The 141,116-nt window shown below is 43.6% G+C and overlaps 2 protein-coding genes and 2 long non-coding RNA genes across 4 annotated transcripts in view; 1 reads left to right on the top strand and 3 right to left on the bottom strand.

Annotated features, from left to right (window-relative positions):
* Positions 1 to 16,665: 16,665 nt before the first annotated feature.
* Positions 16,666 to 17,719, bottom strand: LOC123492365. The gene is made up of 3 exons (XR_006661735.1): positions 17,640 to 17,719; positions 17,311 to 17,445; positions 16,666 to 17,109 (listed from the first exon to the last, which is right to left on the bottom strand). It is a non-coding gene; the product is annotated as an uncharacterized LOC123492365 (long non-coding RNA).
* A 1,901-nt stretch (positions 17,720 to 19,620) lies between these two features.
* LOC123492364 lies at positions 19,621 to 29,240 on the bottom strand. The gene is made up of 3 exons (XR_006661734.1): positions 29,159 to 29,240; positions 25,593 to 25,687; positions 19,621 to 19,669 (listed from the first exon to the last, which is right to left on the bottom strand). It is a non-coding gene; the product is annotated as an uncharacterized LOC123492364 (long non-coding RNA).
* Positions 29,241 to 29,513: 273 nt separating this feature from the next.
* LOC123492386 (collagen alpha-1(I) chain-like) lies at positions 29,514 to 82,666 on the bottom strand. The gene is made up of 27 exons (XM_045224912.1): positions 82,480 to 82,666; positions 60,406 to 60,459; positions 60,004 to 60,093; positions 49,895 to 49,939; positions 49,674 to 49,718; positions 49,480 to 49,542; positions 49,145 to 49,198; positions 46,520 to 46,546; positions 46,217 to 46,288; positions 43,785 to 43,847; positions 43,383 to 43,418; positions 43,257 to 43,304; positions 42,630 to 42,704; positions 34,887 to 34,931; positions 33,697 to 33,759; positions 33,369 to 33,413; positions 33,088 to 33,141; positions 32,902 to 32,943; positions 32,497 to 32,587; positions 32,202 to 32,237; positions 31,885 to 32,058; positions 31,532 to 31,615; positions 31,072 to 31,140; positions 30,886 to 30,956; positions 30,374 to 30,562; positions 29,777 to 29,951; positions 29,514 to 29,611 (listed from the first exon to the last, which is right to left on the bottom strand). Exons 1-27 carry the CDS (start codon positions 82,540 to 82,542, stop codon positions 29,514 to 29,516), a joined length of 1,971 nt encoding a protein of 656 aa, XP_045080847.1. The 5' UTR covers positions 82,543 to 82,666.
* A 23,848-nt stretch (positions 82,667 to 106,514) lies between these two features.
* The window catches only part of LOC121580628 (collagen alpha-4(IV) chain), a 52,187-nt gene continuing 17,585 nt past the window's right edge, over positions 106,515 to 141,116 (top strand). Inside the window, exons 1-30 of the mRNA XM_041895604.2 lie at positions 106,515 to 106,595; positions 107,252 to 107,388; positions 110,536 to 110,578; positions 113,177 to 113,248; positions 113,699 to 113,833; positions 114,165 to 114,209; positions 119,307 to 119,423; positions 120,085 to 120,150; positions 120,272 to 120,298; positions 124,061 to 124,105; positions 124,452 to 124,487; positions 124,565 to 124,606; positions 124,720 to 124,800; positions 125,120 to 125,164; positions 125,258 to 125,320; positions 125,456 to 125,500; positions 126,039 to 126,092; positions 129,585 to 129,651; positions 131,516 to 131,623; positions 132,481 to 132,624; positions 133,057 to 133,065; positions 133,394 to 133,483; positions 133,558 to 133,718; positions 135,964 to 136,027; positions 136,770 to 136,876; positions 137,319 to 137,502; positions 137,692 to 137,760; positions 137,927 to 138,034; positions 139,153 to 139,371; positions 140,837 to 141,001. Of these exons, the coding sequence (XP_041751538.2) occupies positions 107,342 to 107,388; positions 110,536 to 110,578; positions 113,177 to 113,248; positions 113,699 to 113,833; positions 114,165 to 114,209; positions 119,307 to 119,423; positions 120,085 to 120,150; positions 120,272 to 120,298; positions 124,061 to 124,105; positions 124,452 to 124,487; positions 124,565 to 124,606; positions 124,720 to 124,800; positions 125,120 to 125,164; positions 125,258 to 125,320; positions 125,456 to 125,500; positions 126,039 to 126,092; positions 129,585 to 129,651; positions 131,516 to 131,623; positions 132,481 to 132,624; positions 133,057 to 133,065; positions 133,394 to 133,483; positions 133,558 to 133,718; positions 135,964 to 136,027; positions 136,770 to 136,876; positions 137,319 to 137,502; positions 137,692 to 137,760; positions 137,927 to 138,034; positions 139,153 to 139,371; positions 140,837 to 141,001 (2,458 nt within the window). The 5' untranslated portion in view covers positions 106,515 to 106,595; positions 107,252 to 107,341. The remainder of the gene's footprint in view (positions 106,596 to 107,251; positions 107,389 to 110,535; positions 110,579 to 113,176; positions 113,249 to 113,698; positions 113,834 to 114,164; positions 114,210 to 119,306; positions 119,424 to 120,084; positions 120,151 to 120,271; positions 120,299 to 124,060; positions 124,106 to 124,451; positions 124,488 to 124,564; positions 124,607 to 124,719; positions 124,801 to 125,119; positions 125,165 to 125,257; positions 125,321 to 125,455; positions 125,501 to 126,038; positions 126,093 to 129,584; positions 129,652 to 131,515; positions 131,624 to 132,480; positions 132,625 to 133,056; positions 133,066 to 133,393; positions 133,484 to 133,557; positions 133,719 to 135,963; positions 136,028 to 136,769; positions 136,877 to 137,318; positions 137,503 to 137,691; positions 137,761 to 137,926; positions 138,035 to 139,152; positions 139,372 to 140,836; positions 141,002 to 141,116) is intronic.

Below are 141,116 nucleotides of genomic sequence, written 5' to 3'. Positions count from 1 at the left end.
GCTATACTCGGCCTTGTCTCAGGATTGTAAGTTGGTGGTTGGGGATATCCCTCTAGTGGTGCGGGGGCTGTGCTTTGGCGGAGTGGGTGAGGTTATATCCTTCCTGTTTGGCCCTGTCCGGGGTTTCTTCGGATGGGGCCACAGTGTCTCCGGACCGCTCCTGTCTCAGCCTCCAGTATTTATGCTGCAGTAGTTTATGTGTCGGGGGCTGGGGTTAGTTGGTTATACCTGGAGTACTTCTCCTGTCTTATCCAGTGTCCTGTGTGAATTTAAGTATGCTCTCTCTAATTCTCTGGTTCTCTCTTTCTCTCTGAGAACCTGAGCCCTAGGACCATACGTACAGGACTACCGGGCATGATGACACCTTGCTGTCCCCAGTCCGCCTGGCCTTGCTGCTATTCAGTTTCAACTGTTCTGCCTGCGGCTACGAAACCCCTACCTGTCCCAGACCTGCTGTTTTCAACTCTAAATGATCGGCTATGAAAAGCCAACTGGGAGTCCTGCGCCCTAGGACCATACGTCGGGACTACCGCCGTGGTGACTCCTTGCTGTCCCCAGTCCGCCTGGCCTTGCTGCTATTCCAGTTTAAACTGTTCTGCCTGCGGTTATGGAACCCCTACCTGTCCCAGACCTGCTGTTTTAAACTCTAATGATCGGCTATGAAAAGCCAACTGAGATTTATTCCTGATTATTATTTGACCATGCTTGTCACTTATGAACATTTTTGAACATCTTGGCATGGTTCTGTTATAATCTCCACCGGCACAGCCAGAAGAGGACTGGCCACCCCTCATAGCCTGGTTCCTCTCTAGGTTTCTTCCTAGGTTTTGCCTTTCTAGGGAGTTTTTCCTAGCCACCGTGCTTCTACACCTGCATTACTAGCTGTTTGGGGTTTTAGGCTGGGTTTCTGTACAGCACTTGAGATATTAGCTGATGTAAGAAGGGCTATATAAAATAAAATTGATTGATTGATACTGCTACTGCTACTGCTATTACTACTACTGCTACTACTACTGCTACTGCTGCTACTACTACTGCTGCTACTACTGCTACTGCTGCTACTACTACTACTACTGCTACTTGCTGCTACTCTACCACTACTGCTACTACTGCTACTGCTACTGCTACTGCTACTACTGCCACTGCTGCTGCTGCTACTGCTACTGCTCTCTACTCTGCTGCGCTGCTGCTGCTGCCGTGCTGCTGCTGCTGCTGCTGCTGCTACTACACTGCTGCTACTGCTGCTGCTGCTACTGCTGCTGCTCTACTACTACGCTACTACTACTGCTGCTGCTGCTGCCACTACTGCTGCTGCTGCTACTGCTACGCTACTGCTACTGCTGCTACTACTATGCTGCTGCTGCACTACTACTGCTGCTGCTACTGCTCTGCTGCTGCTGCTGCTCTTGCTGCTGCTGCTGCTCTCTCTCTGCTACTGCTGTCTACTGCTACTACTACTGCTACTGCTGCTCACCTACTGCTACTGCTGCTGCTACTACTGCTCACTACTGCACTGCTGCTACTACTACTACTGCTACTACCACTGCTACTGCTGCTACCACTGCTACTCTACTAAAGCACGCTGCTACTGCTGCTTTACTACTGCTGCTACTGCTACTCTGCTGCTGCTACTACTGCTGCTACTGCTGCTGCTGCTGCTGCTCTGCTCTGCTACTGCTACGCTCTGCACTGCTAACTACTACTCTACTACTACTACTACTACTACTATCATGCTGCTACTGCTACTCTTACTGCTGCTGCTGCTACCTACTGCCATGCTGCTGCTACTACTGCTGCTACTACTAACTGCTACACTGCTGCTACTACTGCTACTGCTACTGCTGCTACTACTACTGCTGCCGCACTACTACTGCTACTACTGCTACTGCTACTACTGCTACTACTACTACTGCTGCCACTGCACTGCTACTACTGCTACTACTACTACTACTGCTACTACCACACCATTGCTGCTGCTACTGCTACTGCTACTACTGCTACTACACACTACTGCATTACTGCTACTGCTGCTACTGCTACTCTGCCACTGCTGCTGCTACTGCTGCTACTGCTATTACATATACTACTGCTACTGCTACTACTGCAACTGCTGCTCTACTGCTGCTGCTGCACTGCTTACACACAGCTACCTTGCTACTGCTGCTGCTTACAACTACTGCTGCTACTAACTGCTGCTGCTTGCTGCCACTGCTGCATACTGCCTTGCTGCTGCTACTACTACTGCTGCTACTGCTGCTGCTGCTACCGCTGCTGCTGCTACTACTACCACTGCTGCTACTGCTACTGCTACTGCTGCTAACTCACTACTGCTACTACTACTACTACTGCTGCTACTACTGCTACTGCTACTACTGCTACTACTACTACTACTGCTACTGCTGCTGCTACTGCACAGCCACTGCTGCTGCTACTGCTGCTTGCTACTGCTACTATACCGCTGCTACTGCTGCTGCTGCTACGCTACTGCTACTGCTGCTACTACTACTGCTGCTGCTGCTACTGCCCTAGCTGCTACTACCACTGCTGCTACTACTACTACACAGCACGCTGCTGCTGCTACTGCTGCCACTTACTGCCACTACTGCTGCTGCTACTGCTCTGCTACTACTGCTACTGCTACTGCTGCTGCTGCTGCCACCACTGCTTACTACTGCTACCACTGCTGCTACTACTACAGCTACTGCTGCTACACTACAACACTGCTACTACTACTGCTATCGCTGCTGCCACTACTGCTCACTGCTCCTGCCACTGCAACTACAACTGCTGCTGCTACTGCTGCTGCTGGCTGCTGCTGCTACTACTACTACTGCTACCTGCTTAGCTACCACTGCTACTGCTACTACTGCTGCTGCTGCTGCTACTACTACTCTACTGCTGCCACACTACTACTGCTGCTCTACTACTAGCTGCTGCTACTACTGCTGCTGCTGCTACTGCTACTCTACTGCTGCTGCTACTGCTACTGCTACTACCATACTGCTACTGCTACGCTACTGCTGCTGCTGCTACTACTACTGCTGCTGCTTACTGCTACTGCTGCTGCTGCTACTACTGCTCTGCTGACTACTCTACTGCTACTACTGCTACTACTGTTCCACTAACACTACTGCTGCTACTACTGCTGCTGCTACTGCTGCTACTACTACTCTACGCTGCCTACTCACTACTACCGCTACCACACTTGCTGCTGCTACTACTGCTACCACTACAACACTCACTGCCACTGCTACTACTTCTACTGCTGCTACTGCACTGCTACTGCTACTACTGCTACTGCTACTACTACTGCGCACTACTGCACTGCTACCTGCTACTGCTATTGCTACTGCTACTACTGCTGCTACTGCTACTGCTACCATTACTACTACACTACTACTACTGCCTTACTGCTGCTGCTGCTGCTGCTGCTACTACTACTACTACTACTGCTACTGCTACCTACTGCTACTGCTACTACTACTACTGACTACTGCTACTGCTACTACTGCTGCTACTACACCACTGCTACTGCTACTGCTACTGCTACTACTACTACTACTACTGCTACTGCTGCTGCTCACTACTACTACTGCTGCTACTACTACTACTACTACTGCTACTACTACTACTGTTGCTGCATGCTACTACTCAGTGGCGGTTTTACACGGAGGCCGGGAGGCCCGTGCCTCCTGAAATGTCCCTGGCCACCCCTGTGGCCCCCCGTGCTGACCAAATAAAAATTATGAATTTATAACTATTTTACACGCGAGCGCCAAAAGCGGAACTAATGCAACGCTCTACACGGCAACGTTCTGCACGGGTAAATTAGAGTGGCGCACCCAAAAAACTGTATCCTGCCATCTGCCTGCCTGCCACGTGTGGTGCTGCTTCGGTGAATGAGAGCTCAGCAACTACTATTTCGTAGAGGAGCTACGATTTGCAGGAGTCGAAGGTAAGAGAAAACGATTTAATATCATAAGTGACTTGTTGTTCTTGCACATAGCCTACATGTTCCTTTTGTTCCTCACATAAATCAAATCAAGTTTTTAAATGTCTGGTCTCGATTTGTTTAGAAATGTAATCATATCTAAGCAAACTCATCGAAGCAGAAGCAAATATCCAAATGTTAGTAGGCTATCCTTGCTAGGTCTACACAATGTTGTGATGTTAACCACGTAACTTCATCCGTCTTGGCTGTTGCATCGCGATAACAAATACATTTTTAGTAAAGTAATCAACAGGTTATCTGCCAGTGTTAAGTAGGGAGGGATGGTTAGGTAACAAAATGTAATGCATGCCCCTACGTTTTTTTCTTCTTCTAATAGTTATCATGAAACGAGGAAGGGACATAAAGTCATTTTTTGCCCCAGCAAACAAAAAAGTGAGAGAAACAAATCGAGGTTTTGAGAAAGTTGAGGAAGAGGAGAGCCAGCATGTGATGAAAGTGAGGGGTCTGACAAAGAGAGGGAAATTCCAGAGGGTGAGGAGGATGAAGAAGAGGGTGAGGAGGATGAAGAAGAGGGTGAGGAGAATGAAGAAGAGGGGCGAGGAGAATGAAGAAGAGGGTGAGAAGCATGAAGAAGAAAGCATACAGGGACAGAGAGATGAACAGCCAGAGGGACAGCAAGTGGATCCATGTGGATCAAGTACTGCACCATCAGGTTTGTGATGAGGAAGGTTCTTACTATTTGCAAAGCAATGCAATTACAATGTAATGGTAGGCCTGCTGGGTGTCCTTAAAATGCTGCTTTCTGCTGTTAATTCTTTTTTGTGTCAATATGGCTCTGTTGTTTTTTAAAGTAAATACTTTGCCTACATTTTGAAATACATGCAGATATACAGTAAATAAATGTTGTGAAAGTTGTGCCTATGTTTACTGTCCATCTTCTTCAGATATCAGCAAGTCTAAGTATGACGTACCAGTACAGCCGAACTTGAAGATATTCCCAACCACACTGATAGGGGACAGAAGACGAAGCTTCAGACCAAACTGGTACACTACTCATCCATGGCTTGAGTATTCTGTAATGACGGACTCTACATGTTGCTATGCATGTAGACATTTTAACACACCAAATGCCCCAGACACCGTTTTTGTTTCAACACCTGGTTTTACAAACTGGAAAAAGGCAACTATGAGAAATGCAGGGTTTTCACTACATGCAAAGTCTGAACGACACAAGTGTGCAATGATCGCATGGAGGGATTATCAAAGAGCTGTTAGAACTGACGCAACACTAACAGATCTCCTTGACAAAGAACACACTAAACAAGTACAAGAAAATCAGGCATACATTAAAACAGTTGGGGGAAGTGCTTTAGCAATACTGTATGTCAATATGGTCATGCTAGTAAAGCCTCTTTTGAATTGAATTTCTTTTCTGATTTGGTTTATTTTACCTAAATGGATACAGGGTAGTGTGTTTTGTTTATAAATCACTCAGAAAGTTTTCTTTCTCTAAAACAAAATGTGGAATCAACTGTCCACAGTAGTGGGGCTTCCATAAATAGGAAATGGCACATTGTTGTACCCTTTGTTGTATCCTGGAGTTTTGTTCACATTGAATATGAACCCTGTATTTGTACCCTGTACTTTTTTTTTTTTTTTGTCATTTTTATGGCACTATCTCTCTGCATCTGCACTCTTGTACAAAATACGTGTTATAATAAATGTCATATGATTTTAAAGTAAAATAAAGTTTATAATCTTTGAATATCATGTGTTGCCAGTTTTTTTTTATGTGCCCCCTGATTAAACACTGGCCCTCTTCGCCCCCTAGTAAAATGTGTCTAGAACCGCCACTGCTACTACTACTACTACTACTGCTACCACTACTACTACTACTGCTACTGCTACTACTACTACTGCTGCTACTACTACTACTACTACTACTGCTACTACTACTACTGTTGCTGCATGCTACTCACTACTACTACTACTACTGCTACTACTACTACTACTACTGCTGCCACTGCTACTGCTGCTACTACTACTACCGGGGTCACTACCAATAAAATGACTATTGCAGTCATTACCACTTCCACCGCTACAGTACCACTGCAAATCTTTTCTATCCCTCCTACAACTCATTTCACAACCATAAATACTTCAAGACATGCAAGCACAGACACACACGTTCTTTAGAAAATGTCATTTTCTAGTTTCTATTGGGTCATGTGGTCATTCTTCTGATTTTGCATATCTATGATCCGTAGGATGAGGTTGCAGAATAAAGTAAGGAGACCCAGGTGGGTTTGTTCCTCCTCTACCTCAACAGCCCTTTATCAATATGCGGAGGCAGGTAGCCTAGCAGTTAAGAATGTTGGGCCAGTAACCAGAAGGTCGCTGGTTCGAATCCCCCGAGCCAAGTATGTGAAAATATGTTGATGTGCCCTTGAGCAAGCCAACTCCTAACATTGACGAAAGCAAAAAAATATTAATGATCTATAGGAAGATTTTTTAAATATGTATCTCTATATTATTCATGTTTGAATATTTTTTACTATGCCTATTGTTATCCTCATTATGTTTTACCACTGTTAACGCAGCATTGTCTGGTTTGCTTCAATTAAGTCATTGTTAACATTTTTGATATTAGCATGTTTTGCTTGTCATGACCAAATCATCCCAAAGTGTCTAAAATGGATTGTATAGCTCAACAAAGTTACTTTAAGATCATTTTGGACATCTCTCGACATGGTGATATCTAGTATCGGGCATGCTAATATCGGGGATATTGACTTGCATTGGTTTTATGGGACAAACATGCTAAAGTTTAGCATTTGAAGGCAAAGTAAATACAACTGGATTGTTGTCTTACCTTGTCCAAAGACTGTTTACAGGAAACCAATATGTCATTTTGTAATTTCGGTGAACTGTTCTTTTAAGTTATTATTCTAACGTTATCTCTAGAATAATAATAACATTCTGATGATATTCTAACACTATTGTAACGTTGTTGTTTTTTTACTAAATCTCATATAGACTACACATACTGTATTTTGATATGTTTGTCTTGCAAAGTTCATTGTGCATGATTGATTGTGACCTCTGGATTTGACCCTCTTCAATAAAGGCTTCTAATGAGGTTCATGGGCTGTATTGTTTCTTGTACAGTCGTAGTCAAAACTCTTGGCACCCTTTGCTCTTTTTGCAAGTAATTCATAATTTTTCCCCTAACAATAAGTTGAAATTGACCAAAGAATTTGTTCTTGACACTTCTTTATTTCACTGTTAATATTACAGAACCTTTGTTTTTGATTCAGAACATAATATGATTTGAAAAAAGGGTGCCATATTTTTGGCCACTGACTGTATATGAATATAAATGTCTATATGAGTCTTGTATAAGTATATGAGCCTGGAATGGTACCTAATGGTTTTTATCTAGTGAAGGGAAATGCACAGGTGTGCTTGTGAGAGCTTTGGATAGTCATATAATCATTAGACTTCAGACACTGTCACTGCCACTACAACTTTATGACAGGTAAGACCGCTCCAACAGTCCAGGTTAGAAATCTTAGTATTTAATAATTTAATACATTAAATGTTTGGTTGTAGAAACTAGAGGTTTAAATTAAGCTGGACATTTTCTAGGTCAATCTTATAATGTGCTGTTCGTCAATGTACAGTCTGTTAATTACTTTGTTTTTACTTAGATATTCTGTCAGCACCTAATCTTTTACTTATTTAGAATTAATTAAAACACGTGCCAACAAGTGTTGTTACATACCACATGGTACCATGGTTACCATTTGTCTTCACTTCTTTGAACTAAGTACTTAATGTTACCACGTCATTGTTAAGTAAATACTAGCCAAAATTGAGTAAAATAAAGCTTAGCCTTATATATATAAATATACACAGTACCAGTCAAAAGTTTGGACACACCTACTCATTCAAGGGTTTTTCTTTATTTTTACTATTTTCTACATTGTAGAATAATAGTGAAGACATCAAAACTATGAAATAACACATATGGAATCATGTAGTAACCAAAAAAGTGTTAAACAAATCTAAATATATTTTATATTTGAGATTCTTCAAAGAGCCAGCCTTTGCCTTGATGACAGCTTTGCACACTCTTGGCATTCTCTCAACCAGCTTCATGAGACAGTCACCTGGAATGCATTTCAATTAACAGGTGTGCCTTCTTAAAAGTTCAGTTTGTGGAATTTATTTCCCTTCTTAATGCGTTTGAGCCAATCAGTTGTGTTGTCACAAAGTAGAGGGGGTATACAGAAGATATACCTATTTGGTAAAAGACCAAGTCCATAATATGGCAAGAACAGCTCAAATAAGCAAAGAGAAACGACAGTCCATCATTACTTTAAGACATGAAGGTCAGTCAATTCGGAAGGTTTCTTCAAGTGCAGTCGCAAAAACCATCAAGCGCTATGATGAAACTGGCTCTCATGAGGACCGCCACAGGAATGGAAGACCCAGAGTTAACTCTGCTGCAGAGGATAAGTTCATTAGAGTTACCAGCCTCAGAAATTGCAGCCCAAATAAATGCTTCACAGAGTTCAAGTAACAGACACATCTCAACATCAACTGTTCAGAGGGGACTGTGTGAATCAGGCCTTCATGGTGGAATTGCTGTAAAAAAACACTACTAAAGGACACCAATAATAAGAAGAGACCTGCTTGGGCCAAGAAACACGAGCAATGGACATTAGACCGGTTGAAATGTGTCCTTTGGTCTGGAGTCCAAATTGGAGATTTTGGGTTCCAACCGCCGTATCTTTGTGAGAGCTGGTGTGAACGGATGATCTCCGCACGTGTATTTCCCACCGTAAGCATGGAGGAGGAGCCGTTATGGTGTGGGGTGCTTTGCTGGTGACATTGTCTGTGATTTATTTGGAATTCAAGGCACACTTAACCAGCATGGCTACCACAGCATTCTACAGCAATACACCATCCCATCTGGTTTGGGACTATCATTTGTTTTTCAACAGGACAATGACCCAACACACCTCCAGGCTGTCTAATGGCTATTTTACCAAGAAGGAGAGTGATGGAGTGCTACATAAGATCACCTGGCCTCCACAATCCCCCAACCTCAACCCAATTGAGATGGTTTGGATGAGTCTGACCCCAGAGTGAAGGAAAATCAGTCAACAAGTGCTCAGCATTTGTGGGAACTCCTTCAAGACTGTTGGAAAAGCATTCCAGGTGAAGCTGGTTGAGAGAATGCCAAGCATGTGCAAAGCTGTCATCAAGGCAAAGGGTGGCTATTTGAAGATTCTGAAATATAAAATATACTTTGATTTGTTTAACTTCTTTTTTTTACTACATGATTCCATCTGTGTTATTTCATAGCTTTGATGTCTTCACTATATACAATTAGAAAAATTGTACAAATAAAGAAAAACCCTTGAATGAGTAGGTGTGTCCAAACTTTTGACTGGTAGTGTATATATATTTTTAAATATAAAATATAAAATGATATAAAAATAGAATAGCTTAAAGGTGATAAATTGTGAGAGGACATAAATTAATGTTATGATGACTGGAATAAGAACAAAGAGTTGATTGAATATGTCTAATACATGTTGAATATCTAATATATACAGTGGGGAGAACAAGTATTTGATACACTGCCGATTTTGCAGGTTTTCCTACTTACAAAGCATGTAGAGGTCTGTAATTTTTTATCATAGGTACACTTCAACTGTGTAGAGACGGAATCTAAAAATCCAGAAAATCACATTGTATGATTTTTAAGTAATTAATTTGCATTTTATTGCATGACATAAGTATTTGATCACCTACCAACCAGTAAGAATTCCGGCTCTCACAGGCCTGTTAGTTTTTCTTTAAGAAGCCCTCCTGTTCTCCACTCATTACCTGTATTAACTGCACCTGTTTGAACTCATTACCTGTATAAAAGACACCTGTCCACACACTCAATCAAACAGACTCCAACCTCTCCACAATGGCCAAGACCAGAGAGCTGTGTAAGGACATCAGGGATAAAATTGTAGACCTGCACAAGGCTTTGGATGGGCTACAGGACAATAGGCAAGCAGCTTGGTGAGAAGGCAACAACTGTTGGCGCAATTATTAGAAAATGGAAGAAGTTCAAGATGACGGTCAATCACCCTCGGTCTGGGGCTCCATGTAAGATCTCACCTTGTGGGGCATCAATGATCATGAGGAAGGTGAGGGATCAGCCCAGAACTACACAGCAGGACCTGGTTAATGACCTGAAGAGAGCTGGGACCACAGTCTCAAAGAAATCCATTAGTAACACACTACGCCGTCATGGATTAAAATCCTGCAGCGCACGCAAGGTCCCCCTGCTCAAGCCAGCGCATGTCCAGGCCCGTCTGAAGTTTGCCAATGACCATCTGGATGATCCAGAGGAGGAATGGGAGAAGGTCATGTGGTCTGATGAGACAAAAATAGAGCTTTTTGGTCTAAACTCCACTCGCCGTGTTTGGAGGAAGAAGAAGGATGAGTACAATCCCAAGAACACCATCCCAACCGTGAAGCATGGAGGTGGAAACATCATTCTTTGGGGATGCTTTTCTGCAAAGGGGACAGGACGACTGCACCGTATTGAGGGGAGGATGGATGGGGCCATGTATTGTGAGATTTTGAGTGAAAACCTCCTTCCATCAGCAAAGGCATTGAAGATGAAACGTGGCTGGGTCTTTCAGCATGACAATGATCCCAAACACATCGCCCGGGCAACGAAGGAGTGGCTTCGTAAGAAGCATATCAAGGTCCTGGAGTGGCCTAGCCAGTCTCCAGATCTCAACCCCATAGAAAATCTTTGGAGGGAATTGAAAGTCCGTGTTGCTCAGCGACAGCCCCAAAACATCACTGCTCTAGAGGAGATCTGCATGGAGGAATGGGCCAAAATACCAGCAACAGTGTGTGAAAACCTTGTGAAGACTTACAGAAAATGTTTGACCTGTGTCATTGCCAACAAAGGGTATATAACAAAGTATTGAGAAACTTTTGTTATTGACAAAATACGTATTTTCCACCATAATTTGCAAATAAATTCATTAAAAATCCTACAATGTGATTTTCTGGATTTTTTCCTCATTTTGTCTGTCATAGTTGACGTGTACCTATGATGAAAATTACAGGCCTCTCTCATCTTTTTAAGTGGAGAACTTGCACAATTGGTGGCTGACTAAATTCTTTTTTTCCCCACTGTATATTGTTGCCATATATATTACAGTATATTTCTATATACAGTATATTGTTGCCATATACTGTATATTATAGTATATTTCTATATACAGTGAGGGAAAAAAAGTATTTGATCCCCTGCTGATTTTGTACATTTGCCCACTGACAAAGAAATGATCAGTCTATAATTTTAATGGTAGGTTTATTTGAACAGTGAGAGACAGAATAACAACAACAAAATCCAGAAAAACGCATGTCAAAAATGTTATAAATTGATTTGCATTTTAATGAGGCAAATAAGTATTTCACCCCCTCTGATTCAGAGGAGAACTGGGTGATAGTGTTGTGGTCAAAAAAATGTAGCTCTTTGGCATCAACTCAACTCTTCGTGTTTGGAGGAGGAGGAATGCTACCTATGACCCCAAGAACACCATCCCCACCGTCAAACATGGAGGTGGAAACATTATGCTTTGGGGGTGTTTTTCTGCTAAGGGGACAAGACAACTTCACCGCATCAAAGGGACGATGGACGGGGCCATGTACCGTCAAATCTTGGGTGAGAACCTCCTTCCCTCAGCCAGGGCATTGAAAATGGGTTGTAGATGGGTATTCCAGCATGACAATGACCCAAAACACACGGCCAAGGCAACAAAGGAGTGGCTCAAGAAGAAGCACATTAAGGTTCTGGAGTGGCCTAGCCAGTCTCCAGACGTTCGAGTTGCCAAACGTCAGCCTCGAAACCTTAATGACTTGGAGAAGATCTGCAAAGAGGAGTGGGACAAAATCCCTCCTGAGATGTGTGCAAACCTGGTGGCCAACTACAAGAAACGTCTGACCTCTGTGATTGCCAACAAGGGTTTTGCCACCAAGTACTAAGTCATGTTTTGCAGAGGGGTTAAATACTTATTTCCCTTATTAAAATGCTAAGCAATTTATAACATTTTTGACATGCGTTTTTCTGGATTTCTTTGTTGTTATTCTGTCTCTCACTGTTCAAATAAACCTACCATTAAAATTATAGACTGATCATGTCTTTGTCAGTGGTCAAACGTACAAAATCAGCAGGGGATCAAATAACTTTTTCCCTCACTGTATATTGTTGCCATATGGGTTATTCAAATAGCCTAACTATAAGGTTTGTAATGTGTGACTCTCCGGGAGAGACAGGGTTGCCACAGTCATCTCAGCACTGACCGGACGGGCCCTGGACTGGGGTGCCGCGGTCTGGGAAACGGGCAGACCCGAGGTCGCGTACTACGAGCGCTTCACCCTCCTCTTCCGCTTGGTGTTTGATCATCCTGTGGAGGGCCGAGAGGGGGGTGAGCGTCTACTCTGACTACGTCAGGGATCTAGGACCGCCTCGGAGTTCGCCCTGGAATTCCGGACCATCGCGATCTCCACCAGATGGAACGAGTCGGATCTGGTCACCGTTTTCCGCAGTGGACTGCAGGAGGAGGTACAGAAGGAGTTAGCCTGCCGTGATGACAACCTGTCACTCGACCAGCTCATCAGCATGGCAATCCGGTTGGACAACCTCTTGCGGTTCCGACGAACACCTGCGCGGAATCCGGAGCCCATGGCTACACCTGCTCCGTGGCCAGAGCCGATGGAGGTGGGCTCTGCACGTTTGCCCAAGGCAGAGCGTAGGAGAAGGAGGAATCTGGGCCTCTGCTCCTATTGTGGAGAAAGGTGTCATTTCTCCCCAACCTGCCCTCTATCCACTAATAGGCGAGGAGGTGACAAGCCAGGGAATTCCCCTGCTCCAACCCCGGTAGGATGCAAGATCTCCTCTCCTTTTCTGTCACCTCAACCAGTGTGTTTCCCATTAAATTCCCTGAATACCCTAGCCCCTCACTCCCGTTCGCTCTGATTGATTCCGGAGCTGCCGGGAATCTTTTAGATAGCGCACTGGCCACTGCATTACGCATCCCTTTGGTTCCCCTACAGCCACCCATTCCGGTTTGAGCCCTGGATAATCGTCCAATAGGGACAGGGCTCGTACATCACATCACTGTTCCCGTTTCTCTGCTGACCCATGACACTAATTTAGAACAGATCACCTTTTGATTATAGACACCCCCACGCACCCCGTTGTTTTAGGTCTCCCCTGGTTGAGTTGGCATAACCCTGTTATTTCCTGGTCCGAGAGGAGACTGCTGGGTTGGTCGCAGGAGTGTCAGGGGAGGTGTCTCGCGGTGTCTGTCAACACCACTGTGGTGGAAAGTCCGGACCGCGCCCCTCAAGTGGATTTACATGATGAATACCAGGATCTGCACTGGGTTTCTCTAAGACCCAGGCTACACGCCTGCATCCTCATCGCCCCTGGGACTGAACCATGGACCTCCTGTCTGACGCAGCCCTCCCGAGAGGACACGTCTATCCCCTCTCCTGTGCGGAGACCAAGGCCATGGAGACCTACGTACAGGAGCGCCTCCAGCAGGGTTTTATCCGCTCCTCTAAGTCACAAGCCTGCTCCAGCTTCTTTTTTGTTAAGAAGAAAGATGGGGGACTGCGCCCCTGCATTGATTATCGAACACTGAATAAAGCCACAGTTAAGTTCAGCTATCCATTACCGCTCATCCCAACCATCATTGTACAAATGCACGGGGTGCAGTACTTCACAAAACTGGACTTGAGGAGCGCCTACAATCTTGTGCACATTCGTGCAGGCGAAGAATGGGAAAACTGCCTTTTCCACGACCACAGGGCATTACGAGTATCTCCTTCAGTCTTCCAGGCCTTTATTAACAGTCTTCCAGGCCTTTATTAACGAAGTGTTTCGGGACATGCTGGGACGGGGTGTAGTGGTTTATATAGACAACATTTTGGTCTATTCTGCTGACCGAGGCCAGCATGTCTCTTTAGTCAGGTTTGTGCTGGGAAGACTGTTGGAGCATAAGCTATACGTTAAACAAGAGAAATGTTTGTTTTTCCAGCGGTCCGTATCCATTGTGTAATTTAGTGATGGTCCCTAACTAGCCCCATAGGGATCTTGAATGTCAAACCCAATTGACCAAGGGTATTAAGATCCGCTCCTGTGCAGCTGTGCTCTGAATTGACGAGAACTTGGGTGCTGCCAGCTGTTGGCATATGGGCAGGTTTGAAATAAACTCAACCCATCTGTTACGGTACCCTTCATTCTGTGACAAACCATTTTTTACTATCATCTCGCAAATCTCTGTTTGGACAAGAATTTTGACACTAGAATACATTTTTCCGACTCCTATCGATGCCACATAGGCCGTTTTCAAAGCGAGAAGTTGCTTTTTAGGGGCTCTTTAAGATCGGTTTATGTATTTGATGGTCTTCTTGAATTAATTTGCGTATGGTACAGCTGAACTCTTTTAGTCAATTAATTTTTATATCATTGTCAGTTTATTTCTTTGAGATACAGACATAGAGTTTGGTTGAGCGGATTGCTGACAAAATGTATAGAATTCTGAATGACCCCATTCATAATACACAGGTATGCTTAACCCAATCATAATACACAGGCATGCTTAACCCAATCATAATACACAGGCATGCTTACCCCATTCATAATACAGGCATGCTTACCCCATTCATAATACACAGGCATGCTTACCCCATTCATAATACACAGGCATGCTTAACCCATTCATAATGCACAGGCATGCTTAACCCAATCATAATACGCAGGCATGCTTAACCCATTCATAATGCACAGGCATGCTTACCCCAATCGTAATACACAGGTATGCTTACCCCAATCATAAGACACAGGCATGCTTAACCCAATAATAATACACAGGCATGCTTACCCCATTCATAATACACAGGTATGCTTACCCATTCATAATAAACAGGCATGCTTACCCCCAATCATAATACACAGGCATGCTTACCCATTCATAATACACAGGCATGCTTAACCCAATAATAATACACAGGCATGCTTACCCCATTCATAATACACAGGGTATGCTTACCCATTCATAATAAACAGGCATGCTTACCCCAATCATAATACACAGGCATGCTTAACCCAATCATAATACACAGGCATGCTTACCCCAATCGTAATACACAGGTATGCTTACCCCAATCATAAGACACAGGCATGCTTAACCCAATAATAATACACAGGCATGCTTACCCCATTCATAATACACAGGTATGTGTCACGATCGCCTATGAAATACGACCAAAGCGCAGCGTTGGGAGTGAACATGATGACTTTAATGTAACCACGAGAATACAAAACAAAACACGATCATGAAGTCCTCAGTGACAACGACTGAACATAGAACAAAAACCCACAACCACAAAGGTAGAACACAGACAGTTTAAATATGAGCTCCCAATCAGAGATAACGAGCCGACAGCTGACACTCGTTACCTCCGATTGAAGTCACTTGACCAAACATAGCACGAGAACACCTAGACACTAAACACAGTACAAAACACACGGAAATCTACACACCCCTGACTCAACATAAAAAGTCCCAGAGCCAGAGGTGACAGTATACTTACCCCAATCATAATACACAGGCATGCTTAACCCAATCATAATACACAGGCATGCTTACCCCAATCATAATACACAGGCATGCTTACCCCAATCATAATACACAGGCATGCTTACCCCAATCATAATACACAGGCATGCTTAACCCAATCATAAGACACAGGCATGCTTAACCCAATCATAATACACAGGCATGCTTAACCCAATCATAATACACAGGCATGCTTAACCCAATCATAATACACAGGTATGCTTACCCATTCATAATAAACAGGCATGCTTACCCCAATCATAATACACAGGCATGCTTAACCCAATCATAATACACAGGCATGCTTAACCCAATCATAATACACAGGCATGCTTTACCCCATTCATAATACACAGGTATGCTTACCCCATTCATAATACACAGGCATGCTTACCCCAATCGTAATACACAGGTATGCTTACCCCATTCATAATACACAGGCATGCTTACCCCATTCATAATATACAGGCATGCTTAACCCAATCATAAGACACAGGCATGCTTAACCCAATCATAATACACAGGTATGCTTACCCCATTCATAATACACAGGCATGCTTACCCCAATCATAAGACACAGGCATGCTTACCCCATTCATAATACACAGGTATGCTTAACTGAATGAAATTGTGATACATGGTAAAAAATCTGTATATAAAAGATTGTATATACTGTAACTGTCTTATGGTGAGCAAAATACCAAAGTTCACGACACAGTCTCAGTATATTTAGGATGCCGCAAGGAACTATGAAGAACGTGAAACAAGCTTTATTTATTTATATATATCTGAACTCTTGTTGATGGTTCTGACTTCTGCAAATCAGGTTCCAGACAATTACCACTCCCCACTTTGTCCTTGATTGACAGAGTGCCAGGGATGGACTGACCATAGGGTTTACAGTATGTATTTGATGGTTCCCTTGTCTGTCTTCATCCTACTTTAATAAATAGGGTTCAATAACACAATATGAACTCTGTGTGAACGCTTGTTGATTGTTCTCTGACATTTGCAAATCAGGTTCTGGAAAATTAACACCATCCTTTATTTATGGAGTGATGTGATTTACGTACAGGTGGGATTGCCCGGGATAGCAATACCATGCCAACATCCCCAATATGGTTTGCATTTCATGTCAAAATCATCCCTAAGTGTCTGAAATTGATTGTCTAGCTGAATAAAGTTCCTTTAAGATGATTTGGTAAAAAATGCGTTACCACACCTACCATCACTACTGCAGTCACTACCACGAAGCATGACATTTTCTTTTCTAGTTTATAATACACACACATACTGTCCAACCACGCATGCCCACACACATACACACACACACACACACACCTCTCGTCCCATTTCCTGGGTCACCGTCCCTCCCATCAATGCCTTTGGGTCCAGGATATCCAGGGTGTCCTTTAGCACCAAGGAAACCAGGCAGACCTAATGTAGAACAGACAATCAACATTGTTAAATGATATTAAATGACCATATTAATCACAATATTTCTAATAGCAATTATCTTATACCACATGGTCCGAGATTCAAATGGAACCGGTCATAGCGTTGGGTAAAAATGAGCTTCCGCATAAATACTGCAGTGCATGTTTGATTGAATTGATCGCTCATCTCTATGGTGCTCACCACACTTTCCAGGGTCCCCTCGGGGCCCATTTAAGTCTGTAGTGGGTGATGATCCACAAGGGCCTGGGGGCCCGTCGTCCCCCACAGGGCCCGATACACCACTGTGACCTTTATCCCCATCACGGCCAACCGACCCTGCCCAGAACCACATCATAAAAATCATTATATATCTATCGTCATAATTCAAAAACTTTATTATCACCGTTTATTTGTGCGTGTGAGTGTTCTTGCGCGTCTGTATGTGTGTGTGTGTGTGTGTGTGTCTATGCACATCTGCATGTGTTTGTGTGTGTGTGTGTGTGTGTCTACACATGTGTGTGACCTCTGACCTTTGGGACCGGGTGGTCCTCCAGGTCCAGGCGGTCCATCAGGGCCCAGTCCAGATCTTCCTTCCAGCCCAGGGTCACCTCTCAGGACCTGTAGTAGGTAACATATACTACATCCACTACTGTAGTAGGTAACATATACTACATCAACGACTGTAGTAGGTAACATATACTACATCCACTACTGTAGTAGGTAACATATACTACATCCACTACTGTAGTAGGTAACATATACTACATCAACTACTGTAGTAGGTAACATATACTACATCAACTACTGTAGTAGGTAACATATACTACATCCACTACTGTAGTAGGTAACATATACTACATCCACTACTGTAGTAGGTAACATATACTACATCAACTACTGTAGTAGGCAACATATACTACATCAACTACTGTAGTAGGTAGCATGTATTAAAGTAAAAATGACATTAACCAGGTCCCTGGCATTAGACTAACTCTTGGTAATGATACTGGAGCACTCCAATGTCTTTGCACATTCAATTCAATTCAATTCAATTCAATCAAAATTCATTTGTCCCCTTGGGGCAATTCCTATTAGGGTTACGGTGGTGCATCAGACTCATAAAACAAACAGGCATGGACAATACATAGACAAGAACATGCTTTCATTTGAGACCACTATAACTGGCTAAGCCTTATAATAAGACAGTCTACTGTAAGTGCTCATGCATGCTTACATCATGTATTCATGTATTATATCTGTCCTCTTTGAAGTATTACCAATGTGTGGAATGTGTCATTGCTGTGACTGTACCTGATGCACCCGGTAACCCGTCTCTCCCTTGTCATTGCTGTGACTGTACCTGATGCACCCGGTAACCCGTCTCTCCCTTGTCATTGCTGTGACTGTACCTGATGCACCCGGTAACCCGTCTCTCCCTTGTCATTGCTGTGACTGTACCTGATGCACCCGGTAACCCGTCTCTCCCTTGTCATTGCTGTGACTGTACCTGATGCACCCGGTAACCCGTCTCTCCCTTGTCATTGCTGTGACTGTACCTGATGCACCCGGTAACCCGTCTCTCCCTCTGCCTCCCATCTGTCCAGTCAGGCCCTGCACTCCGGGTTCCGAAGCCCCAGGGGGCCCAGGGTCACCCGCTGGGCCTGAACATCCAAGCCCCGGGGCGCCAGGGTCCCCGCGCGAACCCATCTCTCCATTCAAACCTGGGTGAGAGGAGTAGAGTAGTGGATAAGAGCTAAAGAAAGCAAGGAAAATAAAGGAAAAGTGGACAGACACACACACACACACAGAGAGACAGAGACAGAGACAGAGACAGAGACAGAGACAGGAGAGACAGAGACAGAGACAGCAGAGACAGAGAGACAGAGACAGAGAGACAGAGAGGCAGAGACAGAGAGAGACAGAGAGAGAGAGAGAGAGAGAGAGAGAGAGAGAGAGAGAGAGAGAGAGAGAGAGAGAGAGAGAGAGAGAGAGAGAGAGAGAGAGAGAGAGAGAGAGAGAAGCAGGCTTACCTGGAGGTCCGGGTCTGCCTGGCGGCCCTGGTGGTCCGGTTGGGGCTTCAGTCCAGCCAGTACCTGCGTAACCAGGTGGTCCTTGGGAACCATCTCCACCTTTACTTCCTACAAACAGATCAGGCATAAGGCCATAAGTACCTGGGAGTATGTTTACTAGTGTTTAAATACATCTGTGTGAATTTGACAGAGTGTATATGCCTCAATATAACTGTTCATGAATGCGCTGAAAGAGTGAAAGATGGAGTCTGTGATGGATATGTTGTGATGGAGCAGTTAGCAAGAAACAGAGAATTTGTGTGTGTGTGTGTGTGTGTGTGTCCCATGTCCGTGTCGTGTCTGGGTCTGCCTGTGTCTGTGTCCATCTGTGTGTACAGTAAGTACCTTTGGGGCCTGAGGACCCATTAAGGCCCGGTGGTCCTGGACTCCTGGTCGGCCCAGTACTCCTGGATCTCCTGGAGAGCCCTGCTAACAACACCTGGGAAACCTTCAGGGCCGGCTGGACCTAGGGCCTCAAACCCACCATCACCCTGAGAGTGGATGAAAGGATGAATGATGGTTAGATGGATGGATGGTGTAGTGTCTAAACAATTTATGACTTTGTTGACGTTTGCAAATGGTGTCTTAGAGGATGTTGACTCAGCTTGTGGAAGCATCTGGATAGCATTTCTATAGGGGCACCCTAAAACAGAGGAAGTCTGTTATGTGAGTCCTGGGATTGGTCTGTAGGGGAAAACACCCATATCAGGTTACATAGGGATATATATACTATGGTTTGGGACAAAGGAGAGGGGAGAACAACATATTAAAAGATTGGGCCGTTGTTCTCCAGATGTCTGCAGAAGTCTGTAAATTGGCACTGAGATCTTCAAATGTAATAAATAATTATAATCGAGGACAGTGTCAGCGGATTTCTTGTTCTCACAGCATCTCAGCATAGTTCTCGACACTACAATGGAAAGACTAATGGAAGGGTAGATGGATGGGTAGATGAAGGGTAGATTGATGGATGGATGGATCGATGGATGGAAGGACTGATGAAAGGACGGACAGTCGGACAGACATACAGACAGACAGACAGACAGACAGATGAACACACAGCCCAGCTAACAGCACTGCAGGAGGAGGTGAGAAAGCTGAGCTAGCCATCCCCCAGAGAAGCCAACAGAACAGCCCACTTCAGACCTCGACCACAGCCTTAACACCACAGCAGGACAGACAAGGCAGGATCCACCAACCCAGCAGACTCCCCCTCCATCCCCCCTCACAACACCCCCACACCCACTGAGGACACACAAAAGCCAGAGATTGTGCACCTCATTGACTCAAATGAGAAATACATTGACGAGAATAAACTTCTTCCAAAACACCAAGTGGCTAAACTCTGGTGTCCGAACACCTGATGTGCTCTGGAGCTGCAGTCAGAGGACCAACTAGTGTCCCCCAGCCACATCATAACACAGACATGCACTAACGACCTGAGAGCCCCTTCTGCCCCCTCCCCCATGCCCCCTCGCCCTTGCAGCAAGGACCTCAACATGACAGCCACACATATGCCCAGGCCATGAGCACAGCAGCAGGCCCAACCCCCACTAATACACCCGCCCAAGCCCCATCCTGCGACCTAAGTGGTATGTATCAGATGCTCAACATGCTCTGCTCACACCTACTGTAACGGTCCGGGCCTAAACCACACGAAAACAACACTAGACACTATGGAACACAAAGCTTTTACTATCTCATCCTGGAATATACAAGGTCTGAGATCATCTGCCTTTGGCCTAAAGAGCAGATCCCAGACTTCATCAAATAAATTGGAAATACAGACATTGTCAACCTACAAGAAACATTGTATAGAGGAGATGGACCTACTGGTTGCCCTCTAGGTTACAGAGACCAGGTAGTCCCATCCACCAAACTACCAGGTGTTAAACAAAGTATGGGGATTCTATTGGGGGACATAGGTAGCACACATGAGGACATTATTCTCTGTTGAGATCATTTCCTTATTAATTTCTAGCCAGATGTAAAATGTTCCTGTTTTGACTAATTTAATAGAGTGTGTTAGGTCTGCTCTATACCAAATTAGCATACACCCTGAGTCCATTCCGTAACGATGACAGCTTCACCATCCTAGAGGGGGAGATCAACCATTTCCAGGCCCAGGGACAGGTACTAGTCTGTGGTGACCTAAATGCCAGAACTGGACAAGAACCTGACACTCTCAGCACACAAGGGACAAACACCTACCTGAAGGTGACAGCATTCACTCCCAAATATGCACCCCTAGACTATGACAAAACAACCAACAAAAACGGGTCACAACTCCTGCAGTTCTGTCGCACGCTGGTAGGCTTTGAGGGGACTCTTACGGGAGGTACACCTACAGCTCATCCCTTGGCATTAGTACTGTAGATTACTTTATCACTGACCTCAACCCAGAGTCTCTCAGAGCATTCACGATCAGCCCACTGATACCCCTATCAGATCACAGCAAAATCACAGTCTACTTGAACAGAGCAATACTCAATCATGACGCATCAAAGCCAAAGGAACTGCATAATATTAAGAAATGCTATAGATGGAAGGAAAGTAGTGTGAAAACCTACCAAAAAACAATTAGGCAACAACAAATTCAATCCCTTCTAGACAACTTCCTGGACAAATTGTTCCACTATAATAGTGAAGGTGTAAACTTGGCAGTAGAAAACCTAAACAGTATATTTGACCTATCAGCTTCCCTGTCAAATCAAAAAATGTAAAGCAGACAACCTAAAACAAATGGTTTGATGAAGAATGCAAAAACCTAAGAATGAAATTGAGAAACCTATCCAACCAAAAACATAAGAGACCCAGAAAACCTGAGCCTACGCCTTCACTATGGTGAATCACTAAAACAATACAGAAATACACCATGGAAAAAGAAGGAACAGCACGTCAATTTAACTGAATAATCCATAGAATCTAACCACTTCTGGGAAAATTGGAACACACCAGTGGAGGCTGCTGAGGGGAGGACGGCTCATAATAATGGGTGGATGGAGCAAATGGAATGGCATCAAACCATGTGTTTGATGTATTTGATACCATTCCACTTATATCGCTCCAGCCATTACCAAAAGCCCTTCCTCCCCAATTAAGCTGCCACCAACCTCCTATGGAACACACTTCAGTAGGTCTTATGATTGAGTGTAGTCTGGCCCAGGGGTGCGAAGGTGAACGGCAAGGCACTGGAGCGACGAACTGCCCTTGCTGTCTCTGTCTGGCCGGCTCCCCTCTCCACTGGGATTCTCTGCCTCTGACCCTATTACGGGGACTGAGTCACTGGCTTACTAGCGCTCTTCCATACCGTTCCTAGGAGGGGTGCGTCACTTGAGTGGGTTGAGTCACAGAGGGCTCGTGCGGTGGAGGAGTTTTTCGTGGGCTATTCTCAGCCTTGTTTCAGGGTAGTAAGTTGGTGGTCTGTTGATATCCCTCTAGTGGTGTGGGGGCTGTGCTTTGGCAAAGTGGGTGGGGTTATATCCTGCCTGGTTGGCCCTGTCCAGGGGTATCGTCGGACGGGTCCACAGTGTCCCCCGACCCACCCCTGTCTCAGTCTCCAGTATCTATGCTGCAATAGTCTATGTGCCGGGGGGCTAGGGTCTGTCTGTTATATCTGGTGTAATTCTCCTGTCTTATCTGGTGTTCTGTGTGAATTTAAGTATTCTCTCTCTCTCTCTCCCCTCCCGGAGGACCTGAGCCCTAGGACCATGCCTCAGGACTACCTGCCCTGATTACTCCTGGCTGTCCCCAGTCCACCTGGTCTAGGTGCGGCTAGGGAACCCTGACCTGTTCACTGGACGTGCTACCTTGTCCCGGACCTGCTGTTTTCGACTCTCTCTCTCTACCGCACCCGCTGTCTCGGCCTCTGAATGCTCGGATTTGAAAAGCCAACTGACATTTACTCCTGAGGTACTGACCTGTTGCACCCTCCACAACCACTGTGATTATTATTTCACCATGCTGGTCATCTATGAACGTTTGAACATCTTGAAAAACAATCTGGCCTTAAATGACCATGTACTCTTATAATCTCTACCCGGCACAGCCAGAAGAGGACTGGCCACCCCTCAGAGCCTGGTTCCTATCTAGGTTTCTTCCTAGGTTCCAGCCTTTCTAGGGAGTTTTTCCTAGCCACCGTGCTTCTACATCTGCATTGCTTGATGTTTGGGGTTTTAGGCTGGGTTTCTGTATAGCACTTTGTGACATCTGCTGATGTAAAAAGGGCTTTATGAATACATTTGATTGATTGATTGATTAAACAAAGAACAACATGAAGAGTTATCTATCCAAAACAGTATGAAAATGTCTCCACTCACTAACTGTAAGTCGCTCTGGATAAGAGTGTCTGCTAAATGACTAAAATGTAAATGTAAATGTATGGATAAACCACTTCTCCAATCTCTTTGGCTCTATAACAAAGAGCAAAAACATAAACATGTTCAAATACAAATCTTAGAATCAACTATTAAAGACTACCAGAACCCACTGGATTCTACAATTACATTGAATGAACTACAGGACAAAATACAAACCCTCCAACCCAAAAAGACCTGTGTTGTTGATGGTATCCTAAATGAAATGATAAAATATACAGACCACAAATTCCAACTGGCTTTACTTAAACTTTTGAACATCATCCTCAGCTCTGGCATCTTCCCCAATATTTGGAACCAAGGACTGATCACCCCAATCCACAAAAGTGGAGACAAATTTGACCCCAATACCTACCGTGGGATATGCTTCAACAGCAACCTTGGGAAAATCCTCTACATTATCATTAACAGCAGACTCGTACATTTCATCAGTGAAAACTATACTGAGCAAATGTCAAATTGACTTTGTATCAAATTACCATATGACATAACACGTATTCACCCTGCACACCCTTACTGACAAACAAACAAACCAAACCAAAAGGCAAAGTCTTCTCATGCTTTGTTGATTTCAAAAAGGCTTTTGACTCAATTTGGCATGAGGGTCTGCTATACAAATTGATGGAAAGCGGGGTTGGGGGAAAAACATGCGACATTATAAAATCCATGTACACAAACAACAAGTGTGCGGTTAAAATTGGCAAAAAACACACACATTTCTTTCCACAGGGCCATGGGGTGAGACAGGGATGCAGTTTGAGCCTCACCCTCTTTAACATATATATCAATGAATTGGCGAGGCACTAGAACAGTCTGTGGCACCCGGCTACTACTGTTTTTTCTGATGGTCTGGTGCTTCTGTCACCAACCAAGGAGGGCCTACAGCAGCACCTAGATCTTCTGCACAGATTCTGTCAGACCTGGGCCCTGACAGTAAATCTCAGTAAGACAAAAATAATGGTGTTCCAAAAAGGTCCAGTTGCCAGGACCACAAATACAAATTCCTTCTAGACGCCGTTGCCCTAGAGCACGCAAAAACGATCGTGCCTCGGCCTAAACATCAGCGCCACAGGTAACTTCCACAAAGCTGTGAACAATCTGAGACAAGGCAAGAAGGGCCTTCTACGCCATCAAAAGGAACATAACATTCGACATACCAATTAGGATCTGGCTAAAAATACTTGAATCAGTTATATAACCTATTGCCCTTTATGGTTGTGAGGTCTGGGGTCCGCTCACCAACCAAGAATTCAAAAAATGGGAAAAACACCAAACTGAGACAGCATGCAGAATTCTGCAAAAATATCCTCCATGTACAACGTAAAACACCAAATAATGCATGCAGAGCTGAATTAGGTCAACACCCGCTAATTATCAAAATCCTGAAAAGAGCCATTACATTCTATAACCACCTAAAGAAGTGATTCCCAAACCTTCCATAACAAAGCCATCACCTACAGAGAGATTAACCTGGAGAAAAGTCCCATAAGCAAGCTGGTCCTGGGGCTCTATTCACAAACACAAACAGACCCCACAGAGCCCCAGGACAGCAACACAATTAGACCCATCAATCATGAGAAAACAAAAACATAATTACTTGACACATTGAAAAGAATTAACAAAAAACAGCGCAAAACTAGAATGCTATTTGGTCCTAGACATAGAGTGCACAGGGTGAAATACCACAGTGTGCCATCACAGCAGAAATATTAGTGACCTGTTGCCACAAGAAAAGTGCAACCAGTGAAGAACAAACACCATTGTAAATACAACCCATATTTATGTTTATTTATTTTCCCTTTTGTACTTTAACTATTTGCACATTGTTACAACACAATATGACATTTGAAACATCTTTGTCCTTTGGAGTGTAATGTTTAATGTACATTTTATATTATTTATTTCCCTTATGTTTGTTATCTATTTCACTTGCTTTGACAATGTAAACACATGTTTCCCATGCCAATAAAGCCCTTTGAATTGAATTGAATAGACAGATAGAAAGACAGACATGACAAGGTCGGTATTCAGTAATGACCTTTGGCCCTGGAGCCCCAGGGAATCCCAGTGCACCGGGTCGTCCAGGACAGCCACTTCCAGAGGTACTTGGGCGTCCCGGCTGCCCTTTATCACCTAGGAGACAGACAGCATCACTGGTGCTGACACACACACATATACACTGAGTATACAAAACATTAAGAACACCTTCCTAGTATTGAGTTGCACCCCTTTTGCCCTCAGAACAGCCTCAATTCGTCGTGGCATGGACTCTACAAGGTGTCGAGCGTTCCACAAGGATGCTGGCCCATGTTGACTCCAATGCGTCCCACAGTTGTGTCAAGTTGTCTGGATGTCATTTGGGTGGTGGACCATTCTTGATACACACAGGAAACTGTTGAGCGTGAAAACCCCAGCAGCGTTGCATTTCTTGACACAAACCGGTGCGCCTAGCACCTACTACCATACCCCCGTTCAAAGGCATTAACATATTTTGTCTTGTCCGTTCACCCTCTGGCACACATACACAATCCTTGTCTCAATTGCCTCAAGGCTTAAAAAATCCTTCTTTAACCTGTCTCCTCCCCTTCTTTAACCTGTCTCCTCCCCTTCATCTACACTGATGGAAGTGGATTTAACAGGTGACATCAGTCAGGGATGATAGCTTTCACCTGGATTAACTGGTCAGTCTATGTCATGGAAAGAGTTTTGTACTTAATAATAATAATATATAATATAATAATAATATATAATATAATATATAATAGTATTTAATAAAATAATAATAATATATAATATAATAATAATATATAATATAATATATAATAGTATTTAATAAAATAATAATAATATATAATATTATAATAAAAATATATAATATCATTATAATAATAATATATAATAATAATAATATATAATATAATATATAATATAATAATAATATATAATATAATAATAATATATAATAATATATAATATATAATATATAATATAAGAGACTTGCTTGGGCCAAGAAACATGAGCAATGGACATTAGACCGGTGGAAATCTGTCCATTGGTCTGATGAGTCCAAATTTCAGATTTTTGGTTCCAACTACCGTGTCTTTGTTAGATGCAGAGTAGGTGAACGGATGATCTCTGCATGTGTGGTTCCCACCGTGAAGCATGGAGGAGGAGGTGTGATGGTGTGGGGGTGCTTTGCTGGTGACACTTTCTGTGATTTATTTAGAATTCAAGGCACACTTAAACAGCATGGCTACCACAGCATTCTGCAGCGACATGCCATCCCATCTGGTTTGCGCTTAGGGGGACTATCATTTGTTTTTCAACAGGACAATGACCCAAAACACACCTCCAGGCTGTGTAAGGGCTATTTGACCAAGAAGGAGAGTGATGGAGTGCCGCATCAGATGACCTGGCCTCCACAATCCAATTGAGATGGTTTGGGATGAGTTGGACCGCAGAGTGAAGGAAAAGCAGCAAACAAGTGCTCAGCATATGTGGGAATTTCTTCAAGACTGTTGGAAAAGCATTCCAGGTGACTACCTCATGAAGCTGGTTGAGAGAATGCCAAGAGTGTGCAAAGCTGTCATCAAGGCAAAGGGTGGCTACTTTGAAGAATCTCAAATATAAAATATATTTTGATTTGTTTAACACTTTTTTGGTTACTACATGATTCCATATGTGTTATTTTATAGTTTTGATGTCTTCACTATTATTCTACAATGTAGAAAATAGTAAAAATAAAGAAAAAACCCTTGAATGAGTAGGTATGTCCAAACTTTTGACGGGTACTGTATATATATATATATACAGTGGGGGAGAACAAGTATTTCATACACTGCCGATTTTGCAGGTTTTCCTACTTACAAAGCATGTAGAGGTCTGTAATTTTTTATCATAAGTACACTTCAACTGTGAGTGACGAATCTAAAACAAAAATCCAGAAAATCACATTGTATGATTTTTAAGTAATTAATTTGCATTTTATTGCATGACATAAGTATTTGATCACCTACCAACCAGTAAGAATTCCGTCTCTCACAGACCTGTTAGTTTTTCTTTAAGAAGCCCTCCTGTTCTCCACTCATTACCTGTATTAACTGCACCTGTTTGAACTCGTTACCTGTATAAAAGATACCTGTCCACACACTCAATCAAACAGACTCCAACCTCTCCACAATGGCCAAGACCAGAGAGCTGTGTAAGGACATCAGGGATAGAATTGTAGACCTGCACAAGGCTGGGATGGGCTACAGGACAATAGGCAAGCAGCTTGGTGAGAAGGCAACAGCTGTTGGCGCAATTATTAGAAAATGGAAGAAGTTCAAGATGACGTTCAATCACCCTCAGTCGGGGGCTCCATGCAAGTTCTCACCTCGTGGGGCATCAATGATCATGAGGAAGGTGAGGAATCAGCCCAGAACTACACGGCAGGACCTGGTCAATGACCTGATGAGAGCTGGGACCACCGTCTCAAAGAAAACCATTAGTAACACACTACGCCGTCATGGATTAAAATCCTGCAGCGCACGCAAGGTCCCCCTGCTCAAGCCAGCGCATGTCCAGGCCCGTCTGAAGTTTGCCAATGACCATCTGGATGATCCATAGGAGGAATGGGAGAAGGTCATGTGGTCTGATGAGACAAAAATATAGGTTTTGGTCTGAACTCCACTCGCCGTGTTTGGAGGAAGAAGAAGGATGAATACAACCCCAAGAACACCATCCCAACCGTGAAGCATGGAGGTGGAAACATCATCCTTTGGGGATGCTTTTCTGCAAAGGGGACAGGACGACTGCACCGTATTGAGTGGAGGATGGATGGGGCCATGTATCGCGAGATCTTGGCCAACAACCTCCTTCCCTCAGTAAGAGCATTGAAGATGGGTCGTGGCTGGGTCTTCCAGCATGACAACGACCCGAAACACACAGCCAGGGCAACTAAGGAGTGGCTCCGTAAGAAGCATCTCAAGGTCCTGGAATGGCCTAGCCAGTCTCCAGACCTGAACCCAATAGAAAATCTTTGGAGGGAGCTGAAAGTCCGTATTGCCCAGCGGACAGCCCCGAAACCTGAAGGATCTGGAGAAGGTCTGTATGGAGGAGTGGGCCAAAATCCCTGCTGCAGTGTGTGCAAACCTGGTCAAGACCTACAGGAAACGTATGATCTCTGTAATTGCAAACAAAGGTTTCTGTACCAAATATTAAGTTCTGCTTTTCTGATGTATCAAATACTTATGTTATGCAATAAAATGCAAATGAATTACTTAAAAATCATACAATGTGATTTTCAGGATTTTTTATTTAGATTCCGTCTCTCACAGTTGAAGTGTACCTATGATAAAAATTACAGACCTCTACATGCTTTGTAAGTAGGAACACCTGCAAAATCGGCAGTGTATCAAATACTTGTTCTCCCCACTGTATATATATTGTTATTGTTGAAAGAAAAAAATTCACAAAAGTAGTGCACTGGGCCTTTACTAGTCCTGTATTAGTGGACCGATAAATCAAATTATCTGCCCCCCAACCCCCAAACTACGTCCGGCGGCTATGATGAAATCGTCACTTGAGATAATGACTCAGACACAACCTTCAGACATGGCTCACCTTTCTGCCCAGTGGGTCCTCGTCTTCCCAGGGGGGAGAATACACCGCTGTCCCCTTTCTCCCCTGGGTAACCAACACCACCACGAGGACCTGTGTGGACAAAGTCAACTCTGTGATAATGTCCTGTCATGTTTTTTATGTTCTTCGTCAGGTAGAATGACAGTAGAGCTTATAAAGTTAGAACTAAAATAGCCTGGAGTCCAAACTAATATACTATGTTTCATCATTGTTGTGAAGTGAAATAGTTTCGATTCCAGGCTAGAACTGAAATGCCACTGAACTCAATGTAGTCTAGACCTCCAGTCCTCCAGTCACCCCCCAGTCACCCCTCCAGTTCGGTCCCCATTTGGGGTGCTCACCTGGGGGGCCCCGTATCTCCCGGCAGCCCCTCCTTTCCCAGTGGGCCTGGGACTCCCTGGTCAGCCACTCTGCTGCAGGGCTCACCCTTCTGACCTGGTGGGATAGGGGAGAAAATGGGGTCAGACCATCAACTGCTATAGGGACATTATCATGGAGTTATGGGTAGAGGGTCTAACACATGTCTAACACAGTCGAAGGAGCAAAAAGGAGTTGGTGTCTCATATGTGGTACAGGTGTGTGTGTGTTGCTTTACGGTACCTGGGTTACCAGGTGTGCCAGTCAGACCTGGTACCCCACTATTGCCTTTAGGTCCTGAGGAGCCAAGCGGTCCTATGCCTACTGGACCTGGTGAGCCGTCTGGTCCTGGGTATCCCTGTGGCCCAGGAGGGCCTGGGACACCAATATCTCCCTTCAGACCCAGTGGTCCATAGTACTGGCACAGACAATCATCCAAACATCAGTTCTTCACAAAACATTACTACAACAGACTTATGTAACATTACACATCGACATTACTATTCAAAACAGCCAATAAACTCAGTCCATCTGCAAAACATTAGTTTTTCACAAAACATTAGTTCCCATAACATTACTGCTTCACATTAACAAACGTTCAGCATTCAAGCACTCATAAAAGCTAATAAACTCAGTCTATCAACAAATCATTATCACTACCTCAAATTAATATTCATAGCCAATCAGAATATCAGAAGGCATACCTTAACTACAGTTCAGCCAAATTTAAAATGTACTTCAGTTTAAAAAATACCTACAAATGCATTCAAATCATTGCTTTGCATTTGAGAAGAAAGATACATTTTAGTGATAGAAATCGTAACTATTCAAAATCCTCACTGGATCACCCTTAGGGCCTTGTTGGCCCTTGCGTCCAGGGAAGCCAGGGGCCCCATGTAGGCCATCCAGCCCTGATCTGCCAGCTGGTCCTGGGGCTCCTTTCTCTCCCTTTATCCCCTGGTGGATGCCGGAACCTGAATTTCCTTTTGTCCCTGGGGGTCCTGGAACACCCGAAGGGCCGTGGAGACCCTTTAACACAGACAGGAGTGGTTGTCATGGATACGGTAACTCAGCAACCTTAGATATTCCAGCGATACCATAGATACAGTATCCTAGCAACACCACAGAGATGGTATCCTAGCAAAACTATGGATAAGGTATCCCAGCAACACCATGGAAATGGTATACCAACAACACCATGGATACAGTATCTAAGCAAAACTACTAAGCAAAGTGTGCCACTATGGAAATAATATAACTGCAAAACCACAGGCAGTCACAGTGACATCGCAAGGTAAAATAAAAACGCATTTAGTATCTGTATCGCAGAGGTATGATGCAGGTAGTCTTACCAGTTGTCCAGGTGATCCTGAGGGTCCTTTGAATCCTGGCTCTCCTTTGGGCCCTGGTCCTGCACTAAAGCCTGTGGGATGAGGGTGTATTCAAATAGGTGAAACACTCCTATTCTATAGGACAGACAATGATTTTTGTTCTACACAATACATTTATCGCTGAACGTTCTGTTACGTTGCAGGTACCTGGGAGTCCAGGCTGACCAGGGGGTCCTGGGGGCCCCGTACACGAACTACAGACCTCTCCTTTCTGACCTGCAGTGGAGAGAGGGACAAAGTGACAGTCCATAGCAAACCTGAGCATACCAGGTGAGCATAACATACCAGGTGAGCATAACATACCAGGTGAGCATAACATACCAGGTGAGCATAACATACCAGGTGAGCATAACATACCAGGTGAGCATAACATACCAGGTGAGCATAACATGCCAGGTGAGCATAACATTCCAATAATAGCACCCAAAGATCTTTGAGATTGAGATTTCATAATATTGGGATTTTCCCACCAATAACACACCACAGTGTTGATGGTGTCTGAAGTCAACCAATGAGAGACACAGTAGAGATCTAGGACAGCCTAACCAATCAGTATACACGATACTGACTGCCCCTCCAATCAGAAGAGAAATCAGACAGAGCTCACCTTTCAATCCATATTGGCCACTGTACCCTTGTTCGCCCTTGGCTCCCTTTGCCCCCGGAGGTCCTATAAAGCCCTTCGGATTATCTGCAACAAGAAACAAATAAGTACATTACCTTTAATCAAATAAGATCCCAGTGGTATCAAAAAGTTGTCTGTTATGTGTGTGTCTCAATAAATCATGGTGAGAGAATATCTGGATCCATATTCATAAAGGTTCCCCCCCTTGTCCATGTAGTCTTATTCATTATGATCAAAAAGCTAAACTGATTCCAGATCAGCACTCCTACTTTGAGATGCTTTATGAATATAGGCCCAGGGTTGGGGAGATGACTTTATTTATGGAGAGAGTCTACTTAAGTCTCCAGGTGGTCCCGGGGGTCCAGGGTCTCCACTTTCCCCAGTTGTTCCTTTTGAGCCCTCCCTGCCTGGCTCTCCGTGGATGATGGGTCCTGGGTCTCCTCTATCCCCTTTAGGTCCACTGTGGCCCTTCGCTCCCGGATTGTAGGGATCTCCTCCGTAGTTAGGAGCTGTGTAGGGGGAGATAGAGCCCATGATGGAGACTGAGTGTGTGTGTGTGTTTGTGTGTGTTTGTGTGTGTGTGTGTGTGTGTGTGTGTGTTTGTGTGTTTGTGTGTGTGTGCGTGCGTGCTTGCGTGTGGATCAGCGCTTACCTGGAGGCCCAGGAGAACCCTGGAAACCAGTGACACCTGGAAAACAGGTTGATGTTATTAGCTATAGAGACACACTGATTGGTCATGTTGGTGAATGAGGCGGGATTATTCAGTACTACTCCAGGTGTGATTGGATAGGGAGAGAGTGAATATTATTATTAGCTATAGAGACACACTGATTGGTCATGTTGGTGAATGAGGCTGGATTATACAGCGCTACTTCACATCTGGTTGGATAGGAGGAGGGTGAATATCAATAAGGATGTGTACTGTATGTCGGATGAGCGTAGAGTACCTGGGGGGCCAGTAACCCCAGTGGGCCCCGGGGGGCCAGTAAATCCTGGTTGTCCTTTGGGGCCAATTACGACACCGCCAATCATGGTCCCCTATGGGGAAACCAGAGAGACCAGGGCATGTGTTCATAAAGTGTCTCAGAGTAGGAGTGCATGTAATCTTAGTCCTTCTAATCTTATTAACGATGATCTAAACATCCATACTGATCCTAGATCAGCACTCTCTGAGTCGTTTGATACATACGGGCCCAGATTGACTCAGCGCTGACATTTGATACAGATGCTGGTTCGTTATCATTGATGAAGCGTTGCATTTGTGGACGTTTTATTTGCATGTGTCTGGAAGCTCATCCTACCAGCGCTCCAGACGTTGATACTGACATTATCAGGCACTTTAACTCACTCACCTCCCCAGGGTCTCCGTCTTGACCCTGGTCGCCCTTCTGTCCCTGTAGACACAAAAAAACAATGATTGGCACACGCTCGCACACACGCACACACACACGCTCACACACACACACACACACACACACGCTCGCACACATACACGCTGGCACATTCTAACCATTAATATAATAGTAGTAATGACTGACCCATGGTCCAGGTATTCCATCAGGTCCTGCTAAACCGTGATTCCCCTTTCTCCCCTAAAACGGCAAGAGTGTATAATCACCATAGTTACATATATACACACAACATGCATGAACACAAAAACAAACACACACATACACACATACACACACACACACACACAAACATACACACACACACACACACACATACAAAATGCATTAAAAAAAACAGTAACATAATCAACAATGTTACACAGAAACAAACAGAACAGGAAAAGGTTTCTGATTGACAGGACAGCTACCTCATGTCCAGCGGGTCCTTGTTGCCCATCTTTCCCTGGTCTTCCCTAAAAGTGAAATGATGATAGTTAGTCCTCCAAAAGGAGAAGGCATATCTCTCATACAGCTAATTATCAAAACCCCCATCACATTATTACACTGAATCCCATGTTAATTCTATCACACTGCTTAGAGGCATGAAATCCTTACATTTTTTTATTTTTATTTTATTTTTTTATTTACATCACTGTCATCGTCATAACCATAACACTCATCACATTGCACATTCACAATGCTCTTGAATTGCCAGTCACATAGACAGTGTAATGGCTTAATGTGGCAGTGTTGTACCTCAGCACCAATGCCCCCTTGGTCCCCTTTTGATCCTTTAAAGTTGCCGTGGCCAGCATAACCCTGAGGACAGACAGACAGATTGAACAGACAGACAGACAGACAGACAGACATAGAGATTGAACAGACAGAGAGACAGACAGACAGACAGATTGAACAGACAGACAGACAGACAGACAGACAGACAGACAGACAGACAGACAGACAGACAGACAGACAGACAGACAGAGAGAGATTGAACAGACAGACAGACAGAGAGATTGGACAGACAGACAGATTGAATAGACCGAGAGATATTGAACAGACAGACAGACAGACAGACAGACAGACATATTGAACAGACAGACAGACAGAGAGAGAGAGAGATTGAACAGACAGACAGACAGACAGACAGACAGAGAGATTGAACAGACAGACAGAGAGATTGAACAGACAGACAGAGAGATTGAACAGACAGACAGAGAGATATTGAACAGACAGACAGACAGACAGAATGATTGGACAGACAGACAGATTGAACAGACAGACAGACAGACAGACAGACAGACAGACAGAGATTGAACAGCCAGACAGACAGACAGAGAGATTGAACAGACAGACAGACAGAACGATTGAACAGACAGACAGACATACAGGCAGACAGAGAGATTGAATAGACAGACAGACAGAGGTATTGAACGGACAGACAGAGAGATTGAACAGACAGACAGACAGCAAGATTGAACAGACAAACAGGCAGACAGACAGAGAGAGAGATTGAACAGACAGACAGACACAATCAAGTTAAGACAGTGAGTTAACCTCATTGACTGAACGGTTGAACTTGTGGATCTCAAGTTAGGATTCCAGGTAACACTTTATTTGACAGTGTCACTATGACATGGACATGAACGTGTTATAACACCTGCCATTAGGTGTCATGTCCGTTCACGACCACTCATGTCAGATGACCATTGTCATGACCGAGGTAGCTGTTTGCTAATGACGGCACATACATAACACCCATTGGACAGCAACCTCCCTGGTGTCAGGGGTGTCAAATGGTAGACCGAAATGTCATAGTGAAACGACACTGTCATATGCATGTCATACGACACTATCAAATAAAATGGAACCCGGATTCCATCCATAGAACACGGATGATTAAAAGCTAGATATGTATAAGGAGGGGGAACAAGGAGATGACGTACAGGTGAACCGTTACAGCCCTTCTCACCCAGATCTCCCATCTCCCCCTGCAGAGAGAAAAGACAACGGTCAGCTTACCTCCATCACACCAATCAGTGAGGTTTTCAGATTGGTTGTACAGATTTCTTGAAGGGTAGATAGTAATATTACTCCCCCCACATCACAGTATTAGATAGTAATATTACTCCCCCCCACATCACAGTATTAGATAGTAATATTACTCCCCCCACATCACAGTATTAGATAGTAATATTACTCCCCCACATCACAGTATTAGATAGTAATATTACTCCCCCACATCACAGTATTAGATAGTAATATTACTCCCCCACATCACAGTATTAGATAGTAATATTACTCCCCCCACATCACAGTATTAGATAGTAATATTACTCCCCCCACATCACAGTATTAGATAGTAATATTACTCCCCACACATCACAGTATTAGATAGTAACATTACTCCACACATTACAGCATTAGATAGTAACATTACCTCACACACATCACAGTATTAGATAGTAATATTACTCCCCCCACATCACAGTATTAGATAGTAACATTACTTCACACACATCACAGTATTAGATAGTAACATTACCCCACACACATCACAGCATTAGCTAGTAACATTCACACACATCACAGCATTAGATAGTAACATTACCCCACACACATCACAGTATTAGATAGTAACATTACCCCACACACATCACGGTATTAGATAGTAACATTACCCCACACACATCACGGTATTATATAGTAACATTACCCCACACACATCACAGTATTAGATAGTAACATTACCCCACACACATCACGGTATTAGATAGTAACATTACCCCACACACATCACGGTATTAGATAGTAACATTACCCCACACACATCACAGTATTAGATAGTAATATTACTCCCCCCACATCACAGTATTAGATAGTAATATTACTCCCCCCACATCACAGTATTAGATAGTAATATTACTCCCCCCACATCACAGTATTAGATAGTAATATTACTCCCCCCACATCACAGTATTAGATAGTAATATTACTCCCCACACATCACAGTATTAGATAGTAACATTACTCCACACATTACAGCATTAGATAGTAACATTACCTCACACACATCACAGTATTAGATAGTAATATTACTCCCCCACATCACAGTATTAGATAGTAACATTACTTCACACACATCACAGTATTAGATAGTAACATTACCCCACACACATCACAGCATTAGCTAGTAACATTCACACACATCACAGCATTAGATAGTAACATTACCCCACACACATCACAGTATTAGATAGTAACATTACCCCACACACATCACGGTATTAGATAGTAACATTACCCCACACACATCACAGTATTAGATAGTAACATTACCCCACACACATCACGGTATTAGATAGTAACATTACCCCACACACATCACGGTATTAGATAGTAACATTACCCCACACACATCACAGCATTAGCTAGTAACATTCACACACATCACAGCATTAGATAGTAACATTACCTCACACACATCACGGTATTAGATAGTAACATTACCCCACACACATCACGGTATTAGATAGTAACATTACCCCACACACATCACAGCATTAGCTAGTAACATTCACACACATCACAGCATTAGATAGTAACATTACCCCACACACATCACAGTATTAGATAGTAACATTACCCCACACACATCACAGTATTAGATAGTAACATTACCCCACACACATCACAGTATTAGATAGTAACATTACCCCACACACATCACAGTATTAGATAGTAACATTACCCCACACACATCACGGTATTAGATAGTAACATTACCCCACACACATCACGGTATTAGATAGTAACATTACCCCACACACATCACAGAATTAGCTAGTAACATTCACACACATCACAGCATTAGATAGTAACATTACCCCACACACATCACAGTATTAGATAGTAACATTACCCCACACACATCACAGTATTAGATAGTAACATTACCCCACACACATCACAGTATTAGATAGTAACATTACCCCACACACATCACGGTATTAGATAGTAACATTACCCCCACACACATCACAGTATTAGATAGTAACATTACCCCACACACATCACGGTATTAGATAGTAACATTACCCCACACACATCACGGTATTAGATAGTAACATTACCCCACACACATCACGGTATTAGATAGTAACATTACCCCACACACATCACAGCATTAGCTAGTAACATTCACACACATCACAGCATTAGATAGTAACATTACCCCACACACATCACAGTATTAGATAGTAACATTACCCCACACACATCACAGTATTAGATAGTAACATTACCCCACACACATCACAGTATTAGATAGTAACATTACCCCACACACATCACGGTATTAGATAGTAACATTACCCCACACACATCACGGTATTAGATAGTAACATTACCCCACACACATCACAGTATTAGATAGTAACATTACCCCACACACATCACGGTACATCACAGCACAGGTGCACAAAATCAAATACTAAGGAAGTCTCAAGGTTTTGCTCGCCTGAGGTAGAGTATCTTATGATAAGCTGTAGACCACACTATTTACCAAGAGAGTTTTCATCTATATTTTTCATAGCTGTCTATTTACCACCACAAACCAATGCTGGCATTAAGATTGCACTGAATTAATTGTACAAGGCCATAAATCAACAGGAAAACGCTCATCCAGATGCAGCGCTCCTAGTGGCCGGGGACTTTAATGCAGGGAAACTTAAATCCGTTCTACCTAATTTCTACCAGCATGTTAAATGTGCAACCAGAGGAAAAAAACTCTAGACCACCTTTACTCCACACACAGAGACGCATACAAAGCTCTCCCTCGCCCTCCATTTGGCAAATCTGACCATAACTCTATCCTCCTGATTCCTGCTTATAAGCAAAAACTAAAGCAGGAAGCACCAGTGACTCGGTTAATAAAAAAGTGGTCAGATGACGCAGATGCTAAGCTACAGGACTGTTTTGCTAGCACAGACTGGAACATGTTCCGGGATTCTTCAGACAGCATTGAGGAGTACACCACATCAGTCACTGGCTTCATCAATAAGTGCATCGATGATGTCGTCCCCACAGTGACCGTACGTACATACCCCAACCAGAAGCCATGGATTACAGGAAACATCCGCACTGAGCTAAAGGGTAGAGCTGCCGCTTTCAAGGAACGGGACTCTAACCCGGACGCTTATAAGAAATCCCGCTATGACCTCCGACGAACCATCAAACAGGCAAAGAGTCAATACAGGACTAAGATTGAATCGTACTACACTGGCTCTGACGCTCGTCGGATGTGGCAGGGCTTGAAAACTATTACAGACTACAAAGGGAAGCACAGCCGCGAGCTGCCCAGTGACACAAGCCTACCAGATGAGCTAAACCACTTCTATGCTCGCCGAGGCAAAGCAACACTGAAGCATGCATGAGAGCACCAGCTGTTCCGGATGACTATGTGATCACGCTCTCCGTAGCCGATGTGAGTAAGACTTTTAAGCAGGTCAACATTCACAAGGCCGCAGGGCCAGACGGATTACCAGGACGTGTACTCCGAGCATGTGCTGACAAACTGGCAAGTGTCTTCACTGACATTTTCAACATGTCCCTGACTGAGTCTGTAATACCAACATGTTTCAAGCAGACCACCATAGTCCCCGTGCCCAAGGACTCTAAGATAACCTGCCTAAATGACTACCGACCCGTAGCACTGACGTCTGTAGCCATGAAGTGCTTTGAAAGGCTGGTCATGGCTCACATCAACAGCATTATCCCAGAAACCCTAGACCCACTCCAATTTGCATACCGCCCCAACAGATCCACAGATGATGCAATCTCTATTGCACTCCACACTGCCCTTTCCCACCTGGACAAGAGGAACACCTACGTGAGAATGCTATTCATTGACTACAGCTCAGCATTCAACACCATAGTGCCCTCTAAGCTCATCACTAAGCTAAGGATCCTGGGACTAAACACTTCCCTCTGCAACTGGATCCTGGACTTCCTGGACGGGCCGCCCCCCAGGTGGTAAGGGTAGGTAACAACACATCTGCCACACTGATCCTCAACACGGGGGCCCCCTCAGGGGTGCGTGCTCAGTCCCCCTCCTGTACTCTCTGTTCACCCATGACTGCATGGCCAGGCACGACTCCAACACCATCATTAAGTTTGCCGACGACACAACAGTGGTAGGCCTGATCACCGACAACGATGAGACAGCCTATAGGGAGGAGGTCAGAGACCTGGCCGTGTGGTGCCAGGACAACAACCTCTCCCTCAACGTGACCAAGACAAAGGAGATGATTGTGGACTACAGGAAAAAAAAGAGGACTGAGCACGCCCCCATTCTCATCGACGGGGCTGTAGTGGAACAGGTTGAGAGCTTCAAGTTCCTTGGTGTCCACATCACCAACGAACTATCATGGTCCAAACACACCAAGACAGTCGTGAAGAGGGCACGACAAAGCCTATTCCCCCTCAGGAGACTGAAAAGATTTGGCATGGGTCCTCAGATCCTCAAAAAAATTCTACAGCTGCACCATCGAGAGCATCCTGACTGGTTGCATCACCGCCTGGTATGGCAACTGCTTGGCCTCCGACCGCAAGGCACTACAGAGGGTAGTGCGTGCGCCCAGTACATCACTGGGGCCAAGATTCCTGCCATCCAGGACCTCTATACCAGGCGGTGTCAGAGGAAGGCCCTCAAAATTGTCAAAGACTCCTGCCACCCTAGTCATAGACTGTTCTCTCTGCTACCGCGACGGCAAGCGGTACCGGAGTGCCAAGTCTAGGTCCAAAAGACTTCTCAACAGCTTCTACCCCCAAGCCATAAGACTCCTGAACAGCTAATCATGGCTACCCGGACTATTTGCACTGCCCCCCACCCCATCCTTTTACGCTGCTGCTACTCTGTTAATTATTTATGCATAGTCACTTTAACTCTACCCACATGTACATATTACCTCAACTACCTCAACTAGTCGGTGCCCCCACATTGACTATGCAACGGTACCCCCCTGTATATATAGCCTCCCTACTGTCACTTTATTTTACTTCTGCTCTTTTTTTTCTCAACACTTTTTTTGTTGTTGTTTTATTTTAACTTTTTTTGTTAAAAATAAATGCACTGTTGGTTAAGGGCTGTAAGTAAGCATTTCACTGTAATGTCTGCACCTGTTGTATTGTGACCAATAACATTTGATTTGATTTGATTTGAGTATTAGATAGTAACATTACTTCACACACATCACAGCATTAGATAGTAACATTACTTCACACACATCACAGTATTAGATAGTAACATTACTCCCCAAACATCACAGTATTAGATAGTAACATTACTTCACACACATCACAGTATTAGATAGTAACATTACTCCCCAAACATCACAGTATTAGATAGTAACATTACCTCACACACATCACGGTATTAGATAGTAACATTCACACACATCACAGTATTAGATAGTAACATTACCCCACACACATCACAGTATTAGATAGTAACATTCACCCACATCACATTATTAGATAGTAATATTACTCCCCACACATCACAGTATTAGATAGTAACATTACTTCACACACATCACAGTATTAGATAGTAACATTACCTCACTCACATCACAGTATTAGATAGTAACATTCACACACATCACAGTATTAGATAGTAATATTACTCCCCACACATCACAGTATTAGATAGTAACATTACTTCACACACATCACAGTATTAGATAGTAACATTACCTCACTCACATCACAGTATTAGATAGTAACATTCACACACATCACAGTATTAGATAGTAACATTACTCCACACACATCACAGTATTAGATAGTAACATTACTTCACACACATCACAGTATTAGATAGTAACATTACTCCACACACATCACAGTATTAGATAGTAACATTACTTCACACACATCACAGTATTAGATAGTAACATTACTTCACACACATCACAGTATTAGATAGTAACATTACTTCACACCCATCACAGCATTAGATAGTAACATTACTCCCCCCACATCACAGTATTAGATAGTAACATTACTTCACACACATCACAGCATTAGATAGTAATATTACTCCCCAAACATCACAGTATTAGATAGTAACATTACTTCACACACATCACAGTATTAGATAGTAACATTACTCCCCAAACATCACAGTATTAGATAGTAACATTACCTCACACACATCACGGTATTAGATAGTAACATTACCTCACCCACATCACGGTATTAGATAGTAACATTCACACACATCACAGTATTAGATAGTAACATTACCTCACCCACATCACAGTATTAGATAGTAATATTACTCCCCACACATCACAGTATTAGATAGTAACATTACTTCACACACATCACAGTATTAGATAGTAACATTACCTCATTCACATCACAGTATTAGATAGTAACATTCACACACATCACAGTATTAGATAGTAATATTACTCCACACACATCACAGCAATAGATAGTAACATTACCCCACACACATCACAGTATTAGATAGTAACATTACCTCACACACATCACAGTATTAGATAGTAACATTACTTCACACACATCACAGTATTAGATAGTAACATTACTCCCCAAACATCACAGTATTAGATAGTAACATTACTCCACACACATCACAGCATTAGATAGTGGGGCGGCAGGTAGCTTAGTGGTTAAGAGCGTTGTGCCAGTAACCGAAAGGTCGCTGGTTCTAATCCCCGAGCCGACAAGGTGAAAAATCTGTCGATGTGCCCTTGAGCAAGGCACTTAACCCTAATTGCTCATGTAAGTCGCTCTGGATAAGAGCGTCTGCTAAATGACTAAAAAAAAAATAAAATAACATTGGAACATTACCTCACTCACATCACATTATTAGATAGTAACATTATTCCCCACACATCACAGTAATGATAATCTTAATCTGATTATTATCAGGTCACAGTTACGGGCACTAAAAAACTAGGTCACGCAAAACTGTTCGCTGTGCTTGATTGAGCTTGCCTGTTGCAATGAAACCAATAGAAAAGTCCCAAAAGTGCAAACCCCACCCACTTGACACTCCAGGCAGGCTAAAGCAAATCCTCAAAATATTTGAACGATTTCAAATTATACATGCAACAAAATTATACATTCAACATGTCCGGGTGGCTGGTCTCAGATGATCCTGCAGGTGAAGAAGCCAGATGTGGAGGTCCTGGGCTGGCGTGGTTACACGAGATCTACGGTTGTGAGGCCGGTTGGACGTACTGCAAATTCTCTAAAACTAGGTTGTAGGTGGCTTATGGTAGAGAAATGAACATTCAATTCTCTGGCAACACCCCTGGTGGACATTCCTGCAGTCAGCATGCCAACTGCACGCTCCCTCAAAACTAGAGACATCACATTTTAGAATGGCCTTTTATTGTCCCCAGCACAAGGTACACCTGTGTAATGATCATGCTGTTTAATCAGCTTGTTGATATGCTACACTACGTCCACTATCAGGGATGTAAACACATTTGTGCACACAACTTAAGAGAAATAAGCTTTTTGTGCATATGGAACATTTCTGGGATCTTTTATTTCAGCTCATGAAACATGGGACCAACACTTTACATGTTGCGTTTATATTTTTGTTCAGTGTAGTATTTGAACCTAGGTCTGACTTGATGTGCCTGTACCTTCATATCGGAGGGAGCGTGGGCATATAGCTTGATCCCTTTGGGTCCCGGGACTCCAGGGGGCCCTTGGTGTCCCTACAAGAGAAAGAGAACCAGTCACACATATATCCTGTAGTTAGAATGGAATTCAAATTCCATCCACCTGTGTGCTAGTTATATGACGTCGTGACGCTAGGATGACTCATTAAGGAGGGTTAGTATTACAGATAATCACAAACGTGAACACACACATTCACATTATGTTACACGTGTAAAACACATCGAAAGCGTTCTCGACTTCATATTTCAAGTGCAGCTCCACATATTGGCCACATGGGGGCATTGCAGAGGTGGTGGTCATGTCTCATCGACTTCAAAACATAGCCTACTCCATAAAAAGCATTCAATTACATAATTTTAAAAAGGCCTTTGACTGAAATAATTGGATTCTGTATAGGTACAAATTATATGTACGGTTATGAGCTTTAGCGTAAGAGCTAAACAATGTCAGATATAATCAAGAATTAAAAGTAAGCATTTCAAGCATTCAACTGAGAGACTCGGTTTATGGAGATAATATGGGGATTAGGTGATACAAGGAATGAGTGGTACAACATAATGCGAGTCACAGTGACGTAGTGTCTTTACCTTTGGACCACCAGAGCCAGGGATACTGGAGCTGCGTCCCTCTTGACCCTACAGCAAATAACAGCAGTTAAAGCACAGCTGAGCCACCTTCACACACACACACACACACACACTATGACATATTACCTTTAACCCCGGAGCCCCGGGTAGGCCTAGCAATCCCTAGATAGAGAGTAGTAAAAACAAGGAAAGAGGTCACAGGACATAACTATACATTTACATTTTAGCAGACGCTCTTATCCAGAGCGACTTACAGTTAGTGAGTGCATACATTTTCATACTGGCCCCCCCGTGGGAATCGAACCCACAACCCTGGCGTTGCAAGCACCATGCTCTACCAACTGAGCTACACGGGGCCCACACACAGTGCATCAACAACACTAACATGAGAGAACTGAATGTTACAAAACCTTCATGGAGCAGTACAGTATTGCACAGTAAGATACAATCCCAATGGCATTAAAGAAGACAAGCATCACACTACATTAATATGGCGTAAAACATTCCCAGGCACAATAATTCACTCACAACGACGCCACGGGGTCCAACATCCCCTTGTTGTCCTGTCGGTCCTGGTACCCCATGGACACCCTGTAAGACACCACAGAGAGAGGGGTTAATGTCTATCTCTGATAACATCCCTTTTAAGACATCACAGAGAGATGGGTTAATGTCTATCTCTGATAACATCCCTTTTAAGACATCACAGAGAGATGGGTTAATGTCTATCTCTGATAACATCCCTTTTAAGACATCACAGAGAGATGGGTTAATGTCTATCTCTGATAACATCCCTTTTAAGACATCACAGAGAGATGGGTTAATGTCTATATCTGATAACATCCCTTTTAAGACATCACAGAGAGATGGGTTAATGTCTATCTCTGATAACATCCCTTTTAAGACATCACAGAGAGATGGGTTAATGTCTATATCTGATAACATCCCTTTTAAGACATCACAGAGAGATGGGTTAATGTCTATATCTGATAACATCCCTTTTAAGACATCACAGAGAGATGGGTTAATGTCTATCTCTGATAACATCCCTTTTAAGACATCACAGAGAGATGGGTTAATGTCTATCTCTGATAACATCCCTTTTAAGACATCACAGAGAGATGGGTTAATGTCTATATCTGATAACATCCCTTTTAAGACATCACAGAGAGATGGGTTAATGTCTATCTCTGATAACATCCCTTTTAAGACATCACAGAGAGATGGGTTAATGTCTATCTCTAACCACGTTTGCATCGACAGTTGTTATGCGGGTAAAGTCATACCGTATAAAAAACAACAACAATACAGCTGTGATGGAAACAGATGTGATTTGTTCGTTCGACAAGGTGGGATCTCTTTGGTCGGTCAAATTAATTATGCGAGAAATGGCAGTGGAAACATCTTTATATGCAAATATTGATATAATTACCGTCTATCAAAGTAAACTTGGGAGTCACGCGATGACATGGTGTGTGGTCCTCCCACTACGACTCGGGAAACCGTACAGTTTATTAAACTACAGATGAAATAAGTTATGAAGAACTTCACAGGGTGGTGAAAGTGCACGGAATGAGTTTGAGTTTGCTTGACTGACTGACGTTTTACTAATACAAAATATTCTCGGTCTTATCCATAATAACAATCTCATAATGTAGACTAACCCGCACTGTATCTGCGAGATGTTGGCTAGAGCACCATGCCAAGACCAGAGACGGCACATTTGCTATTTAACGCAACAGTTCGTGACAAAACTATCGGTAGAGTTGAAAATGCGATGGAAACACATTAAACATTCAATTTTTATTCGGTACATGAAAACTTAGGCGAAAAAGTCAATTTTATGTGCACTAGGTCATCACGCACTGATTTTTATCCACAACAAGTCAATTTGGTGGAAACACACCACTGGTGGGAAAATGCAAATGTTTTCTTTATGCAGATTTTTGAAAATTCGCATTGAAACCTAGCTTCTGATCAGGAGAAGAGAAGATGGCCCCCAGCCCATAACCCAGATGCACTAGCTTCTGATCAGGAGAAGAGAAGATGGCCCCCAGCCCATAACCCAGATGCACTAGCTTCTGATCAGGAGAAGAGAAGATGGCCCCCCAGCCCATAACCCAGATGCACTAGCTTCTGATCAGGAGAAGAGAAGATGGCCCCCAGCCCATAACCCAGATGCACTAGCTTCTGATCAGGAGAAGAGAAGATGGCCCCCAGCCCATAACCCAGATGCACTAGCTTCTGATCAGGAGAAGAGAAGATGGCCCCCAGCCCATAACCCAGATGCACTAGCTTCTGATCAGGAGAAGAGAAGATGGCCCCCAGCCCATAACCCAGATGCACTAGTGGATTTATGAGAGGATTTGATTAGTGGTTTTGTGGTGAAAATGTCATATTGCCTATTATAATATAATATAATATAATATATAAATATAATATAATATGCCATTTAGCAGACGCTTTTATCCAAAGCGACTTACAGTCATGCGTGCATAAAATTTTTTTTGTGTATGGGTGGTCCCGGGGATCGAACCCACTACCTTGGCGTTACAAGCGCCGTGCAAGGGGATCCGTATTACCATATTGCTTGCTCAGTGAGCCGATCTGGCTCGTACCTGGCCTGAACTCGGGACCTCTGCCTCTCCAAACACACGTGATCACCCTCCTGAAGCGTTCCAACCTAACGCGCCACCAATTAAGACCTTCTTCAGTGGTGTAAGGGGCAACACTTCAGGGCAGGCTGAAGAGTGATGAGCTTTCTGCTACACATACACCTATCAACACCTCTCGGATGTCTACACGTGCAGGAAGTAGAGGTCCATTTTGGATTGGGATAAAGGGTTGAATAGGAGGTATAGAGGAAATAGACGAAAGGGTAAAAGAGAAGTGGAGGATGGAACTGAAGCTTGAGGAGAGACAGAGAGAGTGATGCTATATTATGGGTTGCTGTGAGTTACCTGGTCACCATCCCTTCCTCGGGGTCCAGGACTCCCTGACTGTCCAATCCCAATTGACATTTGGGATTCACCCTGCACACACACACATACACACACACACACACACACACACACACACACACACACACACACACACACACACACACACACACACACACACACACGCACACACGCACACACGCACACACGCACACACGCACACACACACACAAAATGTTAATTCTGCTAATAATTATAATGATGATGATGATGGTGATGATGGTGATGATTATAATGAGCAGGAAGAAGAGGTGGAGAGATTACCTTTGGTCCAGGTGCTCCAGGTAAACCCTGTAAAATAAAAGAGAAATATGAACATTACAGTAAAAACGTATTTTGACAGGCAGTAGTTAAACACACAAGTGAAGAAGTGTATGTACAGTGGGGGAAAAAAGTATTTAGTCAGCCACCAATTGTGCAAGTTCTCCCACTTAAAAAGATGAGAGAGGCCTGTAATTTTCATCATAGGTACACGTCAACTATGACAGACAAAATGAGAATTTTTTTTCCAGAAAATCACATTGTAGGATTTTTTATGAATTTATTTGCAAATTATGGTGGAAAATAAGTATTTGGTCACCTACAAACAAGCAAGATTTCTGGCTCTCACAGACCTGTAACTTCTTCTTTAAGAGGCTCCTCTGTCCTCCACTCGTTACCTGTATTAATGGCACCTGTTTGAACTTGTTATCAGTATAAAAGACACCTGTCCACAACCTCAAACAGTCACACTCCAAACTCCACTATGGCCAAGACCAAAGAGCTGTCAAAGGACACCAGAAACAAAATTGTAGACCTGCACCAGGCTGGGAAGACTGAATCTGCAATAGGTAAGCAGCTTGGTTTGAAGAAATCAACTGTGGGAGCAATTATTAGGAAATGGAAGACATACAAGACCACTGATAATCTCCCTCGATCTGGGGCTCCACGCAAGATCTCACCCCGTGGGGTCAAAATGATCACAAGAACGGTGAGCAAAAATCCCAGAACCACACGGGGGGACCTAGTGAATGACCTGCAGAGAGCTGGGACCAAAGTAACAAAGCCTACCATCAGTAACACACTACGCCGCCAGGGACTCAAATCCTGCAGTGCCAGACGTGTCCCCCTGCTTAAGCCAGTACATGTCCAGGCCCGTCTGAAGTTTGCTAGAGTGCATTTGGATGATCCAGAAGAGGATTGGGAGAATGTCATATGGTCAGATGAAACCAAAATAGAACTTTTTGGTAAAAACTCAACTCGTCGTGTTTGGAGGACAAAGAATGCTGAGTTGCATCCAAAGAACACCATACCTACTGTGAAGCATGGGGGTGGAAACATCATGCTCTGGGGCTGTTTTTCTGCAAAGGGACCAGGACGACTGATCCGTGTAAAGGAAAGAATGAATGGGGCCATGTATCGTGAGATTTTGAGTGAAAACCTCCTTCCATCAGCAAGGGCATTGAAGATGAAACGTGGCTGGGTCTTTCAGCATGACAATGATCCAAAAAAACACACCGCCCGGGCAACGAAGGAGAGGCTTCGTAAGAAGCATTTTAAGGTCCTGGAGTGGCCTAGCCAGTCTCCAGATCTCAACCCCATAGAAAATCTTTGGAGGGAGTTGAAAGTCCGTGTTGCCCAGCGACAGCCCCAAAACATCACTGCTCTAGAGGAGATCTGCATGGAGGAATGGGCCAAAATACCAGCATCAGTGTGTGAAAACCTTGTGAAGACTTACAGAAAACGTTTGACCTGTGTCATTTACAACAATGGGTATATAACAAAGTATTGAGAAACGTTTGTTATTGACCAAATACTTATTTTCCACCATAATTTGCAAATAAATTCATAAAAAATCCTACAATGTGATTTTCTGGATTTTTTTCTCTCATTTTGTCTGTCATAGTTGACGTGTACCTATGATGAAAATTACAGGCCTCTCTCATCTTTTTAAGTGGGAGAACTTGCACAATTGGTGGCTGACCCCATTCTCATTGACGGGGCTGTAGTGGAACAGGTTGAGAGCTTCAAGTTCCTTGGTGTCCACATCACCAACGAACTATCATGGTCCAAACACACCAAGACAGTCGTGAAGAGGGCACGACAAAGCCTATTCCCCCTCAGGAGACTAAAAAGATTTGGCATGGGTCCTCAGATCCTCAAAAAATTCTACAGCTGCACCATCGAGAGCATCCTGACTGGTTGCATCACCGCCTGGTATGGCAACTGCTTGGCCTCTGACCGCAAGGCACTACAGAGGGGTAGTGCGTACGGCCCAGTACATCACTGGGGCAAAGCTTCCTGCCATCCAGGACCTCTATACCAGGCGGTGTCAGAGGAAGGCCCTCAAAATTGTCAAAGACTCCAGCCACCCTAGTCATAGACTGTTCTCTCTGCTACCGTGACGGCAAGCGGTACCGGAGTGCCAAGTCTAGGTCCAAAAGACTTCTCAACAGCTTCTACCCCCAAGCCATAAGACTCCTGAACAGCTAATCATGGCTACCCGGACTATTTGCACTGCCCCCCCACCCCATCCTTTTACGCTGCTGCTACTCTGTTAAGTATTTATGCATAGTCACTTTAACTCTACCCACATGTACATATTACCTCAACTACCTCAACTAGCCGGTGCCCCCGCACATTGACTCTGCAACGGTACCCCCCTGTATATATAGCCTCCCTACTGTCACTTTATTTTACTTCTGCTCTTTTTTTCTCAACACTTTTTTTGTTGTTTTTTTATTCTTACTTTTTTGTTTAAAATAAATGCACTGTTGGTTAAGGGCTGTAAGTAAGCATTTCACTGTAATGTCTGCACCTGTTGTATTCGGCGCATGTGACCAATAAAATTTGATTTGATTTTGATTTGATTTGACTAAATACTTTTTTCCCCCACTGTATCCATCTTACTCTTAATCCATCACCACCACGGGGACCAGCTGGACCAGTGGGACCTCTCTCACCCTGTGGAGACACATTGTTAACATGACTTAGAATGACTGTGGCGCTGCATCACAAATGGCACACTATTCCCTATTTAGTGCACTACCTTTGACCAGGAAAAACTTGGGCTCTGATCAAAAGTAGTACACTATGTAGGGAATAGGGTGACATCATATGGGATGATTGTGATACTATGTGAAGTCAGACAGTAGCGATGATCCCGCTGTCTGACTATAGTGTGTTACTATCTGTGAATCTGTCTACATCTGGATAGCTTCAGACAATAGCCACTGTTACATCACCTCTGTCCCATTGCATCCTGGGGAACCTGGTTGGCCCATTGGTCCTTGAAGGCCTGGGATGCCCTAGAAGGATAGTCAGGTAAATATTACACTGATGAAGACACACACACACACACACACACACACACACACACACACACACACACACACACACACACACACACACACACACACACACCCACACACAATCTTACCGGTAGACCTGTTGTCCCAGCAAATCCTTCTTTACCTTCAGGTCCCTGAAGAAATAAACAGGACTGTAGTTTTAGGACCTGCAGGATCATACTAAATATACAGCAAACACACACACAAAAAAACACACACACACACACACACACTCACTCACAAACACACACACACACACACTGTACACACATCTATTTACATATAAGCAAAGACATTTGTGGAAAGTTACCCGATTGCCATCTGTCCCTGGAGGTCCATGAGGGCCCACATCTCCCTGGGAAAGACAATTAAAACATGGGCGAGTCATAATGTGCTACCCTAGCCGGTCACCAGAGAGAAGAGGATGGATCACTGTTGATCAGAATACCTCCCACACCTGCTTTAACCACATAACACTGCTCTTCATCATTCACACACACACACACACACACACACACACACACACACACACACGCAAGCACGCACACACACGCAAGCACGCACACCTCGTTACATGTTCATTCCCTCCTGGGGTAGAACCAGGGGCGCAACTTTCACTGAGGACTGGGGGGACATGTCCCCCCCCCCCCTCCCCTCACACACACATTCTGAAATTGCATTTTTGTCCCCCCCAGTTTTATCATTGGAATGTGATACAAAATGAGGCATCGGTGTGCTTTAGGACCATGTGGATGCCTATGAGCAGTCTGGTAGGCTGTTTGGAGAGTTTATCCGACAAAAAAATAAATAAATAAATGTTCCCCCCACTTCTAAAACCAAAGTTGCGACCCTGGGTAGAACTAAGTGGTTTGCAGTGTTACAGATTGAGAGTCATTTTCATGTATCAGGTAACTGACATCATGTAAGCCTTGTGTCGTATGAAAACTACAAATAAAGGGGACATCATCTTAGGAAAAGTGATATTTGAAGCACCCTTTGTCATATTTTAGTAACTGGTGACATTTAAGTCTCACACCTAAGAAAGGGGTATAGTATTCAGTCTTATAAGTGAAGAAGAAGTGGGACAGTTTTAGTTAAAGTGATGTTACAGTCTTCTAAAATGATCAATGCCTTTAAAACATGTTTTTTGGTGAACAATAATTTATTACATTTTCACAGGTATTTAGCATTTACAATATGTATTTTTGAACGACCAACCCAAGAAGACAGGTGTCAAACTCATTCCACACACACACACACACACACACACACACACACACACACACACACACATCGTAGTTGTGGAATGTATTGCCAACATTACAATATGCTATTACTTAGCACATATTATACAAACAAATGAACAACGCATACAGTGACAGAATTTAGACAACTTTAAAATACACATCATTAAAGTATTGATTATGACAATTGTAAAGAATTACCATTAGATATTATATATAGGATAAAGTTATAGAGGTAGAGCTCTGCCGACTGGGAAACAGAGACTATTCTACCTGGCACAAGGACATTGTGGAGCCACGATACCAAAAGCTAAACCCTGCGTAGAGGGGCCCAGTGAATGTGGTGTAGAATGTGTTCAGGCAGGTCATTGAGTCAGAGGAGACCCTGTAGAAGGACAGAGTGCCGGCTGGCCTGGTCCAGATACTCTCCTACCCTGTCAGAGCTGGAAGGGGAAACAGGTAAGGTGGTGAGCTTGTTATTGTGTCTGACAGTGAAACAGTCATCATATCCAACAAGACCCCAGGACCTATCATTGTATCTGAACCCACTTTCAGGACCCACTGCCTTCATGCCTATTCCACTGTAAACCACTCCTATCTGAACCTCAGGCCCCCTCCGCTCTACCGCCCAGAAAAGAGCGCCCAGTCAGACCCTCTCTACACAGCACCTGTTGCCAGAACTCAAATCTGTCTGGGTGATCAGGATAGGGCTGCTCCTTTTCCATCCGTGTCACGCTTCTGTTCTCCTCAGACAGAGAGAAGTCTCTGTATGCTGTGTTGGGGTACAGTGTCAACTCACATGCATCTGATGAAGAAACAAAAACTGATCACCATCATTTATAAAAGTTCATAAATACGGTTTTGGATAATGAGTGAATAATGCCCAACATTTTTTTTCTTCAGATTCCTCCTAAAATGGTAGACTTTAATAGAATAAAAACTTTATGTATAATAAGTGACTATAATTGTTTGGAAAGCTGTAGTTGTTATAAATGTAATATTTGAATACTATTATCTTGGTATTCAATGCAATCAAGACTTACATTTCTCAAGTGCTGATTTCAAATAACACTCAGCATTATGGTCCACACTGTCAGCATTATGGTAAACACTGTCAGCATTATGGTCCACACTGTCAGCATTATGGTCATTACTGTCAGCATTATGGTCATTACTGTCAGCATTATGGTCCACACTGTCAGCATTATGGTCTACACTGTCAGCATTATGGTCCACACTGTCAGCATTATGGTAAAAACTGTCAGCATTATGGTCCACACTGTCAGCATTATGGTCATTACTGTCAGCATTATGGTCATTACTGTCAGCATTATGGTCCACACTGTCAGCATTATGGTCTACACTGTCAGCATTATGGTCCACACTGTCAGCATTATGGTAAAAACTGTCAGCATTATGGTCCACACTGTCAGCATTATGGTCATTACTGTCAGCATTATGGTCATTACTGTCAGCATTATGGTCCACACTGTCAGCATTATGGTCTACACTGTCAGCATTATGGTCTACACTGTCAGCATTATGGTCCACACTGTCAGCATTATGGTCAACACTGTCAGCATTATGGTCCACACTGTCAGCATTATGGTCAACACTGTCAGCATTATGGTCCACACTGTCAGCATTATGGTCCACACTGTCAGCATTATGGTCTACACTGTCAGCATTATGGTCTACACTGTCAGCATTATGGTCCACACTGTCAGCATTATGGTCTACACTGTCAGCATTATGGTCCACACTGTCAGCATTATGGTCTACACTGTCAGCATTATGGTCTACACTGTCAGCATTATGGTCCACACTGTCAGCATTATGGTCAACACTGTCAGCATTATGGTCCACACTGTCAGCATTATGGTCTACACTGTCAGCATTATGGTCTACACTGTCAGCATTATGGTCCACACTGTCAGCATTATGGTCTACACTGTCAGCATTATGGTCTACACTGTCAGCATTATGGTCCACACTGTCAGCATTATGGTAAAAACTGTCAGCATTATGGTCTAAACTGTCAGCATTATGGTCAACACTGTCAGCATTATGGTTTACACTGTCAGTAATATGGTCTACACTGTCAGCATTATGGTCTACACTGTCAGCATTATGGTCTACACTGTCAGCATTATGGTCTACACTGTCAGCATTATGGTCTACACTGTCAGCATTATGGTCCACACTGTCAGCATTATGGTCTACACTGTCAGCATTATGGTCAACACTGTCAGCATTATGGTCTACACTGTCAGCATTATGGTCCACACTGTCAGCATTATGGTCTACACTGTCAGCATTATAGTCCACACTGTCAGCATTATGGTCCACACTGTCAGCATTATGGTCTACACTGTCAACATTATGGTCAACACAGTCAGCATTATGGTCCACACTGTCAGCATTATAGTCCACACTGTCAGCATTATGGTCTACACTGTCAGCATTATGGTCCACACTGTCAGCATTATGGTCCACACTGTCAGCATTATGATCCACACTGTCAGCATTATGGTCTACACTGTCAGCATTATGGTCTACACTGTCAGCATTATGGTCTACACTGTCAGCATTATGGTCCACACTGTCAGCATTATGGGTTACACTGTCAGCATTATGATCATAACTGTCAGTATTATGGTCAACACTGTCAGCATTATGGTCTACACTGTCAGCATTATGGTCAACACTGTCAGCATTATGGTCAACACTGTCAGCATTATGGTCCACACTGTCAGCATTATGGTCCACACTGTCAGCATTATGGTTTACACTGTCAGTAATATGGTCCACACTGTCAGCATTATGGTCAACACTGTCAGCATTATGGTCAACACTGTCAGCATTATGGTCAACACTGTCAGCATTATGGTCCACACTGTCAGCATTATGGTCCACACTGTCAGCATTATGGTTTACACTGTCAGTAATATGGTCCACACTGTCAGCATTATGGTCTACACTGTCAGCATTATGGTCAACACTGTCAGCATTATGGTTTACACTGTCAGCATTATGGTCCACACTGTCAGCATTATGGTCTACACTGTCAGCATTATGGTCAACACTGTCAGCATTATGGTCTACACTGTCAGCATTATGGTCAACACGGTCAGCATTATGGTCATTTCTGTCAGCATTATGGTCATTACTGTCAGCATTATGGTCCACACTGTCAGCATTATGGTCTACACTGTCAGCATTATGGTCCACACTGTCAGCATTATGGTCAACACTGTCAGAATTATGGTCAACACTGTCAGCATTATGGTCAACACTGTCAGCATTATGGTCAACACTGTCAGCATTATGGTCAACACTGTCAGCATTATGGTCCACACTGTCAGCATTATGGTCCACACTGTCAGCATTATGATCCACACTGTCAGCATTATGGTCTACACTGTCAGCATTATGGTTCACACTGTCAGCATTATGGTCTACACTGTCAGCATTATGGTTTACACTGTCAGCATTATGGTCCACACTGTTAGCATTATGGTCCACACTGTTAGCATTATGGTCCACACTGTCAGAATTATGGTCCACACTGTCAGCATTATGGTCTACACTGTCAGCATTATGGTCAACACTGTCAGCATTATGGTCCACATTGTCAGCATTATGGTCTACACTGTCAGCATTATGGTCAACACTGTCAGCATTATGGTCAACACTGTCAGCATTATGGTCCACACTGTCAGCATTATGGTCATTACTGTCAGCATTATGGTCATTACTGTCAGCATTATGGTCCACACTGTCAGCATTATGGTCTACACTGTCAGCATTATGGTCCACACTGTCAGCATTATGGTCAACACTGTCAGCATTATGGTCAACACTGTCAGCATTATGGTCAACACTGTCAGCATTATGGTCTACACTGTCAGCATTATGGTCCACACTGTCAGCATTATGGTCTACACTGTCAGCATTATGGTCAACACTGTCAGCATTATGGTCTACACTGTCAGTAAGCAGAATAATAAACAGTGTTTTAGGGTTCAGGGTTTCGCCACTGAAATCAGAGGGCATGTTTTTTTCTGTTCACAAACAATACAAAACTACCTGCTCAATGTTTCCACTACTAACCTGCCTAAAATAAGTAACATTTGAAATATATTTGATGGCATTTTATTCAAAGCTATTTTAGAATACTGCAACTTGGAATTACGTTTAGAGATCAATTCAGCTAAAAGTGACATGCGTCTACAGTGAGGAAAAAAAGTATTTGTTCCCCTGCTGATTTTGTACGTTTGCCCACTGACAAAGAAATGATCAGTCTATAATTTTAATGGTAGGTTTATTTGAACAGTGAGAGACAGAATAACAACAAACTAATCCAGAAAAACGCATGTCAATAATGTTATAAATTGATTTGCATTTTAATGAGGGAAATAAGTATTTGACCCCCTCTCAATCAGAAAGATTTCTGGCTCCCAGGTGTCTTTTATACAGGTAACAATCTGAGATTAGGAGCACACTCTTAAAGGGAGTGCTCCTAATCTTAGTTTGTTACCTGTATAAAAGACACCTGTCCACAGAAGCAATCAATCAATCAGATTCCAAACTCTCCACCATGGCCAAGACCAAAGAGCTCTCCAAGGATGTCAGGGACAAGATTGTAGACCTACACAAGGCTGGAATGGGCAACAAGACCATCGCCAAGCAGCTTGGTGAGAAGGTGACAACAGTTGGTGTGATTATTCGCAAATGGAAGAAACACAAAAGAACTGTCAATCTCCCTCGGCCTGGGGCTCCATGCAGGATCTCACCTCGTGGAGTTGCAATGATCATGAGAACGGTGAGGAATCAGCCCAGAACTACATGGGAGGATCTTGTCAATGATCTCAAGGCAGCTGGGACCATAGTCACCAAGAAAACAATTGGTAACACACTACGCCGTGAAGGACTGAAATCCTGCAGCGCCCGCAAGAAAACATATATACAGGGCCGTCTGAAGTTTGCCAATGAACATCTGAATGATTCAGAGGAGAACTGGGTGAAAGTGTTGTGGTCAGATGAGACCAAAATCGAGCTCTTTGGCATCAACTCAACTCGCCGTGTTTGGAGGAGGAGGAATGCTGCCTATGACCCCAATAACACCATCCCCACCGTCAAACATGGAGGTGGAAACATTATGCTTTGGGGGTGTTTTTCTGCTAAGGGGACAGGACAAACTTCACCGCATCAAAGGGATGATGGACGGGGCCATGTACTGTCAAATCTTTGGTGAGAATCTCCTTCCCTCAGCCAGGGCATTGAAAATGGGTCGTGGATGGGTATTCCAGCATGACAATGACCCAAAACACACGGCCAAGGCAACAAAGGAGTGGATCAAGAAGAAGCACATTAAGGACCTGGAGTGGCCTAGCCAGTCTCCAGACCTTAATCCCATAGAAAATCTGTGGAGGGAGCTGAAGGTTCGAGTTGCCAAACGTCAGCCTCGAAACCTTAATGACTTGGAGAAGATCTGCAAAGAGGAGTGGGACTAAATCCCTCCTGAGATGTGTGCAAACCTGGTGGCCAACTACAAGAAACATCTGACCTCTGTGATTGCCAACAAGGGTTTTGCCACCAAGTACTAAGTCATGTTTTGCAGAGTGATCAAATCCCTATTTCCCTCATTAAAATGCAAATCAATTTATATGCGTTCTTCTGGATTTTTTTGTTGTTGTTATTCTGTCTCTCACTGTTCAAATAAACCTACCATAAAAATTATAGACTGATCATGTCTTTGTCAGTGGGTAAACGTACAAAATCAGCAGGGGATCAAATACTTTTTCCCCCTCACGGTATAAGGGCTGTTTTACTAACAGTTGATACGATTCTACCTGAGTTTCTTGAGTTTACAGCACAGCAGAGAATAGCTTAACTCCTGAGTCTCCTGGGTGATTGTAGCTCAGATCCAGCTTCATCAGTGACTGGTTTGACTTCAGTGTTGAAGCCAGAAAACCACAGCCTTCATCTGTGACCAAACAGAATGACAACCTGCAGAAAGCCTTCCACACTCAGAAATAGACCGACTCTCATTCCAAGTACAACCCACCATGTCAAACACAGTTTTACTATGAAGTCACCTTGTTTTAAAGCTAATTTCCTGCAATTCTACACATTTTACCATGTCTTATGCCATGTTCTTACTCTATCTGAGTGATAACAAAATGATACATGATAACAAAATCAATGGGGGGGCCCATGCCATGACATTTTTTAAATTTTAGATTCTTCTGACTGTCTAGTTTTTATTTTGGTTATTGTTAGTTCTCAAAGATGATCTTGTTTAAAAATGTATCATTATCTTTTCTACATACTTTATATCTGGTTTTACTCAGTTAAGTTTACACTGAAATATATAGAGGAATGTAGAGTTTACAACGAGAATCAGAGATCAGCTTCACTTCTGAATCTCGCAGGTTGTTGTCACTCATGTCCAGCTCTCTTAGGGGTGCGGATTTAGAGCTGAGAACTGAGACTAACGCTTCGCAGCATCGCTCTGAGCAGTTACAGCCATTCAGCCTAGACAATGGACAAAACAATATGGTAACACACAATACAGTGTCAGGTGCAGTGTGTTGATTGATACTATCGGCAAGACTTTTCACAGAGAAATGGAGATTGAACTATCTCCCTGATTGGATCAACATGGTCTCCAGGTGAAAATTGCAAGCTAATTGACAAATTACAAGCTAATTTGGTGTAGAATGGGAGGAAGAGGAAATTATTACATATTTTTTAAAATCTTTATACTTACATAGCTGTTCTGGAGGCTTTGACCACTGGCAGCAACCTAAGAAGACCTTCCTCTGATCTGGACTATTTATTCAGGTCAAACACATCCATCCATACAGTTTTGGCACTGTACTCCAGCACTTTGGATTTGAAATGATACAATGATTATGAGGTTAAAGTGCAGACTGTCAGCTTTAAGTTGAGGGTATTTTCATCAATATTGGGTGAACCGTTTAGAAATTACAACACTTTTTGTACATAGTCCCCCCATTTTAGGGGACCAAAAGTATTGAGACAAATTAACTTATATGTTTATTAAAGTAGTAAAAAGTTAAGTATTTTGTCCCATATTCATAGCAGGCAATGACTACATCAAGCGTGTGACTCGACAAACTCGTTGGATGCATTTGCAGTTTGTTTAGGTTGTGTTTTGGATTATGTTGTGCCCAATAGAAATTAATGGTAAATAATAATAATGTCATTTTGGAGTCACTTTTACTTTAAATAAGAATAGAATATGTTTCTAAACACTTCTACATGAATGTGGATGCTACAATGATTACGGATAATCCTGAATGAATCGTGAATAATGATGAGAGACAAAGTTACAGAGGCATAAATATCATACCTAAAAATGTCTTGGGGGTATGATATTTATGCGTCTGTAACTTATTTCCTATTCATATCACTACACTCGTAACAACTTAAGCATTACGAAACTTCTATTTGATCAAATAAGCCACACGTAGCAAATAAGCCATTAAATATTTTGTTGACCAAATTCGACACTCTCTCATTGACCTCCAAACAAAAACTCCTCGCTTGGTGAACGACAAAAAACGAAAATACGGCACCTGCTGGAGTAGACAGATTTTTGGGCCCAGCTATCCGTCCTGATTCACCTCTTCCTCTACGTCTCTGCAACCATTATTGGTCACCTCATTACCGCTCCCTAAAATATGATGTTGGTGTTACCTTAGTCCTGCTTGCAACCAAAGTCTTTCAAGATATGTTCGCCCTGTTGGTTGGTATTGTCACCGGAACAACTTAGTCCTTTTTGAACAGGCTAAGGGTGATCTATCTATTTGACAAGTTCTCTGTACAATAGAAATAAAGTTGTTCATCGTTTACCATGGCAAATCTACTGTGGCAGTTTACCCGACACTTTGTATGAATGGAAAGTAATGTTGATGTAGCCGATTGTTGTTACAGTAGAATCGCCATTTAAACTTTAAATACATCAGGAGAGCCAGGAGCATGATGTGATAACTAGCAATTCAAACTAGAAAAAATGTCATTTCCTGAAGTAAAATGTTGTGCTTGCTTGTATCAAAATATTTTTCATGGTAGTGTTACGTAGTAGGTGGTGTAGTGTTAGCACACAGTTAGGCAAACACATTGACAGGATACACTTCCACACTCCATCCCCCAGGGGGCAGCAGCAACCTTGTCCAAATGCTGAGCCTTGGTTGATAAGCACATCAGGTTCTGCCAATGAAGGTGATGGTCAGTCAGAGAAGCAGCAGATAGAGCTGTGAGGCTGATGGGTTTGTTTAGTTTGGGCCTTTGGTATTTTTCCTTTTTGTACATTTATTTTCTCCCCGGGCACATGTAAATGTAACATTTCTCACATAGATGCACATCTTAAATTAAGTTACAGATCAGTTAACTAGGCCTAAGACCCCTAGACAAAGAGAGGGCAACAATATCTGTAGGCTAGTTATTGGGTTCGTAACAGAGTGAAGAAGGTGCAGTAGCAGTAACAGAAGTAGTAACAGTATTGATGACTGTAGGAGTAGAAGTTTCAGAAGTAGTAACAGTATTGATGACTGTAGGAGTAGCAGTAACAGAAGTAGTAACAGTATTGATGACTGTAGGAGTAGAAGTTTCAGAAGTAGTAACAGTATTGATGACTGTAGGAGTAGCAGTAACAGAAGTAGTAACAGTATTGATAACTGTAGGAGTAGCAGTAACAGAAGTAGTAACAGTATTGATGACTGTAGGAGTAGAAGTTTCAGAAGTAGTAACAGTATTGATAACTGTAGGAGTAGCAGTAACAGAAGTAGTAACAGTATTGATGACTGTAGGAGTAGAAGTTTCAGAAGTAGTAACAGTATTGATGACTGTAGGAGTAGCAGTAACAGAAGTGACTAGGTCATTCACAGTAGTAGCAATGAAGAAAAAAGTATCTGCTCACTAAAGATGAACATTTCAGTCAGAACAACATCAGTGTGTTTATTGGTTTTGGTACATGGTATGATACAGGGAGATGTTAGAAACCACTGAAACAGGAACAGATCGTTTTTCATCCCCCTAATGGTTAAGGAATGGGGGATCTGATCCTAGATCTGTGCTCTGTGTTTAAGGGCAAGTTCTACACTTCCTAGGAACGGACAGTAAAGAATGATATCATACACCTTACCTTTGGCCCCACTGGTCCAGGGTGACCCTCTGAGCCTGGATACCCAACCAACCCAGGTGGACCCGTCTTTCCTGCACAACCCGTTTCTCCCTGTGTGTGTGTGTGTGTGTGTGTGTGTGTGTGTGTGTGTGTGTGTGTGTGTGTGTGTGTGTGTGTGTGTGTGTGTGTGTGTGTGTGTGTGTGTGTGTGTGTGTGTGTGTGTGTGTGTGTGTGTGTGTGTGTGTGTGTGTGTGTGTGTGTGTGTGTGTGTGTGTGTGTGTGTGTGTGTGTGTGTGTTTGTGTGTGGGGTGTAGAGATTATGGGGAGAAATAACAGTGATCATGAAGCATAACTAATTTAGTATGAAATTGATTGATTCTGAATCAATACAGTCTCAAAGCTGTGTGCTGATGTTCTGGTTACCTTAATGGCTTTGACTCCTTCACAGTGACACATCGACTTCCCAGTACACGCACACTAGAAAAAACAACATACACTCATTATAGCTGGCAAATGTTTTAAAAAACCCAGCACAGAAACACCTTGAGTGGAGAAATGATAACAAACTCAATATCCATTCAGTTCATGTAAAACAGCATTTTGTATGACTGTGTATCTCAGACAAAAGACATTGAGGTACACTTGCAGAAAATCCTTCAAATGAAATAAAATAAACCAAAACGTATTTCTCATAAATGTAGCGTTGTTTGTGAGCTCCGCAAACAACTTGTCCACTCCGAGAATATTTGAATGGTAAATAATGTGATTGAAATTAATGAATGAATGAACAGAAATGACCAATGTAACCACTATGTTCTATATATATAGTAATATTACTAGGAAATTACAGGGATTAAACGGTAAATTAATTACTGGTGATATGTTTAGTGGGGAATTGATAAATATTTAACAAACAAAGGGCAAATATTTTAAATAATGAAACAATAAATGTTTTACATGTAAATAATGAAACAATGAATGCACCCAAATTAGTGGGAGGTAGAGAGTGTTTGGGTCGTAAGAGGAGGCTAGCCCTACATAACAACAATCAGATGAAGACCTTGTCTGGCCCATAGAATTAGGAATTAGAATACTAGAATGGACATTAACCTTCTTATGATGGGATAAAGGTCAGCCATGTTGGTCAGGGAGTTGGTCAACCATGGTTTGCCAGTGCTGTGATAAGATATTGTGTAAAAATAATGAATGAAAATAATTGTATCTGCACTGTATGTTTGTTAGCTAGATAGACAGTTTTAGAGGAATGATTCCATACATTTTTCAAATTAACTGCCAATATGCCAACATTCCATTCAAACAATGCAGTCAATCCACAGCCATACACTGGCTGAAATCTGTTGATGATGGATTTAGACAAGTTGTAAATGCAACAAGTACTGATATTGTATCGTATAATAGCACTCTATATATATATTTTACATTTATGGTCTGTTTACATATATTTTTGAGGCTATTTATACAGAAAATTGGTATAAAACCCGTATAAGTATGTATTTACAATTATATAAAAAATAAATTATGTTGACAATAATTATATTACACAATTTCTGAAATATCACATGCCTTTTTAGAGTAAAGGCCTCTACTGCCATTCATTACAATTAGACTATAGCTCTTCAGGCCCTGGTTTGGCCACCACTTGTTCAGTTGGAAATCATGCAGTAGGTACAAGGTTTATCTGTCATGATCACAAGTGTCCTCTAGATGGCAGTAGTGCATCTAATCAAGTTTCAAGTTTTAATGTCACGTGCACAAGTACATTTACATTTACATTATTTAGCAGACACGACTTACAAATTGGGCAGTGAAATGCCTTTCTTGCAAGCTTTAATCTCTCTCTCGTTTTCTCTCTCTCTCTCACACACACACACACACACACACACACACACACACACACACACACACACACACACACACACACACACACACACACAGTGTTGATGCTGAGAAGGCATCTCCCCTTGAAGCACACAGGAAACCAACATGCATGCTATCTGAAAATGTGACCTTGTGTTTTAGGAATCAGCCTTCATAGGAGAAAACAAGACTAGGATAATAATTATCTAGTGCTGCTTCCCATGGGAAAAGGTACAGTGTGGAAGATAGGACATGCTATCATAGCCCATTCGTTGGCCCACAACAATGGTAATGATCATTGTAAAAGCCATATAACTTCCCACTGGGCACTGACATCAGTTCAATGTCTAGTTTTAATTTACATTTGGTTGAGTTGTCAACTTACGTGAAATCAACAAAAAATGTCACCATGCCATTGGATTTAGGTTAAAAGTTGGTTGAAAAAAAAATGAAATTCCCTTACATTGAATACTTGTTTTTAAAAATCCAATCAGTTTTCCACGTTGATTCAACCAGTTTGAATCAACATGGTGATGATAATTTCCCTTGACTCCCATGATCAATAGATAATATGTTATGTTACTTATTACATATTTAATAATTTAGGTGAACTAACTTTAGGTGAACCCCCTCCACAGTATCTGCTGGAACCTGGCAGTGTGATGGCAGACAGATCTGCTGTATTGGAATAAATCCTGGCCCTACAGGTCTGCTGTATTGGAATAAATCCTGGCCCTACAGGTCTGCTGTATAGGAACACATCCTGGCCCTACAGGTCTGCTGTATAGGAACAAATCCTGGCCCTACAGGTCTGCTGTATAGGAACACATCCTGGCCCTACAGGTCTGCTGTATAGGAACACATCCTGGCCCTACAGGTCTGCTGTATAGGAACACATCCTGGCCCTACAGGTCTGCTGTATAGGAACACATCCTGGCCCTACAGGTCTGCTGTATAGGAACACATCCTGGCCCCTACAGGTCTGCTGTATAGGAACACATCCTGGCCCTACAGGTCTGCTGTATAGGAACACATCCTGGCCCTACAGGTCTGCTGTATAGGAACACATCCTGGCCCTACAGGTCTGCTGTATAGGAACACATCCTGGCCCTACAGGTCTGCTGTATAGGAACACATCCTGGCCCTACAGGTCTGCTGTATAGGAACACATCCTGGCCCTACAGGTCTGCTGTATAGGAACACATCCTGGCCCTACAGGTCTGCTGTATAGGAACACATCCTGGCCCTACAGGTCTGCTGTATAGGAACACATCCTGGCCCTACAGGTCTGCTGTATAGGAACACATCCTGGCCCTACAGGTCTACTGTATAGGAACACATCCTGGCCCTACAGGTCTGCTGTATAGGAACACATCCTGGCCCTACAGGTCTGCTGTATAGGAACACATCCTGGCCCTACAGGTCTGCTGTATAGGAACACATCCTGGCCCTACAGGTCTGCTGTATAGGAACACATCCTGGCCCTACAGGTCTGCTGTATAGGAACACATCCTGGCCCTACAGGTCTGCTGTATAGGAACACATCCTGGCCCTACAGCAGTGGAGGCTCCTCAGAGGAGGAAGGGGAGGAGCATCCTCTTCCTCAATGGAGACACTCAAGTTTTTTAATCCTGTATCTCTCGATTGATAAGTATCCCTTTTAGATAAAACTATACTAAATATATTCACGTCACCAAATAATTTATTAAAACACACTGTTTTGCAATGAAGGTCTACAGTAGCCTCAACAGCACTCTGTAGGGTAACACCATGGTGTAGCCGGAGGACAGCTAGCTTCCATCCTCCTCTTGGTACATCGACTTCAATACAAAACCTAGGAGGCTCATGGTTCTCACCCCCTTCTATAGACTTACACAGTAATTATGACAACCTATCAGAGGCCCTTCAGCATGAACTGACATGTTGTCCACCCAATCAAAGGATCAGAGAATGAATCTAGTACAGAAAGCATAAGTACAGCTAGCTAGCACTGCAGTGCATACATTGTGGTGAGTAGTTGACTTAAAGAGAGAGAAAGACAATAGTTGAACAGTTGTAAACAAATTAATTTATTCAAAAATGAAGGAGAAGCGAGAGAAAGACAGAGAGTTCATTTTTTACAACTTTCAGTTTTAATTTCTTATAGTAGCTAGCAAAAGCAGCTAGCTAGTTTAGCCTACTCAAACACACTGCTCAAACAGAGTGATGCTATGTTAGCTAGCTGGCTATGACTATCCAACACAACACTGGAACTCTTCCAAGTCAAGGCAAGCTTTTGGTTTTACTAATTTCTTGCCACTGGGGCCCGCCAGGTGTAACTGCTAAACTGCTTACTGACTATACACTGTAAAGTTACTGCATGATTGTAGCGGGTTTCCTAATCAGTTCAATGTCTAGTTTTAATTATACTATATGGCTACAGACACTATATGTTCCAGATGCTATATGGCTACAGACACTATATGTTCCAGATGCTATATGGCTACAGACACTATATGTTCCAGACGCTATATGGCTACAGACACTATATGTTCCAGATTCTATATGGCTACAGACACTATATGTTCCAGATTCTATATGGCTACAGACACTATATGTTCCAGATGCTATATGGCTACAGACACTATATGTTCCAGACGCTATATGGCTACAGACACTATATGTTCCATCCTCCCGAGTGGCGCAGTGGTCTAAGGCACTGCATCGCAGTGCTAGCTGTGCCACTAGAGATCCTGGTTCGAATCCAGGCTCTGCTGTAGCCGGCCGCAACCGGGAGACCAATGGGGCGGCGCACAATTGGCCCAGCGTCGTCCAGGGTAGGGGAGGGAATGGCCAGCAGGGAGGTAGCTCAGTTGGTAGAGCATGGCGTTTGCAACGCCAGGGTTGTGGGTTTGATTCCCATGGGGGGCCAGTATGAAAAAAAGAAATGAATAATGTATGTACTAACTGTAAGTCGCTCTGGATAAGAGCGTCTGCTAAATGACGTAAATGTAAAAAAAATAATAATAATGTTCCAGATGCTATATGGCTACAGACACTATATGTTCCAGACACTATATGTTCCAGACGCTATATGGCTACAGACACTATATGTTCCAGATGCTATATGGCTACAGACACTATATGTTCCAGACACTATATGTTCCAGATGCTATATGGCTACAGACACTATATGTTCCAGACACTATATGTTCCAGATGCTATATGGCTACAGACACTATATGTTCCAGACGCTATATGTTCCAGATGCTATATGGCTACAGACACTATATGTTCCAGACACTATATGTTCCAGATGCTATATGGCTACAGACACTATATGTTCCAGACGCTATATGGCTACAGACACTATATGTTCCAGATGCTATATGGCTACAGACACTATATGTTCCAGACACTATATGGCTACAGACACTATATGTTCCAGATGCTATATGGCTACAGACACTATATGTTCCAGATGCTATATGGCTACAGACACTATATGTTCCAGACACTATATGTTCCAGATGCTATATGGCTACAGACACTATATGTTCCAGACACTATATGTTCCAGATGCTATATGGCTACAGACACTATATGTTCCAGACGCTATATGGCTACAGACACTATATGTTCCAGACGCTATATGGCTACAGACACTATATGTTCCAGATGCTATATGGCTACAGACACTATATGTTCCAGACGCTATATGGCTACAGACACTATATGTTCCAGATGCTATATGGCTACAGACACTATATGTTCCAGACACTATATGGCTACAGACACTATATGTTCCAGATGCTATATGGCTACAGACACTATATGTTCCAGATGCTATATGGCTACAGACACTATATGTTCCAGACACTATATGTTCCAGATGCTATATGGCTACAGACACTATATGTTCCAGACACTATATGTTCCAGATGCTATATGGCTACAGACACTATATGTTCCAGACGCTATATGGCTACAGACACTATATGTTCCAGATGCTATATGGCTACAGACACTATATGTTCCAGACGCTATATGGCTACAGACACTATATGTTCCAGACACTATATGGCTACAGACACTATATGTTCCAGATGCTATATGGCTACAGACACTATATGTTCCAGACGCTATATGGCTACAGACACTATATGTTCCAGACGCTATATGGCTACAGACACTATATGTTCCAGATTCTATATGGCTACAGACACTATATGTTCCAGACACTATATGTTCCAGATGCTATATGGCTACAGACACTATATGTTCCAGACACTATATGTTCCAGATGCTATATGGCTACAGACACTATATGTTCCAGACGCTATATGTTCCAGATGCTATATGGCTACAGACACTATATGTTCCAGACACTATATGTTCCAGATGCTATATGGCTACAGACACTATATGTTCCAGACGCTATATGGCTACAGACACTATATGTTCCAGATGCTATATGGCTACAGACACTATATGTTCCAGACACTATATGGCTACAGACACTATATGTTCCAGATGCTATATGGCTACAGACACTATATGTTCCAGATGCTATATGGCTACAGACACTATATGTTCCAGACACTATATGTTCCAGATGCTATATGGCTACAGACACTATATGTTCCAGACACTATATGTTCCAGATGCTATATGGCTACAGACACTATATGTTCCAGACGCTATATGGCTACAGACACTATATGTTCCAGACGCTATATGGCTACAGACACTATATGTTCCAGACACTATATGGCTACAGACACTATATGTTCCAGACGCTATATGGCTACAGACACTATATGTTCCAGATGCTATATGGCTACAGACACTATATGTTCCAGACGCTATATGGCTACAGACACTATATGTTCCAGACGCTATATGGCTACAGACACTATATGTTCCAGACGCTATATGGCTACAGACACTATATGTTCCAGATGCTATATGGCTACAGACACTATATGTTCCAGATGCTATATGGCTACAGACACTATATGTTCCAGACGCTATATGGCTACAGACACTATATGTTCCAGACACTATATGGCTACAGACACTATATGTTCCAGATGCTATATGGCTACAGACACTATATGTTCCAGACGCTATATGGCTACAGACACTATATGTTCCAGACGCTATATGGCTACAGACACTATATGTTCCAGATTCTATATGGCTACAGACACTATATGTTCCAGACGCTATATGGCTACAGACACTATATGTTCCAGACGCTATATGGCTACAGACACTATATGTTCCAGATGCTATATGGCTACAGACACTATATGTTCCAGATGCTATATGGCTACAGACACAATATGTTCCAGACGCTATATGGCTACAGACACTATATGTTCCAGATGCTATATGGCTACAGACACTATATGTTCCAGACACTATATGTTCCAGATGCTATATGGCTACAGACACTATATGTTCCAGACGCTATATGTTCCAGATGCTATATGGCTACAGACACTATATGTTCCAGACACTATATGTTCCAGATGCTATATGGCTACAGACACTATATGTTCCAGACGCTATATGGCTACAGACACTATATGTTCCAGATGCTATATGGCTACAGACACTATATGTTCCAGACACTATATGGCTACAGACACTATATGTTCCAGATGCTATATGGCTACAGACACTATATGTTCCAGATGCTATATGGCTACAGACACTATATGTTCCAGACACTATATGTTCCAGATGCTATATGGCTACAGACACTATATGTTCCAGACACTATATGTTCCAGATGCTATATGGCTACAGACACTATATGTTCCAGACGCTATATGGCTACAGACACTATATGTTCCAGACGCTATATGGCTACAGACACTATATGTTCCAGACATTATATGGCTACAGACACTATATGTTCCAGACGCTATATGGCTACAGACACTATATGTTCCAGATGCTATATGGCTACAGACACTATATGTTCCAGACGCTATATGGCTACAGACACTATATGTTCCAGACGCTATATGGCTACAGACACTATATGTTCCAGACGCTATATGGCTACAGACACTATATGTTCCAGATGCTATATTGCTACAGACACTATATGTTCCAGATGCTATATGGCTACAGACACTATATGTTCCAGACGCTATATGGCTACAGACACTATATGTTCCAGACACTATATGGCTACAGACACTATATGTTCCAGATGCTATATGGCTACAGACACTATATGTTCCAGACGCTATATGGCTACAGACACTATATGTTCCAGACGCTATATGGCTACAGACACTATATGTTCCAGATTCTATATGGCTACAGACACTATATGTTCCAGACGCTATATGGCTACAGACACTATATGTTCCAGACGCTATATGGCTACAGACACTATATGTTCCAGATGCTATATGGCTACAGACACTATATGTTCCAGATGCTATATGGCTACAGACACTATATGTTCCAGACGCTATATGGCTACAGACACTATATGTTCCAGATGCTATATGGCTACAGACACTATATGTTCCAGACGCTATATGGCTACAGACACTATATGTTCCAGACGCTATATGGCTACAGACACTATATGTTCCAGATGCTATATGGCTACAGACACTATATGTTCCAGACGCTATATGGCTACAGACACTATATGTTCCAGACGCTATATGGCTACAGACACTATATGTTCCAGACACTATATGGCTACAGACACTATATGTTCCAGATGCTATATGGCTACAGACACTATATGTTCCAGACACTATATGTTCCAGACACTATATGTTCCAGACGCTATATGGCTACAGACACTATATGTTCCAGATGCTATATGGCTACAGACACTATATGTTCCAGATGCTATATGGCTACAGACACTATATGTTCCAGACACTATATGTTCCAGACACTATATGTTCCAGACACTATATGTTCCAGACGCTATATGGCTACAGACACTATATGTTCCAGATTCTATATGGCTACAGACACTATATGTTCCAGACACTATATGGCTACAGACACTATATGTTCCAGATTCTATATGGCTACAGACACTATATGTTCCAGACACTATATGGCTACAGACACTATATGGCTACAGACACTATATGTTCCAGATGCTATATGGCTACAGACACTATATGTTCCAGACACTATATGTTCCAGACGCTATATGGCTACAGACACTATATGTTCCAGATGCTATATGGCTACAGACACTATATGTTCCAGACACTATATGGCTACAGACACTATATGTTCCAGACGCTATATGGATACAGACACTATATGTTCCAGATGCTATATGGCTACAGACACTATATGTTCCAGACACTATATGTTCCAGACACTATATGGCTACAGACACTATATGTTCCAGATGCTATATGGCTACAGACACTATATGTTCCAGACACTATATGTTCCAGACGCTATATGTTCCAGACACTATATGGCTACAGACACTATATGTTCCAGATGCTATATGGCTACAGACACTATATGTTCCAGATGCTATATGGCTACAGACACTATATGTTCCAGATGCTATATGGCTACAGACACTATATGTTCCAGATTCTATATGGCTACAGACACTATATGTTCCAGATGCTATATGGCTACAGACACTATATGTTCCAGATTCTATATGGCTACAGACACTATATGTTCCAGATGCTATATGGCTACAGACACTATATGTTCCAGACACTATATGTTCCAGATGCTATATGGCTACAGACACTATATGTTCCAGATGCTATATGGCTACAGACACTATATGTTCCAGACACTATATGTTCCAGATGCTATATGGCTACAGACACTATATGTTCCAGACGCTATATGGCTACAGACACTATATGTTCCAGATGCTATATGGCTACAGACACTATATGTTCCAGATGCTATATGGCTACAGACACTATATGTTCCAGACGCTATATGGCTACAGACACTATATGTTCCAGATGCTATATGGCTACAGACACTATATGTTCCAGATGCTATATGGCTACAGACACTATATGTTCCAGATGCTATATGGCTACAGACACTATATGTTCCAGATGCTATATGGCTACAGACACTATATGTTCCAGACGCTATATGGCTACAGACACTATATGTTCCAGATGCTATATGGCTACAGACACTATATGTTCCAGATGCTATATGGCTACAGACACTATATGTTCCAGATGCTATATGGCTACAGACACTATATGTTCCAGATGCTATATGGCTACAGACACTATATGTTCCAGACGCTATATGGCTACAGACACTATATGTTCCAGACACTATATGTTCCAGATGCTATATGTTCCAGACACTATATGTTCCAGATGCTATATGTTCCAGACACTATATGTTCCAGATGCTATATGGCTACAGACACTATATGTTCCAGACACTATATGTTCCAGACACTATATGTTCCAGATGCTATATGGCTACAGACACTATATGTTCCAGACACTATATGTTCCAGACGCTATATTGGTCTCCTAATACATCACTATTAAAGGCCCAGTGTTTTTTTGTTTTTTACAATATTTTTTTATTACTAATATATATTTTTTAATTCCGATTTATCAGCACCCCTACTTCCCACGGCTATGCATTTTACCTATAGGTGCAAAACAGAATGTTTCCGCAGATCCTTTTTACCATATTTTCCTATGAGGCTTTTTATCATGAACACTTTTTATATTCATAGATGATGTTTTTATTGTGAATTTATTGGTTATGTGTTTATTGGCTGGTGCAATCAAATGTCCCCTTTGGGCGATTAATAAAGTACTATCTTATCTTATCTGCTTCAGGAAAATGTCCCATCTGCCCCCGAAGTGTCCAATGACCACTGGAGGAAGACTAAAAACTGAGGTCTTCCTGGACAGGTCACATTAACCTACTGGTCCTCTGTAGCTCAGCTGGTAGAGCACGGCGCTTGTAATGCCAAGGTAGTGGGTTCGATCCCCGGGACCACCCATACACAAAAATATATGCACGCATGACTGTAAGTCGCTTTGGATAAAAGCGTCTGCTAAATGGCATATTATTATTATTATTATAGGAATAAATCCTGGCCCTACAGGTCTGCTCTATAATGTCTAGATACATCCAATATCTAACTCTGAATATCTCATAAGGGGTTTTCAGACATGTTGTAGTTTCATGACGAGTCTCCAGGTTAGAGTGGAAGAATGTTATGGGGAGTTCCAAAGTTTGGACATTCTTCAGTATGAAAGTACATTCCTAGCAGCAGCCTCCTCTCCCCATCCCTGCCTTCCTTTCATGTGCTGTCCTTGACCTCTGACCTGGATCCAAATAGTGTTTGTTTTCAGTCAAATACTTTCGCTGTACATGACTGAGCTGAAATTGTCCCAAAAGTATAAATGCTTCCCATCTGTCACTCCAGGCAGGGCTTCTCTCTCTTTTCCCTCTATGTACTTTCTCTCCCTCTCTTTCTGCCATCTGCTGTGTAACTATTAACAGCTGCTAAACAGCAACACTTGTGTTCAGTGTATGTGGACAGGGTGGTGGGGAATCAAATCCACAACCCTGGTAGTGGCACAGCATTGTGCATCAAGTAACTGAGCCATCTAAGCGTGCACTTGCTCTCCTCACTCATGTCCCCTCCACTCTTTCCACATGTCCTGTCCCGATTTCCCCTGATCCCTTCAAATTGACAACCCAAAGTGTCCCCATACTCAGACTAGACACACGCGTTATTGGCAAAAGAGCTGATCTGATTGGTCAAAAGACCAATTGGTGGGAAAACATCCGAATTGGGCTGCCTGTGTAAACGCAGCCAATTGATTCCAGACTCATTAGCACGGCACAAGAGTCAGAGCCGATGATGACCTTGTCTGGCCACACCTCTAGCGCTCACGTCACCACACAGCCCTACATAACTAAGGCTGCTTTTAGACAGCCAGACCAAGTCTGATCTTTTTTCCACTCGTTTGTCTTTTGACCAATCACATCACTTCGTTTCACATCAGCTCTTTTTCAGAGCTGATCTGATTGGTCAAAAGTCCAGTTAGTAAAAAACATCAGAATTGGGCTACCTGTCTGAACGCAGCCAACGTGTTTTCTACTGTATGGGTAAAGGCTACCTCTTGCAGGTGCTCTATTTATATAGATACTTTTAATTTCCCAATGTTTGCTTTTGTTCCTGCCTGATACAGCTAAGTGATTAATTGAATCATGAATTAATGCTGTGCTGGGACTAAAGCCTGCAAACCCCTATAGCTCTACAGGCCCTGGTTTGGCCACCACTTGTTCAGTTGGAAATCATGCAGTAGGTGCGAGGTTTATCTGCCATGATCATAAGTGTCCACTAGATGGCAGTAGTGCACCTCAATCAAGTTTCACGTTTTAATGTCAGGTGCACAAGTACAGCGAAATGCCTTTCTTGCAAGCTTTTATCTCTCTCGTTCTCTTGCTCTCTCACACACGCACGCACGCACGCACACGTACACACACACAAACACACACACATAGTGTTGATGCTAAGAAGGAATCTCCCCTTGAAGCACACAGGAAACCAACATGCATGCTATCTGAAAATGTGACCTTGTGTCTTAGGAATCAGCCTTTTTAGGAGAAAACAAGACTAGGAGAATAATTCTCTAGTGCTGCTTCCCATGGGAAAAGGTACAGTGTGGAAGATAGGACATGCTATCATAGCCCATTCGTTGGCCCACAACAATGGTAATGATCATTGTAAAAGCCATATAACTTCCCACTGGGCACTGACATCAGTTCAATGTCTAGTTTTAATTTACATTTGGTTGAGTTGTCAACTTACGTGAATTCAATCAGTAGACCCGATTGTAGTTCACCCTTCATCACCTATGGGTTCACAAACCATAATCGCACTCAAATTCAATTGATCCATGACTAATCGATGTAGTACCTGAACCAATCACAGTTGACAATGAGTCCAGAGCGTGTTAAAATGTAACAGTGATCAAATCGAGGCCAGAAATCTCACAATGGCCTCCCGAGTGGCGCAGTGGTCTAAGGCACTGCATCGCAGTGCTAGCTGTGCCACTAGAGATCCTGGTTTGTAGCTGGCCGCGACCGGGAGACCCATGGGGTGGCGCACAATTGGCCCAACATTAGCTAATATGGTGACAACGATGTAGGCTGTGTGTAGCAGTTATGATATGGTTTGGCTTGGAAAGTTTTTTTCCGCCTGGTCACAGACAGCTGATGTGTTGTACATTGAAGTCCAAAAACAAAGTGAAAAGTTGAGAGGAGGAGAGCGCATAGATGCGAGAAGGAATACAACGTGGCTGCTATGAAAGTGAACTGTGTTTACGCGTGAACAGGGGTGTATTCCTTCCGTCACTGTCTGTCACCTCAACATTTTCTCTCGACCTGTGGTCACCTGTTGTAAACCTTAATTCATTGGCTAGGTTGTAGCAACCTCATGATGGGTATAAGGAAAATGTGAGTATCATGTAGTAGCCTAAACCTATCGATGTTACACTGAACTGGGTAAATGGAATATGAGTGACAGTCATCCAATATGCTGTAATAGAAATAAGGCCATGAAAAATAATATTTGTCCTCCCTCATCTTAAACGGCACCGACCGCCACTGCATGATGAAGGTAAGACCCTACACCTGCTCCCTAACAAAGCGAGGTGAGGGAAGAGCGATTAAAACGTGGATCAAAAAAGCGTGGTCTTGGGCTCTCTTTCTAACTATCACTTGTTTATATGACAGTGGTTCCACGCGTTCCTGTGACACAGGTTGTGTGGGAAAAATATTCGTTGTATTTTATTCTGTTATATTCCATGAAATTCTTACTATCAAATATGTGTGTTGACTGTGGTCGGATAGGTGTGTCTTGTCTGTTTAATTAACAAAGTAATTAATAAAACAACCAACTATTGATTTCATGGCTGCACAGACCCGTAACAAAGGCCTAATTAAACTCAGAATATGCTCTTCTGTTCTTTTGAAAATACATGTTATTAGTCTAATGTTTCTTAGGACCTGCCTAAACAAATGAATAATGGATTTATTGTTGATGGTGTATATTCTCAATGGATTTATTAAAATAGATGCCCACGCACATCTGCACACCACTACCACTCGTCCCTGGCATGCCAGCATGGCTCAGTATAAAAGGTGTGTATGTATGTGGTTAAAATGGGCCTGTTTGTAAGGGGGTCATATAAACATTGGGCACATTTTTTTTTTTTTTTACAGGCAAAATACCATCAATCCTATGTGAAAGCAGTATACTGTAAGTGTCCCCATACTCAGACTAAATACACACATACTGTACCTTCCTCCTCCCTGTGTTCCCAAAAGGCACTTGTTAACCCCTCAATCTTGCCCTAGTACGGAGAGGGGAAAACACTCAAGTCCTAATGGACTTATGGCACCACAAACAAACCCACTGGGACTCGCACATGTCTGTTTACCAGCCCATCCACATGATGGACGCTGTTTGCATATCAACGCAAACATTGTGGACCACCGGTGTGTAAACACAACATTTTATTCACCCGCAACATGCATTCAAAATGACTGCCGGGTTGGGAAGATATATGTTTACCTAAATTATCTAAACTGGAACAACCATTTCAGTAACGGGTGCAATACGTCCAAGTAACAGGTTGGATTAGTTTTGAAAAAGGTATGTTATTTATATTTGAGTAGCATAAGGTGAATGAATCAATCAATGTACATAGATATTGAAACAAACAATTCTAAAAATCTACCTGCATACTGGGAAATATGATAATGATGGGTGTGGATTTGGTTTAACTCTGGTTATTAACACCAACCCTCTGGTTGTTTAACACCAACGAGTTTCACTTTAACACTTACAGAGTTAATTTAACTCCAGAATCAACTATAGAAATGTTACACTGAAAAATCAACACTTGGTAACACTGGCCGATTTGCTGTGCAGCCTCTATCCCAGGGGTCTCCAACAGGGCCATCGTCAGCTACCAGTAGCCCGCCAAACAATTCTGAAAGTACATGCAATTTTCACGTGTTCCACCGCAAACTGTCATAAACAAATTTCACAAGTATCAGACACCGCAAGCTCCCAGCTACTATCTAATCAACGCAACACTGACATTATCCCACCCCTGGTTAGCCACTTTTGGCTTAAAAAGCCAAACCTAACACAATATTTGCCAATGAATTTCCAGCAATATTGCCCCTGTCTGTTGGTGTGGTGTGCGTGTTTGTCTATCACTCCGTGTGTAGCCAGTTGGTGTGATAACCGTCTTCTGGGCTGACAGAAATACTTTCCTCAAAACCTTCTCAATTAAATGTTAACTACAAAGTAGGCTTACCTGGCAGAAGTCATATAACATGAGTAAATATATCATTTGTATCTATTATTTGTTATTTGGAAACTTTGCCATAAAATGAGCAGCAGCAGTACAGAACCATCGCTGGACCTACACACAGAACCATCGCTGGACCTACACACAGAACCATCGCTGGACCTACACACAGAACCATCGCTGGACCTACACACAGAACCATCGCTGGACCTACACACAGAACCATCGCTAGACCTACACACAGAACCATCGCTGGACCTACACACAGAACCATCGCTGGACCTACACACAGAACCATCGCTGGACCTACACACAGAACCATCGCTAGACCTACACACAGAACCATCGCTGGACCTACACACAGAACCATCGCTGGACCTACACACAGAACCATCGCTGGACCTACACACAGAACCATCAATGGACCTACACACAGAACCATCGCTAGACCTACACACAGAACCATCGCTGGACCTACACACAGAACCATCGCTAGACCTACACACAGAACCATCGCTGGACCTACACACAGAACCATCGCTGGACCTACACACAGAACCATCGCTGGACCTACACACAGAACCATCACTGGACCTACACATTAGACTGCACATTCCTCACTAGATGTGTAGAGGTCTATACAGCCTGGTAGCCTACTAAACCATGTGGTCTATACAGCCTGGTAGCCTACTAAACCATGTGGTCTATACAGCCTGGTAGCCTACTAAACCATGTGGTCTATACAGCCTGGTAGCCTACTAAACCATGTGGTCTATACAGCCTGGTAGTCTACTAAACCATGTGGTCTATACAGCCTGGTAGTCTACTAAACCATGTGGTCTATACAGCCTGGTAGCCTACTAAACCATGTGGTCTATACAGCCTGGTAGCCTACTAAACCATGTGGTCTATACAGCCTGGTAGCCTACTAAACCATGTGGTCTATACAGCCTGGTAGCCTACTAAACCATGTGGTCTATACAGCCTGGTAGCCTACTAAACCATGTGGTCTATACAGCCTGGTAGCCTACTAAACCATGTGGTCTATACAGCCTGGTAGCCTACTAAACCATGTGGTCTATACAGCCTGGTAGCCTACTAAACCATGTGGTCTATACAGCCTGGTAGCCTACTAAACCATGTGGTCTATACAGCCTGGTAGTCTACTAAACCATGTGGTCTATACAGCCTGGTAGCCTACTAAACCATGTGGTCTATACAGCCTGGTAGCCTACTAAACCATGTGGTCTATACAGCCTGGTAGCCTACTAAACCATGTGGTCTATACAGCCTGGTAGCCTACTAAACCATGTGGTCAATACAGCCTGGTAGCCTACTAAACCATGTGGTCTATACAGCCTGGTAGCCTACTAAACCATGTGGTCTATACAGCCTGGTAGCCTACTAAACCATGTGGTCTATACAGCCTGGTAGCCTACTAAACCATGTGGTCTATACAGCCTGGTAGCCTACTAAACCATGTGGTCTATACAGCCTGGTAGCCTACTAAACCATGTGGTCTATACAGCCTGGTAGTCTACTAAACCATGTGGTCTATACAGCCTGGTAGCCTACTAAACCATGTGGTCTATACAGCCTGGTAGCCTACTAAACCATGTGGTCTATACAGCCTGGTAGTCTACTAAACCATGTGGTCTATACAGCCTGGTAGCCTACTAAACCATGTGGTCTATACAGCCTGGTAGCCTACTAAACCATGTGGTCTATACAGCCTGGTAGTCTACTAAACCATGTGGTCTATACAGCCTGGTAGTCTACTAAACCATGTGGTCTATACAGCCTGGTAGCCTACTAAACCATGTGGTCTATACAGCCTGGTAGCCTACTAAACCATGTGGTATATATTTAGTCAGCCACCAATTGTGCAAGTTCTCCCACTGAAAAAGATGAGAGAGGCCTGTAATTTTCATCATAGGTACACTTCAACTATGATAGACAAATTGAGAGAAAAAAATCCAGAAAATCACATTGTAGGATTTTTAAAGAATTTATTTGCAAATTATGGTGGAAAATAAGTATTTGGTCAACTACAAACAAGCAAGATTTCTGGCTCTCACAGACCTGTAACTTCTTCTTTAAGAGGATCCTCTGTCCTCCACTCGTTACCTGTATTAATGGCACCTGTTTGAACTTGTTATCAGTATAAAAGACACCTGTCCACAACCTCAAACAGTCACACTCCAAACTCCACTATGGCCAAGACCAAAGAGCTGTCAAAGGACACCAGAAACAAAATTGTAGACCTGCACCAGGCTGGGAAGACTGAATCTGCAATAGGTAAGCAGCTTGGTTTGAAGAAATCAACTGTGGGAGCAATTATTAGGAAATGGAAGACATACAAGACCACTGATAATCTCCCTCGATCTGGGGCTCCACGCAAGATCTCACCCCGTGGGGTCAAAATGATATAGCCTGGTAGCCTACTAAACCATGTGGTCTATACAGCCTGGTAGCGTACTAAACCATGTGGTCTATACAGCCTGGTAGCCTACTAAACCATGTGGTCTATACAGCCTGGTAGCCTACTAAACCATGTGGTCTATACAGCCTGGTAGCCTACTAAACCATGTGGTCTATACAGCCTGGTAGCCTACTAAACCATGTGGTCTATACAGCCTGGTAGCCTACTAAACCATGTGGTCTATACAGCCTGGTAGCCTACTAAACCATGTGGTCTATACAGCCTGGTAGTCTACTAAACCATGTGGTCTATACAGCCTGGTAGCCTACTAAACCAAGTGGTCTATACAGCCTGGTAGCCTACTAAACCATGTGGTCTATACAGCCTGGTAGTCTACTAAACCATGTGGTCTATACAGCCTGGTAGCCTACTAAACCATGTGGTCTATACAGCCTGGTAGCCTACTAAACCATGTGGTCTATACAGCCTGGTAGCCTACTAAACCATGTGGTCTATACAGCCTGGTAGTCTACTAAACCATGTGGTCTATATAGCCTGGTAGTCTACTAAACCATGTGGTCTATACAGCCTGGTAGCCTACTAAACCATGTGGTCTATACAGCCTGGTAGCCTACTAAACCATGTGGTCTATACAGCCTGGTAGTCTACTAAACCATGTGGTCTATACAGCCTGGTAGCCTACTAAACCATGTGGTCTATACAGCCTGGTAGCCTACTAAACCATGTGGTCTATACAGCCTGGTAGCCTACTAAACCATGTGGTCTATACAGCCTGGTAGCCTACTAAACCATGTGGTCTATACAGCCTGGTAGCCTACTAAACCATGTGGTCTAAACAGCCTGGTAGCCTACTAAACCATGTGGTCTATACAGCCTGGTAGTCTACTAAACCATGTGGTCTATACAGCCTGGTAGCCTACTAAACCATGTGGTCTATACAGCCTGGTAGCCTACTAAACCATGTGGTCTATACAGCCTGGTAGCCTGCTAAACCATGTGGTCTATACAGCCTGGTAGTCTACTAAACCATGTGGTCTATACAGCCTGGTAGCCTACTAAACCATGTGGTCTATACAGCCTGGTAGCCTACTAAACCATGTGGTCTATACAGCCTGGTAGTCTACTATACAGCCTGGTAGCCTACTAAACCATGTGGTCTATACAGCCTGGTAGCCTACTAAACCATGTGGTCTATACAGCCTGGTAGCCTACTAAACCATGTGGTCTATACAGCCTGGTAGCCTACTAAACCATGTGGTCTATACAGCCTGGTAGCCTACTAAACCATGTGGTCTATACAGCCTGGTAGCCTACTAAACCATGTGGTCTATACAGCCTGGTAGCCTACTAAACCATGTGGTCTATACAGCCTGGTAGTCTACTAAACCATGTGGTCTATACAGCCTGGTAGCCTACTAAACCATGTGGTCTATACAGCCTGGTAGCCTACTAAACCATGTGGTCTATACAGCCTGGTAGCCTACTAAACCATGTGGTCTATACAGCCTGGTAGCCTACTAAACCATGTGGTCTATACAGCCTGGTAGCCTACTAAACCATGTGGTCTATACAGCCTGGTAGCCTACTAAACCATGTGGTCTATACAGCCTGGTAGCCTACTAAACCATGTGGTCTATACAGCCTGGTAGCCTACTAAACCATGTGGTCTATACAGCCTGGTAGCCTACTAAACCATGTGGTCTATACAGCCTGGTAGCCTACTAAACCATGTGGTCTATACAGCCTGGTAGCCTACTAAACCATGTGGTCTATACAGCCTGGTAGCCTACTAAACCATGTGGTCTATACAGCCTGGTAGCCTACTAAACCATGTGGTCTATACAGCCTGGTAGCCTACTAAACCATGTGGTCTATACAGCCTGGTAGCCTACTAAACCATGTGGTCTATACAGCCTGGTAGCCTACTAAACCATGTGGTCTATACAGCCTGGTAGCCTACTAAACCATGTGGTCTATACAGCCTGGTAGCCTACTAAACCATGTGGTCTATACAGCCTGGTAGCCTACTAAACCATGTGGTCTATACAGCCTGGTAGCCTACTAAACCATGTGGTCTATACAGCCTGGTAGCCTACTAAACCATGTGGTCTATACAGCCTGGTAGCCTACTAAACCATGTGGTCTATACAGCCTGGTAGCCTACTAAACCATGTGGTCTATACAGCCTGGTAGCCTACTAAACCATGTGGTCTATACAGCCTGGTAGCCTACTAAACCATGTGGTCTATACAGCCTGGTAGCCTACTAAACCATGTGGTCTATACAGCCTGGTAGTCTACTAAACCATGTGGTCTATACAGCCTGGTAGCCTACTAAACCATGTGGTCTATACAGCCTGGTAGTCTACTAAACCATGTGGTCTATACAGCCTGGTAGCCTACTAAACCATGTGGTCTATACAGCCTGGTAGCCTACTAAACCATGTGGTCTATACAGCCTGGTAGCCTACTAAACCATGTGGTCTATACAGCCTGGTAGTCTACTAAACCATGTGGTCTATACAGCCTGGTAGCCTACTAAACCATGTGGTCTATACAGCCTGGTAGCCTACTAAACCATGTGGTCTATACAGCCTGGTAGCCTACTAAACCATGTGGTCTATACAGCCTGGTAGCCTACTAAACCATGTGGTCTATACAGCCTGGTAGCCTACTAAACCATGTGGTCTATACAGCCTGGTAGCCTACTAAACCATGTGGTCTATACAGCCTGGTAGCCTACTAAACCATGTGGTCTATACAGCCTGGTAGCCTACTAAACCATGTGGTCTATACAGCCTGGTAGTCTACTAAACCATGTGGTCTATACAGCCTGGTAGCCTACTAAACCATGTGGTCTATACAGCCTGGTAGCCTACTAAACCATGTGGTCTATACAGCCTGGTAGCCTACTAAACCATGTGGTCTATACAGCCTGGTAGTCTACTAAACCATGTGGTCTATACAGCCTGGTAGCCTACTAAACCATGTGGTCTATACAGCCTGGTAGCCTACTAAACCATGTGGTCTATACAGCCTGGTAGTCTACTAAACCATGTGGTCTATACAGCCTGGTAGCCTACTAAACCATGTGGTCTATACAGCCTGGTAGTCTACTAAACCATGTGGTCTATACAGCCTGGTAGTCTACTAAACCATGTGGTCTATACAGCCTGGTAGCCTACTAAACCATGTGGTCTATACAGCCTGGTAGTCTACTAAACCATGTGGTCTATACAGCCTGGTAGTCTACTAAACCATGTGGTCTATACAGCCTGGTAGCCTACTAAACCATGTGGTCTATACAGCCTGGTAGTCTACTAAACCATGTGGTCTATACAGCCTGGTAGCCTACTAAACCATGTGGTCTATACAGCCTGGTAGCCTACTAAACCATGTGGTCTATACAGCCTGGTAGCCTACTAAACCATGTGGTCTATACAGCCTGGTAGCCTACTAAACCATGTGGTCTATACAGCCTGGTAGCCTACTAAACCATGTGGTCTATACAGCCTGGTAGCCTACTAAACCATGTGGTCTATACAGCCTGGTAGCCTACTAAACCATGTGGTCTATACAGCCTGGTAGCCTACTAAACCATGTGGTCTATACAGCCTGGTAGCCTACTAAACCATGTGGTCTATACAGCCTGGTAGCCTACTAAACCATGTGGTCTATACAGCCTGGTAGTCTACTAAACCATGTGGTCTATACAGCCTGGTAGTCTACTAAACCATGTGGTCTATACAGCCTGGTAGTCTACTAAACCATGTGGTCTATACAGCCTGGTAGTCTACTAAACCATGTGGTCTATACAGCCTGGTAGTCTACTAAACCATGTGGTCTATACAGCCTGGTAGCCTACTAAACCATGTGGTCTATACAGCCTGGTAGTCTACTAAACCATGTGGTCTATACAGCCTGGTAGTCTACTAAACCATGTGGTCTATACAGCCTGGTAGTCTACTAAACCATGTGGTCTATACAGCCTGGTAGCCTACTAAACCATGTGTTGTAAGCCTACACCTGGCCAGGGTATCTAGCCCTATAGGATGGGCATCCTAGAAGGCTACAATGCGGAGCGTGGTTCCAGGTAGAACCCTTTTTTGTTCCAGGTAGAACCATTTTGGATTCAATGTAGAACCCTCTGTGAAAAGGGTTCTACATGGAAGCCAAAACGGTTCTACTTGGAACCAAAAGGGTTCTACCTGAAACCCACAAGGGTTCTCCTATGAGGATAGCCGAATAACCCTTTTTGTTTTGGTTATAGATAGCACACTTTTTCTAAGCGTGTATCCCAAAAGCCCAATACTCAAACGGCATTGCTGCCTATGAATAAATTCATGAATAAATACGGCAAATATCTAAAGTTCAGCACAGGAGAGACATAGGCTAAACTATTGTCGCACAGGAAAAGCAAGTCCCACAGCCTACTTCATAGGCTAGCACATGGTCAATCCCGGATCCTTGGGATGTCTCTACCCTTAACCCTAACCTTAACCCCTACCCTTACCCTAACCTTAACCATAACCATTACCTGACCCTGACCCTTATCTTAACCATTTTAAATTTAAACTTCAATGGAGTAGGGACATCCCAAGATTCCCGGATAGCATGGACCTATGTTTAAGACAGCAGGTTATGCAGGACTCATGTAGGCTAAATATGTTTAATAAGTCACATCTGTGACCCCATTTAATTTTCATGTAGCCTACATTTCCCTATAAAGATTTGTCATATACCAAAAGCATAAGCTTGCCTCACAGCCTTCCTTTTCATGAACATTCAGTGAAAAAAACATGTATTTTTAAAAGGGTATGATGCTTACATCCTTCGCCTCAATTCCTCGCAGCATCACCCCCAAAGCAAAACAAAGCAATGCAGTCCTCATCTTGAAGACAATCTTCCCTCCGCTATCGGATTCAGCAAATTCGCGTGCTCCTCTCCTCCACCTCCTGCAACATACAAGCAGCCAGGCCCGCCACCTGTGTGCGCGGCAAGCAACAGGTGCGTCAGTGCGGTTGGGGACCGTGTACCCACTGGTATTCTGTCAGCAGCACAAATGATGACGTCACGATCGTATGGTAATGAGAAAATCCTTCAAAATAACAGCCCGCATTTCAAAACATTGCAATGTGAATAACTTATTCAAAAGATACGGAACAAATACAAAATATGCTTTTAAAAACATTTTCTAAGACCAATAATGACAAATATATATACTATGTTGACACTGGTATGTTGAGAATATTCGGCTGTAGATCGAATACTTTTCTACCTGTCTCAGCTAAAGTAGGACGGTAAATACTCAGTAGGGTCTCTACTAACCAAATATTTGTAGTTTTGGAGGAGGACTGTGTCCAACATATCCAGCAGCACTTTGTTCTCCACCCCATCTATAGCTCCAAATGCAATACACTGTAATAGACTTTTGAGAATGACACAAGTATGTGTCTTCAAAAAGTTTGCTGCTTCAATGTTTTTAGATATTTTTGTCAGATGTTACTATGGTATACTGAAGTATAATTACAAACATTCCATAAGTGTCAAAGGCTTTTATTGACAATTACATTAAGTTTATGCAAAGAGTCAATATTTGCAGTGTTGACCCTTCTTTTTCAAGACCTCTGCAATCCGCCCTGGCATGCTGTCAATTAACTTCTGGGCCACATCCTGACTGATGGCAGCTCATTCTTGCATAATCAATGCTTGGAGTTTGTCAGAATTTGTGGGTTTTTGTTTGTCCACCCGCCTCTTGAGGATTGACCACAAGTTCTCAATGGGATTAAGGTCTAGGGAGTTTCCTGGCCATGGACCCAACATTTTGATGTTTTGTTTCCGAGTAACTTAGTTATCGCTTTTGCCTTATGGCAAGGTGCTCCATCATGCTGGAAAAGGCATTGTTCGTCACCAAACTGTTCTTGGATGGTTGGGAGAAGTTGGTCTCTGAGGATGTGTTGGTACCATTCTTTATTCATGGCTGTGTTCTTAGGCAACATTGTGAGTGAGCCCACTCCCTTAGCTGAGAAGCAGCCCCACACATGAATGGTCTCAGGATGCTTTACTTTTGGCATGACACAGGACTGATGGTAGCGCTCACCTTGTCTTCTCCGGACAAGCTTTTTTCCAGATGCCCCAAACAATCGGAAAGGGGATTCATCAGAGAAAATCACTTTACCCCAGTCATCAGCAGTCCAATCCCTGTACCTTTTGCAGAAAGTCTGTCCCTGATGTTTTTCCTGGAGAGAAGTGGCTTCCTTGCTGCCCTTCTTGACACCAGGCCATCCTCCAAAGGTCTTCGCCTCACTGTGCGTGCAGATGCACTCACACCTGCCTGCTGCCATTCCTGAGCAAGCTCTGCACTGGTGGTGCCCCGATCCCGCAGCTGAATCAACTTTAGGAGATGGTCCTGGCACTTGCTGGACTTTCTTGGACGCCCTGAAGCCTTCTTCACAACAATTGAACCTCTCTCCTTGAAGTTCTTGATGATCCGATAAATGGTTGATTTAGGTGCAATCTTATAGCAGCAATATCCTTGCCTGTGAAGCCCTTTTTGTGCAAAGCAATGATGACGGCACGTGTTTCCTTGCAGGTAACCATGGTTAACAGATGAAGAACAATGATTTCAAGCACCACCCTCCTTTTAAAGCTTCCAGTCTGTATTTCTAACTCAATCAGCATGACAGAGTGATCTCCAGCCTTGTCCTCGTCAACACTCTCACCTGTGTTAACGAGAGAATCACTGACATGATGTCAGCTGGTCCTTTTGTGGCAGGGCTGAAATGCAGTGGAAATGTTTTTTGGGGATTAAGTTCATTTTCATGGCAAAGAGGGCCTTTGCAATTAATTGCAATTCATCTAATCACTCTTCATAATATTCTGGAGTATATGCAAATTGCCATCATAAAAACTGAGGCAGCAGACTTTGTGAAAATTAATATTTGTGTCATTCTCAAAACGTTTGACCATGACTGTACATGGGATACATATTGGCTTGTAGGAAGACCTTTTCCACCTGTCTCAGTTAAAGTGGGGTGGGAAATATTCAGTAGGGTCTCTACTAACCAAATATGGTTGTTTTTTTTAAGGGAGACTGTGTTCCAAGGCCTGCTGCTGGCTTTGGATTGTCACGGGACCAATCTTCACATTTCCCGAAAAAATAAAATGACTAAATTTTCCCCCAATGTCGCACGAATGCAATTACACAACATGTCCAGCAGCAGATTGGCAAAAAAATTTATAGCACATTATCCAGACAGGTTATAGTATGGAAGCCTTTAGCCTAGTGTATTTATTTCACACAGCCGCCATATAAATTCAAAGCACACGCATAATTGACACTGCCGGACTTACACGAGACCCGAATGCAGTTTAACGTTCTCATCAGAAGTGAAAATTCGATCCCGGTCCGACCAAAGCCCGGTTAGTTGAAGGCCTAGCCCAGGCCTGGTCCTACATCACATAAATTATTTGAGCCCGAACCCCAAAAAAAAACAGATTTCTAGAAAACAGTAGGCTATATTGATTTAAATTGGTGTTGAGAACAACAAGGGAGAGGCGGGTGGAAGCGAAGTGAGGAGACGAGGAAACAGCCATTGGGCCTAGAAAAATCACAGAGAGGGGAAACTCACCTTAGTTATGTCATATACAACCATTATACTCATTTGAAGTAATAGTAATGTGTGGTCACCTAGATTATCATTTTAGCACCGTTTTGATTGGGACAGCACCATCGCGCTGATTTCAGACAAGCATGGGGGACTCGTCTAGGTAAATCAATCATGGTCAGGTCTTTGTTTTCACTGAATATCCGTTTGGATATTTGGTAACAATTAGGCTGTGGAAATGTTAGCTGAGTTGAGTGCTAATTATCATCTTTATTCTAGTTTGTTCATATATTAGCTGATCAGAACATTTTGCTTGCATGTTATACAAGTGGATTTTGCTCTTCACTCGCGTAGTAGCCTGTCCTACTCCCGACCAAAAGCCTGTGACTCTGATAATCAATCTATGTGATTTTGTTTCACATAATCTCTGTCTGTATATTTGGTTAATTGATCTCTGCCTGGATAAAAGGAAAAGGTAGCTCATTTATTTGTTTGCTCATCTATCACTGAACCGAAACATTTAGCATACAGTAATGTAACCGAAAACTATTATTTATTTACTGACTCATGTAATAGCCTTGTATAGAGTTTAGGCTATTTTCCTATTGTCCCAATCCCACTGAAACCCAAAATCATGACTCCTGTCTCGCATGAAAATTCCTAACTTTATTCTGTAATCCATAGGCTGCACAATCAAAGCACGTCTGGCCTATACAAGTCAAAATACCGCTATAACATTTCCCCCGCTTCTCTGCGCTGTCTCCTATTGCTGCCCATATGAGCGCTTCAGGAGAGAATGTGTGACAAACGGTATGAGAGTACATATGGATATATTTTTTAACAGAGTTGGTCCCCGTTAAGATACTTTGATATTTAAACTATTTCCACTCTTCATCTCCCCGTTATTCATGAGCTGATCTGTATAATCATCAACTTGATTTAGCCAAATATAGGACATATTCTGTCATTTTCATTTTTTTACCTTTATTTAACTAGGCAAGTCAGTTAAGAACAAATTATTATTTACAATGACGGCCTACACCGGCCAAACCCGGACGTTGGAGGTTATCTAGAAAGCTTTAGCAACTTTGGTCATTTTACTTTTGTTTTTAATTAAAGAGTCACTAGTACTCTGTATTAAACCCGTTGCCCAGCACGAGACCCATTTACGTTTTGCAGACTCTATTGAGTAGTTCCTTATTTTTTATATATACACTACTGGTCAAAAGTTTTAGAACACCTACTCATTCAAGAGTTTTTCTTAATTTTTTTACTATTTTCTACATTGTAGAATAATAGTGAAGACATCAAAACTATGAAATAACACATATGGAATCATGTAGTAACCAAAAAAGTGTTAAACAAATCAAAATATATTTTATATTTGAGCCACCCTTTGCCTTGATGACAGCTTTGCACACTGTTGGCATTCTCTCAACCAGCTTCAACTGGAATGCTTTTCCATTAGTCTTGAAGGAGTTCCCACATATGCTGAGCACTTGTTGGATGCTTTTCCTTCACTCTGCGGTCCGACTCATCCCAAACCATCTCAATTTGGTTGAGGTCGTGGGATTGTGGAGGCCAGGTCATCTGATGCAGCACTCCATCACTCTCCTTCTTGGTAAAATAGCCCTTACACAGCCTGGAGGTGTGTTAGGTCATTGTCCTGTTGAAAAACAAATGATAGTCCCACTAAGCCCGATGGGATGGCGTATCGCTGCAGAATGCTGTGGCAGACATGCTGGTTAAGTGTGCATTGAATTCTAAATAAATCTGAGACAGACTGTGTAACCAGCAAAGCACCCCCACATCATAACACCTCCTCCTCCATGCTTTACTGTGGGAAATACACATGCGGAGATCATCCGTTCACCCACACCGCGTCTCACAAAGACACAGTGGTTGGAACCAAAAATGTCCAATTTGGACTCCAGACCAAAGGACAAATTTCCACCGGTCTAATGTCCATTGCTCGTGTTTCTTGGCCCAAGTAAGTCTGTTCTTATTATTGGTGTCCTTTAGTAATGGTTTCTTTGCAGCAATTCGACCATTAAGGCCTGATTCACACAGTCTCCTCTGAACAGTTGATATTGAGATGTGTTACTTTAACTCTGTGAAGCATTTATTTGGTCTGCAATTTCTGAGGCTGGTAACTCTAATAAACTTATCCTCTGCAGCAGAGGTAACTGTGGGTCTTCCATTCCTGTGGCGGTCCTCATGAGAGCCAGTTTCATCATAGCGCTTGATGGTTTTTGCGACTGCGCTTTAAGAAACTTTAAACGTTTTTGAAATGTTCTGTATTGATTGACCTTCATGTCTTAAAGTAATGATGGACTGTCATTTCTCTTTGCTTATTGGAGCTGTTCTTGCCATAATATGGACTTGGTCTTTTGTACGAAATTGGGCTATCTTCTGTATACCCCCCTATACCTTGTCATAACACAACTGATTGGCTCAAACGCATTAAGAAGGAAAGAAATTCCACCAATTAACTTTTAAGAAGGCACACCTGTTAATTGAAATGCATTCCAGGTGACTACCTCATGAAGTTGGTTGAGAGAATGCCAAGAGTGTGCAAAGCTGACATCAAGGCAAAGGGTGGCTATTTGAAACCCTTGAATGAGTAGGTGTTCTAAAACTTTTGACCGGTAGTATACAGTGAGGGGGAAAAAGTATTTGATCCCCTGCTGATTTTGTACGTTTGCCCACTGAGAAAGACATGATCAGTCTATAATTTTAATGGTAGGTTTATTTGAACAGTGAGAGACAGAATAACAACCAAAAAAACCAGAAACGCATGTCAAAAATGTTATAAATTGATTTGCATTTTAATGAGGGAAATAAGTATTTGACCCCTCTGCAAAACATGACTTAGTACTTGGTGGCAAAAACCTTGTTGGCAATCACAGAGTTCAGACGTTTCTTGTAGTTGGCCACCAGGTTTGCACACATCTCAGGAGGGATTTTGTTCCACTCCTCTTTGCAGATCTTCTCCAAGTCATTGCGGTTTTGAGGCTGATGTTTGGCAACTCGAACCTTCAGCTCCCTCCACATATTTTCTATGGGATTAAGGTCTGGAGACTAGCTAGGCCACTCCAGGACCTTAATGTGCTTCTTCTTGAGCCACTCCTTTGTTGCCTTGGCCGTGTGTTTTGGGTCATTGTCATGCTGGAATACCCATCCACGACCCATTTTCAATGCCCTGGCTGAGGGAAGGAGGTTCTCACCCAAGATTTGATGGTACATGGCCCCGTCCATCGTCCCTTTGATGCGGTGAAGTTGTCCTGTCCCCTTAGCAGAAAAACACCCCCAAAGCATAATGTTTCCACCTCCATGTTTGACGGTGGGGATGGTGTTCTTGGGGTCATAGGCAGCATTCCTCCTCCTCCAAACACGGCGAGTTGAGTTGATGCCAAAGACCTCGATTTTGAGCAGGGGGACCTTGCGGGCGCTGCAGGATTTCAGTCCTTCACGGCGTAGTGTGTTACCAATTACCTGTATAAAAGACACCTGGGAGACAGAAATCTTTCTGATTGAGAGGGGGTCAAATACTTATTTCCCTCATTAAAATGCAAATCAATTTATAACATTTTTGACATGCGTTTTTCTGGATTTTGTTGTTATTCTGTCTCTCACTGTTCAAATAAACCTACCATTAAAATTATAGACTGATCATTTCTTTGTCAGTGGGCAAACGAACAAAATCAGCAGGGGATCAAATACTTTTTTCCCTCACTGTATATATATATATATATATATATATATGTGTGTGTGTGTGTGTGTGTGTGTATTGTTTCACTCCAGATACAAACTTATACATACGAACAACAACTTACAGATGCACACAAACAATGACTACATCTCATCTGCCCAGACCCGCATGTTCACACCCACATCCCTAGTGCCTGCATTATTGCTTGCCACTTGGCCTTAAATTGTGCCATACAATTTCAATATTTCAATAATAAATCATTAGATTTTTCCATTGTGTTAATGATGGCTGATTGATTGATTTCCAAGTTTTTAGTATAGCGCTACGTTCTTTCAAGATCAGTGATGAGAAGAGAATCGTCCAACCCTGTTGCGTATCTCACTACACCCACATATGCCATGTCTTGAAATATGCAGACAGACAGATTCAAAGTAAGTTTACATTGTAACACTTGTGACAGCACATTTTCTAGCTCCCCCCATAATTCTGGGACTTTATAGGATTCATTGAGTCATTATCTGTTTTACAATTAAGACATGACTTTGCCATTGTGCTGTAGAATTTCTATATAATAAATTCTATACATCAGATTTAAGCGTACATTTTTGTTAACTGTAATTTCGTTAGTTATGCTCCAACTTTCCCTCCATCTTGTGCCAACATAAATTCTTCTTAAGTTGTATATCTTTCCAATCATATGAACATCCTTTTCTGACTCAAATAAGATTCCTTCAATAGTCCTGTGTGTGTGGGTGTGGGTATTGAGTAATTCCAATAACAAATATTTGTATTTTATTAAAAGTGTATTTCTTTAAATATAGGCCACACAATAGCTTTCAACATAACAGTATTTGTGTAAACTTTCAAAATAAATGCTGGTATAAATAATTTAATATAAAAAAAAAGACCTCAAATTATCCATCAATTTTTTCAAAGGTGGTTGCAATGCTGTGAAAAACAGGTGTACTGCACTATATTCCAAAGTTTAACGTATCTTTGCAGGGAGACTCTTAGTTTGAAAAAGAAAATCAGCGATCATGCTGCCAGTAGAATACCCTGCTGCTAGGAGAGTGGGAATCCTGTTCCATCAGTTCACCGGTCATTTGATTCAAAAGACGACCTGGAAAAACAGAAAACGGCTCATTTTCGTTTTTGGTTTCTGAATGAAAGTTTAAAAAACATCGGAAATCAAATTGTTTTCTCATTTATTGTGTGAAAATTGGACATGGAATAACGGAAAACAAAATAACAACAAAATGTATTCGAAGTACATGCCCCCTCATATATAATATTCACAGGATGTGTGTTAACAGCCTAGGTTGGCAGCACAAATAATGGATTAGACTCTGTGAGCACAGATAAATCAAGGAGACAGATATTTAACCGGATGTATAAATCTGAAGTATCTGGTTGGAATTTCCCAGTGGCCGGCAGTGGGAGAGTATGGAGCGAGATGGAACTGGGCCGACATTCTGCAAATTTTCTCAGCAATTAAACATTTGATCTCAATAGAGTTTTCTGTTCCCAAAACCAGAATCTGTTATGAACAGAGTGAACTAAGTTTTGTAGACTTTACGCTTTGCATTGCATTGTTTAGAAGGAGTGCAAGGGCGAATTGAGTTATTGCACATGCGCACTTCACAGAGTTGGCGTTCCCTAACGGAAATATGTAAATACATGCTAGAACGTGCCAATAGGATCTCGCTAGCTCATGCTTTGCTCTGCCCACCTCCTTGCTTGTTTTGCCCACTATGCTTCCTTTGCTCCCATTGGAAATGACAGGCTGTGGTGTATTTTGGGTTAGTTATACAAACCTTTGTGAGTGTGACAGGAAGATAAAAATACTAATGTTAGCAAAGATGCAGAAGTTAGCAAGAAGTTAGCATGGCAATAGAACAAACTCAACAACAACTGAATAAAGTTGGCTTGCACCAGCTGGCTAGCTAGCACTGGCTGGCTACTGCTGGCTAGCTAGCAAGCTGGCTACTGACTAGCTAGCAGGCTGACTAGCTAGCGGGCTAGCTGGCTAGCTAGCCCTAACTGGCTACTGGCTATAGTCATGCTAGCTAGTAGTAGCTAGGGGACATAAGTAGGTCCCTCAACATGCTACAAGATGAAGCTGCCTGGACAGAGCTACCTGCTACAGAAAGGGGAGATTTCTCCATTACTTTCTGTAGCTAACTTAGCTCGATCTTCTGGCTGGCTGATGGTGCTTATTGGCTGCGTAATAATGAACTGTAGTTACTGTAAATGGTAACCTATCTGGCATTTTGCATAGCTAATTTAGCTATTGTTTACACATACAACAATATCCAATTAATTATTGGCATGGGAAACATATGTTAACATTGCCAAAGCAAGTGACGTAGATAGTAAACAAAAGTGAAATAAACAATAAATATTAACAGTAAACATTACACTCAGAAGTTCCAAAAGAATAAAGACATTTCAAATGTCATATTATGTCTATATACAGTGTTGTAACAATGTGCAAATAGTTAAAGTACAAATGGGAAAATAAATAAACATAAATATGTATTTACAATTGTCACGGTTTCGGCCGAGGCTGCTCCTCTTCCTTGTTCGGGCAGGCTTCGGCGGTCGTCGTACCGTTCTATGTTTCATGTTCATTTGGTTTTGTCTGTTCATAACACCTGTCCCTTATTTGTGTCTTAATTGTTTCCCTATTTAGTTTCGTGTGTTTGGGTCAGGTGTTATGCGTGATTGTTTATTGTCAGCCTGCCTCTGAGAAGTTTATTGTATCTCTCGTTGTTGTTACCCGAGAGCTCAGCACTGCGTGCGCTTTTCTTGTTTAGACGCACTGTGTTTTGTGCGTAATTGTTTGCGCCACCCGGTTGGGTTGGCGACTCATTGTTCACGTGTTTTTGAACATTACTAAAGACGGTTGAAGTCATCCTGGTTCCTGCGCTTGATTCCTTCCACTCACCTACACACACCACTCTGACAGAATCACGCATCATCATGGAATCAGCAGGAGAGACCACGCCGACAGCCGAGATGGCTGAACGTCTTCGTGGTCAGGAGGACCGCATCAATCAGGTCTGTCACGCCCTGGAGGGGGTGATGAATACCCTGCACCGATGGGAGACCAGCGGGGTTCCCACACCTCCACGAACCGACCCAGCTCCATCGGTCAGCCCTCCTGTCTCATCTCCGGAACCAAGTGGGATTCGGCTCTCGCTCCCGAGGGCGTACGACGGCTCCACTGCCGGGTGTCAAGGGTTCCTGCTGCAGGTGGAGCTCTACCTCGCCACCGTACACCCGGCGCCCTCGGGACACGAGAGCGTCTCAGCCCTCATCTCCTGTCTCACCGGCAAGGCGTTGGAGTGGGCCAACGCCGAGTGGAGGAGAATGGACGCCGCTACCACGAACTATGCGGAGTTCTCCCGCCGCTTCCGCGCTGTGTTCGACCATCCACCAGAGGGGAAGGCGGCGGGGGAGCGGCTATTCTACCTCCGACAGGGGATGAGGAGCGCCAGGACTTTGCCTTGGAGTTTCGGACCCTAGCGGCTGATGCAGGGTGGAATGAGCGGGCCCATATCGACCATTTCCGCTGCAGCCTCCCGGGAGGACGTCCAGCGAGAGTTGGCGTGCAGGGACACTTCGTTGACTTTCGACCAGCTTGTCGACATGGCCATCCGGCTGGATACCCTGCTCGCCACCCGTGGGCGTCCCGGGAGGGGGGGTTCGCCCATTCCACTCTCCAACACCTCCGAGCCGAGCCCTATGGAGCTCGGAGGTGCTGGCGCTAGGGAACGCAGGAGGAGGAGCCCGAGGGGACCCGGCCCTTGCACCAACTGTGGTCGTGGAGGGCACACCGCGGCTAGGTGTTGGGGCGGGTTCTCCAGTGAGGGAGAAGGCAGGTCACGCATTGGGGGGTCCACCCAGGTGAGTAGGCGCCCTGCTTACCCAGAGCTTTCTGTCGTGCACCTAACCTTGCCTGTTTGTTTCCCACAGGTTGCACCTCGTTCCCAGCATAAGGCGCTGGTAGATTCAGGCGCAGCTGGGAATTTTATAGATCGCCAGTTTTGTATAGAGTTAGGGATCCCCCTCCTTCCAGTGGAGAAGCCTTTCCCCGTCCATGCCCTAGATAGCCGTCCGTTGGGGTCTGGGTTGATTAGGGAAGTCACAGCACCCCTTCAGATGATGGCGCAGGAGGGTCATGAGGAGAGAATTCAGCTCTATCTGATTGACTCTCCTGCGTATCCGGTAGTGCTGGGTCTTCCCTGGTTGATGACTCATGACCCTATTATTAGGTGGCGAGAGAAAGCTCTTAAAGGGTGGTCTGCTCAATGTGAGGGGCGGTGTCTGGGTGTTTCCATAGGGGCGACCTCGGTGGAGAGTCCGAATCTAATGCCAGCACTGCAGATTCCCCCCGAGTATGAAGATTTGGCACTGGCGTTCAGTAAGACTAGGGCGGCGCAGCTGCCGCCTCATAGACGGGGGGATTGTGCGATAGATCTCCAGTCAGGAGCAGCTCTCCCGCGGAGCCATGTGTATCCCTTGTCTCAAGAGGAGAGAAAGGCTATGGAGACGTACATCTCTGAGTCTCTTAGACAGGGATACATACGGACCTCCGTTTCACCCGCTTCCTCAAGTTTCTTTTTGTGAAGAAAAGGATGGAGGTCTGCGCCCGTGTATTGATTACCGCGGTCTCAATCAGATCACAGTGAAGTACAGCTATCCACTTCCTCTGATTGCGACTATGACGGAGTCACTGCACGGTGCGCAGTTCTTTACAAAATTGGATCTTAGGAGCGCATATAACTTGGTGCGCATTCGAGAGGGCGATGAATGGAAGACAGCGTTTAGCACGACTTCCGGACACTACGAGTATCTAGTCATGCCATATGGGTTGATGAATGCTCCCTCAGTCTTCCAATCCTTCGTCGATGAGATTTTCCGGGACATGCAGGGACAGGGAGTAGTTGTGTACATCGACGACATTCTGGTGTATAGTCCTACCCGTGCTGAGCATGTAGCCCTGGTGCGCCGAGTATTGAGGAGGCTGTTGGAGCATGACCTATATGTCAAGGCAGAGAAATGTCTGTTTTTCCAGAAGTCGGTCTCCTTTCTGGGTTACCAGTTATCTGCGTCCGGGGTGAAGATGGAGGTAGACCGGGTGTCAGCTGTGCGTAATTGGCAGACCCCAACCACTGTGAAGGAGGTGCAACGGTTCTTGGGTTTTGCGAATTATTACCGGAGGTTTATCCGGGGGTTTTGGACAGGTGGCAGCTCCCATAACGTCTCTGTTAAAGGGGGGGTCCGGTGCGCTTGCGGTGGTCAGCTGAGGCGGACAGGGCATTTGGGAGACTGAAGGACCTGTTTACCTCGGCGCCCGGTGTTGGCGCATCCGGATCCCTCTTTACCGTTCCAAGTAGAGGTGGACGCGTCAGAGGCCGGGATAGGGGCCGTTCTTTCCCAGCGTTCTGGCACTCACCTAAACTCCGTCCCTGTGCGTTTTACAGTAAGAAGCTCAGTCCGGCGGAGCGGAATTATGACGTAGGAGACAGGGAGCTGTTAGCCGTGGTACAGGCCCTAAAGGTGTGGCGGCATTGGCTCGAGGGGGCTCAACACCCTTTCCTCATTCTAACTGACCATCGTAACCTGGAGTACATCCGGGCAGCTAGGAGACTGAATCTCGCCAGGCTCGCTGGACTATGTTCCTAGCCCGGTTTGTGTTTAAAATCACATACATCCCTGGGTCCCAGAACGGGAAGGCAGATGCTCTGTCTCGGCGGTATGACGCAGAGGAGAGGTCAGTTGAGTCCACGCCCATACTACCGGAGTCCTGTCTGGTTGCTCCGGTGGTGTGGGAGGTTGATGGTGAGATCGAGCGGGCGTTACGCACCGACCCGAGTCCTCCACAGTGTCCTGTGGGTCGGACGTACGTTCGCTCGAGGTACGCGATCGCCTCATTTGTTGGGCTCATACGTCCCCCTCCTCTGGCCATCCGGGTATCGGCCGGACAGTGCACTGCCTTAGCACGAGTACTGGTGGCCAACGTTAGCTAGGGATGTGAGGATTTATGTCTCCTCCTGTTCGGTGTGTGCCCAGTGTAAGGCGCCCAGACATTTGCCCAGGGGTAAGTTACAACCCCTGCCTATTCCACAACGACCCTGGTCCCACCTCTCGGTGGATTTTGTTACCCGACCTTCCCCCTCACAGGGGAATACTACCATCCTGGTCGTTGTGGATCGGTTCTCTAAGGCCTGTCGTCTCCTTCCCATGCCGGGTCTACCCACGGCCCTACAGACCGCAGAGGCTCTGTTCACCCATGTCTTCCGGCACTACGGGGTACCCGAGGATATAGTGTCTGACCGAGGCCCCCAGTTCACCTCTAGAGTGTGGAGAGCATTTATGGAACGGTTGGGGGTTTCGGTAAGCCTTACCTCGGGTTACCACCCGGAGAGTAATGGGCAGGTTGAACGTGTCAACCAGGACGTGGGTAGGTTTCTGAGGTCATACTGTCAGGGCCGGCCGGAGGAGTGGGCGAGATATGTGCCCTGGGCCGAGATGGCACAGAACTCTCTTCGCCACTCCTCCACCCAACTAACCCCTTTTCAGTGTGTATTAGGGTACCAGCCGGTTCTGGCACCATGGCATGAGAGCCAGATCGAGGCCCCCGCTGTGGATGAGTGGGTGCGGCGCTCGGAAGAGACGTGGGGACGCTGCACACGTCCATCTGCAGCGTGCCATACGTCGACAGAAGACGAGCGCCGACCTACACCGCAGTGAGGGGCCAGTGTACGCACCTGGAGATCGAGTCTGGCTCTCAACCAGAAACCTGCCCCTCCGCCTGCCCTGCCGGAAGCTGGGTCGGCGGTTTGTGGGGCCATTTAAAGTCCTGAGGAGATTGAACGAGGTGAGTTATAGGTTAGAACTACCTGTTGATTACAAAAATATTAACCCCTCGTTCCATGTGTCTCTCCTCAGGCCGGTGGTAGCTGGTCCACTCCAGGACTTTGAGATTGAGGAGACTCCTCCGCCCCGTTGGACATCGAGGGGCTCCGGCGCACACCGTGAGGTCCATCCTGGATTCTAGACGCCGGATGGGGGTCTTCAATATCTCGTGGAGTGGGAGGGGTACGGTCCGGAGGAGCGGTGCTGGGTGCCAAGGAGGGACGTATAGACCAGTCCCTACTGACCGATTTCCATCGGGGGTCATCCTGCGCGCCCTGCTCCGCGTCGTCCGGGTCGTCCCCCGAGCTCGGGTCGGCGCACGGCTGGAGCCGCGCGCGTCAAGGGGGGGTACTGTCACGGTTTCGGCCGAGGCTGCTCCTCTTCCTTGTTCGGGCAGGCTTCGGCGGTCGTCGTCTCCGGAGTACTAGCTGCCACCGTTCTATGTTTCATGTTCATTTGGTTTTGTCTGTTCATAACACCTGTCCCTTATTTGTGTCTTAATTGTTTCCCTATTTAGTTTCGTGTGTTTGGGTCAGGTGTTATGCGTGATTGTTTATTGTCAGCCTGCCTCTGAGAAGTTTATTGTATCTCTCGTTGTTGTTACCCGAGAGCTCGCACTGCGTGCGCTTTTCTTGTTTAGACGCACTGTGTTTTGTGCGTAATTGTTTGCGCCACCCGGTTGGGTTGGCGACTCATTGTTCACGTGTTTTTGAACATTACTAAAGACGGTTGAAGTCATCCTGGTTCCTGCGCTTGATTCCTTCCACTCACCTACACACACCACTCTGACAACAATGGTGTTTGTTCTTCACTGGTTGCCCTTATCTTGTGGCAACAGGTCACAAATCTTGCTGCTGTGATGGCACACTGGGTTTTTTTACCCAGTAGATAAGGGAGTTTATCAGAATTGGGTTTGTTTTCAAATTCTTTGTGGATCTCTGTAATCTGAGGAAAATATGTGTCTCTAATATGGTCATACATTTGGCAGGAGGTTAGGAAGTGCAGCTCAGTTTCCACCTCATTTTGTGGGCAGTGTGCACATTGCCTGTCTTCTGTTGAGAGCCAGGTCTGCCTACGGCGGCCTTTCTCAATAGCAAGGCTATGCTCACTGAGTCTGTACATAGTCAAAGCTTTCCTTAAGTTTGGGTCAGTCACAGTGGTCAGGTATTCTGCCACTGTGTACTCTCTGTTTAGGGCCAAATATCATTCTAGTTTGCTCAGTTTTTTTGTTAATTCTTTCCAATGTGTCAAGTAATTCTCTTTTTGTTTTCTCATGATTTGGTTGGGACTAATTGTGTTGTTGTTGTTGTCCTGGGGCTCTGTGGGGTCTGTTTGTGTTTGTGAACACAGCCCCAGGACCAGCATGCTTAGGGGACTCTTCTCCAGGTTCATCTCTCTGTAGGTGATGGCTTTGTTATGGAAGGTTTGGGAATCGCTTCCTTTTAAGTGGTTATTGAATTTAACGGCTCTTTTCTGGATTTTGATCATTAGCGGGGATCGGCCTAATTCAGCTCTGTATGCATTATTTTGTGTTTTTCATTGTACACTGAGGATATTTTTGTCCCGTTTTGTGAATTCTTGGTTGGTGAGCGGACCCCAGACCTCACAACCATAAAGGGCAATGGGTTCTATAACTGATTCAAGTATTTTTAGCCAGATCCTAATTGGTATGTCGAATTTTATGTTCCTTTTGATGGCGTAGAACGCTCTTCTTGCCTTGTCTCTCAGACCAGAAGCCATGGATTACAGGCAACATCCGCACTGAGCTAAAGGGTAGAGCTGCCGCTTTCAAGGAGCGGGACTCTAACCCAGACGCTTATAAGAAATCCCGCTATGCCCTCCGACGAACCATCAAACAGGCAAAGAGTCAATACCGGACTAAGATTGAATCGTACTACACCGGCTCTGACACTCGTCGGATGTGGCAGGGCTTGAAAACTATTACAGACTACAAAAGGAAGCACAGCCGCGAGATGCCCAGTGACACAAGCCTACCAGATGAGCTAAATCACTTCTATGCTCGCTTCGAGGCAAGCAACACTGAAGCATGCATGAGAGCACCAGCTGTTCCGGATGACTATGTGATCACGCTCTCCGTAGCCGATGTAAGACTTTTAAGCAGGTCAACATTCACAAGGCCGCAGGGCCAGACGGAATACCAGGATGTGTACTCCGAGCATGTGCTGACCAACTGTCCCTGACTGAGTCTGTAATACCAACATGTTTCAAGCAGACCACCATAGTCCCTGTGCCCAAGGACACGAAGATAACCTGCCTAAATGACTACTGACCCGTAGCACTCACGTCTGTAGCCATGAAGTGCTTTGAAAGGCTGGTCATGGCTCACATCAACACCATTATCCCAGAAACCCTAGACCCACTCCAATTTGCATACCGCCCCAACAGATCCACAGATTATGCAATCTCTATTGCACTCCACACTGCCCTTTCCCACCTGGACAAGAGGAACACCTACGTGAGAATGCTATTCATTGACTACAGCTCAGCGTTCAACACCATAGTGCCCTCAAAGCTCATCACTAACTAAGGATTCTGGGACTAAACACCTCCCTCTGCAACTGGATCCTGGACTCCCTGACGGGACGCCCCCAGGTGGTAAGGGTAGGTAACAACACATTTGCCACACTGATCCTCAACACGGGGGCCCCTCAGGGGTGCGTGCTCAGTTCCCTCCTGTACTCCCTGTTCACCCATGACTGCATGGCCAGGCATGACTCCAACACCATCATTACATTTGCCGACGACACAACAGTGGTAGGCCTGATCACCGACAATGATGAGACAGCCTATAGCGAGGAGGTCCGAGACCTGGCCGTGTGGTGCCAGGATAACAACCTCTCCCTCAACGTGATCAAGACAAAGGAGATGATTGTGGACTACAGGGAAAAAAAAGAGGACTGAGCATGCCCCCATTCTCATCGACGGGGCTGTAGTGGAACAGGTTGAGAGCTTCAAGTTCTTTGGTGTCCACATCACCAACGAACTATCATGGTCCAAACGCACCAAGACAGTCGTGAAGAGGGCACGACAAAGCCTATTCCCTTTCAGGAGACTGAAAAGATTTGGCATGGGTCCTCAGATCCTCAAAGTTCTACAGCTGCACCATCGAGAGAATCCTGACTGGTTGCATCACCGCCTGGTATGGCAACTGCTCGGCCTCCGACCGCAGGGCACTACAGAGGGTAGTGCGTACGGCCCAGTACATCACTGGGGCCAAGCTTCCTGCCGCCATCCAGGACCTCTATACCAGGCGGTGTCAGAGGAAGGCCCTCAAAATTGTCAAAGACTCCAGCCACCCTAGTCATAGACTGTTCTCTCTGCTACCGCACGGCAAGCGGTACCGGAGCGCCAAGTCTAGATCCAAAAGCCTTCTCAAAAGCTTCTACTCCCAAGCCATAAGACTCCTGAACAGCTAATCATTGCTACTCGGACTATTTGCACTGCCCCCCCACCCCACTCTTTTACGCTGCTGCTACTCTGTCTATTTATGCATAGTCACTTTAACTCTACCCACGTACATATTACCTCAATTACCTCGACTAGCCGGTGCCCCCGCACATTGACTCTGCACTGGTACCCCCCTGTATATAGCCTCCCTACTGTTATTTTATTTTACTGCTGCTCTTTAGTTATTTGCTTTAATTTTTTTTACTTAACACTTAACCAACTATGCATATATTTTTCTTAGGGCTTGTAAGTAAACGTTTCACTGTGATATCTACACCTGTTGTATTCGGCACATGTGGCAAATAAAATGTGATTTGATTTGAACAGATCATTCACAGCTTTGTGGAAGTTACCTGTGGCGCTGATGTTTAGGCCGAGGTATGTATAGTTTTTTGTGTGCTCTAGGGCAACGGTGTCTAGATGGAATTTGTATTCGTGGTCCTGGCAACTGGACCTTTTTTGGAACACCATTATTTCTATTAGGGTGAGGCCGGGTGCTGCAGACTGTTCTAGTGCCCTCGCCAATTCGTTGATATATATGTTGAAGAGGGTGGGGCGTAACCTGCATCCCTGTCTCACCCCACAGCCCTGTGGAAAGAAATGTGTGTGTTTTTGGCCAATTTTAACCGCACACTTGTTGTTTGTGTATATGAATTTTATAATGTCGTATGTTTTTCCCTCAACCCCACTTTCCATCAATTTGTATAGCAGACCCTCATGCCAAATTGAGTCAAAAGCTTTTTTGAAATCAACAAAGCATGAGAAGACTTTGCCTTTGTTTTGTTTGTTTGTCAATTAGGGTGTGCAGGGTGAATACGTGGTCTGTCGTACGGTAATTTGGTAAAAAGCCAATTTGACATTTGCTCAGTACATTGTTTTCACTGAGGAAATGAACTAGTCTGCTGTTAATGATAATGCAGAGGATTTTCCCAAGGTTGCTGTTGACGCATATAATAATAATATGCCATTTAGCAGACGATTTTATCCAAAGCGACTTACAGTCATGCGTGCATACATTTTTTTGTGTATGGGTCGTCCCGGGGATCGAACCCACTACCTTGGCGTTACAAGCGCCGTGCTCTACCACTTTTGTGGATTGGGGTGATCAGTCCTTGGTTCCAAATATTGGGGAAGATGCCAGAGCTAAAGATAGGCTACATTTTATTCATATCGTGTTTCTTTAGACCTATTTCAGAAGAATAGAATAGCATATTCTGAGTTGTCCTTATGTTAGGCCCTGATCTAGCTATACCATATGGCTGTGGGCTACACTAGTTCATTTAGCAGACAAGATTTGCTTAGAATTCTGAAGAATAGGCCTACAATTGAAAGGATATTTACCCCAAATGATTTGAGGGACTGCGCACATGCAGCTATTCTGTGTTGAGCGGTTAACAAAGAAGCAGGTCCTCCTATATGCTTAATTTTGAGTTATTTATGCAACTTTAGTTGTGATACAAACGTTAGGTTACATGTTTTGATTTTTAATACATTCCAAGGCTGCCTGATGCGTAATGATGATTTGAAAAAAGTTGCATGAAAGGCATGAGCTCTGCTCTGTTTCTTGCACAGGCTGCACACACTTCATCAGTCTCTCATATCTCAATCTGACAAGCACTTGATAACATTCTCACCCATCAGACTATTCCTAATTTAATCTGGTCTTTACATATAGCCTACTAATATATGTGCATAATTATTTAGATTTAGAATGGCCCACAAAAACAAACATTTAATCCGTAGCCTGCACTCGAATAGCAAATGGAGGTTACATGCGGTTACGTTTTTAATATGCAAGCATAGGCAGCATGTCCATAAGGCTAGGGGAAGCTAAACTTTTCCCTACAGAACATTTTATTAAATTGCCAAAATTATATAGCCTAATTAGCCTACTCCTGTCTATGCATAAATAAATAGAATCATTTAAAAAAGGCTACTAACGCATGATTTGGCCACAGAGGATCATTAGCTTCTTTTTAAAAAATAAGTTGTGGATTGTTTTAAATCGCATTGCCTACAGTCGGAAGGAAAGGCAACGTGCACAATTTGGGCAGATTATTGTTGAGTTGTGACTGTCTGTGAAAAGTAGAGAGAGGCCAAGCCAGGCATATCACAATATTTCAAAATACAATTGTGGGAAAACATACACTACTCGTCGAACATCTCATTCCAAAATCATGGCCATTACTATGGAGTTGGTCCCCCCTTTGCTGCTATAACAGCCTCCACTAGATGTTGTAACATTGCTGCGGGGACACTTGTGGCTTCCATTCAGCCACAAGAGCATTTGTGAGGTCGGGCACTGATGTTGGGCGATTAGGCCTGGCTCGCAGTCGGCGTTCCAATTCATCGCAAAGGTGTTCGATGGGGTTGAGGTCAGGGCTCTGTGCAGGCCAGTCAAGTTCTTCCACACTGATCTCAACAAACAATTTCTGTATGGACCTTGCTTTGTGCACAGGGGATTTGTCATGCTGAAACAGGAAAGGGCCTTCCCCAAGCTGTTGCCACAAAGTTGGAAGCACAGAATCATCTAGAAAGTCATTGTATGCTGTAGCGTTAAGATTTCCCTTCACTGGAACCAAGGGGCCTAGACTGAACCATAAAAACAGCCCCAGACCATTATTCCTCCTCCACCAAACTTTACAGTTGGCACTATGCATTCGGGCAGGTAGCGTTCTCCTGGCATCCGCCAGTTTCATCCGTCAGAATGCCAGGTGGTGAAGCGGGATTCATCACTCCAGAGAACGCGTTTCCACTGCTCCAGAGTCCAATAGCGTCGAGCTTTACACCACTCCAGCCGACGCTTGGCATTGCGCATGGGGATCTTAGGCTTGTGTGCGGCTGCTCGGCCATGGAAACCCATTTCATGAAGCTCCCGACGAACAGTTATTGTGCTGACGTTACTTCCAGAGGCAGTTTGGAACTCTATAGTGAGTGTTTCAACCGAGGACAGACAATTTTTACGCGCTATGTGCTTCAGCACTCGGCGCTCACATTCTTTGAGCTTGTGTGGCCTATCACTTCGCGGCTGAGCAGTTGTTGCTCCTAAACGTTTCCACTTCACAATAACTGCACTTACAGTTGACCAGGGCAGCTCTAGCAGGGCAGAAATTTGACGAACTGACTTGTTGGAAATATCCCCGGTGAGTGTGCACTGCACATATTCACTATTTATCATTGTTGGGTCAGTGCTACTTAAAAGTTTGTTTTCGGACAATAATTTCCTCCTCCAGTTTAGATGGACGTCATATTCTATTTGTGTCTCCACCTTCTCATAGGCCTATTATATGGACAACTTAGTTTTTATTCATCTGTTTGTCAGTGTCAGCAGAGTAGGCTGCCCTGTAATTTGTCGTATTAAAAAATATTCTGCTAATGTCTCCAGTAATATAAAGTGTAGTAGAATTGCATAAAATGTGTTTATAAAATGCCAAATTTTTCCCAGACAAAGAAAGAAGAAACGTATCTGATATAGCCTAGGTCTACTCTACCCTATACACACTTAGTCAAGCATTCAACTCTTTTTTTTGCAAACAGTGATTGGGTTATATTAATAGCCTAAATTATGACTATCCAATCAACTCATCACATTACGAATAGTAGGCGATCTTACACAAGTGTGGTCCTCTGTAGCTCAAATGGTAGAGCATGGCGCTTGTAACGCCAGGGTAGTGGGTTTGATCCCTGGGACCACCCATACGTTAAAATGTATGCACGCATGACTGTAAGTCGCTTTGGATAAAAGCGCCTGCTAAATGGCATTTGTTTTATTTTTATTTATTTATTTATTATAAGTCTGCAAATACGATGACGCATGGAATGCTTTATTCTAAAGGTGAAAATGAGCTTCCCCAATCTTCAAACTCACGCGCCGCCTATGAATGCCAGGTAGGCTACACCGGTTGTAAAGCAGATTTAACATGATTAACTTTAAGAATTTAGCAATAAATATAGCAGCACAAGAAAGCTGGGATCCTCTTTTAAATAGCCTAGTGGCCAGTCCAAACTCTGTTTTCACACGCAATTGTGCGATGACTGGGCTTATAAGAACACCTGTTTTCATTAGGCTCTGTAGGCTACGTGCTCTCCAACCGTGTTCCAGGAGTCCTAGGCCTATAGGCTACGTTTTGGAGTTATTTGGCCACTTTAGTTGTGATACAAACCTTATCAGAACATATAGGCCTGTGGGCTAGGCTACACGATGTGTGCCACTATATGATTTTAGAAAAGTCGCAAAAAAAGGCATGTGCTGTTTCTTGCCTTAGACTGGGCATCATTCACAAATGATAATACATTGTTCTCAAGTCATAATATTGTCACCCATCAGACTATTCTCAATTGAATCTTGTCTTTACATATACTAAATAATATGTGTGAAATTAGTTTTGATTTAAAGTGGACCATTATCATGCAACTGTCAGAACAGGGGGCAGTGGAAAAAAAATACGTCAACATTATGCACTTAAATAGCGAATGGAGGACGCTCTTCTAGCGGTTCATTTTCATGCCAACCAGGTAGGCTATACTCCTGTTGTAAAGCGAAGCAATGTGCTTAATATTAGGAAAGTTGAAAAATAAATATAGTAGGCCAAACCAATAGAAAGCTGATGGGATCCTTCTCTTTTTAAGCCATCAAAACTCTGTTTTCTCACGCAATTGCATAGCCTATAGCAGTGGAGGCTGTTGAGGGGAGGACGGCTCATAATAAGGCCGCCTCCACTGGCCTATAGAAATGTTTCACAACATGAATTGAAGGGCTCTCATAAAGTGTTTGATTTTATTTTGTATTGCATTTTCATTAATGTCAGCGTGATTAGAGGGACAATAGAGCGCTGAGTGCCAGGCCATTAGTGACTGGCCCTTAGCAAGTTTGGTACGATACTAATGACCATCAGCGGCATCAGAGCACAGTTTTGGAGAAGCCTAGTTACCGTGACTAAACGGTCACGTGGAATTTGACTGCAGTCATGACTCAGTCACCGTAACAGCCCTAGGTTGAAGTTACTATCATTACAAGCATGATTATGGAGTAGAGTGAAAGCGATTCATAGCCAAAGGCCCAAACCTATTAGTCTGCGGCATTAGACGACGAGCACGCAGATGAGCTTCCCTGAGACCGTTTCTGACAGTTTGTGCAGAAATTATTCGCTTGTGCAAACCCAGTTACATCAGCTGTCGGGGTGGCTGGTATCAGACATCCCGCAGGTGAAGAAGCCGGATGTGGAGGTCTTGGCCTGGCGTGGTTACACTTGGTCTGTGTTTTGGAGGCCGGTTGAACGTACTGCCAAATTCTCTAAAACGAAGTTGGAGGTGGCTTACGGTAGAGAAATTAACATTCAATTCTCTGGCAACAGTTCTGGTGGACATTTCTGCATTCAGCATGCCAATTGCATGCTCCCCCAAAACTTGAGACATCTGTGGCATTGTGTTGTGTGACAAAACTGCACATTTTTAGAATGGCCTTTTATTGTCGCCAGAAGGAGGTGGTAGCACATTGCTGCCATCTAGTGGATTAGAAAGTGTACAACAGAAGGATGTTCTGTACATACACTACAATTCAGCCATATTTGAGGCTTCACACAGGATTTGCGCCTTGCTTTTTTTTGGCCCTTTGCTTTTACTGGTATTTCCAGCATGATCCACTAGGTTTGTTGCATGTTATTTAATTGACACAAGCTGTCTCCAATCAATCAATCAACTACCTCATCCCTATATTGTTATTTATTTTGCTATTTTGCACCCCAGTATCTCTATTTGCACATAATCTCTTGCACATCTAGCATTCCAGTGTTAATACTATTGTAATTATTTTGCACTATAGCCTATTTATTGCCTTACCTCCATAACTTGCTACATTTGCACACACTGTATATATATTTTCTGTTGTATTTTTGACTTTGTTTTTTTTACCCCATATGTAACTCTGTGTTGTTTTTATCGCACTGCTTTTGCTTTATCTTGGCCAGGTCGCAGTTGTAAATGAGAACTTGTTCTCAACTGGCTTACCTGGTTAAATAAAGGTGAAATAAATAAATAAAAAATAAAACAATCAATGTCTGGTTGTGCGTGTGTGTTTGTTGGGGGAATTGCATAAACAGGGGAGGCGTAGTTCTTTGAATCTTAATCACACCAAAGCTTATTATTTGGCAGGGATTACTATTTGTAGATCTGTGATTCTACACCTCACTTTGCTCAAGCTGATCCTCTCCAACGGACTCAGAAGTTGTAGAAAAAGATTGGACAATTAAGGGCAGTTAAAGGGTAGGGTCAATGAAACCAACCATGGAAGGATATTGTAGCAAATTCGGGGGGGTATCATCGACCAGGACTCGAATCCGGATTCAGTTACTGTCAAGTCAACACCTTAACTGTACAAAACAAGGTTTGGACCACACACAGCAGTAGACAGCCAGTGCTATCTAGCCAGCTAGTGCAAGACAACTTTGTTCAATTGTTGTTGAGTTTGTTCTATTGGCATGCTAACGTCATGATCAATTCTGCATCTTCGCTAACATGAGTATTTTCATCTTCCTGTCACACACAGTATAATCTTTTATTTGTGCTGCCAACCTAGACTTTAAACACATCTCATAAGCCCTGTGAATATTCAATGAGGGGGCCTGCGCTTCCAGGTATGAGTAAAATGAAAATAGAAAAATGTACTACATTTTGTTGTTATTTGTTTGCCCTTATTCCATGTCCAATTGTGACACAATAAATGAGAAAACAAGTCGCTTTCCGATTTCCACATTCAGAAACGAAAAAAATTATGTTTTTCCACGTCGTCCCAATGGATGGAAAATACACGCACCCCATCGGACGTTACACGGACCTGTTCGGTCACCTGGCGTCATCTGTCATCGTCTTCAAAGGCGCCAAACGACCCTTGTGCTCACCTTCGACCTGATTCAACGACAATGAACCTCTCAAACTGCAGCAAAGGTTGCTAAAAGATGCAGAAGCTTTGCTGGAGTTAGTGAAATGAGTATGCAAGTCCTGGTTTAGTTTTTGGACAGCCCAGGTTGTGAAGAGGGGAGCGGTCTAGCATAGATATTCTCATCTAGATAGCCAGTCATCTTTCAAGACCTCTCTTTTGCCTCGCGTGCATCCGCAGCAGGTGTTATCATACAATGATACAGAGTCGCGAGAGTGGCGGCATATCGCTCTAGAATATTCACTATTTTGAATGTGGAGGAACCGTTGAGTTGAGGAGGGCGTCAACACACGAATAAGGTGAGCTCTTAAAAACTGAACTTTTGCATGAAAATGTTGATAAATGTTAAGAAATTTAGCCTATGAATATTAGGCTATATAGCCGACTAAAACATTTTAAGAACATTGGTGTATGTGTGAACCTTTCAATGAAAAACAGATGCGCTGGAAGTTTCAAGCCAGTAACCTAATGAGAACTGTAAAGGTACTATTTAAGAATGAGAAAAGTGTGTATTTTGAGAAGTTGTGTAATGACAGCTTCAATTTAACACTTGACAACCCGTCTATAGACCTTTCCATAGCTGAAACCACTTTTCATTGTGCAACTGAAAGCTTCATGATGGGTGTCTATCAGATTTTCAAGTGTTGTCTATTGTCTAAGTTCATCTATTTGCAGTCTTGCTTTTGTCTTTACCTATTCTTTTTAAGTTTGTTGGTTCTAGTCATATAATGCCGTCTGCAGTCTGCCTCCAAAATGACATTGTAGGCTACAGGCTCCTACTATGTGGTCATTATGTCAATGCAGACTCGTTGCTCAATAACGTTGATAGACCCACTACCATCTTGTAACAATCGTACTAACCCAGGTTCAAACCTGTAGGTCTACTATTGCACGTTACATGTGTGAACTCTACATGTACGTTTAGTTGGTATGTTATGTTATCTGTGTTTGGCAGGTGTAGCCTTCAGTAGAGCTGTTTGAAGTGACCCAGACCTATCACAGTGTGCAGCACTTAAGTGTGTGGAGTCATCTGAAGGAGTGACCAATGAGTTCCTTCGCTTACTGGGTGACCTTCTGTTCACTGCCTATCTGGTGAGTCCTCCTGCCTCAGCACACAATTGATATATTATATATTGATATATTGTATTAGTTGCTGGTTTTTCTACAGAGAAGAGAAGGGTGTCAAAGGGGGTGAATCATAATAGAGGTGGTTTGGTGAACTACACTTAAAATTTTTTTTTGCAGACGCTCTTATCCAGAGCGACTTACAGTTAGTGAGTGAATACATGTTTTTTTTTTTTTTTTTTGTTTTTCATACTGGCCCCCCGTGGGAAACGAACACACAACCCTGGCGTTGCAAACGCCATGCTCTACCAACTGAGCTACACGGGACTTACCTTGCGAGACCTGAAGACTTCTGTTAGCTTAGCTCCCAGGGCTAATCGTTTGGCTTGGTTATGTTTATTAGAGGTAGATGGCTAGTTGTAGCTAGCTTAACCTTGCACAGTGACATAACCTTACCCGAATAAACGGTTGCCCCTGACCCATAATAGTTAAGGGCTCATGGGAGCATGGATAAACCCTGCTACGGTATGTACTGTACATGCAGCAGACGCATAGCACCCACTTACTACCAGAAAGCGATTTTTTTTTGCGATGGGGAGTAATGTGATCTTCTATCTTAACACTTGGTGGCAGCAGTGGGATCCACATGTTAAAATAGAGCCTAGATTGAGGTTCTGGAACAGCAACAGTTGGAGACAGAGAGTATGAGATCATATGCCAGTTTTAATGTGGGAAGGATTTGATACCTATGGATACAATAATATTAAGGGACGTGCACAGGGAAAGATGCACAACGCACACACCTTGACCGATTCAGGCATACATACAGGGAACCCAAAAGATAGGTAGACAGCGCCTTCCCTTTTTTATCTACATGTTATTTTACATTTTTTGCTATTTTTGTTTTTTTTAAATTACAACAAACAAAAAACATACATAGACAAAAACAATAGACAGCTGAACATTTTTACATTTGCACAAACATTTGTGACATCACACTTGCTCAGACCCACCTGTTCCCACCATATCCACACCAAGACAGTGCCTTCCCACTTTGACTACACTATACAGATGTAGGATCTTAATTTGACCAGTTTCTCACAGAGGGGAAAATCCTGCAGCAAAAGGAAATGTGAATTATTGTGTGGATTGTAATTAATGGACATTTTTGTAGGGGTTGATACATTTCCTACAACAATAGGGTGATTTAAATTAAGGTCTGTGCATTAGACTTCAAACAACAATGAAGGAGGATTCTTGTCGGAAGTAGTTTGAGGCATGTTATAGCCTAGACTAGATACAGTGGGGGAAAAAAAGTATTTAGTCAGCCACCAATTGTGCAAGTTCTCCCACTTAAAAAGATGAGAGAGGCCTGTAATTTTCATCATAGGTACACGTCAACTATGACAGACAAATTGAGATTTTTTTTCTCCAGAAAATCACATTGTAGGATTTTTAATGAATTTATTTGCAAATTATGGTGGAAAATAAGTATTTAGTCACCTACAAACAAGCAAGATTTCTGGCTCTCACAGACCTGTAACTTCTTCTTTAAGAGGCTCCTCTGTCCTCCACTCGTTACCTGTATTAATGGCACCTGTTTGAACTTGTAATCAGTATAAAAGACACCTGTCCACAACCTCAAACAGTCACACTCCAAACTCCACTATGGCCAAGACCAAAGAGCTGTCAAAGGACACCAGAAACAAAATTGTAGACCTGCACCAGGCTGGGAAGACTGAATCTGCAATAGGTAAGCAGCTTGGTTTGAAGAAATCAACTGTGGGAGCAATTATTAGGAAATGGAAGACATACAAGACCACTGATAATCTCCCTCAATCTGGGGCTCCACACAAGATCTCACCCGTGGGGTCAAAATGATCACAAGAACGGTGAGCAAAAATCCCAGAACCACACAGGGGGACCTAGTGAATGACCTGCAGAGAGCTGGGACCAAAGTAACAAAGCCTACCATCAGTAACACACTACGCCGCCAGGGACTCAAATCCTGCAGTGCTAGACGTGTCCCCCTGCTTAAGCCAGTACATGTCCAGGCCCGTCTGAAGTTTGCTAGAGTGCATTTGGATGATCCAGAAGAGGATTGGGAGAATGTCATATGGTCAGATGAAACCAAAATATAACTTTTTGGTAAAAACTCAACTCGTCGTGTTTGGAGGACAAAGAATGCTGAGTTGCATCCAAAGAACACCATACCTACTGTGAAGCATTGGGGTGGAAACATCATGCTTTGGGGCTGTTTTTCTGCAAAGGGACCAGGGACGACTGATCCGTGTAAAGGAAAGAATGAATGGGGCCATGTATCGTGAGATTTTGAGTGAAAACCTCCTTCCATCAGCAAGGGCATTGAAGATGAAACGTGGCTGGGTCTTTCAGCATGACAATGATCCCAAACACACCGCCCGAGCACGAAGGAGTGGCTTCGTAAGAAGCATTTCAAGGTCCTGGAGTGGCCTAGCCAGTCTCCAGATCTCAACCCCATAGAAAATCTTTTGGAGGGAGTTGAAAGTCCCTGTTGCCCAGCGACAGCCCCAAAACATCACTGCTCTAGAGGAGATCTGCATGGAGGAATGGGCCAAAATACCAGCAACAGTGTGTGAAAACCTTGTGAAGACTTACAGAAAACGTTTGACCTGTGTCATTGCCAACAAAGGGTATATAACAAAGTATTGAGAAACTTTTGTTATTGACCAAATACTTATTTTCCACCATAATTTGCAAATAACTTCATAAAAAATCCTACAATGTGATTTTCTGGATTTTTTTCCCTCATTTTGTCTGTCATAGTTGACGTGTACATATGATGAAAATTACAGGCCTCTCTAATCTTTTTAAGTGGGAGAACTTGCACAATTGGTGACTGACTAAATACTTTTTTTCCCCACTGTACACCAGTGTAAATTGAGGAAATGCCTTGTGACAAACAGTTGCCTTGCACATTTACTTTTAGATTCTCAACCCATTCTCAATCTCAACCCACACAAAAATGTGCGTGGAGACACACACACACACACACACACAGTGGCCCACTTCTCTGAGGCTGCAGGTCACGTGGATGGGGGTCAGCTTGCAGAGACGCCAAACGAAACATCTGAGTTAAGAGGCCTCCCAGCCATGTGATTTTGATGAATGGAGTAACACTTTGTGGAATTACAGGTGGATCGTCCTGCTGCACATCTCTGGACAGTGGGTCAATGCCGTAAGTAGAAGTCATGTTTTAACCCCTCTGTACAACAGTTTCAACTGGTAGAAAAAGAAGTTTCCCACAGAAACAGATCTAGGATTCCGCTTACTGTCTCTATCTAAATTAACCTGACCTTTATAAGGGTTTATTTTGGCTTCACTGGTGGAATGTAGTTGTTTAGAGCTAACAAACGTAAATCCATCAACTGGGGAATTTCTGCGTTGACCTCAAGTCCACCTGTTTCAGTCAGTGATTATGCAGTGTTCAGTATTGCACACTGTGAAACCCCCACACATGGTACCGTACAAAGGTTGTAGTGGAGGGAAAACGATGTTAATACGTTTACTTACTTTTTATTTTATTTTGTGAATAGCGTTTACACATTTTAGAGTGACATTTTCCTGTTCCAAACACACCTGCGCAGTGAGCTAATGCACTGTAAGTGAAATTATAATCTGCAGCGCGATTTATGTTGTCCCTTTTCTTTAAAGGTCCAATGCAGACGTTTTTATCTCAGTATCAAATCATTTCTGGCTAACAATTAAGTATCTTACTGTGATTGTTTTCAATTAAAATGGTCAAAACGAAATAAATTGCTTCTTAGCAAAAAGCAATTTCTAAAGTAAGAGTTTTGCTATGACTGTCTGGGAGTGGTCTGAGGGAGGAGGGGAAAACTGAAAACTAGCTGTTATTGGCAGAGAGGTTTGGAACTCACTTTCTCATTGGTCAATTAATGAATTTACTGCCTGGTCACCAGGCAGGCCAAAACTCCATCCCACCAAAACAGGCTGAAATTTCAGGCGGTCTTTTCAAACAGCTCTTACACTAAAAGGGCATTATCATCATTTACACACATTTCACAGTATTATTCCAACCTCCATAGTGTGAAAAATATAAAACACAGGAAAAATCACGTTTTTGTCTGCACTGGATTGATTTAGTCACAACATGATGCACCTGCCACATGCAATGCAATCGTGAGGTACAGAATCGAAACTCCCGTCGTTTAGAACGTTGCAGTGCGTTAGTTCACAGCTCAGCTGTTTTTGCGACAGGAAAATATGGCCCCTACTATACTTAAGACAAGTTAGTGTTGATTGCATTAGTGTTTATGTCACCTCCCACTGGGCACAGATGTCAATGCAATGGGTATTCCATGTTGGTTCAACGTAATTTTAATTGAAATGACATGGAAAAAACGTTGATTCAACCAGTGTGTGCCACTCGTAATCTTCACTGGCATCCAACATTTACATACCTATTTTTGTACCCCTAGCTACATCCTGGTACTGACAGATTTGGGAAATACTGATCTTGGCCAAAATGATCTCAATGGAATTCCCCTACACCCTCAACATTTGTATTGGCTGCACTAAATGTAAACAAAACCCAAATCCCCCTCCCCTACAGACATGATCCACGATAATAAAATAATTTAACTATTAAATGTGAGTCTGGTTTAAGAGTTCACACAGGGATTGAAGCTCAGTTTTATTGCCAGATGTGTAGTGGGATCCCATCCTGCCTGATAACATAAACCCCACAAATATCCAAATATTTAGGAACTCTAAGCAAACGTTGCTCTGTGTTTGTGCAACTGACTTTCAACACATGCTATGGAGAGGAGACAGATAGTGGTTAGTTGATAAAAAAAGCACAGGCTGTGAAATACCTTTCTCACACAGAAACATTCACACGCACTGACACACAAGCACATGCACTATACACTACCAGTCAAAAGTTTGGACACCTACTCATTCAAGGGTTTTTCTTTATTTTTTACTATTTCTTACATAGCCACCCTTTGCCTTGATGACAATTTGAAGAATCTCAAATATAAAATGTATTTTGATTTGTTTAACACTTGTTTGATGTGTTATTTCATAGTTTTGATGTCTTCACTATTATTCTACAATGTAGAAAATAGTAAAAATAAAGAAAAACCCTTGAATGAGTAGGTGTGTCCAAACTTCTGACCGGTAGTGTATATATTATTATTTATTATTATTGGACATAAGACTGTAAAAACACCAGCAAATCAGCTCCAAGTGATTTTAATTTAGGAAATCTGTTCCAAACCTTTGACTGGTACTGTATATCGGAAACACTTTTTACCCCAGATTACCCCACTTGCAATGTTTCAAAACAACAACATTGCAACTGTGTGTATTTGTTCGCGTTTCTGTTAGCTTCCATGTCTCTGTGAAGTCCAGACAACTGGTTGCCCATAAGGCCAGTTGTGAATGTTCTGGGAGCCTAAAACCTACCCAACCAGTTTGAATACAATAAGAAAACATATACCGTTGATGCCCCATCAGCAGGCGATTAAGTATGCTAAGTTGAGAGCCTATTGAGAAGGTCTGTGAGAGGGTTTTGTGCATGCAGGAACAGTCATGCATGCTTTTTTACATAATAGTGTAGGTTAAAAGGATGGTTAAACCGTATTATGCCTTGCTCATATCAATATCATATTGAATTATCCATATTGATGCCCATCACTAGTCTGTCCCACTAACTGATCTCTTCGGTGCCTCATTGGTCGATCTTCATGGCTGTCATAGTGTGGCAGCGTCTCATTGGTCTGTGTGTGTGTGTGTGATATGTGTTTTTCAGGGAGAGATGCTAGGCCCGTGTGATGGCAGAGACTGCTCAGTGTGCAGCTGTCTCCCCGCCAAGGGAGCCCGGGTACGACCTTTCAATTCAAACCTCACCTCACTGGACCCCACAGTCCACCACTGTGCAACCATGACCCCAAAGCCCAAGGAACCTCGGACACAGACAGACCTGAGTCCGACATTCTAGTGTTTTATACAGAGACCACCTTGAGCTAGTGCTCAGACATGTACAGTAGCTTATTATGTATGATACGTTAGTACAAATGAATGTATAGGTTTGATGAGAAAGTGATGTCTGCACACTGTTAAGACGGGCAAAGGAATGACTAGAAGCTGCAGATGGTGGAAAGAGAAAAGGGTAATATTGTGCTCAGTGCAGTAGCAGGGATTCAACACGTTTTCAGCTCATACGTATCCTTGTTTTCCAGACCTGAATACTTGTGTTAGCTCTCATAGCTAATGCCTAGGCTTTTAGCTCAATGGGCTATTGTTACAACTTGAGCTCTCTTTTCCTCTCCAGGGGGCCCCAGGGAGGCTGGGGTGGCAGGGGCCACAGGGCCCAGATGGCATCAGTGGCTCCGCAGGGCCTCACGGAGAGAAGGGCAGGAGGGGCGACGAGGGACCACATGGGCTGGAGGGACGGAAAGGGGATAGGGTGAGTGTGGTGTTGGTGTGTTGGTGTGTGTGTTGGTCTTTCTTTGTTTTGTCTAGTTGTCTTTCTATCTGTCTCTGCCTTGTCTTACCTTGGGTTGACGGGACTTCACTTGATGAGTGCGGCTGTATGAGTGTATAAGAGTCAGATATGCAGAGTGGGAGTCTGTCTGTATGAGAGATAGATATGCAGAGTGGGAGTCTGTCTGTATGAGAGATAGATATGCAGAGTGGGAGTCTGTCTGTATGAGAGATAGATATGCAGAGTGGGAGTCTGTGTCCTCAACCTGTCATTAACAGTGGACAGTTTGATGCCACCTTGTTTTGTATTGCAGGGTCAGACTGGTCACCCAGGATTTCCTGGTATCAATGGTGTCAATGTAAGTAAATCACCAACGGCATCATCATTTGTCATCTGAGTATGTAAATATTTTCACGTAAATATTGCATCGATGCCAATTGGAGAGTAGAGAAAGAAAACAGATCAGATTATGCACCTGGGATCTCCAGTTAAGATTCAGCCCTGAAAAGAGCATGCCTCAAATGTTTACCACACTAACATAGATAGACACAGTGGATATTTTCTACAATTGAAGCAACAAACACACACACACACACACTAGCACACACTAGTACACACACACACACTCCCACACACTCACACACACCGTTCTGCCGGCCTAGACGAGACAAAAACAATTGACGCCCTCCTGCCCGGCAAAACTAGAATAGTGTAGCCTACAGTGTCGGCCCACAATGGAATTTTATTAATGGCCATCCATGCACCAAATTATTTTTTTATCTTCAACATAGGAATGCTACCAAAAATAATTTAATGAAACTGGTTACAATTGACGGAGTCACCCATGATTCACCAAATTATATTTTGAAGGAGGAAACAGTACTTTAAGCATATGTTTTCGTTTCAGTCGCCTCCATCTCCTCTAACTGAAGCTAATTGTAGAGATTTTTTTTCTATTGATAATGTAAAATTAACAGCCGTACAGAAAGACTCATGTGAAGGTGAAATTACAGAGGAGGAACTTCTGGATGCAATTAGACTTTAAGTCCGGGAAAACTCCAGGGTTGGATGGCATACCAGTCGAGGTATACCAAACCTTTTTTGATATACTAAGAGGATCGTTATTAGCATGTTTTACATTTACATTACATTTGAGTCATTTAGCAGACGCTCTTATCCAGAGCGACTTACAGTTAGTGAATACAATATTTTTTTTATTTTTTTTTATACTGGCCCCCCCTGGGAATCGAACCCACAACCCTGGCGTTGCAAACACCATGCTCTATCAACTGAGCTACATCCCTGCCGGCCATTCCCTCCCCTACCCTGGACGACGCTGGGCCAATTGTGCGCCGCCCATGAGTCTCCCGGTCGCGGCCGGCTGCGACAGAGCCTGGATTCGAACCAGGATCTCTAGTGGCACAGTTAGCACTGCGATGCAGTGCCTTAGACCACTGCGCCACTCAGGAGGCCACTAACCACTCCTATGTAAATGGTAGATTATCTGACACTCAAGAAGATCTCATTATTACTGAAACAGGATACAAGTGGAAAATACAGTGGGGAGAACAAGTATTTGATACACTGCCGATTTTGCAGGTTTTCCTACTTACAAAGCATGGAGAGGTCTGTAATTTTTATCATAGGTACACTTCAACTGTGAGAGATGGAATCTAAATCAAAAATCCAGAAAATCACATTGTATGATTTTTAAGTAATTAATTTGCATTTTATTGCATGACATAAGTATTTGATCACCTACCAACCAATAAGAATTCCGGCTCTCACAGACCTGTTAGTTTTTCTTTAAGAAGCCCTCCTGTTCTCCACTCATTACCTGTATTAACTGCACCTGTTTGAACTCGTTACCTGTATAAAATACACCTGTCCACACACTCAATCTAACAGACTCCAACCTCTCCACAATGGCCAAGACCAGAGAGCTGTGTAAGGACATCAGGGATAGAATTGTAGACCTGCACAAGGCTGGGATGGGCTACAGGACAATAGGCAAGCAGCTTGCTGAGAAGGCAACAACTGTTGGCGCAATTATTAGAAAATGGAAGAAGTTCAAGATGACGGTCAATCACCTTCGGTCTGGGGCTCCATGCAAGATCTCACCTCGTGGGGCATCAATGATCATGAGGAAGGTGAGGGATCAGCCCAGAACTACACGGCAGGACCTGGTCAATGACCTGAAGAGAGCTGGGACCACAGTCTCAAAGAAAACCATTAGTAACACACTACGCCGTCATGGATTAAAATCCTGCAGGGCACGCAAGGTCCCCCTGCTCAAGCCAGCGCATGTCCAGGCCCGTCTGAAGTTTGCCAATGACCATCTGGATGATCCAGAGGAGGAATGGGAGAAGGTCATGTGGTCTGATGAGACAAAAATAGAGCTTTTTGGTCTAAACTCCACTCGCCGTGTTTGGAGGAAGAAGATGGATGAGTACAACCCCAAGAACACCATCCCAACCGTGAAGCATGGAGGTGGAAACATCATTCTTTGGGGATGCTTTTCTGCAAAGGGGACAGGACGACTGGATGGGGCCATGTATCGCGAGATCTTGGCCAACAACCTCCTTCCCTCAGTAAGAGCATTGAAGATGGGTCGTGGCTGGGTCTTCCAGCATGACAACAACCCGAAACACACAGCCAGGGCTACTAAGGAGTGGCTCCGTAAGAAGCATCTCAAGGTCCTGGAGTGGCCTAGCCAGTCTCCAGACCTGAACCCAATAGAAAATATTTGGAGGGAGCTGAAAGTCCTTATTGCCCAGCGACAGCCCCGAAACCTGAAGGATCTGGAGAAGGTCTGTATGGAGGAGTGGGCCAAAATCCCTGCTGCAGTGTGTGCAAACCTGGTCAAGACCTAAAGGAAACGTATGATCTCTGTAATTGCAAACAAAGGTTTCTGTACCAAATATTAAGTTCTGCTTTTCTGATGTATCAAATACTTATGTCATGCAATAAAATGCAAATTCATAACTTAAAAATCATACAATGTGATTTTCTGGATTTTCGTTTTAGATTCTGTCTCTCACAGTTGAAGTGTATCTATGATAAAAATTACAGACCTCTACATGCTTTGTAAGTAGGAAAACGTGCTCAATCGGCAGTGTATCAAATACTTGTTCTCCCCACTTTATATAAATGCCTGGAGCATTTCAATTTTGGAGAATCTCTTTATAAAATGGGTCAAAATCATGCATAGTAACCCTAGGTGTAAAATAGTAACTGTCAAGAGGAGTGAAACAAGGTTGTCCACTATCGGCATATCTACTTATTAATAGAAATAGAAATCCTATATGGATAGTGTTAAGAGATAGATGGGAGGTGTTGAATGGAATTGAAGGATGGGACTAATAACAACTAACAACAAATAATAACAAGATAACTAATAATGTAAGCATACTGTGTCCATAATAAGTATATAGGTTGTAGGTTGGGAGCTTTTGTGAAAGAGCACAGTTAGAAAGATATGGCATATAGAAGCAAACCGGATGGACATCATGAAAATGATCGGAGAGGTTGAGAGTAGAAGTAGTTCAGGAGAAAAAACAAACAAAATATAATTATTGTAAAATTGACTGTGTCCATAAAATGTAGATAGTAAGGCGTTATCCTGAGCCTATTTGCAATGAGAATCTATGTTTTACACATCGGGAAATGCAGAAGTATTACATTTTTCGCTATGATGCTGCTCGTCAAAAATGTACGAATACAAACTCCAGTACAGCAGTTGTGAGTAGCCTGATTGTCCATTACATATTGTCAATTTTACTTTGACCTGTCCTGTTTTTAGGATATATTGTTTGTTAACATGTCATATTCACATGGAAGCAGATTTGTTTTATTTGGTTGGGCACCAGGTTAGGCTATTTGATCAGAAAAATGTGCATGATGTAAAAAGTGCTTGTCTCATGACATTGTCATGAATTTGATCTCCAGCCTGTAGGCTACAGAAAACTCCACATACACTTTTTACTGTAAAGCTATAGGCCTTGCTTTAGCCTTGTTGACAGCTTTGCACACTCTTGGCATTCTCTCAACCAGCTTCATGAGGTAGTCACCTGGAATGCATTTCAATTAACAGGTGTGCCTTCTTAAAAGTTAATTTGGAATTTATTTCCTTCTTAATGCGTTTCAGCCAACCAGTTGTGTTGTGACAAGGTAGGGGGTGGTATACAGAAGATAGCCCTATTTGGTAAAAGCAAGTCGATATTATGACTGGTACTGTGTCTATCTATCTATCTATCTATCTATCTATCTATCTATCTATCTATCTATCTATCTATCTATCTATCTATCTATCTATCTATCTATCTATCTATCTATCTATCTATCTATCTATTCAAATTGTATTTGACACACACACGTGTTTAGCGGGTGTAGCGAAATGCTTGTGCTTCTATCTCTGACAGTGCAGTAATATCTAACAAGTATATTTATATATACATATATATTTATTTATTGGTATGGAAAACTTTGGGGGCCAAATAAAATCACCCGTGGGCCAAATTCGGCACGCTCCTACTAGCCAGTTGCGAACCCTACTATATTACTTGGTGTAACTATTTATAAGCCCTTATTACATCTTATTATAAGGCTTGTTTACATTTAACATTTTAGCAATATAGCAGATGCTCTTATCCAGAGCGACTTACAGTTGTGAGTGCATACATTTTCATACTTTTTCGTACTTTCGCTTTTAATGTGTTATATTGGTTATAAGTATTAAAGTAACTGTCCAGTGAAAATCTCACTTTTAAAAGTTCATATTCTGGCAACTCATACCCAAATAAAGTTGATTTGTCCTATATCATATTTGTGGCCAAAGCATACATTTGAGAAAAAAAACACTTAAAAAACCACCTCAAACACAAACTGACTTGCTATTTCCTCATAGAACATGTTGGCTAATCTACTCACATGAATATTTTTTATGACCGGTATACACCCACACCATTCTGTTGTTGGGGTACGCCCACACCATTTCAACACAGAAAAGCTGCTTTTTAACATACTTTATTTAAAAATTTTGGAAGGGAAAAATATCTCACTCATATTGTAAATAATTATAGGTCATATTTCATAGAAATCTGGAAACACTCGACAGTTACTTTAAACCGTCCAGAAAGTGTGTGATTTGATATTAGAGTTCACTTCACTGTACTGAACTCTTATGGCCTTTTTTAGTGGTTATATATTTATGAAATATATTAGAACCAAAAGTCCAGCTAACCCTAGTAAAGAACATAACACATGTTCTTATTTATGAAGAGAAAATGAAACAGACTTCATGTAATAAAGTTACTAATAATCATTTTAGTGCATACTGTGTTATACACCACGTAGTGGCGTGGTGTTCCTGGTGTTCGCAGGGTGTAGTGTGTGTACTGTGTGAGTGTCTTTCCATAACTGTGTGGTTCTCGGGCCTGGGGGCGTGTTGTTTCAGGGTCACGTTGGTGCTGGGGGACCTCCTGGTCTGCCGGGGCTGGACGGCTGTAACGGAACCAAGGGACAGAAGGGGACTCCCGGTGTTCTTGGCATTTTCGGATTGCCTGGACCCAGGGTGAGGGACTCCTACTAGCAATTTCACCTCCAGTCTGGAGATAGGGAAGATATAATATGGTCTTTACCCACACCCACCTCCTTTTGAAGCCTCCATCCCTTTATTGTTCCGAGCAAGACAAATACCATAGAAAAAATATAACTTAATGATGTACAGCATGTGAATGTCGTGTTTCCTTCATGCACCTAGCTAGCATTCTGACAGGAGTCTCATACACTGTGGATGACATCTAGCTAGCATTCTGACAGGAGTCTCATACACTGTGGATGACATTGACAGGTGTCATTTACACGTCTTGTGTTTCAGGGGATGGAGTCACACAAGCAGAATGCTTTATCAGCAAAACCGTTTTGACTTTCCTTCAGGGTTTTCTTATAACCTACGGTTTTGACTTTTCTTCAGGGATATCTTCTAACCTATGGTTTTGACTTTCCTTCAGGGATATCTCCTAACCTATAGTTTTGACTTTCCTTCAGGGATATCTCCTAAACTATCGTTTTGACTTTCCTTCAGGGATATCTCCTAAACTATCGTTTTTACTTTCCTTCAGGGATATCTCCTAAACTATCATTTTGACTTTCCTTCAGGGATATCTCCTAAACTATTGTTTTGACTTTCCTTCAGGGATATCTCCTAAACTATTGTTTTGACTTTCCTTCAGGGATATCTCGGTGCCAAAGGAACAAAAGGGGAGCCTGTCTACGTTGTATCTGCACCTGGCCTTCCTGTGAGTAAGCTTTGCTGTGTGTGTGTTCTGTGTGCGTGTTGGCTGTACGAACACACCTAAATATAACAGTACAGATATGTGTGTTATATTACACAAACTTTGACTTGTTGATATTTGACAGGGCGACCCTGGGCCTCCTGGAAGATCTGTAAGTGTTTAATCGTTTTCACTATCACTCCACTTTCTTAGAACACCACACGTAAACATGTTACCACGGTTTTCTTAGAACACCACACGTAAACTTGGTACCACAGTGTTCTTAGAACATCACACGTAAACATGTTACCACAGTGTTCTTAGAACACCACACGTAAACATGTTACCACGGTGACGGGGGTCTACTACTACGGCAGCTTTGAACTCCAGGACCCAGAGGTGGGAGGAGGTGACGGGTACAGTGCCCTCAGAAAGTATTCACACCCCTTGACTTTTTCCCACATTTTGTTGTGTTACAGCCTGAATTCAAAATGGATTAAATTGAGATTTTGTGTCACTGATCTACACACAATACTCCATAATGTCAAACGTTTTAGAACACCTACTCACTCAAGGGTTTTTCTTTATTTTTACTATTTTCTACATTGTAGACTAATAGTGAAGACATCAAAACTATGAAATAACACATATGGAATCATGTAGTAACCAAAAAAGTGTTAAATAAATTAAAATATTTTATATTTGAGATTATTCAAATAGCCACCCTTTGCCTTGATGACAGCTTTGCACACTCTTGGCATTCTCTCAACCAGCTTCATGAGGTAGTCACCTGGAATGCATTTCAATTAACAGGTGTGCTTTCTTAAAAGTTAATTTGTGGAATTTCTTTCCTTCTTAATGCGTTTGAGCCAATCAGTTGTGTTGTGACAAGGTAGGGGGGGTATACAGAAGATAGCCGTATTTGGTAAAAGACCAAGTCCATATTATGGCAAGAACAGCTCAAATAACCAAAGAGAAACAACAGTCCATTACTTTAAGACATGAAGGTCAGTCAATACGGAAAATTCCAAGAACTTTGAAAATTTCTTCAAGTGCAGTCGCAATAACCATCAAGCACTATGATGAAACTGCTTCTCATGAGGACCGCCACTGGAATGGAAGACCGAGTTACCTCTGCTGCAGAGATACGTTCATTAGAGTTACCAGCCTTAGAAATTGCAAGACAAATAAATGCTTCACAGAGTTCAAGTAACAGACACATCTCAACATCAACTGTTCAGAGGAGACTGTGTGAATCAGGCCTTCATGGTCGAATTGCTGCAAAGAAACCACTATTAAAGGACACCAATAATAAGAAGAGACTTGCTTGGGCCAAGAAACATGAGCAATGGACATTAGACCGGTGTAAATGTATCCTTTGGTCTGGAGTCCAAATTGGAGATATTATGGTTCCAACCGCCGTGTCTTTGTGAGATGCGGTGTGGGTGAATGGATTATCTCTGCATGTGTAGTTCCCACCGTAAAGCATGGAGGAGGAGGTGTTATGGTGTGGGGGTGCTTTGCTGGTGACACTGTCTGTAATGTATTTAGAATTCAAGGCACACTTAACCAGCATGGCTACCACAGCATTCTGCAGCGATACGCCATCCCATCTGGTTTGGGCTTAGTGGGACTATCATTTGTTTTTCAACAGGACAATAACCCAATACACCTCCAGGCTGTGTAAGGGCTATTTTACCAAGAAGGAGAGTGATGGAGTACTGCATCAGATGACCTGGCCTCCACAATCCCCTGACCTCAACCCAATTGAGATGGTCTGGGATGATTCGGACGGCAGAGTGAAGGAAAAGCAGCCAACAAGTGCTCAGCATATGTGGGAACTCCTTCAAGACTGTTGGAAAAACATTCCAGGTGAAGCTAGATGAGAGAATGCCAAGAGTGTGCAAAGCTGTCATCAAGGCAAAGGGTGGCTATTTGAAGAATCTCAAATATAAAATATATTTTGATTTGTTTAACACTTTATTGGTTACTACATGATTCCATATGTGTTATTTCATAGTTTAGATGTCTTCACTATTATTCTACAATGTAGAAAATAGTAAAAATAAAGAAAAACCCTTGAATGAGTAGGTGTTCTAAAACTTTTCACCAGTAGTGTATGTTTTTACAAATTAATACAAAATGTAAAGCTGAAATGTCTTGAGTCAATAAGTATTCAACCCTTTTGTTGTAGCAAGCCTAAATAAGTTCATGAGTAAAAATGTGCTTAACAAGTCACATAATAAGTTGCATGGACTCAACCTGTGTGCAATAATAGTGTTTAACATGATTTCTAAATGACTACCCCATCTCTGTACCCCACACATACAATTAAGGTCACTAAGTCGAGCAGTGAATTTCAAGCACAGATTCAAGCAAAAAGACCAGGGAGGTTTTCCTATGGTTCGCAAAGAAGGCACCTATTGGTAGATGGGTAAAAAAATAAGACATTGCATATCCCTTTGAGCATAGTGCAGTTATACATTTTACACTTTGGACGGTGTATCAATACACCCAGTCACTACAAGGATACAGGCACCCTTTCTAAATCAGTTGCCGGAGAGGAAGGAAACCGCTCAGGGATTTCACCATGAAGCCAATGGTGATTTTAAAACAGCTATCGAGTTTAATGACCGTGATAGGAGATAACTGAGGATGGATCAACAACATTGTAGTTACTCCACAATACAACCTTAATGACAGAGTGAAAAGAATGAAGCCTGTACAGAGTAAAAATATTCCAAAACATGAATCATGTTTGCAATAAGGCACTAAAGTAATAGTGCAAAAAATTTGGCAAATAAATTAAATTTTTGTCCTGAATACAAAGTGTTATGTTTGGGGCAATTCCAACACAACACATCACAGAATACAATTTTTCATATTTTCAAGAATGGTGGTGGCTGCATCATGTTATGGGTATGCTTGTCATCGGCAAGGACTAGAGTTTTTTTAGGATAAAAATTAACGGAATAGAGCTAAGCACATGCAAAAGCTTTCCAACCGACACTGGGAGACAAATTCGCCTTTCAGTAGGACAATAACCTAGAACACAAGGCCAAATATACAATGGAGTTGCTTACCAAGACGACATTGAATGTTCCTGAGTGGCCAAGTTACAGTTTTGACTTAAATTGGCTTGAGAATCTATGGCAAGACTTGAAAATGGCTGTCTAGCAATGATCAACAACCAACTTGACAGAGCTTGACAATTTTGTTAAAGAATAATGGGCAAATATTGTACAATCCAGGTGTGCTGTAATCGCTGCCGAAGGTGATTCTAACATGTATTGACTCGGGGGTTGAATACTTATCTAATCAAGATATATATTAGTGTTTATTTTCCATTAATAAAAAAAATATTGCATTTTTCTTCTAATTTGACATTACAGAGTATTTTATGTAGATTGTTGGCAGAAAATGACAATTAAATCCATTTTAATCCCACTTTGTAACACAACTAAATGTGGAAAAAGTCAAGGAATGTGAATACTTTCTGAAGGCAACGTATATGGACAGGCGTTGTTAATCTATTGTAAAACTTTATGATAATACTAGTATTTTTCCTCCCTACAACTCTTCCCCGGGTTGTTTCTGTAAAAGAGAATATGTTCTCAGTCAATTTACATGAGTAAAATAAGGATATAAGTTGTAGTAGCAGTTGTGTTTCACAACATTTAACTCTTAACACACTCCATCTATTGCCTTTTGACTCATCAACTAGAAGTAAAACAAATGTATGCCAACAAGATCTGGGTCATGTTCAGTAGGGCACACCACAGCAAAATATTTAGCAAAGGAAAACGAAAATGGGTGTTTCTTATTGGACGACAAGTACAGATAGTACCTGCCTGTTTCACATCCCTTCAGATCGTTTTCTTCCGTTTTGTGCCGAATGAACACAACCCTGTGCTCTGTCATGTTTTTCCTGCAGGGACCAAAGGGTCACATAGGCCGTCCTGGACCTGAAGGATATAACGTGAGCAATAGGACTTTGCTTTTTTTAATCACCACCTTTGCTTGTGAATATAGAGGGTTCTGTGATGTGAAACATGTATATCTTGTTTAACACTGTTCTGGTTACTACATGATTCCATTTGTGTTATTTCATAGTTTTGATTTCTTCACTGTTATTCTACAATGTAGAAAATAGTAAAAAAATAAAGAAAAACCCTGGAATGAGTAGCTGTGTCCAAACTTCTGGCTGGTACTGTATGTCTTACAGTACTGTATGTAGTTACTGGGATTAGATTGTGGTGAATGGTATACAGTATGTGTATATATGTTAAGATACGTGTTAAGATATTTTTTTCTCTATTATCTAGGGTCCAGACGGTCCACCCGGGGCTAGAGGAGAACCAGTGAGTGGGCACACACACACACACACACACACACACACACACACACACACACACTAACAACCGTGTTTGTGTTTCAGGGTGACACTGGCAGATCACTGCCGGGCTTTAAAGGTGATGAGGTAAGTAACTATGCTAGTGTGTGTGTTTTGCATGAGTTGGCTGTGTAATCATCTCTGTCTCTCCATGTCAACATAGGTAATATTGTCTCTCTACTCTTCCTTCTGTCTCTCAGGGGGACCAGGGTCAACCGGGGCCTCCGGGGCCTGAGGAGATCGTCGAGCCTCCTGACTTTGTCTACCTCAAAGGGGTCAAGGTACGCTACAGCACGACTGCCACTATGGGAACATGGACTTTCTCTGTACAGCATCATGCAAAGAAACGTGTGGACTATATGCTTACCAAGGGTTGTAACAATTTACACTAAACACCAGTGGGAACCAAGAAAATGTACTTTTATAGTTTGTAGCATTGGGACTCAAAATATGGACTGCCATATTGCTTAGGCGTCTTGGGGGGGTCTTTGTTCTGGAAGTCCAGAGCAGTGAATGAGTTAAACCATAATTGTCTTGCTTTAACTGAGTTGGCTTTCGTCTACCACGATCAACTCTTGATGTTGTTTTTGTCTGTTTAAGGGGGATAAAGGTATTCCTGGACCATGTGGACCCAGAGGCATAACTGTGAGTTTGTGTGTGTGTGTGTGTGTGTGTGTGTGTGTGTGTGGTTGGTGCGTGTGCGTATTACATGGGTTTGAACTACAACTCTCCTTACAGGGAGAAGGATCCTATGAAGGACTGAAAGGGGAAAAGGGAATCCGAGGCTTTCCTGGCCCTCGGGTAGGAACACTGTACTGTTGTGATCTGATGTCATAAAGTCCTCCTAGTTATTATGTAGTCGTCTGTTGTTTTCTTCCATTTTACTTCATTTTTTGTCCTTTTTTGAAGTTTTTTCTCTTATCTTCTCTGTCCCAGGGTTCCTTTGGATTTACCGGCCAACCTGGAACGCCAGGACCACAGGTGGGAGTTCTACATCCCATTTGTTTAGTGTCGTCAATGTTCTGTGGAATAATTACTCTCCAGAATATTGCTTTGCTATGTTAACTACCAATGGGTCTGAAGTGGTATTGCATGAAAGGCAGAGGTCGTTTTTTCATCTGAAAGAAACTGATTTGATTTAGTTTGCTATAGTTTGGTCTGTTGTCGGGTTTGAAATACGTTGGTTATTTTAAAGTGGTTCACTGCTCTTGTTTTAGGAAACTAAAGGAAGAGGAGGAATTGTAATTTTAACAAGAAGAAGATATGTTTTCACTTTATTCAGATAGGCATAGTAGGCAACGAGAGGGGAGACGGTGAGGGATGAAGCTGCAGAGTAGCGGTGGGGTTAGGATTCGTACCCAAGTTGAGGGTGTAGTACAGGTGCTGCAGGCGGCGGCATTACACGCTAGACCAGCCTCAGGAATTATAGTTGTGATGTGAACGTCTAAGTATTGTACTTTCTGTGAATGTTGACTTCTATATTGTTAGTTATTAATGTAGTTGTTCTCCTTTCATTCAGGGCTATCCTGGAGACCAAGGATTTCCTGGTCTGATCGGCAAGGCAGGATCAAAGGTGAGCTGAACCCAGAACCAGCAGGTTGGGCTCAACCAGAACCAGACAGTATCTGTCTTATCAGCAGGTTGGGCTCAACCAGAACCAGACAGTATCTGTCTTATCAGCAGGTTGGGCTCAACCAGAACCAGACAGTATCTGTCTATTATCAGTAGGTTGGGCTCAACCAGAACCAGACAGTATCTGTCTGTTATCAGTAGGTTGGGCTCAACCAGAACCAGACAGTATCTGTCTGTTATCAGCAGGTTGGGCTCAACCAGAACCAGACAGTATCTGTCTATTATCAGCAGGTTGGGCTCAACCAGAACCAGACAGTATCTGTCTATTATCAGTAGGTTGGGCTCAACCAGAACCAGACAGTATCTGTCTATTATCAGTAGGTTGGGCTCAACCAGAACCAGACAGTATCTGTCTGTTATCAGCAGGTTGGGCTCAACCAGAACCAGACAGTATCTGTCTGTTATCAGCAGGTTGGGCTCAACCAGAACCAGACAGTATCTGTCTATTATCAGCAGGTTGGGCTCAACCAGAACCAGACAGTATCTGTCTGTCTTATCAGTAGGTTGGGCTCAACCAGAACCAGACAGTTTCTGTCTTATCAGTAGGCTGGGCTCAACCAGAACCAGACAGTATCTGTCTGTTATCAGTAGGTTGGGCTCAACCAGAACCAGACAGTATCTGTCTGTTATCAGCAGGTTGGGCTCAAGTCAAGGTGGAGCTATTGCCATATATAATTGCCTACCCAATCTTTTTAGATCTATATAAGTCTCCAAGGGATCTGGGCTAGGGGTTGATTTGGAATTGTGATTTTTTTAAATTCTCTGCTCTGCCTCCACTGTCTGAATGAGACCCTTCCTCTCTGTCTCCTCTTCCTCCTCCAGGAGTCTCTGTCTCCTCTTCCTCCTCCAGGAGTCTCTCTTCTTCCTCCTCCTCCAGGAGTCTCTACCTGGCTCTCCTCTTCCTCCTCCAGGAGTCTCTGCCTGGCTTCCCTCTCCTCTTTCTCCTCCAGGAGTCTCTGCCTGGCTCTCCTCTTCCTCCTCCAGGAGTCTCTGCCTGGCTTCCCTCTCCTCTTTCTCCTCCAGGAGTCTCTGCCTGGCTTCCCTCTCCTCTTTCTCCTCCAGGAGTCTCTGCCTGGCTTCCCTCTCCTCTTTTTCCTCCAGGAGTCTCTGCCTGGCTTCCCTCTCCTCTTTTTCCTCCAGGAGTCTCTGCCTGGCTTCCCTCTCCTCTTCCTCCTCCAGGAGTCTCTGCCTGGCTTCCCTCTCCTCTTTCTCCTCCAGGAGTCTCTGCCTGGCTTCCCTCTTTCTCCTCCAGGAGTCTCTGCCTGGCTTCCCTCTCCTCTTCCTCCTCCAGGAGTCTCTGCCTGGCTCTCCTCTCCTCTTCCTCCTCCAGGAGTCTCTACCTGGCCTGGCTCTCCTCTTCCTCCTCCAGGAGTCTCTGCCTGGCTCTCCTCCAGGAGTCTCTACCTGGCTATCCTCTCCTCTTTTTCCTCCAGGAGTCTCTGCCTGGCTTCCCTCTCCTCTTCCTCCTCCAGGAGTCTCTGCCTGGCTTCCCTCTCCTCTTTCTCCTCCAGGAGTCTCTGCCTGGCTTCCCTCTCCTCTTTCTCCTCCAGGAGTCTCTGCCTGGCTTCCCTCTCCTCTTCCTCCTCCAGGAGTCTCTGCCTGGCTTCCCTCTCCTCTTCCTCCTCCAGGAGTCTCTACCTGGCTTCCCTCTCCTCTTTTTCCTCCAGGAGTCTCTGCCTGGCTTCCCTCTTTCTCCTCCAGGAGTCTCTGCCTGGCTTCCCTCTCCTCTTTCTCCTCCAGGAGTCTCTGCCTGGCTTCCCTCTCCTCTTCCTCCTCCAGGAGTCTCTGCCTGGCTTCCCTCTCCTCTTTCTCCTCCAGGAGTCTCTGCCTGGCTTCCCTCTCCTCTTCCTCCTCCAGGAGTCTCTACCTGGCTTCCCTCTCCTCTTCCTCCTCCAGGAGTCTCTGCCTGGCTTCCCTCTCCTCTTCCTACTCCAAGAGTCTCTACCTGGCCTGGCTCTCCTCTTCCTCCTCCAGGAGTCTCTGCCTGGCTCTCCTCTTTCTCCTCCAGGAGTCTCTACCTGGCTCTCCTCTTCCTCCTCCAGGAGTCTCTACCTGGCTTCCCTCTCCTCTTTCTCCTCCAGGAGTCTCTACCTGGCTCTCCTCTTCCTCCTCCAGGAGTCTCTCTTCTTCCTCCTCCAGGAGTCTCTGCCTGGCTTCCCTCTCCTCTTCCTCCTCCAGGAGTCTCTCCTCTTCCTCCTCCAGGAGTCTCTACCTGACTCTCCTCTCCTCTTCCTCCTCCAGGAGTCTCTACCTGGCTCTCCTCTCCTCTGAGAGTGGGACCATCATATCCTTTTATCCTTATTCTTATCAAACTTATGGACTGGTGGATGAAAAGGAGATGCTGTTATCTCCACATTTCCTCTGGAATGTCGTCCTCTGCTCTCTAACTGTGTTCTTCTTTCCAACTCTCTCTCCACTCCATCTTCTTCACTTATTCTACTCATCTTAGTTTTGTGAGGAATCTTTTATAGGATTCCTGCATTACCACTCTGGCCACATTCCTATGTCTTGTGGAGAAACAGGCAATTCATCAAATATTGAATGCAAGTGAATCAGGCTGCACTTGTTGGTTGCTCAAACAAATGAGAATCTCTCTATTGGACATAAAGTATTGAAATGTCGAGACCTGCTTGAGCTTTCAACTCAATTGATTGTATTTCTGCCCTTTTTATCCTGTTTGTTGGGTTCTCTCTCCATAACAACTATTTTTCAACATATCAGCCTTATTTCCTGCTAGTTTTTCAATCATTCACTAAATACATCAACTAAATCTTGTAATGAATAATGTGGAAATGGAGCAAGTTGAGGAGACTATACTGCTTGGTGTAACTCTGGATTGTCACCTGTCATTGGTCAAAACATATTGATACAACAGTAGCTAGGCAGAATTTAGCACCATCTACTACGTAGAGCTGGAAACAGACCAGTCAAGATGATTTGCTAAGAAGCTTCTGCCTTTTCTATAGAGCAAGAGAATTCTGTTTTGGTCTTCTTTATGTAGGCCCTAGGACGTAGGGTGATATATATTTTTTAAAGAGCCCACTCACTTTCTCACAACAGTTTTACTGTAAACCAGCCATTCACAAAAATTGTCTAGGCACAAAGATGGACTCAAAAGATGGCCATTGGATTTACATAATAAAACGTTTAGAGAGACTCTTCCATGTACTACACCTCTTTCATTCAGGGCCCCAGATCAAGCAACTGGAATTTCAATTAATCTCTTGAATGGAAATGTGATCGATGCCAATCCAGACAATGAGTAGCACAGAGAGTGTTTCCTGACCATATGATCTGTCCAAGAAAAACTCCTGGCCCTATTTATGAGTGATAATCTCCTATGTTGCCCCATAGGCCAGTGTAAAGTAATTTATTATTATTATTATATTATTACTATTTTTAGGTAATAACCTCTATCTCTGTATCCTCACAGGGCTACCCAGGAGACAAAGGCTTCAGAGGACCGCCGCGCCAAATATACCACAATTACACTGTAGCAGGTGAGAGGACACCTCAGTCATACCTGGTCCAAACTTAAGAACATGCGAAAAAGTGTAAACTTTTTCTCCGTCTCAAAACGGCCATTTAAAATCGTTGACGTAGTTGCGCGTGATAAAATGCTACATGTTCGTTGTTCCCATTAGATAACCTGTCACGTTTAGCCCTATGCTAACCTGACCAGCTGGCAGTGACTATCTCCGGTAACAAATTCTGCATCAGCCAATTACAAATGTTGACGTATTGTTGTTGGACGTGATCGAACACTTTTCCATGAGAGCGTCCTTAACAAAGTCAAACGGCACCATCTGCTAGTCAAAGTTACTAAAACACGCAACATTTCAACTGGACGAATAGCTCAGTGTAGCGAACCTGGCTCCTGATAGTTTTCGCCGTTTGCGGCATGTTCGAATCCCAGGTGAGATATGTTTTTTTTCCTTTGAAATGTAAAATTACATTTATTGTGTTGAGAAGATAAGAGAAGTGCAGCCAAAACCTTGTAAATGAAGATTACGAACACATTTAATGAGGAGCGTCTTGTTGGAGACCTTCTTGCAGACAGACACACAGGTTACTGCACATAAATAATCGTTGCTACAATACAGGCTATACTACATACTAGATGTCTAGGCTACACTTACATGTACAACGTTTTATATGCATTATTAGAATCATTCACTTCGTCACATATGCGTTATTTAAATCAAGCATCGAGGACTATCAGTGAACAGTAAAAGAAAAAGGAAAAAAAGAAGCTTGATGCGATGGAGCCTCGAGCCCACTGTTGCTGCACCCCGCAGATACACCGTTCACCGGACAGCGACGGTAATAGGGATACCCCGCAGATACACCGTTCACCGGACAGCGACGGTAATAGGGATACCCCGCAGATACACCGTTCACCTGACAGCGACGGTAATAGGGATACCCCACAGATACACCGTTCACCTGACAGCGACGGTAATAGGGATACCCCGCAGATACACCGTTCACCTGACAGCGACGGTAATAGGGATACCCCGCAGATACACCGTTCACCTGACAGCGACGGTAATAGGGATACCCCGCAGATACACCGTTCACCTGACAGCGACGGTAATAGGGATACCCCGCAGATACACCGTTCACCTGACAGCGACGGTAATAGGGATACCCCGCAGATACACCGTTCACCTGACAGCGACGGTAATAGGGATACATGACAGCTATTGATCATGAGGCGCTTCTATTTTTTTTTTCTTTACGATAAACTTTAAATGTTTAATTTTTCCGTAAAAGCACATGGATGTGTGTGAAACGGATAAGCAAAAAGACACGCGCTTTTGTCATATGCGAAAACATGCATGCATTATTGTGACACTGCACTTTACAGACCAAGTAAACCTTGAATTTGGAGGCTTCAAATATCCCTCTGGTGGCCAAATGTAGCTATTTTAAGAAATGCCATTGGTTGGTGGATATACAGTCTAAGATCTTTGATAGGCTGATGCGGAATTTGTTACAGGAAATAATCACTGCCACCTGGTCAGTTTTTAACATAGGGCTAAATGTGGCAGGTTATGTAATGGGAACAACTAACGTAGCATTTTATCACGTGCAACTACATCAACGATTTAAATTGGCTAATGCACATTTTGAGACGGAGAAAACGTTTTTTCTAATGTTCTCAAGTATGGACCCATAGGGTTTATTTATGTTGCTGGTATTTTATTTCTTTAACCTTTGTTTATCCAGAGAAACCTGATCCAAGACAATGTGAGATTATGATTAGGAAATACCTGATGCGAAGAAAGCATAACAGGGCATGAGATCTGAGTCTGAATCATGGTAAAATAAGAAACAGACTCTGTATCCACTGTATTGCAGGTTACCCTGGTGATCCCGGACCCCCAGGTCCAAGGGGGGCACCAGGAGACATTGGAGAGATGGGCATGCATGGACCCCCGGGACCACCAGGGGTATTCATCTCCCCAGGTCAACATTTCACTGTCTTTATGATATATATCATCTATCCTCTCCCCTATTTACTCAATGTTCTATCTTTTCTGGTCCTGTGTCCCAATTGTCCTACCTTCCACCACTTCCTTATACCAGCCTCTTCCTTTTAAATCCATGAAGGGAAGTAAACACGAGCCATTTTGGGCCCCAGGGTCAGTCTTCTGTCCCCTGTCTTCCTATCCGTTTACTCCCTGTCCTACTATAGTAGACCATGTTCACATTGTACACAATAAGAGCACGGCTGTTCTTGTGCTCTGAGACTTACAGTGCAAAAGTATTTGCCCCCTTTCTGATTTTTGCACATTTTTTTTATACTGAATGTTATAAGATCTTCAAACAAAACCTAATATTAGATAAAGGGAACCTGAGTTTACAGATAACCCCCAAAAATTGATACTTATTTTATTTCAAATCAAATCAACACAAAAAAGTGTTGAGAAAAAAAAGAGCAGCAGTAAAATAAAATAACAGTAGGGAGGCTATATACAGGGGGGTATATATTTATTTAATTGCAGCTCACGGTGGCACAACCAGTCACTGAGTGTAAGGGGCCAATTACTTTTTCACACAGGGGCATTGGGTGTTGCATAACTTTGTTTATGAAATAAATTAAATAAGTATGTAATTGTTGTGATATTTGTTCACTCAGGATCCCTTTATCTACTATTAGGTTTTAGTTGAAGATAAAATATGCAAAAGTAGAGAAGTATAAAGGGGGCAAATTATTTTGATGGCACTGTATTACTACCCATAAGCTCTGCTAGCATGCACCACTCACCCCTCACCCCTGACCCCTGACCCCTGACCCCTCATCTATCCTTTTCATTGTCCAGGTCTAGATTACCCAGATCTCCCTGGTCCTAAGGGCTTTAAGGGGGAGCCAGGCAGCTACTACACTCTACAACTAATAGCAGGACTACCAGGGGAAAGAGGGCGTCCCGGAGCCAAGGGATTCAGAGGCCCCCCAGGCCGTCCAGGTATGGACCACACAATACCAGACTGTATGGAGTCCACAAGCTCTCTCCAGCCACTGTCCATGATTTTAGATTTTGGCATTTTATTAGGATCCTCATTTAGCTGTTGCAAAAGCAGCAGCTACTCTTCCTGGGGTCCACACAAAACATGAAACATGACATAACACAGAACATTAATAGACAAGGACAGAACTACATACATTTGAAGATCTGATAACATGATCTGCCCTTTTCATACATGTGTTTATTCCCTTTAGTCATTGAAGTGGTACACATTTGAACTTAAAAATGTTGCACGTTCTAGCGTAAATACAAGGTGTACTGTTAACTGTTACTGAAATGGTGTACCTTTTCCCTTCAATTGTGTGCACCCCCTTGTGGCCTAACATCATCGTTACGCGTCAACATGGTGTATATTTACTGGAATTCTCTTAGGATTTGGAGGTAAGCTTGGTATCATTGTATATTGATTGTTAAACTGTCAACCTATTTCAAATACTGCTTAGGCCTGCGTCTCAAATGGCATCCTATTCATCCATCTAGTGCACTACTTTTGAGCAGGGCCCAGAGGGCAGTGCGCTATGTAGGTAATAGAGATGCAGACTAGATGTTGGACTGACATGTGCAAAGTTTCAGGTTGTTAGTCCGTTTTCTAATGGCAACGTCACTGATATAACTGGAACTGATGATCAGCGGAGTTATGTTATGTTATGTTTTAATGAGATTTTCTTTTCTTTTTGTGGTGGGGGGTGTTGCCAATCATGTCCTGTAGGTATTTCTTGTGTTCCTGGTGAGCCGGGTGTGCGAGGAGACGGCGGCGATACCGGATATCCTGGATTAGAAGGATACAAAGGAGAAAAAGGTGAGTGACCCCGTTGGTTGTTTCTTCGGTGTGTTTGTGTGATTACACTAACCATGTCTGCGTCTGTCCTTCAGGCTACAACGGTGAGTGTGAGTGTGTGCACGAGAATGGTCACAGTGGGATCCCAGATCCTCCGGGCCCCCGTGGACCCCCGGGGTACGACGGGCTGCCGGGGCACAGCGGAGAGAAAGGAGACCATGGATATAATGGGGACCCTGGCCCACAAGGATCACACGTAAGGCTAGCCCATATTGTAGAACTTCTAAACCCTTTATAAACCTTAGTGCAAAGTGTAATGGCGAATCCCTGAGACGCCACTGGAACAGGTTGAGAGTAGTTCATGATGTGTCCACAGAATTGGCTTTCCAAACGTAGATATTTATTTGGGTGATGTTCCTATTTATTGCATATAAAATGATACATAGTTCCAGTACATAATATTAAAGGTGCAGAGGAGTAATCTATGAGCATGTTCCTGTGGGATGGTAAGAACTGTATGCTGTCTCCTCTCACCTGTGCTACCTATATGCCTGTGACCAGTGACCCATGACCCCAAGTGAGAGTGCCCCTAGTGTACAAAAAAACAAGATTTAAACATCCCTAGACAGACGACTTATACACAACACGTTAAAAGACACATAATCACGCCAAAGTGTAACCCAGATGTCTCGTACACAAAGTGTAACCCAGATGTCTCGTACACATGCTGTGTTGGTGGTGGTTTTGCATTGTATGGTTGAGTTGAATATTCATGAACTTTAAAGGTGTAATCTGTAACTTTCAAACCCAGGCAAAAATGCTCCCCCTGCACTTGTTTGTAAACTGAGCGTGTGGTTCTTGGTGAATGGAACCATTTGATATTTGGGAAGATAAAATAAACATATTGTACCTTTTAAGTTGTCTGGACTGTAGGGAAACCCAGGCAGGTTACAGTGATGTTGTCTGGACATGCTTTCCCCTGTAGGGAAACCCAGGCAGGTTACAGTGATGTTGTCTGGACATGCTTTCCCCTGTAGGGAAACCCAGGCAGGTTACAGTGATGTTGTCTGGACATGCTTTCCCCTGTAGGGAAACCCAGGCAGGTTACAGTGATGTTGTCTGGACATGCTTTCCCCTGTAGGGAAACCCAGGCAGGTTACAGTGATGTTGTCTGGACATGCTTTCCCCTGTAGGGGAAACCCAGGCAGGTTACAGTGATGTTGTCTGGACATGCTTTCCCCTGTAGGGAAACCCAGGCAGGTTACAGTGATGTTGTCTGGACATGCTTTCCCCTGTAAGGAAACCCAGGCAGGTTACAGTGATATTGTCTGGACATGCTTTCCCCTGTAGGGAAACCCAGGCAGGTTACAGTGATGTTGTCTGGACATGCTTTCCCCTGTAGGGAAACCCATGCAGGTTACAGTGATGTTGTCTGGACATGCTTTCCCCTGTAGGGAAACCCAGGCAGGTTACAGTGATGTTGTCTGGACATGCTTTCCCCTGTAGGGAAACCCAGGCAGGTTACAGTGATGTTGTCTGGACATGCTTTCCCCTGTAGGGAAACCCAGGCAGGTTACAGTGATGTTGTCTGGACATGCTTTCCCCTGTAGGGAAACCCAGGCAGGTTACAGTGATGTTGTCTGGACATGCTTTCCCCTGTAGGGAAACCCAGGCAGGTTACAGTGATGTTGTCTGGACATGCTTTCCCCTGTAGGGAAACCCAGGCAGGTTACAGTGATGTTGTCTGGACATGCTTTCCCCTGTAGGGAAACCCAGGCAGGTTACAGTGATGTTGTCTGGACATGCTTTCCCCTGTAGGGAAACCCAGGCAGGTTACAGTGATGTTGTCTGGACATGCTTTCCCCTGTAGGGAAACCCAGGCAGGTTACAGTGATGTTGTCTGGACATGCTTTCCCCCTGTAGGGAAACCCAGGCAGGTTACAGTGATGTTGTCTGGACATGCTTTCCCCTGTAGGGAAACCCAGGCAGGTTACAGTGATGTTGTCTGGACATGCTTTCCCCTGTAGGGAAACCCAGGCAGGTTACAGTGATGTTGTCTGGACATGCTTTCCCCCTGTAGGGAAACCCAGGCAGGTTACAGTGATGTTGTCTGGACATGCTTTCCCCTGTAGGGAAACCCAGGCAGGTTACAGTGATGTTGTCTGGACATGCTTTCCCCTGTAGGGAAACCCAGGCAGGTTACAGTGATGTTGTCTGGACATGCTTTCCCCTGTAGGGAAACCCAGGCAGGTTACAGTGATGTTGTCTGGACATGCTTTCCCCTGTAGGGAAACCCAGGCAGGTTACAGTGATGTTGTCTGGACATGCTTTCCCCTGTAGGGAAACCCAGGCAGGTTACAGTGATGTTGTCTGGACATGCTTTCCCCTGTAGGGAAACCCAGGCAGGTTACAGTGATGTTGTCTGGACATGCTTTCCCCTGTAGGGAAACCCATGCAGGCCTGGTTACAGTGATGTTGTCTGGACATGCTTTCCCCTGTAGGGAAACCCAGGCAGGCCTGGTTACAGTGGAGCGAAGGGACAGAAGGGCGTGACCTACTATAACGGTGAGTGGAAGATGTGGTCCAGATTAGACTGGGCAACGTAAGAAAATCTCTTACGCCTCGATCAGACCGACAGCATCATTGCGTTTTGATACACCAGAAGTACATTCATTTCCAATGGAACGCTGCGTTTGCCTTGCAGCATTGCGTTGCAGAGGCAGTTGCAGTGCGTTCTGGGTGGTGCATACATTGGATTTATCCAAGTATGCATCAAACTGTATGTGTAGACTTGACAGAATGGTAGCAGAAGGTGAATGTTGAACCTTACTTACACACATAGCCAGTAAACATGTTGGATTACATAATGATGGAAGTCTGACTGCAGAATTTATTAAGCATCATTAATGCAATGACGCTGTCGGTCTGATCGAGTCGTTACGAGTCACTACAGACAATATATGCTACTCAGCAGACACTTTTATCCAAAGTGATTTACAGGACAATGAGTGCATACATGTTATTCAGTATGTGTATGTGATCCCTGTGGGAATTGAACCCACAACCTTGTGCCATACTTACCAACTGAGCCATAGAGGAAAACATATGTCAGTGCTGTCTATTGAACCCATGCTGGTTTGAAATGGCGTTGTCAAATTACATTAAATGTAAAATGCACTTTAAAGGACCTACCAACCCTTCAACCCCCTTCATAACACACTGCCTTAGCGTTTTGGGAACATTAAGCACATTTTGGTGTGATACATTGACATTACATAACTTGTTGTTTGGGTCATTTAATTGACAGGTGCGAAGGGTGACCCTGGCTTCAATGGCCCCAACGGGCCCTTGGGGGCCACCGGTCAGCCAGGACCCGATGGCTTCCCTGGCGCTGTGGGAGACCCTGGACCCCCGGTGAGTTAGTGGGTCAGTCTGCCAGAGGAACATTATTCCTCCCAGGGTCATTTTGATTTGAAATGTGGGGGGACATTAGGATAATTTCCTACATTTCTACACTATCACATTGGGCTATAATATTGGCGTAACAGTCAGTTCCCACTGGGCACAGACGTCAATTCAACGTCTATTCCACGTTGGTTCAATGTAATTTCATTGAAATGACTTGGAAACAACGTTGATTCAACCAGTGTGTTCCCAGCGGGTTAGTGCATCTGCAGTCTGTCTGTATTGTCAGTGTATGATTTCTGCTCCGGGCTTCCACTAGGTACAGATCTAGGATCAGCTTGCCCTCCCCAAGTCCCAACCTGAATCATTAGTGGGGAAACACAAAACTGACCTTAGATCAGCCTTTAGGGGCAACTTCGCCCTCTTCATGTGACGCCTTGCCATCCGTCAGGGTGACGGTTACAGTGGATCGGTAGGTGACAAAGGCTACCCAGGGCTCCATGGTCCTGAAGGCCCCCCAGGCAGACCGGGCCCCCCAGGCCCTGGTGCTCCAGGTCGTCATGGCCACCAAGGGCCCCCAGGAGACGCGGGCCTCCCAGGTCCCCCTGGACAAACTGGACAACCTGGACCTCCAGGTAGGACCGATAGAGAGTGAAACGCCTGAATGAAAACCTCCTCAGTGGTAATGGTCTTAGGTTAACATTGTCATTTTAATATTTACTGAAGCAAAAATGCATACTGTCTATCTATCGCATATCTATCTATCGCATATCTCTATGCGTTTAATCATGCCAAATCAAGTGTCACTTTCTTTGCATCACCAGGCGATGTTCTGCCCTGTGTCCCTTCCAACCCTGGCCTACCTGGCTTCAAGGGTCTACCTGGGCCCCCAGGTAAGCAACTACATACTGACACTGTTAAAGATTGTGTGTGTGTGTTTTTAGGCTGACTTCGCATGCTTTGGGAGTCTGAAATATGAGTAATAGGTGATAGATTGATTGACAGGTGATAGATTGATTGCCACTGACTGATCAACCTGTTCTGATTGGCCCTCCCCAGGGAATCCCGGGCCATCAGGACCACCTGGTTTTCCAGGTACCGCAGGTTCCCTTGGACCTAAAGGCATGAGAGGAGATGACGGGACAGATGGAGGAATTGGACCCCCAGGTAATGACAGTTTGGAAGGGATCATCACACAAGTGTTAATCATTTGTACATAAAACTGCCAAATATATAAATTATTGTTTATGATGAACTCCTGAGTGGCGCAGTGGTCTAAGGCACTGCATCGCAGTGCTAACTGTGCCACTAGAGATCCTGGTTCGTATCCAGGCTCTGTCGCAGCCGGCCGCGACCGGGAGACTCATGGGCGGCGCACAATTGGCCCAGCGTCGTCCAGGGTAGGGGAGGGAATGGCCGGCAGGGATGTAGCTCAGTTGATAGAGCATGGCGTTTCAACGCCAAGGTTGTGGGTTCGATTCCCACGGGGGGCCAGTATAAAAAAAAAATTGTATTCACTAACTGTAAGTCACTCTGGATAAGAGCGTCTGCTAAATGACTAAAATGTAAATGTAATGAACTAAGCAATGTTATTCATTCCAAATTAATGACATAATTGCGTTCTGGGTTTATTTTGTAAATGAGCTTTTATGTCATTAATAGACAGAGTTTAGTTGGATGGGTGGTTGGTGTGTTTGTTGGTCAGTGGGTTAATTTGTTAGGCAGACAAGTGATAGGGCTCAAGTAAAATCAAACCAGCATTGCATTCTTTCTTTATGAAACGGATTGGACCTGGCTAGGTTTGCCATATGTCCAGTAGAGGGCAGTGCTACTCCTACCTCAGCAGTGCTACTCCAGCAAAAACTCCTACCTCAGCAGTGCTACTCCAGCAAAAACTCCTACCTCAGCAGTGCTACTCCAGCAAAAACTCCTACCTCAGCAGTGCTACTCCAGCAAAAACTCCTACCTCAGCAGTGCTACTCCAGCAAAAACTCCTACCTCAGCAGTGCTACTCCAGCAAAAACTCCTACCTCAGCAGTGCTACTCCAGCGGATACAGAAAAGAGAAACAAAACTTGATCGTGGTCATTCCTGGGGCCTGTAATATTAAAATGGAATATCTGAATGGACTGGTTGGAGAGTTAGTGTGTTAGTGTTCGTAGTTAGTGTTCGTAGTTAGTGTTCGTAGTTAGTGTTCGTAGTTAGTGTAGTTAGTATGAGTAGTTAGTATGAGTAGTTAGTATGAGTAGTTAGATGGTTCATGTCTAGATCCCTCTTCCCATACAGGACACCAAGGAGATGTTGGAGATGATGGTGACCCTGGTCGACCTGGACTCTACCTGGATGGACCACCAGGCTCCCGTGGACCATCAGGCCCTCCAGGCTGGCCGGGACCTCCGGGAGATGCCCTCAACACCCGACCTGGTCCCATGGGTCTACCTGGACTACCTGGGTTACTGGGACCTAAGGGAGATCCTGGCTTGCCAGGCATTCCTGGGCCTCCAGGTGCATCTAAGTCACTGTTAATACACACACACACATACAATATTTCACTGTCGTGCCATCTAAACTCAGCAAAAAACGAAATGTCCCTTTTTCAGGACCCTGTCTTTCAAAGATAATTTGTAAAAATCCAAATAACTTCACAGATCTTCATTGTAAAGGGTTTAAACACTGTTTCCCATGCTTGTTCAATGAACCATAAACAATTAATGAACATGCACCTGTGGAACGGTCGTTAAGACACTAACAGCTTACAGACGGTAGGCAATTAAGGTCACAGTTATGAAAACGTAGGACACTAAAGAGGCCTTTCTACTGTCTCTGAAAAAGACCAAAACTTAAGATGGGTCCCTGCTCATCTGCGTGAATGCCTTAGGCATGCTGCAAGGAGGCATGAGGACTGCAGATGTGACCAGGGCAATAAATTGCCGTACTGTGAGACGCCTAAGACAGCGCTACAGGGAGACAGGACGGACAGCTGATCGTCCTCGCAGTGGCAGACCACGTGTAACAACACCTGCACAGGCTCGGTACATCCGAATATCACACCTGCGGTACAGGTACAGGATGCCAACAACAACTGCCCGAGGAGGAAGGAATGAGCGTTACACCGAGGCCTGTAATCTGGAGCGGGATCGATTTGTAGGTGGAGGGTCCATCATGGTCTGGGGCAGTGTGTCACAGCATCATCGGACTGAGCTTGTTGTCATTGCAGGCAATCTCAATGCTGTGCGTTACAGGGAAGACATCCTCCTCCCTCATGTGGTACCCTTCCTAAAGGCTCATCCTGACATGACCCTCCAGCATGATAATGCTACCAGCCATACTGCTCGTTCTGTGCATGATTTCCTGCAAGACAGGAATGTCAGTGTTCTGCCATGGCCAGCGAAGAGCCCGGATCTCAATCCCATTGAGCACGTCTGGGACCTGTTGGATCGGAGGGTGACGGCTAGGGCCATTCCCCGCAGAAATGTACGGGAACTTGCAGATGCCTAGGTGGAAGAGTGGGGTAACATCTCACAGCAAGAACTGGCAAATCTGGTGCAGTCCATGAGGAGGACATGCACTGTTGTTCTTAATGCAGCTGGTGGCCACACCAGATACTAACTGTTACTTTTGATTTTTACCCCCCCTTTGTTCAGGGACACATTATTCAATTTCTGTCTGTGGAACTTGTTCAGTTTATGTCTCAGTTGTTTAATCTTGTTATGTTCATACAAATATGAACACATGTTAAGTTTTCTGAAAAATAAACGCAGTTGACAGTGAAAGGACGTTTCTTTTTTTGCTGAGTTTAGTAGTCAACACAGGGAATCATAGAGCAGTGGAGATTGGCAGAACATTACATTCGCCAACCAGATACTGTTGCTCTATATGTACATTGAATGCTTTACAATCTTTCATTGTTCTTGGTGACTCTTAAGCTCGTGCTCATTGCAGCTCTAACCATATGGTGATTTCATAACAGGGGGACCAGGCCCGTACGGAGATGTGGGTTACAAAGGACCACAAGGAGACACTGGGGACCCAGGACCAAGCGGTCCCCCAGGTCCGTCCGCAATAGAATGTAGACAGAAAGGAGAAAGTGGCCCACCGGGAGCCTCAGGACCACCAGGAGTCAGGGGCCTATCGGGTGAGGATCTAAAATGACCACCACATGGTACAGTACTTTTCATGTTTTCATGAGTGTTGATCTGTTTGACGCACAGCTAAAATCAGGGCCCATATTTGGAATTGTTTACGTTGTG

The sequence above is a fragment of the Coregonus clupeaformis genome, chromosome 14, assembly GCF_020615455.1.
Source record: "Coregonus clupeaformis isolate EN_2021a chromosome 14, ASM2061545v1, whole genome shotgun sequence".
Classification (NCBI taxonomy): domain Eukaryota; kingdom Metazoa; phylum Chordata; class Actinopteri; order Salmoniformes; family Salmonidae; genus Coregonus; species Coregonus clupeaformis.
This window is presented reverse-complemented; position numbering and strand designations above follow the sequence as displayed.

What these genes read in the sequence shown, in the direction of transcription:
- LOC123492386 (XM_045224912.1), bottom strand. Translation starts at nt 82,542, where the DNA reads ATGAGGACTGCATTGCTTTGTTTTGCTTTGGGGGTGATGCTGCGAGGA. An exon ending in CCGGGGCTCCGGGGTTAAAG is followed by an intron (nt 43,305 to 43,382) that starts GTAATATGTCAT and finishes TATTTGCTGTAG; the next exon opens with GGTCAAGAGGGACGCAGCTC. An exon ending in TGGCACACCTGGTAACCCAG is followed by an intron (nt 29,612 to 29,776) that starts GTACCGTAAAGC and finishes CTATCCCACCAG; the next exon opens with GTCAGAAGGGTGAGCCCTGC.